Source organism: Peromyscus leucopus, unplaced genomic scaffold (assembly GCF_004664715.2).
Source record: "Peromyscus leucopus breed LL Stock unplaced genomic scaffold, UCI_PerLeu_2.1 scaffold_299, whole genome shotgun sequence".
Taxonomy (NCBI): domain Eukaryota; kingdom Metazoa; phylum Chordata; class Mammalia; order Rodentia; family Cricetidae; genus Peromyscus; species Peromyscus leucopus.
Genome location: NW_023505177.1, coordinates 69725 through 213903, shown reverse-complemented (window position 1 = coordinate 213903; position 144179 = coordinate 69725). Strand labels below are relative to the sequence as shown.

Genomic DNA, 144179 nt, shown 5'->3' with positions numbered 1-144179 from the left:
CCAGCCTATCCTCTCCCTCCGAGCTCTAGGGCATCAGCGGTGCAACATACTGGAGATAGAGCCAACTGCCAGCTCATCTCCATCATATGGCAGGGGCGGGCGGTGGCGGCGGCGGCGGCGGCGGCGGCGGCGCGGCGGGCGGCGGCGGCGGCGGCGCACGCCTTTAATCCCAGCACTCGGGAGGCAGAGCCAGGAGGATCCTGTGAGTTCAAGGCCAGCCTGGTCTACAGAGCAAGATCCAGGACAGGTACCAAAACTACATGGAGCATTGGCTACTGACTTCAACCTGTGAGACATGGACTTGTTGAAAGCTGATATGGACCAAGCCAGCCAATATGAATGCTCCTTGTTTCCAGCTGTGCTGTGGATATCGCTTTGTATAAATAAACACTGATTGGCCAGTAGCCAGACAGGAAGTATAGGCGGGACTAACAGAGAGGAGAATTGAGGAAACAGGAAGGCAGAGGGGGGAGACTGCTGGAGCCGCCTCCAGGACAAGGAAGATGTAAGGTACCAGTAAGCCATGAGACACGTGGCAAAGTATAGATTAATAAAAATGGGCTAAATATAAGAGTAAGAGCTAGATAATGATAGGCCTGAGCTAATGGCCAAACAGTTTAAATAATGTAAGCGTCTTGTGTGTTTATTTTATAAGTGGGCTAAGGGACTGCCAGGGATTGGCGGGACTGGAGAGAAAAACTCCAGCTACACAGCTGTATCACACAGATGCTTCTGATTAATAATACTCCATTGCCTAAATTCCCCCCTTACCCTCCGCTAGCCTCTCAGCCTTGTTGGGTCTGGACTATCTATGCCCCATTTCAGCTTGAAGCAGCTATGGAAGAGAATACATCATTCCTGCCTGTAGTATGAATCTTAAAAGGTCTTATTAATAAAAAACTCAGGAGCCGGATATTGGGGTGAATGCGGAAAGATCAGAGAGACAGAACATGTAGAAAAGAAGTAAGAACTGAAGAACGTGATAAGGAGTCTGTGCAATAAGTGGGAGAAAAGACCTCGCGCTGCTCCAAGTCACGAAGACCGTGTATCTACACAGTGGCTTTATTTTATAGTTTTCCCACATTTCAAAACTGTGATGTAGTGTAATGATTTAAAAGCTGGTTTTGTGATTTTTTTCCTTTGCATAATATAATATCCTAGAGAGAGGAACACAGAGGTGATGGGTGATCCGTGCCTGAGGTGTGGAAAGCTTTGCGTGAGCAGAGTTGTCTATTATAAATGACCGTATCTTGCCATTCACAGCAGGCCCTGTGAATATGTTTTTAAATGAGGTGTTCTAGAAAGTGTGCTGATAATGTATTGTGTGGGTGATGATTGTAGCCCTTATTGTTAAAGAAATGTGTATATTTAACTGAAGTATGATTTTTTTTTAAAAAAAACGTGTGTGTCTTGGATATGACTGGGTTCTATGGGAGGCAAATGTAAACGTTTGTTGTATATAAAACACATCAAAAGGGATTAATTCAGCTATGCCAAAGCATTGGTATAATCGTAGCACTCTGTTCTCTAGTCCAGCATGCCATCAGTCTTGGTATGTGAAAAGCTGTAGTGAGGACCTACTAAGTTTTTTCACTAACAGGTTCCCACACCAAAAGGTGAGGTAAATGTTTCTGGTTTCCTTATTGAGCCAAGGCGTCACCATGAGACTCAGTGCTCCTGTGAGTCTCTCTCACACAGCGAGGTGTCAGATCTTAAGATGGCTTAACCAACACGTTTTTCTAACGTTGTGAAAAGAAAAAAAGATTCTTCAAAGTGACATTGAAGTACAAAAACAAGCCATACATTTTTTCTTAGACATATAGGTATACATACACACACATACATATATATATAACTATAGATAAACACACAAAATATTCCTTATTCAAATTAGTATGGTTCCTATTTAAAGTAATTATATTTAAACACATTTCATTTTTTTTGGTTTTTTTTATTGTTTTTAATTTATTTATTTATTATGTATAGTGTTTGTCTGCACGTGTCTCTGCAGGCCAGAGGAGGGCACCAGATCTCATTACAGATGGCTGTGAGCCACCATGTGGTTACTGGGAATTGAACTCAGAACCTCTCAAAGAACAGCCAGTGCTCTTAACCTCTGAGCCATCTCTCCAGCCCTTCCCTTGCTTTTTTAAAAGATGAAATGCATCACATTTTCATTATACTATTCCACATACTTTCCTTGAGGTTCTTAGCATAATGTATCCGTTACTTAGTATGTATCTAGGCAGACACACTTACAAATTTATCTATGCCTAGGAAACATTCCTGTGGCCTGGTTTACACTTGTATGAATGGCATATTCTGAAGTTCACTGTGCTTGTATTGTGACTTACAGTGTTCTTGCTATTTTGTAGTAATGCCGTGTTATTTACAGCGCCTTGACATGGTTTCATGTGGTAGGTTCTTTCTCAGGAACTCGATTTAACTATTATTTATTGGTATATCATTGCCTTTGAAAGCTTCTACTGGTACAAATTATTATTAAAACTTTAAATAAAAAAAAAAACTGGGCCAGAGTTGTCAATTAATACTTACCAATTAATTTATTAACTAAAATGGTTCTGCAATAAGATAAGACACTTGACCTTTGTTATACAAAATCAAAGAAGTATTATAGGGCCTTAAAAAATTATTTCTATATAAATCATTCAGGAGTATAATCTGGCTGTACCCAAAGATCAGATCAAAACTACAGGCCTTAAAAAAAATAACATTATAAGAATATATGTCTAGCCTTCTTTTAATAGAGTAATAGTAAGGTGTAACTGATTGGGAAAACTGTATATCCAGATTTAACTTACATATGCTCTCAGAGTTCATTTAGATATACCTAAAAGATTTTGTTCCCCAGTCTTCAAATACCTTTAGGGATCTGAGACTATGACATTTAATATAAAGGCTTTTTATGATAGAGAGACATGTCAGCTCCTGGCAGTAACCTGGATCTTCTCCAAGAGGCTGGATGGCCGCAGAAGAACTTCCACCTGGTTTACGGCAAGGCTGGCCACGCAGTGAAAACCCGCCTTATACTGCTGCTAGATCCCGTCCAGACTGTGACTAAGTGGAACAACAGAGGACCTATTGCCCCTGCTGCAAAGTCAAGTTGGGTCAGGCTCCCCAGATTTCTACTCCACAGGAAAACCTGTCAGATCTTCTGGGCTTAGCAGCCGAACAAGTGCTGCTTTGGGGTTATGGTGCCCCCTTCCACCATGCCCATGGAGAAACTTGGGATTGCAGCCTAGGTATCTGGAAAGCTGTCTCACTTCTTAAATTTATCCTTCTCAGATCTGATGGTGTTTGATGACTAGGGTACCAATTTAACAGCCCTAATCCCAAGACTACAAGCACCTTGATAACTCATTAGTAAGTTTCCTATTAAAAACACAAACAGGTATGCCTCATTCACAGACTTCATGGTACAGGATAGACTGGTTTCAGATATAACCTCAGAGGTTCAAAGTTTTAATATTAATAAATGCAGTTTTGATAAACTGATAGAGCAATGACTACAAACAGTTCTTAAGTGTCCTTAAATTTCTGTCAGGCGGTGGTGGCACACACCTTTAATCCCAGCACTCGGGAGGCAGAGGCAGGCAGATCTCTGTGAGTTCGAGGCCAGCCTGGTCTCCAAAGCAAGTTCCAGGAAAGGCGCAAAGCTACACAGAGAAACCCTGTCTCAAAAAACCAAAAAAAAAAAAAAAAAAAATTCTATGGATGTTTAACACTTTTGCTATGACACAAAGAAGTAACTCTGTTCCAGCTGTCTGACAGATGCCTGTAGGCTCCTGGGAAAAGTTCTGCTACTGTATCAAGACATCTGGTCTGATGAAAACAGTCTCCAGAGCCCGTTTTGACCACACCCATTTTTGAGCACATTTTTCGGTTTCACTTCTCCTGCCCGGGGCAAGGCCAACCCACAGAGGGTCCTCCAGATACGCCAGCCCCTGCACCATCTCCAAGGATGCCCACACCAACCGAGGATGCCAACCGGGATGGGTGCACCCCCACCTCCAGAGAAACAGCAGATGTGATGGCTCATGTACTCCTAAAGAACACATCCTCCCTCAATTCACTGCTGGTACCACCCCTCCAAGCTCCAGGGGGCACCTACCCAGCAACCAGAACCTGGTTTTCCAAGGTGTCCCAATAAAGGGCATATCAGCTCTTGTATCTCACTCGTTCACCCTTGCCTCTTCTGTACAACCAGTGGCACTTCTCCATCCCATCCTTTCTGGCAGTTACCACTCTTCCCGTATGGCTAGCCCCACTCATGAGGCCAATGATAACAATCAAAACAGGAATATCTGCATTCTGGCCCACCTCTTGGAGACCTGCCCTGCTTCCTCTTCCTTTAAAAGAAAACTCCTCCCCCTCCCTCTCTTTTCTCTCTATTCCCATGAGGTATGTTACCTTCTCTCCATTCTCTCCTCTCTCTCTCTCTCCTTTCTCCTTCCCTCTATTCCCCTTACCCTCTCCCACAAAATCAACTCTTCACATGGATGCTATGTATGGTATGTAGTGACTTTCCACCACACCATGCTCCAGAACACCACATCTGCATGGCACGTCTCCCTCACCCACCAGGGCACCTTAGCCCAACCCTCCCACATGCTGTATCACACACACACATCCATTATCTTTGTAAGTTGATTGTCTGAGGTGTTTGCTACAGTAATGAAAAGCTAACACAACCCTTCTGTTTTTTAAATAAAAAATTTCATCTTTCATTAGCAGGAGCTTTGCTTAATAAAAATAATTCCCATAACTATAAAAAGTAGTGATTAACTGTTCAGCTTCAAAACAAGCCAAGGAAAGAGGTGAGGAGGCAAACGTTGACCCCTTGCCGAGACCCAGAACCCCCAAAGGAAGACCTACCTTTCTTTTGCTTGCACTCAGCCAGAGACAGAATGCTGGCTGTCCATCAGCACTTCCACAGCCGTGGCAAAATACAGACTGAAAGAATCGGAAGAAGACAATGGACACCATGAGTGGGAGAGTGACCCAGAAGATATTAGAAGACTTTGCCTATCTTATCCCTTTAATGACTTTTGTTATTTCCTTAATGTTATTATGGAAGAAAAGCTTTAGTGTGATGAGAAAAAAAAATCACCCATTAAACATTAAAATTTCCCCCATCCAGAAATAATTCATGCTGAAAGCAGTGTGTGGTCTTCCTGTGTTTTTCTTCAAGCACACGCATTTTTACAATGCTCCTAATTATTGGTCCTGCATGAGGGAGCAAGGCCATGTGGCGTCCGTGGTTTTCCTGCAGCATTTGCCCGGAGCTTGTGAGAGCGACAATGTCACACCGTTTTGTTTCATAGCAAGCTGCTCTGCTGGTCTGTGTTCACGTCAAGTTGACAAAAGCCAAAAAGAAAAGAGAGACCCTCTGCCTTGATTAGAAAACGAATGTGGACAGATCCTGAGGTTGATCTCTGACCTCCACAGCAGTGCAAGTGTACACACACACAGCACACACACACACACACACACACACACACACACACGCAGGCACACAAGCAGGAAGAAGGTGACACACAATGACAGAAGTAGGTAGGTAGGGTGGGTCTATAACCCAAGATGGCCTCCTTTTTTTTTTTTTTTTTTTTTTAAAGATTTATTTATTTATTATGTATACAGAAGAGGGCACCAGATCTCATTACAGATGGTTGTGAGCCACCATGTGGTTGCTGGGAATTGAACTCAGGACATCTGGAAGAGCAGCCAGTGCTCTTAACCTCTGAGCCATCTCTCCAGCCCCAAGATGCCTCTTTGACATTTGACTTTGTCCTCTAGTCCCCAGAATCATAAAGAACAAATTCTTCTTTCCAGAGCTCTCTGTCCCCAGAAGTCCCTGCCTAACCTCCTCCTGCCTAGCTAATGACCACCAGCTCTTGTTAAACCAATCACAGTGACGCATCTTCACACAGTGTTGAGGAAGGTCCCGCACAGATGTACCCACTGAGGGTTTTAAATTGCCTTGATTTTACAGCTTTGTTCTGCCGCTGAAAAACTTCACAAGGCTGCTTCTATGTCGGAACACGGAGCCTGGGGAAACCTGGATCCCTGTTTCCTGGGCTGTGGTCACTTAAGTTAGGCTCCAGAATAATCTCTCTCTCTCTCTCTCTCTCTCTCTCTCTCTCTCTCTCTCTCTCTCTCTCTCTCTCTAAATGTGTGTTGGTGTTTTTGCCATGGGTGTTGGGTCCCCTGGAACTAGAGTTACAGACAGTTTGTCAGCTGCCATGTGGGTGCAGGAATTGAACCCAGGTCCTCTGGAAGAGCAGCCAGTGCTCTTAAACCTCTGAGCCAACCTCAGCCCCCAGAATAAACTATCTCTATGTAAGAAACATTACATACAAATCTTTTCTATCAAATATTATAAAACCTGTGCTAACGACAAGGAATTCAATATTTTCATCTTCCTTGCCTGTGATCCTGCCCACCAGTAAAACCTTTGCTACACGAAGGTCCTGACACTTTCTCAGTTCGAGCGCTTTCCCCCTCTCTACTTCCTTCCCTTCGCACCCACTCTTTTAAAACAAATGGAGACTGTGAGGTTGGCCCCAGCCAACAGGGAAAAGACGCAGTCACCATCTGTGCTAGACTGAAAGCCAGTGACTTCCTGTTCCCCCTTCCAAGTGCTCCCCTCAATTGACCAGTGATCTCTTTTTTGCAACCCTAAACTTTTGTTTTGTTTGTTGTTGTTGCTTTGTTTTTGTTTTTGTTTTTGTTTTGTTTTGTTTTGTGGTTTTTTTTTTTTTTTTTTTTTTTTTTGACACAGGATTTCTCTGTGTAGCTTTGGTTCCTGTCCTGGATTTCACTCTGTAGATCAGACTGGCCTCGAACTCACAGAGATCCTTCTGGCTCTGCTCCCGAGTGCTGGGATTAAAGGTGTGTGCCACCACCGCGCGGCTACAACCCCAAACTTATTTCTGACCCCTTTGTTGTAAGAGCTGTGACAGTCTTCACAGAAGAGGTGACGGTGTGTGTGTTCCTGAAACAGGAAGGGGACCCACAGAAATTCACTGAGCTTGTATTTAGAGTTGTTTGCTTCTTTTTAAAGAAAGTGCTTCTTATTGTGCCCCAAAATCAGTGAAGCCGAAACATCAAAATTAATGTTAAATTTTTCATTTCTATCCACAAAATAAAAGCAGGCAACAAGCCAGTTTCAGCCTCCTCCTCCTTCCTCCTCATCCTCTTCTTTCTCCATTATTGGGGGCTTTTGAGGAAGGACTTGACCTCAAACTTGTGTAGGTGAGGTCGGCCTTGAACTCCTGTCTTCTGCCTCTACCCTCCTGGGGCTGAGGCTACAGGTATGTGTCAGCATTCTGGGCTTATGCCCGCCTTCTTCAGACGGAAATGTGTGCCAGCTACAATCCAGACCTGGTGAACTGCCGTGATAGGAGCCTGTGGTGAGTTTATCTCAGGGCAGCAGATGACAAGCAGATTGGAGGCTTTGACCACTGACTGTTGCCATGGCGACGCTGGCTCAGCAGCTGCTGCTGGCGGATGGAATGGGGTGGGCAGCCGCACAGCTGCTACCAAGATCCCCATCTAGGGTGCTCAAGAGCAGCAGAGTCAGGAAAACCAAAATCCCCTACTTTGAGGCTGGGTGTGGTGGTGCATGCCTTTAATTCCAGTGTTTACTTGGGAAACAGAGGCAGGAGGATCTCTGTGAGTTCTTCAAGCCCAGCCTGGTCTGCAAATCCCAGGCCAGCCAGGGAGACACAATAAGACTCAGTCTTAAAACAACAGTAACAACAAAACCATCACTGATAGTAAGGTGCCTTACACCAAGGGCCCCTATGCACATCTCTACTGCTGCCTCTTCCCACGTGACTTTCTGATTACTCTCCGACCTCAGTGTCCTTGTCTGGACAATGAGGTTAATAACTCAACGAAGAAATGAAAGGAAAGGAAGAGGACGTGACTATTCCTGGGGTGTGGAGAAGATTTTTTTATTGTAGCTGTAAGAGAGAAAGCTGGCAGAGGGAGAGTGCAGGATGAACATGGACCATGAGAGGAGAGAGGAGAGAGGGGGATGGATGATGGAGAGTGAGAGAGAAGCCAACCAAAAACGCGGCCAGCCCAAGGGACCAGTGTAGCCAAAATGGCTGAATGATATAGCAATCAAGCTGGGGACCTTGGGGACGGGAAGCAGAAGCCCAGCCCCTGGGCTAGAAAATCAAAGCTGGCCCATGTCTGCTTTGATATGTTTCTAGGCACCTCAGCCTTTTGTCCTGGATCTCTGAGACCTCACAATGACAGCATCTGCCTTGGTGATTTAAGAACCAAGCCAGTGATATAATTAATTGTTTTGCTGGTAAGCAGCGTCTATAAGCTTTAGCTATACTAGAGTCACTCTCAATGTCTTACAGTGGGAGTGAGGAAGAGGCCATCTTCCCAGTGAGACTGGGAAGTGCTCTGATGATTCTCTAGACGGCCAAGTCTGCCATGTTCTTTGGGATCATCCCAGAGGTCTAGCTGTGAGCCTCTTTTCTAGCTCCCTGAGCAACTTTGAAAGTACCCAATTACTGCTATAAGAAGTTCCCTTCTGGGATTGGAGAGGCAGCTCAGTGGGAAAGAATACTTGCTGTGCCAACCATAAGGACCTGAGTTCAAATCCCCAAGACCCACTCAAAAAGCCAAATACAACTGAACCCACTTGTTATTTCTGTGGGCTTGTTGATGTCTACCTAAAAGAATATAGTGGAGGGTGACAGCGCAGGACACTTGAGGTCCTCCTTCCTCCTCTGGCCTTCATGAGCACACTCTCTCTCTCTCTCTCTCTCTCTCTCTCTCTCCTTAAGACACATGAGTGGTGCTTAAGTACTCTACACAGGTGAGTCCCTGTCTTAGTTACTCCTTCTGCTGCTGTAAAGAGACACCATGGTCAGGACATTGGGGGCTGGCTTACAGCTTCAGAGGGTGAGTCCATGACCATCATGGCAGGAAGCATGGTACTGGAGCAGTAGCCGAGAGCTGACATCTTATTCACAAGTTGGAGGCAGAGAGGAGAGAGAGGGAGAGAGAGGGAGAGAGAGAGGAGACTGTTGTGGGATGATCCTTCTGTATGCTATGAATGTGTATTACTCTCATTGGTTAATAATAAAGCTGTTTGGCCTACAGCAAGGCAGGATAAAGTTAGGCGGGACAATCAAACTGAGAACTGGGATGAAGAAGGGTGGAGTCCAGAGAGACATGAGCAAGCTCCCAAGAAGCAAGATGCCCGAGGACCGACAAAGCCACGGCCACGGGGCAATACATACATTAATGGTTAGGATTCTGCTGCTCCTCCAGCTGCATGACCGCACATGCACAGTTCAGTAGTTAAGCAAAGGGTCTGACGTCATCAGTGCGCTGTGATCACGCAAAAGCGCTCAGCACGATCGCAATCAGCGCAGGCGTGGCCTAGCTCCAAAAGCCCACATGCGCATGTGCATGGGAATCCTTAAAAAGTCGGACACAGACTCCTCCTCTCTGTCCTCCCCTCTCCCATCTCTGCTCTCTGCATGTGATTCTTCCCCAGGCCTGGTTCTTTTGTCCAACCCCTCACCCCTCCTATTAAAGCTCTGGTACTGGGTTTTGTCGCGTCTCAGGACCTTTTTGCCCGGTAACAGCGCCACGTATCATTTTTTAAAACAACATTACTAGACATAGGTTAATTTAAAAGTAAGGGCTATTAATAATAAGCCTGAGCTATTAGCTGAGCATTTTGTAATTAATAGAAGCTTTTGTGTGTTTATTTGGGACCAGGCAGTCAGAACAGAAAAACTCTGCCTCCGTTTACAAGAGACTGGGGCTGGTGTAGGCCTAGGAGGACTCTGTCCAGATCAACAAGCTCATCCTTGATCACGCCTGTCTCCCCGTTAGCTAGAAACAGAAAGAAGAAATTGACACATAGTTCAGTGGCTCTTTCGGGCCATTGGCTGCTACAAAAGAAGTACTACAGACTGGACCGGACCGCTCATAAACAAGTTGTTTACCAGAGCCCTGGAAGCCGAGATCAAGATCCCCAAGGGCTCAGTGCCTGGAGGGGTCCAGCTTTCTGTTTTCAGGGGGCAGAGTTCTCTGGGGATTTTGTTTTTTCACAATACGAGAGCCCTCTTAAGGTTCCTTCTATAAGAACACTAATCTCCTTCGCGAGGACTCCGCCTCTGTGACCTACCCACCTTCTGAAGCCTCTACCTCCAAATGACTTTGAGCACTTGGTTTCAATGTGTGGATTTTGGCCACAAGCACTTAGTATATGGCAATGGTGTTGTCTATTTGTTGGCACACTCTTTAGATGCCAGAGACTGTGCTGTACCTCCAGTTAACACACTCTGCCACTGACTTGTCAAATGTCTAAGCCGGTAAGCTCAATATATAATGGGAATTTATAAATCTCCACTGAGAAATAAAAGTTCCTGAGATAATCAAGGAGAAACTACAATGTTCATCTCTATGCACGTTTAGTGTAGTATTCTTACACTATTTGCTTTATTTCATCTTATGCATTTTGATGTTGTCATATGTGAGAGTTTTTGCCTGTGTGTATGTATTTCCCTGCATGTATATGTGTACCACATGAGGGCTTGGTGCCCACAGAGGCCAGAAGAGGTCGTAGGATACCCTGGAAATGGAGTCGCAGGTGGTTGTGAACTGTCTAATATGGTGCTGAGAGTTGAAGTCAGGTCTTCTACAAAAGCAGCAAGTGCTCTTAACTATGGCTCCATCTCTCCAGTTCCCCATGAAAAGACCTTTACTCACAGTCAAAGTTGTTTAGTTTGTAATAAGTAAAAGCTAAGCAAGGTAACTGGGATAAAGCATAGGCCTCTCTGTGAACACAGGGTAACTCATAGGTCCGACCATTATGCACTCAGGCTCACAGGGCATGACCAAGCGAGGTAACTGGGATAAAGCAGAGGCCTCGCTGTGAACACAGGGTAACTCACAGGTCCGACCAACTTTGCACTGGGCAATTCCCAGGGATTGGACCAAGGAGCCAGAAAGCTGTCAGAAACAAGCTGTGTTGTCTCTCTGGCATGACCAAGCTTGATCTACCTTTGCTTGGCTGAGCATGTCTGTCTCTGTTTTCTGCAGAGGGTCCCCTCAGATTCAACAGATACGATGCTGAGGGGCTGGGGGTGCTCCCCAGCAGTGGCCTCAGAATCCTCCTTACAAGACCTGGCATTCACATACCAACAGGAGCTCACAGAACAAATTTACACCAGAATCAGTTCTGTAAGAGAGGGGGACGAAGTTTTTGGAGGGTGTGAGAGCAGGTAGACACCTGTGGTGTGACAGTAACAACACTTTAGGGAACAAGGACTTTGTAAATGTAACCTTTGTTTTCATGCAAGTAGATATTGTACACTGAGCATACTCTCTCCCATCCCTGCCTTTCCTTTTCTCACAAGACTTTGTTACTTTAATAGGAAAGCAATGCCATGGTATGTCTGCACATAAGCACATTGTGACCTTCACATTTAAAACAGATACTCTTTGCATATAATATGTATCCCCATAAAGCCACCTGAAATAGCTCACAGCCGAAGCCCAGGGGCTTTAGTTTTCCTGATCCAAAAATACCATCTGGTTACTCTGAGAAGTTATCTAAGTAACTTCAAAGATAATAATGAGATAAATAAAAATAGAACTCTGGAAGTTGTCCAGTGACCAAGTCGTGCTCAGGATGCAATTAGGCAATTCGAGAGGGGCATCCATTTACTGATGCCACTAGGGCACCATTGAAGGGATTCTTACTCCAGTAAATGAGGGTAAAGAGGACCCCAGTGACTGGAAAACTTGAGGCTGTTTTGAAAAGTTCTAATTTGCACCCAGGGAGTACAAGGAGGAATCTGGGTGGAATAAATAGCCAGATAAATAATGCAAAAGCAGAGCCTGCGCCAAGATAGAAGAAGCAAGCCGGAGTCGAGGGAGCAGGTGCTGATGGGCATTTCAAAGTGGATTGTCACAGGAAGGAGATCACGGCACATCGATCAGCTTTGACACTGGCTGTCAGCAAGGGCAAGTATGCAAATGAATTCTCATATATATCCCTAGTTCAAGTCAGGGCTGACCGAGGACAGAGACCCCAACAACGAGAAGCATGGAGCTCAGAGGAGAGTATCGGGTCCCTCCTGGCGCTTTCCACATCTGCTCTCCTCACTGTGAACCCAACATAGAATTCCTCTTCCGTGGCACATACAGTCAGTGTGAGGAGCTTTTCTGTCTCTTCACGGGTAGTTTTTGTTCGCAGAGAGAATGGTGTTTTCACTTTAGAAGTTACTGTTTGAGGACAGTGAGATGCCTCAGGGGATAAGCTCTTCCCGCACAGCCTGACAACCTGAGTTCAATTTATAGTAGAGAGAGAGAGAGAGAGAGAGAGAGAGAGAGAGAGAGAAGAGAGAGAACACAGTCCCAGAAGTTATCCTCTGACCTCCACTCAGATGACATGTCCCACACTCAGACACAGATCATACACACACACTACAATCAATAAAGTTAAACAGTAAAAAGCATCAAATTATTCATATCCTATATTTCTTAAGTTCTTAAAAAGTCAATGTTAAGAACTTATAATTTGCTTTAGAAGTCCAGACAATGTCAACATCTTAAAGAATTTTAATTAAGTAAAGTATATCCCTCTTGGCAATTTCCAGGTAGACTGATACATTCATTATATTTGATTTTCTTCACCACTAAACTATGTAAATAAACAAAACCTTCCCGTGTTCTTGAATATCTTAAAATCTAACAAACTGCTAACACTTAAACTTAAAAATATGATCTGTTGCCAGGTGGTGGCAGCACACAACTTTAATCCCAGCACTCGGGAGGCAGAGGCAGGTGGATCTCTGTGAGTACTAGGCCAGCCTGGTCTACAGAGCAAGATCCAAAACAGCCAGGGCTACACAGAGAAACTCTGTCTCAAAACCAAAGGGAAAAAAAAATGAGTTACTTGTTCAAGCGCACAGACAATCTAGGTAAATGAAGGGTTCTCACAGCCTGATAACGGCAAAGATGTCAATGGCAGGGGCCCCATCCCCCAGCCCCTCTGCCTCACTAAAACTGTCAGATTCCATTCCCAAAGCTAGACATCAGGGTCTGTTCCTTTATTTGGCCACTTCCTCCTCCTGAGGCCGCCTGCCACGGTCCTGCTATGTAAGTATTGAAGTCTAGAATCCAAAGCCCCCCTTTGGTTACCCTAATTAACCTGTCCAATCAAAATTAACCAACTCATCCACACAGGGGGTTTCCTTTTACCTCTATCAACTGTCATTAGCTATGGACACGACGGTCTCCTCTAACCAGAGGCAGTCCTTCCCGACAAATGTCCTTTCCCCCTCTCCCTGGCTCCCTTCCCTTCTCCCTTATCCTTGTCTCTCATTCCCTGCCCTTTGTCCCTGGGGTGGGGGACCCATTGTGCTGAGAACTTGGTCTTGGGGTGTCTTGTGCCAATTCAGGTCTTTTCAATAACAAAGCTAAAATATTACTCTAATAGGCCAAATTATTTTAAGCATTTCTGTAACAAAAATGGATAGTTCAGGGGCTGGGGAGATGGCTTGACAGTAAAGAGCACTGGCTGCTCTTTCAGAGGACCCTGGTTCAATTCTCAGCACTTGCATGGCAGCTCGTGAACATCTGGAACTCCAGTTCCTGGAGATCGGACCTCTCTCTTCTGGACTCACACATGAGGCATACATCTGGTGGGTAGACACACTTGAGGCAAATGCTCATTCACATAAAGTAGGAATAAGGACAGCTTTTAAAAACCTGTACAGTTCTGTTAGCCTGAAATATTTGTGTCTGGATGTGGTTCTCCCAAACAACCCTGTATTTCATGTTTTCTGAAAGCAAGAGGCTTGTCCCAAGGAGAAGACCATATTCCACATCCTCCAGAGATGACTGCTTTGATGCTTAGGGGTTCAAAAGCCCCAGAGGTTCCTAACAAGTCCTCTGGGGAAGGCCTCCAGGACAGCTTTGCTTTAGCCTTTGAGACTTGGGGAAGTGTTGTTATGTGGTGCTGGGATTGAATCCAAGGTGTTTGCACGGTACCTCTACATGGATGGGAAATGATAGCTGAATGACCCATCTTCAGGAGCTACCTAAGCGTTAAGCAAAGATATGGTGTCCGGGTTGTCGGCAAATATGTTTTAATTTTTTTTAATTAGAAAAGAAAGATCTTAACCTAATCTTAAAATGATGAGCGTATAATACCAAATTCAGCATGTGTTGTTTGTTTTGAAAGATGTTTCATATGGCACACACTGGCTTCCAACTCACTCAGCAGCTGAGGATGACCTTGAACTTCTGACCCTCCTGCCTCCACCTGGGATCACAAGTATATATATACTACCATGAATTATTGCATGCAGGGTCTGAGGTTGAGTCTAGGAATTTGTGCACAAAAGGCAAATAGTCCACTGACTGAGCTCCATCCCCAGCCCGCAGCTGGAATTACGCCATTTGTCCAGCAATGCAATGATGAAATATGACCTTAGTGCTTTTCCCATGGACAGGGCCTGCTTTGGTCAATCGCGCCACTGATCACACTAACTCACATTCCGGAGCCCACGTCTCATCAGGACCACTTCTTCCTCTTCCTCACTCTTTCTTCTTTGTAGTGCTGGGGTGGGACATGGGGACATAGGCTAGGTAAGCCCTCTATTACTGAGCTACAACCCCAGTCCAGTTCAGTGAGACGCGGTCTCATCGTGGAGCTCAAAATGAACTCACGATCCTTTCGCTCTAGCCTCTGGAGTGTAAGGATTATTAGCAGGTGCTGTGACCCCTCGCTGAGACCTGTTCTTGAACCAGCTCACAGGACTCTGACACCCACCAAGTCAATGTATTTTGCACTTCATTGTCTCTTTTCACTCATCTGAATTCATAGAATTTAGGTTTTATTTTTTTTCTGTCTTGAAGGATGTATAATCCTTTCACACATTAAAATGCTGTCCAATGAGCAAAAACAAAAATTGAATAGTCAAGCACGCTATAAAGGAACCCATTCAAATGGTAAATAAGCACATAGAGCTGTCATTAGTCATCAGAGATATGGAAACTAAAACCACAGCGAGGCAGGATCGCACACCCGCCAGAAGAGCGAAAATGCTTTAAGCTAACAAAACACAAAACGGTAATGCTTTAAAAACTGTTTTGGGGCTGGGTGCAATGGCTCATGCCTTTAATCCCAGCGTTAAGGGGCAGAGACAGGTGGATCTCTGTGATGTCAAGGCCAGCCTGGTCTACATAGTCAATTCCAGGACAGCCAGGGATAAGCAGGGAGGCCCTGTCTCAAACCAACAACAACAAAAAATTGTTTTGGCGGTTTTCTTAGCAGCTCTCCGCCCAGCAATAACTCCTATTTACCACAGAGAAAACGTGAGGGTGATTCAGCCTCGCTGGGGAAAGTGGTCGCTGGGGGCGGTGGCTTTGAAGGTCTACAGCGTCGTCCCCTTTCCCGCTTGCTCTGTTTCCTGTGTGCGGTTGGGTTGTTCTCGCTCAGCTTCCTGTTCCCAGGCCTCCGGCAGTAGAGTCTCCCCCACCACGGTGGACCTCTAGCCTCCTGGAGCCCTGAAATGAACTCTTCTATAAATTGCTTTTGGTCATGGTGTCTTATCACAGCAACGGAAAGATGAGCCCTATGATGCTGAACAAATGTGTATGTATGCCTTCCTCCTGCTGGTGTGCTTCCTATCAATTTAATTCTTGGGTCCAGATGCGCTATGGGGGACCACCACAGGACAAGAGGCTGATCAATTCCTAGTCGTTAAACCGTAACGTGTTACCCACCGAAAGCAGCAGCGTCTTTCCCCACTTCTTCCTCATCTGAAGGGAGCACCACGGTGTCTCCAGGAATCAGCCAGCCTTCAATCTGAGAACCATAGCCTAGCAGGATGTGGTGGCACATGCCTTTCATTCCAGCACTGGAGAGGCCGAGGCAGGTGGATCTCTGTCAGCTCAAGGCCAGACTGGTCTACATAGTGAGTCCAGGACAGCCAGGGCTGCATAGTAAGACCCTGTCTCAAAAACAGACAAGAAAATCCTGAGCGACATACTCACGACCAGCCCCGGCCCCAAAAGCAACCCAATAAAGGGGCCACTGATTCCTCCACTTGCTGGCTGAATAGCGCTCCCGGGGCACTGATCGCCGATTCTTCAGGAAAAGACTGCAATAAAGCTTCATAGGTGCCTCTGTTCCCTTTAGCTTGTTTCCATGGGAAACACTCGTGTTCAGTATCACAGCCAGGAAACCTAAAACAGCAGAGAGCTTTGATAGTGGCTGCAATAAGAAGTGCTGGAGAGAACATGGAGAAATGGAGATCCTTCACACCCTGCTGGTGGAAATGAAGCTAGTATAGTCAGTACAGAAAAGAGCTTGGGCAAAGTTTCTCCAAAAGCTAAAAGCAGAATTATCACGGGCCCACCAATTTTCTCACCTTAGGATGTACCCCCAAAGAAAGAACAACGTATCTCTATATAAAATTTGTATATAAATGTTGATAAGAACATCTACCAAGAGCCAGAAAGGGGAACAACACAAATCTCTATCGGTGGATGGACAAACGCATGTGGAGTGTCCAAGGTGGGTTTGTTTCTTGAGCTTTGGTTTGTGAGGCTGGGATTGAACCTAGGGCATGCTGCATCCCTGGTCCAGTGTGGCATAGTCTTCTGCCACTTACTGTTGAGTGCTTTTTTTTTTTTTAAGATTTATTTATGTATTATGTATGTAGCATGTATGACTGCAGGCCGGAAGAGAGCACCAGATCTCATTACAGATGGTTGTGAGCCACTGTTGGTTGCTAGGAATTGAACTCGGGACCTCTGGAAGAGCAGTCAGTGCTCTTAACCTCTGAGCCATCTCTCCAGCCCCTGGCATAGTCTTATAAGGGGATATTATTCAACGGTAAGAAGAAACGGAAGTCCAGATGCATGTTACGATACAAGCAAAACTTAAATGCATTGTGAAAAAAAGTGAAAGAATCCAGACACACAAAGGAACAACTTTGACAACGTTTTTTTTTTTTTTTTAAAGCCAGGGCTCATACAGCACTTCCTCAGACTCTATGTCACTAAGGATGACTTTGAATTTCTGATCCTCTTGCCTTTATCTCCTAAGTGCTGGGAGGGATCACAGGTGCCCATTGTCACATCTGGTTTCATGTAGTCCTGGGGACCAAACCCAGGGCTTCTTAACAATGAGCTACATTCCCAGCTGCATCCATCTGAGATTATTTTGAAGCAGATCCTAAACATCTTATAGTTCACCTACAAACACTTCAGCAAATAGCTCTGGAAATCAAGGATCCTCGAAAAATAACCACAATACCAACATCTTCCCTTTAAAAACCCAATGCCGAGCTGGGCGTGGTGGCATATACCTTTAATCCCAGCACTTGGGAGGGAGAGGCAGGTGGATCTCTGTGAGTTTGAGGCTAGCCTGGGCTACAGAGAGAGTTCCAGGAAAGGCTCCAAAGCTACACAGAGAAAACCTGTCTCGAAAAAACCTTAAAAAAAAAAAAGGGAAAAAAAATCAATGCCATTCATTATTATGTTTACTTGTTCCTTGTTGCATCATATTTTTTTTCTTTTTTCTTAATTAATTTATTTTATGTGCACTGGTGTTTTTGCTTGCATTCATGTCTGTGTGAGGGTGTCAGATCCCCTGGGACTGGAGTTATAGACAGCTGTGAGCTGCCATGTGGTTTGCAGGGAATTGAACCTGGGTCCTCTGGAAGAGCAGCCAGTGCTCTTAACACTGAGCCATCTCCCAGTCCCCTTTTTGTCTTTTGAGATAGGTGCTCATGTGTCCAGGCGGCTCAAACTCTAGGTAGCTAAGTCTTGAACTCTTGATCTCCCTGCCCAGAGCTGGGACTGTGAAAGTGTGCCCCACACTTTGCCCGTTTCTAGCATGAGAAGGGGCTGTGTCCCAAGGCTCCACGTGTATAGGCTCGATCACTGGTGTTGCCAGAAGTTTTCCTGTGTCCTGCCTGGCCTGCAGTCAGGACAAATCTCTCTCACCCACTGGTCCCGCAGCCACTCGGACCCAAATAAACACACAGAGGCTTACATTATTTTAAATGATGGCTGTGGCAGGATTCTAGCCAGCTAGCTCTTACATCTTAAATTAACCCATTTCTGTAAATCTATACTTTGCCACGCGGCTCATGGCTTACCAGTACTTTACATCTTGCTTCTTCTCCTGGTGGCTGCTGGCAGCGTCTCTCCCTCTGCCTTTCTCCTTCCTCTCTCTCTAGTTAGAATGTCCTGCCTAACCCTATTCTACCTCACCATTGGCCAAACAGCTTTATTTATCAACCAATCAGAGCAACACACATTCACAGCATACAGAACAGCATCACCCATCACACTGGCCCACAGCTTCAGTGGCAAGTGGTGAAAACTCAAAGCAGTATGGCCAAAGAGAGAGCTGAGGTCAGGGAAGCGTGTCCTCTAAGGTGTTGTGGGAGTCCATTTTCTCTTCCACCTGAGCCAAAAGTTGAATGGTCCTCCCTGCTGCACACTGCTGCTTGATATACCATCCCACCTCTGGCCCAAAGCAAGGAGGCCTGAGATCTCCAAGAATATGAGCCAAAGAAAACTTGACTCTTCTTAAGTTGATTTTAAAATGTTTTTATTGTTATTAATGTATGTATGCATGCTCAAGAGAGTTCCTGTGGAGGTCAGAGGACAACACTGTGCAGTTGGTTCTCTACTTCTATCTTTATGCGGGCCCAGGGACTGAACTCAGACTCACCTCAGCATTTGTTAAAGATACGGAAAGCTGATGCGTGTGCCAATGTAAGAGAGAAAAGCCCTCTCTGTAGGCATCACTGATGGCTTCCGCCTGGATGCAGATGATGGGCACTAACGACTCAGGTTTCTGACCAATAACGGCTTCCATTTTCAAGGTCTAATACAATATGCAGGCGACTATACGCCTGTGACAACCTTAGTCTTTTGGGTGCTGCTTTAACAGAATACCTGTGACGGGTCATTTATAATGAACGGAAATTATGTCTCACCGTTCTGGAGGCCAGAATTGACAGGCAGAATACTTCTTACCACAGCATCCCACGGTGAGGGGTTTAAGCAGGGCCGGGGTGGGAATCCTTTTATACAGAACCCATTCCCATAATATTAAACTGCTGTCACATCACCATTACTGTGTGTTTGTGCTTGTTCATGTGTATGCACATGTATGTGCAAGTGCATTCATGCATGTGTGCGCATAGGTCAGTGTCTTTCCTCAAGCGACCTCTTACTTGTATCGTTTGTTTTGAGGTGAGGTTTGCCAAGTGCTCTAAACTAGTTGGCTAACAACCATCTTCCCATCTTGCCATGCCTTCTTCAGTTTTGTTGAGACAAGGTCTCTCTGTGTTGTCCTGGCTGTCCTGGAACTTTCTCTGTAAGCCAGCTGGCCTCCAACGCAGAGATCCACCAGCCTCTGCCTCCCGAGTGCTGAGCTTACCCTTCGGCTTCTTATGTCAGTTCTGGGGTCACACCCAGATTCTCACACTTGAGCAGTGGAACTATCTCCCACCTCCTCCACAGCCACTGCTTAAAGGCCCCGCCCCTTTGTAAGGTTAAAATGAGGACTCCATCAGGATTGGGAAGGTGACTCTGGGTAAGACACTCACCACTCAAGTATGAGGACCTGCAGGTCAGACCTCCAGAACTCAAGTCATTCCAGGCACACGTGTGCATAACGTCAGCATGCTACAAGGTGAGAGGCAGAGACAGGAAAATCCCTGGGAGCTCTTGAGCTAACTAACCTTATGTATGCAGCAGCGAACAACAAAAGACCCAGTTTCAAAGCGGAAGAGGGGACCATCTCTCTGAGCTATCCCCTGAGCTCCACATATGAACGGTGACATACACATGCTCGCACTCACACAGACACATGCACACAAATGCTTTTAAACTTCATGCAAGGGGTAGTGGCGCACGCCTTTCATCTCAGCACTCAGGAGGCAGAGACAGGTGGATCTCTGTGAGTTCGAGGCCAGTCTGAACTATATAGTGAGTTCCAGGACAAGCGGGAGCCACACAGTGACACCCTGTCTCACTTTCTCCAATAAGTAAATAAAATCAATATGTTAAAAAAGAAATTAGCACGCCGGGCGTGGTGGCGCACCCTCTAATCCCAGCACTCGGGAGGCAGAGCCAGGCGGATCTCTGTGAGTTTGAGGCCAGCCTGGGCTACCAAGTGAGCTCCAGGAAAGGCGCAAAGTTACACAGAGAAACCCTGTCTCGGAAAAAAAAGAAATTAGCACATTCAACACCTAGGCAGTCACCTAGCTGCTCAGTGACCACTCCAACATTCACTCCCTCCAAACCTGCAATGCAAACATTAGTCAGTACAAAACCTCCTCAGCAGACTCCAGCACAACACTGTCTACCACACAGGCTCCCTCCTCAGGTAACTCAGAACCCGGAACCAACAAATCAGGAAGCCTTTTTATACACCTTCAAAGTACTATCCTTCATTCCCTTATTCCTTCCTTCCTCCCTCCTTTCTTGTGGTGTGTGTGTGTGTGAGTGTGTGTGTGTGTGTAGAGTGTGTGTGTGTGTGTGTACACTTCAGCTATCAGGAATCAAACCCAGGGCCTTGCACATTCAGTTTCTCGCTCATGTCTACCCAAAGGACCGTGGCCGAGAAGTCCAGAACATAGTAGAGAGCCCAGACTAAACACCCCGTCCGGTGAGTCTGCTTTCTCCCACCCCCAGCACGCCCACCTTCCTGAAATTTTCCTGGGTTCTTTCGGCCCCAGGTTTACTCCACTCACACTGTTTACAGAGCCTGTGTGTTGCCATAAATAATGCACCACTTAGTAAACCATGTTATACCTTTTTGACATGAGTATAATTAGTAGGATCTCCTAGGCCTTTGTCATCCCAGATATCGGTGATCAAATTTAGCCACTCAGCCTATTTCCTGGGACTTTTGAATAATTACCCAGATCACAGTATAAAAATCTATTTGTTTATTGTATGAGGCTGTTGGTGCTTATTTCTTCTTATTGACATTTTCTCTCATAGTTTTGGCTCATTTTCTGTACCCGTTTTCTATATATATATATATGCAATCATTGAAGAGTATAAAACATACATTATAGCAGTGTGTATACATAGAAACCTAATGAAAGAAGCCAACGGGCTGGGGATGTAGCTTAGTTGGTAGAGAGCTTGCTCAGCGTGCAGGTGGACTTGCTAGGTTCGAACCCCAGCACCACATAAGCCACACTTGGTGGGACACCCTGCAATCCCAGCACTTGGGAGGTGGATGTAGAAGGGTCAGATATTTAAGGATGCTGGGATGGTCACACCTTTAATGTAGCTGGAGTTTTTCCTCCTGTCTTCCCACACACAGACAATCTCTCCACCCGCCGCCCACAGACAAGACCCAACCAAGTAAACACAGAGACTTATATATTACTTACAACTGTATGGCCGTGGATTCTTGCACTGTTTAATCAAATTAATCCATTCTATAAACTCATACCTGCTGTGGCTCGTGCTTCTACCGGTATCTTAAATTTTCTTCTCATCATCATGAGCAAGTGTCTCACTCATCCTTCACTTCCCAAAATTCTCCTTTCTCCTTGTACTGTCTATACTCCTGCCTGGCTACTGTGCCATCAGTTTTATTTATTAACCACCAGAGCAACACATTTAACATACAGAACATCCCAGCACTCAGCCACTTTTTCTTTTCTTTTTTCTTTTTTCAAAAAAGAAGGTTTTAATTTTCATATAGTAAAAAATTACAGATAAACAAACATTATTATCAAAGAATTACAGTTACATTATCTATAGTCTATTTATAATAACTAGTCTATTTTGTATTTGGCAAAAAAAAGACATCTATCTATCTTATATTTGTGAGTTCTAAGGTTTCATATCTAACTTATCTTTTATCATAACTAACAAAATATAACTCTCTAGTCCACTACATCAAGGCCTCAGAAGGATATAATATTAACTGAGAAATGGTAGAAGGATGCAACAACTTTTGAGAGCAGTATTATGAGAGTGGACAAGTCAGCTGGCAGCCTGGACAGTCGTGCAAAGTTTTCTCTGTAAAGTTGGGGCATCTGTCTTCAGCCATAGGCCTAGAGTCTCTCCATCACTTTTCTCTGTATGCCTGAGAATATCTGCATTTTCCTCTACAAAGCAGAACCTGAAGGACATTTTGCCAAGCAAAGTCCAGTGGTCAACCTTCCTATGGTCCTGCAATCCAGTTGATCCACCAAAGCAAGAACAGTTTGCCCAAATGGTTATTTTTTGCAAGGTGAAAGATAAACTCCATATGTCTTTGATGCCCATCCTCCTCTCTAAAGTAAAATCTGGTGCTGCCAAGAGCAGACATGTCCTCTCATTGTCTAGAAAGTCTAAATTTTAAAATATTTTAAATGCTATATTCTGTAGGTCTTTGAAGTATTTGAAGATTACCTATCTAATTGAATTACATCTATGTATATACCTAGAAAACAACATGACTACAAGTATGATTATCATATATGACTAATTATTAATCTATTTCTTAATTATTCATTATAAATTTTAAACGAGCTGTAAACATAATACCTTAAACAAGAGTAGAAATATACATACAGTATAACAAGTTAACTTTAATTATATCAATAGACTTAAATCCATAGCAATGCAAAACATTTTTAAACAAGTTGTTGCTCTTTAAAAGTAGGTTCAACAATCTCCCCTTATCCAATATATCTATATCCATATCATATCCTATTCATATAATTTATATCATAAAAATAGAGGTTTTTCTCTGTCCAAACACTGGAGCGCTCTTTCTGATATGGGACAAAAGAATCTCTTATTAATAAAAACAAATGCCAGAGCAGCATTAGGGGGTGCTGGCTGATCAGATAGAGAAGCACAAAACAAGCCACAGCCTTCTCACCTCAACCTCAGTTGATCCTGTTTCCTCAGACTGGATGCCTCTCAGCTGAACTGTGCTCAAAGCCTAAAAGCTTAACCAGCTCTAGTTCCTGGTCCTCATGCCTTATATACGATCCATATCACTTCCTGGGATTAAAGGCTCTTGTTACACGCCTGGCTGTTTCTAGTGTGGCCTTGAACTCACAGAGACTTGTGACAGATTCTGTCTCTGAATGCAGGATTAAAGGTGGGTATGTGCCACCATTTTCTGGCTCTATATATAGTGTGTCTCTTTTTCTGCTACCCCAGATAAGGTTTTATTAGGTTGCAATATTTGGGGGAACACAATATCACCACATTCACCTTTTCTTTCTCTCTTTCTCTTCCTTCCTTCCTTCTTCCTTCCTTCTTCCTCCTTCCTTCTTTCTTTCTTTTAAGCAGTATGTGTTGGGTTTAGAGAAGGAGTGAGCCAAATTACCATCCAAAGCCAGCTTAGTATTTGGGAATTTGGGCGTAGCTTCTCTTACTTACTTCCTGGCTGGGGGGGCGCTGTATCTTATGGGGACACAAAGAAAATTTTAGGATTATGGAGTAGTCCATGAGGGGGTTATGTTTGAGCCAGTTGCCTTGAAACAGTTCTGGATGTTGGATCATCTGAGACTTGGTGTCATCGGAGACCTTTTTCAGGGGTCTTGGCTGGTCAACCTGATGTATCTTAATCTGGAACAAATCCATAGCCTCTTGTTTTCTGTGGAAACAAAATTCAGAGCCTCCTCCTTCCAAAGCAACATACCTATATCCAAATTTTGAAATCAAGGTATCTTTAAATATACATATTGGCTTAACTCAACAGCTTTTTACAATCAAATGTCTTTCTGCAGTTAAAAATATCAAAGACAACACAATCCAGATTCTCTGTGTAATATCCATCTTATGTGCTGTTTTTTATATATTACTTTTACTTTCTCTTTAAAAGCTTATTTTTTAAAACTATCTATTTCTTCATATAACTGTATATATTCCTTTTTCTCTCTCTTCCAACCCTATGTGATTTTTATACACATTGTAAAGCATTTAAAGTCTTGTTTCATCTGAATCAGTCTTATTGTGAATCTATTGTTTTAAACTGCAGCATTACTAGGGCTAAAATAGCAGCTTTGGCTGGTGGCTCTGCCACCTCAGCTTCCCACATGGCGGCGGTACATTTACCGCCAGCTCTGGAGCCATCAAATCTTAGAAACAGTGGTTCTATGCTTCTATCAAAGCAGCGTGTAGCCCAAAACCTCTTTTTCTTTTTCTTTTCTTTTTTCTTTCTTTCTTTCTTCTTCTTCTTTTTTTTTTTTTTCTTTTTTGTACTAGGGAAGACTAAATCCACCACGCAGCATAATGTGCCGCTTGTAAATGCTTCATTCCCGCATACTGCAGGTCAAGTGCACTTGCCAGGAACCCTCCATATAGTAGCTCAAGCCCGAAGGCTGCCGCTAACTTGAGAGACAACTAGGAAGCTGTTTTAGCTTCGTTTTAGAATCCTTTTTTTAAAACTTTCTTAGGTTTTAAGTGGAAATTCCTGCCCCATGTTCTGGCGCCGTTTGTAGCTGGAGATTTTCTCTCCAGCTCCTGCCAAGCCCCAGCAGTCCCGTAGCCCACTTATAAAATAAACACAACAGACTCTTAATTATTTAAATTGTTTGGCCTAATGGCTCAGGCTTCTAACAATCTAGTTCTTATATCTTAAATCAACCTATTTCTATTAATGTATAAGTTGCCATGTGGCTTGTGGCTTACCGGTATCTTAACATCTGCTTCTCATCATGGCGGCTGGCAGCATCTCTCTGACTCGGCCTTCCACTTCCCAGAATTCTCCTCTCTCCTTGTCCCGTCTGTACTTTCTGCCTGGCTACTGGCCAATCAGTGTTTTATTTATTGACCAATCAGAGCAACACATTTGACACACAGAACATCCCATAGCAGGGCAGGCCAAGCTACATGGACGGATCTGAGGCCAGCCTGCTCTATGTAACAAGTTCTAGGCAGGCTAAACACAGACAGTAAGACCCTGTTTCAAATAAAACCCAAGTTCAAGGTCATCTTCAACTACAAAGAGAGTTCAAGGCCAACTTGGGATAGAGACTGTATAAAAAAACAAAAACAACAACAACAACAAAAAAAAAACAGCAACAAATTCAGAGATTATGGCTATGTCCACAGTGAAGAAGATCTGTGAAATCTTTTTTTGCTTGTTTTTTGTTGTTTGTTTGTTTTTTGGTTTTTCAAGACAGGGTTTCCCTGTGTAGCTTTGCGCCTTCCCTGGAACTCACTTGGTAGCCCAGGCTGGCCTCGAACTCACAGAGATCCACCTGGTTCTGCTCCCAAGTGCTGGGATTAAAGGTGTGGGCCACCGCCGCCCGGCTGTTTTTTTTTTTTTTGAGACAGGGTCTCTCTATGTAGCTCTGGCTGTCCTGGAATTCTCTCTGTAGTCCAAGCTGTCCTCAAATTCACAGAGATCCTCCTGCCTCTGCCTCCCACGTGCAGGGACTCAAGTGACACCACCCGCCAAGGTCTCTGAAATCTTATTTCTTTCAAGTCACCAAATCTAGTTGGGATGGTAGGAAAATTTAGAATTAAGAATTAAAACCCGCCAGGTGGCGGTGGTGGCGCATGCCTTTAATCCCAGCACTCGGGAGGTAGAGCCAGGTAGATCTTTGTGAGTTCGAGGCCAACCTGGTCTACAGAGCAAGATCCAGGACAGGCACCAAAACTACACAGAGAAACCTTGCTCGAAAAACAAAAACAAAATCAACAACAACAAAAAAGATTAAAGGGGTAAATTGGGCACAGAGGCACACATCTGTAATCTCAGCTCTCCAGAGCAGAGGTAGGAAAATCAGTACAAGTTCAAGGCCAGCCTGGGCTAAAAAGCAAAACCCTGTCTCTAAAAACTCAAATCAGTAAGGGGATAGTGTTTAATTATTTCATCTGAACACAAAGTTTCAGGTTGTGAATGGAGCCGAGTGTGTCACATGCTCTTATGTTGGTTAATTAAAAAGAAAATGAGTACTTCCGACACATGAACTTGAAGCTCCTCAAAGTTAAAAACTTTGTCTAAGACAGAGCGTAACAGAGCAGCGTCGGACATTAATCCCAGCACTCAGGAGGCAGAGATAGGCAGAGGTGTGAGTCCAGGGCCAGCCTCGTCATGTTGTGAGCTTCAAGCCAACACAGTGAGACTCTGTCTTGAAAACAAAAATAATTGCCTAGCACATGCCTAGCCTGGTCTACAGAGAGATAGGATAGCCAGAGCTACACAGGGAAACACTGTCTCGAAAAACCAACCAAACAAACAAAATAACAGAAATAATTAACAACTGGTCTAAGATTCTGAGCCCTACTGAGGGCTAGAACGTAAGCACGGTCAAGTGGACCTTGCTACACATACATGAAGTGTCCTATTATAAAGTGTCTCTGAGTGTGTCCATATTGCTCGGCACAATGGGACAAAGCAGCTCAGAGTCTGGAGCCGGAACTGATCTCCGCCAAGAGCTCACCAGGAGCCACCAGTGCCTCTGCTTCCTATTTGTTCCCAGGTCCCGTATTAGCAGCTTGCCTGTAGATCCTGCTTCCCCACATCTCAGGATGTCACAGACGTGGAGCATGGAAAGCTTGCAATGATCTCCTTTCCAAAATGCCCGAAACTCCAGAGGAACTGGTGTGACTTCATCCCATGACATTAGGAGGGAGGTGAGAGGTGGATCCATGTCATAACACAGATGGGAAATGGCACCGTCTTCCGCTTCCCCCTTCCACAGGTTATACACTCCAGACAGTTTGCTGTTAACGTGAATTTTTCTCCATTGTATCCCGTAGTTATAGCACACCAGCTCAATGCAGGTCACAGCATTAACTATGCATGTAATTTTTAAATCGCCTAAGGATAGACAGATGGGTGCAAATTAGGTATACATCCCATACCAAGCAAGCTGTTTTTATTTGCTGCTTTACTGGTGGTGCAATCTAAACAGAAAATTCTAAGGGTTTTGGTGCCATTTGCTTACCAGGTAAGTATGAATGGCTTGCCTGCTGAAGGCCAGGAACCATGCTTGAGCACTTCTCAGGTACACTGCAACCTCCATCTTCTTTTGAGAATTTTATAAGCCATGGATACAGTGAGCACTGAGCAACGCCACAGTACCGGCAAGTGCATTCAATTCTAACATGTTCGGATGCTGTGAGGGTGTTTTCCGGGACCTGAGTTACCTGGAAATACAGGGAGGCTTCCTTTGGGAGACTACACGGACGTGGAGTCAGACTGCCATCTGCTTGGGCTTGTGGACCTGCGTTCACGTAGTTCTGACACTTGGACAGATTGCTCTCTCTCTCTCTGTGCCCTCCTGTGTAAAGAGGCAAATTCACAATTGGCAGCATGCTGTGGAAATGAAAGGTAGCACAGTTAGAGCTTCTCTTGGGGTATCAGGTACAACACACACACACACACACACACACACGCACGCACGCACGCACGCACGCACACGCACGCACGCACGCACGCACACGCGCACACATGCACACACAACGCACACATGCACACACACACACTCACGCACGCACGCACGCACGCATGCACACACATGCACACGCGCACACACACCAAGCTTAAGCACTTGGTGTTTGCCATCATTCTATACGGGTGTAAATGACAAGGGAAAACTAAAGCAAAGTTGAAGCACCAGCAAGAGATAAACGCATGGGGGAATTTGCTTCGAATTCCAAGGGTGGTTAGTTGCACTGGGGTGGAGGTGGGGTGGGGGTGTTTTAGCTGTCGACCACCTAGGAGCATCTTATACTCTTGGGCTCTCCCAAGTACTGTTTTCATGAGTTGTTTTTTTTTTAAAGAAGAAGAAGAAAAAGAAAATTGAGGGCTGATTTCTAGCTGCGGTTCAGCCGAGGCTCGGATCAGATTTTCAAGCGACCGTGGGATACCTGAGAAGCGGATCCCGGCAGAGGACACTCTAGGTTAGCCAGACTTGGGCAGGCTCAAGTGACAAGTGTTTTAAGGCAGATGGGAGCGGGGTTAAGGGTCGGCTGAATCCTCAACCGGGCTTTTAATTCAGGGTCGAGTCCCGGCGCTAAGTGAAAAGGACCTAGAAGAGGGGACGGTGTGGCAGGACATCAGGAAGCTGGGTCCAACCCCGCGCGGCTCCCGCGCGGCTCGGGGCGTTCCCTCCCAGGCCTCCGGGATCTTGGATTCCGGCCACTCCGCACCCTTCGGATGGGTGTGGATATTTTCAAAAGTGGACGTGACCGCCGCCGCAGAGGGGGAAGTCAGCACGGAAATGGGAGAAGAGCTCGGAGGGGAGGGGGGGAGAAGAGGGCGCTAGGGGAGGGACGCAGGGAGGAGTGGAGGGGTTCGGAGCCCGGCGCGGAGGCCGAGCGGCCGGGTACCCGGGCTGGAGCTTTCACGGGGCGCGGGTGCAGGCAGGTGAGATGCGGCGGCTGCTGCTGCTGCTGCTGCTGTGGCTCTGCGGGCCGCTCGGTGCCCTGGCCCAGGACGCCCAGCGGGGACAGCTCAGGCCGAGGACGTGGTGGACCTGGAGTTTATCCACCAGCAGCCGTCCATCTCGTGAGTCCTCGTTCCTGTCCGTGACCATCGACGCAACCTGGCCACTGACCGCGTTCTCACCTTCCTGGGTAAGTGCAGCCCCGGTCCCTCTCCTGTCCTCCTCTCACGCTCGCTCGCGAGGGCCAGCCACTCTCTTTGCTGAAACAACTTTGCGTTTGGTCTCCCGAGCCCGAGCCTCCGTCTCATGTACAGCCAACCCCAAAAGCTTTTTCCTGTCTCATTTACTCAGCGCTTGTTGCCTGGCACCAGCCAAGCCAGGTTAAGAGGAGCTTTGGAGGAAAAAAATAAAAAATAAAAAAACCCAAAGCTGTCACACAGCCCAGCACTTCAGATGGAGCCTTTGAATTTGCTTCAGTAGAGACCAGTAGCTGGTGTCCTTTAAACTCTGTTAGGAATTTTAGATTAAAAAGGAAGAAGAAGAAGAATGGAAGAAAAGTCAGATAGAAAAGCCTCAATGGAGAACAACCATCGCTCATCTTGCTGCTTTTTCAGCATCTAAATATAAGGCACTGGGCGTACTCAGTTTGATGGAGTGTGTGACTAGCATGCGAGTTTGAGGCCAGGCTGGACAAACAGGGGAGCGGGACAGTAGAAGTAGGAAGGAGAGAGGCAAGAGTATATATACCACCGTGCCTGGGATTGGGGGTGCCTGTGATCCAGCGCTCGGGAACTGGAGGTAGGAGGATCAGGAGCGTGAGGCCATCTTTGGCAACACAGCAAGTGTGAGGCCAGACTGGACTAAATGGGCGCCGGGGGAGGACGGGGGGGGGGAGGGCGGGTAGAGAGAGGAGTTGGAGACTCAGACTAATTGGGAAAATTAGGGATCAGTGGGAGGGTACAAGAGAGGGCAATGGGGTAAATATAATCAAAATATTTTTATACACGTTCGAAAATGTCATGATGAAACCCATTATTATCTATAATTAATATATGCTAATAAACTCTGGATAAGCATATTTTCTCCAAGATGAGGGTGCAGACTGGACGCTGCTTCATCAGCGGCACGGTTTCCCTTCTCCGAGGAAACGCATCTACTGCTCCTGCTCCGTGAGTGCAGACTGTCCAAGATGAAGGACTCCAGGCACAGTCCAGGTCATCTAACCATGGAAGCCTCCAGAGATGAGCAAGTCTTTTGTTGTTTTGAGACATTGTGTAACCATTAGCTCAGGCCAGCCTTGAACTCATGATCTCCCTGCCTCAGCCTCTTGAATGCCACCACACTTACCAGACACTACATCTTTACCAGCCTTTATGTCACCACTGTCGAAGGAGTAGACATCGATCACACGTCCGTGCCCACACTATCAGGTATAATCTGCTGATTTCACAGAGTCTCACGGCTAAGAGTTTGACAGTCAAACACCCTGGTTTTCTCAAGTGCGACTCATGGGATTTGTATGATGATTTGACGAGAATAATAAGCACTTACTGCAATGTTTGAGGTTAAGCTAATTGTTTCTTCTTGCCCAGCACACACGAAGTCCTGGGGTCAGTCCTCAGTGTTGCATACAGTTAGGCGTGGCGGCTCATGACTCTTTCACCAGCACTCAGAGCAAACGGAGGAGGATGAGAAGTTCAAGATCATCCCTCAGCTGCATAGCAAGGCGGCCTGGGCTGTGTTAGATTTTGTCTTTACAAAATAAATTTAGGGGCCAAGTGTGATGGCGAATACCTTTAATCCAGCATTTGGAGGCAAAGTGAAGAAGTTGAGGTTATGGGAGGTCAGTCAGCTAGCAAATAAAAGCAGTATTTGAAGGCAGACTCTGATCCAAAGACAAAGGCATCCAAAAAGAAAACAAGCCAGTGGTTATGTTTTAAAGACACACAGCAGAGTATATTAGGAAAAAACTGTCTAGAAACAAATTGAATAGAAAGGTGTTTTTTTTTTTTTTTTTTTTAACAACAAAGAAAAAAAACTGCCATTAACATACAGGTAGGCAACTTGGGGCCCAACCTCAGAGGTGCTCCAAGGAGGGCTAAACAAATGAACTGGGGTGGTCTGATTCGTTACAGGCACTAATGAATAGAAACAGGTCTCTCTCACATTTGTAACCAGAGAAAGACAGTACAGAAAATTTAAATGTTAACCTTAGAAGACTGTAGAATTGAAAGGAACATCTGTTAAATTTCTCTTCCTGGGAAATTAGTCAGAATATATTCTCAGCCTGGATTAGTGAAGAATACAAAGAGACCCAGTCCTAGAAACAACATGAATTATGATGGGAGCCTCATATACAAGGAACAAGTGTAATTTTAAAACTCTTTGGTAACACATTTTACAAAAAGCAAAAAAGCTCAGCATGATTGCTAGCTATAACCTAACATTGGGAAGCAGAAACTAAAGGATCACATGTTCAAGGCTAGCCTGGGCTACATATCGAAGCCCTGTCTCAAATAGCATTAAAACAACAAAAGTAAACATAAACAGTTGGAAGAAGCGTGTGGATGCTAACGTCTGGCAGTGCTGAGAGAAGAGTCCAGGGTCTCGCACACTAAGCAGCTTGCTCTGCCACTGAACTGCACCCTCTGCCCAATATAAAAGAGTAACGAGATTGTTCCCTGTCCCTTTCTGAAATCGTGCCTTTAAAATCTTGTCCTTTATGTTTACAGCACGTCTCAGCTCAGTCCAACGACATTTCCAGTGCCCAGCAGCTAGTAGCTATTGTAAGAGACAGTGCAGCTCGACTTGAAATAAGACATATGTGTACACAGCCACAATTTCCTCATTAAGACAATATAGTGTGGAGGATCGTTAGAAATCCCAAGTTCTACCGGGCAAAAGTGGCACTGAACAACTGTCTTAGTTGGGGTTCTATTGCTGCAGTGAAACACCATACCAAAAATCAAGTTGGGGAGTGTGGTAGTTTGAATGTAATTGGCCCCATAATCTCAAAGGAGTGCACTGTTGGGAGTGTGGCCTTGTTGGAGGAAGTCTGTCACTTGGGACAGGCTTTGAGGTTTCCTAGGCTCAGGATGCCACCCAGTGTCTCAGCTGACTTCCTGTTGCCTGCAAGATGTAGGACGCTCAGCTATTACTCCAGTACCACATCTGCCTGCATGGTGCCATGCTCCGTCATGATGATAATGGACTGAACGTCTGAAACTATGAGTGGCACCTCAATGAAATGTTTTCTTTCTAAGAGTTGCCATGGTCATGGTGTCTCTTCACAGCAATAAAAAATCCTAACTAAGACAGAGAGGGAAAGGTTTACTTGGCTTGCACTTCTAGATCACAGTCCATCATTGAGGGAATCAGAACAGGAACTGAAACATGGCAGGATCTGGAGGCAGGAGCTGATGCTGAGGCTATGGAAGGGTGCTACTTACTGGCTTACTTCCCATGGCTTGCTCAGCTTGCTTTCTTATAGACACTAGCCCAGGGATGGCACCGCCCCCATGGGCTGGCCCTCCCCCACGGATCACTAATTGAGAAAATGCCTTACAGCTGGATCTCATGGAGGCCTTTCTCAGCTGAGGTTCTTCCTCTCTGATGACTCTAGCTTGTGTTGACACAAAACGAGCCAGGACAACAAAGCAAAAAAATGTGGGTTTTGCTTGCTTTCCATAGTAATTTGCTTTTCTTTCTTCAGTAAACATTATTTTTTGCAATTTCAATAACCATTTGTGGTGTTTGAAAGAAAATGGGCCCCAAAGGAAGTGGCACTATTAGGAGGTGTGGTCTTGGGGAAGTGTGTCACTGTGGGGATGGGCTTTGAGGTCTTTTATGCACAAGCTACTCCCAGTAAAACAATCCACTTCCTGTTGTCTTCTGATAATGATAGCCAGCACCACGTCTGCCTGCACGCTGCCATGCTCCCCACCATAATGATCATGGACTGAACCTCTGAACTGTAAGCCACCACTTCAATTAAATGTTTTTCTTTATAAAAGTTGCCGTGGTTGTGATGTCTCTTCACAGCAATAGAAACCCTAACTCAGACACCATTCATTAATAATTTTAATAGTTAAATTCCCACATCTTTATTGACAGCTCCCTTCTGTATTGGAGAATCATTTGTTACCAATACGAAGTTTGTGCATTAATAGCTGGTTGTGTTGGTTACTTTTCTGTGGCTGTGACAAAATACCACAACCAAAGGCAAGGTGAGGAAGCAAAGGGTTGTTTGCGCTTACTGTTTCAGAGAGAGTCCATGATGGCCGGGGAGGAATGGCAGGCGGCCGGTGGCCAGAACAGGAAGTAACACAACGGAAAAAGAGCTTCTAGAAGTGGGTGTGGCTAGGCGCTCTCAAAGCCCACCCTAGTGACATACTTCCTTTAGCTAGGCCTTATCTTAAAACTCATCAAACAATACCATCTTCTGGGACCGCATGTTCAAACAAGTGTGCCCATGTGGGACATTTCTCATTCAAACTACCAGACCCACAGTGCCCAGGGCCACAGGTCCCCTCTGTTTCTGAGAGAAATGATCTGACTGAAGAGAGACAAAGAACTGAGAGCATCCCAGGCCTGATCCCTGGGAAGTTCTGTCCCCTGATGGACCCGTTGGTGTCCCCTTCCCTTCCAAGCCATTCCACCGTGCTCCCTGGAGCCTTGAGCGTGGTAACCCTGCTATCTACCGAGTATTCCTTTACCCCTGTGCCCAGCTGATGGAAGACACTTCCTGAAGACTCCTCCCCCTGCAGACCTGTTGAGTATGAGTTTTGCGTTCTCTCATACCCCATTCCCGTGCCTGCTACTCCTAGACAGGGGTTCCTCAGTCTGCATGCAGACTGCTCTAGTTCAAATCCCCCTCGGCTTGTTAGCTCTGGTGAGTTAGCTTAGCTCCTTTTGTTTAGGTTCCATGTTTATAAAGTGAGACTAATAATGGCACTCACATCCTTGTGATGTTAGGAGACTAAGTGGGAAAAAAAATCCTTCCAATCTGCCGAAAGCAATGGATGAAATTGGTGTGTATTAGAGATGGTTGTGGTAATACCAGTGTGTGGTCCCTCCAGCTCTCCTTCCATCCTGTCATTCACTCTGTTTCCCTAGTCCCCATCTTGATTAAAATCTGGTGCAGCTCTCAGTCTCAAGTCCTGCTATCTTAGGTGACATCAAGTTTACCTGAAAAAACAAGTCTCTCAATTTCTCCATCCTTGACCTCTCAGGTAATGGTTACTCAGTTGTTGGGCCAGTTTGCATCCCGCCCCCCCCCCCATAAGATGTGTGCATTTCCTCTCAACGCCACATTCTGTGGCATCACACTGTTATACCTTGGAAACAGCGACAGTGGAGATATTTACACCGTGGAAATTGGCAAGCACTGAGAACCAGGGTGCTTTGTGCTGACGGTTGGTTGTTAGCACATGCCGCTCTACTCCATTTCAACCTGCAAGCATTGTGATGGTGTCTTGACTCTCTTCCTCTCCGGCAACTTCATTTCTGTATGTGAAAACTTAAAATTCCAACTTCATGTTCTTGGATCACAACTCCATGCCTTCTCAGCTCCTTCACATTATAGCAAAAGTCAATTCTGAACATGCCTGCATTTTAAAAAGAACGCCCCTGAGTAGTTGCATCCTCTCTCTATTTCTTCCATATTTGAGCTTTTTGGTTTATCATCCAGACCATTCTGGATAATGGCCTCTGCTTCTGCCTCATTGCTCTTACTGAAATGCCAACTGTCACTTGGTCCAATCTTATTTCCTTCTCTGGAATCTCTGGGTGGCCCTTAAATCTGGAAATGGAAATATAATAGCATTTAGTGCATATTAATAAACCACCTCTGCTCTGTGTCAAAGATAAACAATATATTTTTGCCCTAAAGGTATAAAAACACCTGCAGACTGTTTTGTGTGTTGTGTTTTTTCCTTGACAGCCTCCTCTGGAAAGGGAACAGCTGCAGCTGCTTTACACATCTTTTATTTCCATGACACTGTTGGCGGCATTTCCCCTTTCTCCTGCATATGACTGAAATGCCGTGCCTTTGATCAATTTTGTTTTTATGGCAAGTTTTGCAGCTGTGTTAAATCTGTTTTTTTTTTTTTTTTGTCAGAGGGCATCAATTTGTATTCTAAAAACACAAAAGATACTTTACTGCAAAGGAGACAAACAAAAGGTCCTTCCTAGCAAAACTCTGAGACATATGACTTGCTTTATGTGCCAATGGCCATAGCAATGAGTTTTAATGTCATCTTATTTAAAAAAAAAAAAACAAAAAAACAAAAACCAGTCCTTGACTGGCCTTCCCTTGCCCTTTCTCAGGCTGGCTTGCTTTGTTCGTTCATTTAACAAATATTGGCTGAGCATCGCTGTGTGCCAGGCATTCATCTAGGCACTGGGAAGAATCTGATAGAGCAGACAAGGTCTCTGCTCTCAGGGAGCCGGTACCAGGGGCAGCGACTGGGAGAGGCAGACCAGTGAGACATATGAGGATGCTGATTTCAGAGTGGGAAATCCTCCACAGGACATGAGGCAGGTTGGGTTGATGGAGAGCGACCCATGACGCTGTGGTCCATACCTCTGGGGCCACGTGTATCTGACCCGGGCCATCATCTGGTACCACAGCTCCTTTCCCCGCCAATTCCCAAAGGACACAAATCTCTTGACCGGTCTCACTTACTTACAGACGGTAGTTACATACATCTAAATGGATCTCCTCTGTCATCACACAAAATAGAAATGCCAAGGACCAGGACCAGTGCCTGGCCCAAGTCAGTGGGATGGTATGAGGCCTGAGGGACTCTGAGTAAGTCCTTGACATGAACTTCTGGGCTGTATATTGGCATTCATGGGCTGTGAGGCTATTATGTTTTGTCTTCATTGAGACATTTGTTCATAATTGCCATATTGAAATACTTGTCTTGTACTTCAGCTAAATTGCTTTTTTTTTTTTTTTTTTTTTTTAGCACATATCAGAAGAGGTGCTGGTTTCCAGAGGAGGCATGTTGTCTTGGTTGTTCGTGTTTATGTTTCTGCACTGGGATCTAGGCATCTGGAGCTGTGACATTCGTGTGTTTCTTTGCGTAGATAATCTGGTCTCCCCTTCGAGGCATGGGTGTTTGGTTGTTTGGCTGCTGTTACTCTAATCTGGCAGGTTGTGGACCAGCAGAATCACACTGGGTTTTCAGTCTGAAGCCACTCGGGTTCTGTGTTCAGACTCTAACTGGTCCCGGATCTGACGTTCTGGTTGGAACTCTGGGTTCATACGCCGCGCAGTCCCAGATCAGTGAAGAGGTGAGGTGGATGGGCTATCAGAGAAGGGAACTGACGCTGGAGGTCTCAAGTGAGCTGTGAGGTCTGACTCCACCAAAGGGATGCAGATGGGCTGGGAGGGGGTGAGGTGGGTAACAGTGTTGGACTAGGGGTACTCCGGAGAGGTCAGAACAGAGGAGGGAAAGACGAGCACAGGCAGGTCGGTACCTGGGTCCCTGCCAAGTGTTGTCAGTGGCTGTGGGGCTCCTAGGGGACATCAGGTCTACAGTCTGAGTGTGACTGGTCATCGACTCTATACTGAGAGTCCCCAACCTAGATGTACTTCTCGAGTTCCAGTCACATGTGGCCTGTGGATCTGTGGGCTCAGTGTCCAGTTACGTATTAGTTCTGTCAGCTGCTGGACAAATGCCTGACAGCCAGTTCAGGGTGGAAAGGATTGTTTCCGTGTGCTGTTCGTCACCCCAGGGAGGTCACAGGAGCCCGAGGCAGCTGGTCCCACAGCATCTGCACAGAGAGAAGAGAGATGAATGTTCACTTTCTCCCTTTTATTCAATCTGGGCCCCAGCCCATGGGTGGTGTCACCAACACTGAGGGCAGATCTTACTTCCTCCATTAAACTTCTCTGGAAATACACTCACAGGCATACCTAGAGATGTGTTTCCATGGTGATTATAAATAGAGGCGAGATGACATTGAAGGATTAGCCACCGTAGTTGGCATCTCAGTTTCTACAGATTCTTCCACCCCCTTTCCCAACTTGTGACCTGGTTTCCCATCTCAGCAAGTGACGGTGCTGTCTTCCAAGGCTCTTCCCCAAACTTACCCTTGACTCTTCTGACCCAGTTGGTCACTGAATCTTTTATTTCTGTGGACAACTATAACTATGTCTTGAACTCTTCACCTCTCTCTACCCCACTGGGGCGGCTAGTGGCTAGAAGTTAAGGAGCAGGTCCACCAAGAGAGAAGGAAGTGAAGATGTTTAACTGAGCTTTCTCAGAAAAAATGACAAGCTGGAATGGTGGTGCATGCCTATAATCTCAGCATTCTGGCACCAAGGCAGAGGGATTCCAAGTTTGAGGCAAGCCTGGGCTACATAGTAAGATGTATTAAAAAACTAAATAATAATAATAATAATATATTATATAATTATATTATTATTATTATTATTATTATTATTATACTTTCTTATTTGTCTTCACAACAGCTCTCCAAGGCTTCGGACTTTAGCCCGAGGTTTATCTCCTGCATACTTGAGATTTGGTGGAACCAAGACGGACTTCCTTATTTTTGATCCCAAGAAGGAACCAACTTTGGAAGAAAGAAGTTACTGGCAATCTCAAGTCAACCATGGTAAACCCTTGAAAAGATTATATGTCGTAGTTAACCTGTACCAGTCATGAGAATGTTTAGAGAAAAGTGTTATTGCTCAGACCTGACCATTAGACAGGTAGAGGACCCAAGGGAACGAGGAAACTGTGGGCGCCTTTCCTCCTCTGATGATTTCATAACTATGGAGCCTTCCAGAAGAGCGTACTGGGCAGGACTGGGGGTTATAAACAAACAGTGCTGGTCACTGAAAATAGTGGGTTGGAGGAACACATGGGTAGAAACAGGGTCAGATTGGAGAGTATTTATAGGTAACAACATAGCAATAGACTGAAGCCCATTATTATGTAAGGAGAATGGAAGAAAGGTCGAACAAAGGAACTCAGGAGAAAACTTTCACTTGAGCATGGTTTGATTCACCGGGTGCTGGGTCTCAGCTTCACTGACTGTCCCTATCGCCAGGATGAGTTTGAGTGGTGGGGTCTCAGGGCTCCAACCTTAGACTCTGTCCTTAGCAAGCTTTCAGATGGTTCTAACATGGGAAGTGTGTGAACCTCACCTGAGACACCTGCCCTTTGCTGGTCCAAGACCTTCAGAAGTGCTGTGTGACATCAGATGTCTGCTAAACCGTTATCCGAACAATTGTATTTTTGTCTTCACGCCTTAAGAGGTGTTGTATTTTTCTTGTTAGCAACGAGCATTAGTTAGTTCGTACATACTTTTGACTCACTTTCTCCAGTGAAAGTTCAGAGCAGTAGTCAGGATTGGTAAACCGGAGTGAGTAGAAAAAGCAGAAGGAAGAAGACGAGGCCTCTTAATAGTAAGTTCCCGGAGTTTGCCCCTGCTCCTGCCCACCAGACACAGCAGCCTGAGCCTCTTTTTTGCCACTTGCCATTTTCTGCAATATAATTTTATGGGACGCCTATATCTACCTCACTTTTCCTCATCCTGGGGGCAGTGAGGGCTCCCTGGATCCCAAGCTCCTGAGACACCCTTTGTGAGCACTGCCTGAAGAAAGCCAGTCACAGAAGACAGGGAGTCATCAGCCAGTCCCAGCGGTTCTGCCAAGCAAGCACCCCTGTTATGATAAAACAGTGCAGGTTTCCTGGGGGAGGTGGGGTGGCTCCCAGGCACACCCCGTGGTTCCAGAAGTTTGGACAGTACCAGCCTTCAAGGGAGAACAGTCAGTAATTTACCGGTTTGGACTCATTAGCTCTAATTCATCACAGAAGAAGTCACTACAAAGCAAATACCGTCCAGGTATAGCATCTTTCTATGTGTTTTGATTTTTTTTTTTTAATGTGTACGGGCATTTTGCCTACATGTAAGTATGTTCACCATATGTGTGCCTGGTGCCTGAGGAGGTCAGAGATGGGTTGGGTCCCCTGGAACTGGAGTTACAGACAACTGTGAGCCACCAAGTGGGTCCTGGGATTTGAACCCAGGTCTTCTGCAAGAGCACCAAGTGCTCTTAACTGCTAAGACACCTCTCCAACCTTGTTTGTTTTGTTTTTAAGGCGGAGTCTTGCTGTGTAGCCAAAGCTGGCCTCAGATTGGTGCCAATCCTCCTGCCACAGCCTCCCACGTGCCGAGATGCCAAGTGTGTGCTATCACAGCCAGCTGTGTTTTGAAAACAAGCTTCATTTTTGAGCTGAATTCTGACCTCTCCATCCAATTCTCTGATAAGTTTAAGCTACTGAGGGATCTCCGAATTAGTAAACCATTTGAAATCATGCCCAGTGCTCCATGTCAGTATACACCCAATGTTTCTTTCTTTCTTTTCTTTTGGTTTTGTTTGTTTGTTTGTTTGTTTTGAGACAGGGTTTCTCTGTGTAGTTTTGGTGCCTTTCCTGGAACTCGCTCTGTAGACCAGGCTGGCCTCGAACTCAAAGAGATCCGTCTGGCTCTGCCTCCCGAGTGCTGGGATTAAAAGCGTATGCCACCACCGCCTGCACCCAATGTTTCTTAAGGAAATTGCCCCCTGGTTGTTTTCTTGGTAGCCGTGAACTAGCCAACACATGTGGCACATGTAACAATACAACTTTCTCTGGTCTTGTACTTGATAACCAGAAACTTAACCACCTCCTTCAGCTACCTAACAGCTGACTAAACGTCCAGGCTGGGTTTCAACCTTGTCACTGTGAAAATGGTGACCCTGAGCGCTCTCTTCCTCTTGCAGATGTCTGCCGGTCTGAGCCCGTCTCTGCTGACGTGATGAGGAGACTCCAGGTGGAATGGCCCTTCCTGGAGCTGTTGTTGCTCAAAGAACAGTACCAAAGAGAGTACAAGAACAGCACCTACTCACGTAAGAAACCAAGCGCCTGCCGGAGTTCTAGCCACAGGCCTGTCGGAGGGTCCGCTCTCGGGCTTTACTGACTCCTGCAGCAACGTATAAAGCTGTGCAGTACTTCAGTTCTATTGAGAGAGAACGAGGAGTCGGGGAGCCGGGGGAGAGGATATGGCTCAATTGGTAAGGTGCCTGCCACCCAAGCTGAGGACCCCCAGAATCCCCAGCTTTCTCATAAAAGCTGAGTATGTGTTTTTTATGTGAGTGAGCTCAGGACTGAGACAGGTGGATCCCCTGAACTGACTGGCCAGCTACTCTGGTCAGATAGAGTTTCAGGTTCAGTGAGAGACCGTATCTCAGAAAACTAAAGCGGGGACTGTCATCATTAAGAGCCGTTAAGGTGGCTCAGTGGTTAAGACACTGGCTGCTCTTCCAGAGAACTGGGGTTTGATACCCAGCACCCACATGGGTCACCAGAGTTTTCCCAGGGCCTGCCCTGAAAAATCCTTCCCAGAGTCCTGGGGAAGGTGCTATGTCCAGCATGGGTTATCTGAGGGAAAAAAATCATGTACACCAGTTTTTTACGTCCGCTTACTTTATTTCTCTATGATAAACTTCTATCTACACAGCCCCAGTTCACTCCAACACTCAGTTCCTCTCTGTCCCTTCATTTTCTGTCCTCTCGTAGCCCTGACTAAGCTCTTACGCTTTCCCTCTCATTTCTCCAGTTTCTCATTTCTTCTCTTCCTACTCTCGTGACCTGACCCAATCCTTATTCTCTACAAAAGATCTGCCTTGTTCCTTTCTCTCCAGTCATGTGACTCTGCCCTACCATCTCCAGAAACTCTCTGCTTGTTCTCTTCTCTGGCCACATGACTCTGCCTGACCAGGAATTCTGCCTCCCTTCACTCACACCTGGCTATGCAAAAAACCCTTTGTTCTGAGTCAAAATGTTCTCCTGAATGCCATTTGGCCAGTCTGGGGAAGGAAAGTCTGAGCTTCATTTGCACAAGAAACAAAGCTATGCATCTACAGTCTGCCTGTCCCCTAGGCTCTGTAGGGGTGTTACCTAGTAGATCAGCAGTAGGTCTGAGAAGCTTATACTTTTTGCCTTTAAGGCTTAGTAGTATATGAGTGCACAAGAATTCATAGCAGAAGACAGCTGATATATTAAAAACTGAATATCGGCCGGGCGTTGGTGGCGCACGCCTTTAATCCAGCACTCGGGAGGCAGAGGCAGGCGGATCTCTGTGAGTTCGAGGCCAGCCTGGGCTACCAAGTGAGCTCCAGGAAAGGCACAAAGCTACACAGAGAAACCCTGTCTCAAAAAAAAAAAAAAAACTGAATACCATCAAATATTCCTTGATATTTGACTTTCCTTGAAGAATTTCCTTGACCCTTCTAGGTATAGCTTTATTATATACAGCTGAATCTCTATTACATATACTTGTGGCCCACAGCAATGGGTGATTCACAACTGTCTGTAACTCCAGTTCCAGGGGACCTGACACCTTTTCTACCTTTGTGGACGCCAGGTACCCATATGGTGCACATACATACATTCAGACAAAAACACCTATACACATAAAGTAAATAATTTTTTTTACTGTTTTATTTGCTGTTATTTGTGATGGGTGGTAGCAATTTAAAAAAAAACCCTAAGTGGATGAAAAACAGAGAAAGGCACTCAAATGTCGACCTCTGACCTCCATAAGCATGTGCATACACATACACTACACACATGAACACACTTGCATGTACATACACAGAGTTAAGGAGAGAGTCTGGCATGTAGCTCAGTGCTAGAGCACACTGAGCATGTGTGAGGCTCTGGCTTTAATAACCAGCATCAAGAGAAGAAGAAAATTCATGAAAGTCCTTGAACCCAAAGCTTGTGTGGCTTTTTCCTGACTTATGACTTTGTCAGCCGGCCACAGAGTGGGATTCAGAATGGGAGTTGAGACGTGAATATAGTCTTCATGCAAAAGTAAAAACCAGAAGTGTAACATATAAAACTCACCCACACTTCCTCACTCTTCTGTTTCTCCTTTCAGAAGTATGGAAAAATCCCCCATGGGTTGAAAACTCTGATCTGAAAGTCCAAAATTTGAAATCCTCCAAAATCCACTGTTTTGAGTCTTGGTTGAATTAGAGATGTGCAGTTGGTAAAGATTACAATACTCTCAAATCGAAAACACATGTAGATTGTAAAACTCTCTGGATCCAAACATTCCAGATAAATATTTGACCTATCTGTGTTAAGATCAACCATGTAAGTCTATTTAATGGGCAATAGGGATTTATTAAGATATCAATTGAGGAAATACACTCACGAATACAGAACGAAGTAGACAGCTTAAGTTGTCCTCTGATCTGACCAGTAGCAAATCCACCTGGCAGTTTGATCACAAAATCCTGCCTAGCCATTGGCCAATCAGCTTTTCATTAACAATGAGAGCAATACATACTTAAATATACAAGACTGTTCCACAGCACTCTTGTTCTCATCTGTGAGAGAGGTGAACCTACATGACTCCGGTGGCAGATTTCTGATCCAGAGAACTTTCTACATCGCTCTTTGAAATATGCAAGTGATCATGGGTGTAATTACTGCAATTGAGGTACAGGGTTGGGCGCCATGAACCCACCATAGAGTAGCTCAAACCAACAGGCTGCCGCTAACTTGAGAGAGACAACTAGGAAGCTGTTTTTAGCTCCGTTTTAGAATCTTTTTTCTTCAGGTTTTAAGTGGAAACTCTTGACCCACGTTGGGCGCCATTTTCAGCTAGAGTTTTCCTGCCTGGCCCACAGTCAGGACAAATCTTTGTCACCCGCCAGTCCCACAGCCGCTCAGACCCAACCAAGTAAACACAGAGACTTATATTGCTTACAAACTGTATGGCTGTGGCAGGCTTCTTGCTAACTGTTCTTATATCTCAAATTAACCCATTTCTATTAATCTATAAGTTGCCATGTGGTTTGTGCTTACCAGTATCTTAACATCTTCTCATGGCGGCAGCTGGCAGCGTCTCTCTGCCTCAGCCTTCCACTTCCCAGAATTCTCCTCCTGGTCACGCCTATACTTCCTGCCTGGCTACTGGCCAATTTACTAACCAATCAGACAACACATTTGCCATACAGAACATCCCACAGCGCTAGGCTGCAGTGGACTCCAGTGTCGGGTGTACACTTTTGCTAAGTGCTAAGGGCCACATTCGATCTTTGGTCTACGTGGATTACTAAGAACCGTGGTAGAACAGCCAGCACAAACCCCGTGTGCAGATAGGCAACACTTGTCACAGCTGTTTGGACCTCATAGGAGAGAGTGTGCAGGTTCGTGTGTGCTCTGTGATCCCAAGCTCAAGGCTGTCCCAAACCGAGGCTGTAAGACCCACTGGAATGCTAGGTGGCTGCGCTCAGAGTTTCTTAATCCCTGTGAGGGTCACTCCTTGCTGACTGGCCACAGTGCTGTGGAAGTCAGTGACACAGCAAATATGCTCGCTGGAGTTGTGCCACTCAGGGCCTTTGTCAGCAGCGTTGAATCTTAGGCTCTGCTGTGGTGACTATGAAAGGATTCGAGCCAAGGACTTGGGAGCCGAACAAAGCCAAGCCGCTTCTAAGGAGGAAGTTTTGACATTAACCCAATAGAGTGGTATTTCTTTCTTTCTAGACTAGAGGAGTTCCTGAGTGGATTTCTGCTGAAGAATGATTGGAGAATTTACATGATAACCACAGAGGCTTAGTATGCCTACGATATCCAATTCAAAGACCACACTTACAGTTATATTGTTGAGGCTGGGAGAGATGGCTCGATGATGAAGAGCACTGGCTGCTCTTCCAGAGGTCCCAGGTTCGATTCCCAGCACCACCTGGCAGCGCTCAAACATCTGTAATTCCTTTTCAGGAAATCTCATAACTGTTTGTGTCCTCTGAAGGCATTGCATGTGAGTGGTGGTACATAGACATGCATGCAGGCACTCAAGCACATAAAATAAAAACAAAAGTTTAGAAACTTAAAATTGTATTGTTGACAGTCTCAAAACACAAATAGAAAGCTACAATCCAAACCCTTAGGAGATGGAGGCAAAAGAATTAGAGGTTCAAGGTCATCCTAAGCTATTTAGTGAGTCTGAGTCCTAAGTAGAACCCAGGCTTCCTGCATGCTAGTCAACTACTCTACCAACTGGGCTATGTCCCCAGCCCAGGCTTTTCTTTTTTGATCTGCCTGTTCACTGTGTCGTTGCTGAGGCATAATGACAGCCATTTATTAGGAATGGGATTACTTTGACTAAAAATATAAAGAAAACTCGTGAAAAGTGAGCCTGGGGGTAGTCTTCGCTGTGGTGCCGACATAACTAACAACCACCATTTTTCTTTTAGGAAGCTCAGTGGACATGCTGTACAGCTTTGCGAAGTGCTCAGGGTTAGACCTGATCTTTGGTCTAAATGCATTACTAAGAACGCCAGACTTGCAGTGGAACAGCTCCAACGCTCAGCTGCTGCTGGACTACTGCGCTTCCAAGGGTTACAACATCTCCTGGGAACTGGGCAACGGTATGTACCCGGGAGCATCTCACTCATAAAGGAATTCCCGCACTGTTCTTTTTCCTGTTTTGATATCCTTTTCCATGTTAGTAAATAAACTTCTCCCTAGACACAGCCATGCAGTTGCTCAACAGTGGAGCTGCATCAGCAGAAAGCTCCTCTGAATCCCAGAGCCTACTGATAATCCCAGTTTAGGGGCGTGTGGAGTGTGTGTGTGTGTCCAGTCAGGTGTCTTCCGTTGTCAGTATCCACTTTGTTTGAGGCAGGGTCACTTACTGAACTTAGAATTCAATGATTAGCTTAACTGGAAGGCACTGAGCCCTGGGATGCCTGTCCCTGCCGCCCAGCAGTGGGCTTATAGGCATACTACATGCCAAGCACTCTGTGTGGATGCTGGAGATACGAACTCAGGTCCCTTTGTTTTCCACAGGCAAGCACTGTGCTGATAGATCCATCAACCTCACCTTTGTATTGGTGGTGGTGATTACGTTTTCCTTAAGAAAAAAAAATTGTGTGTTGAGCCAGGCACTGGTGGCTCACACCTTTAATCCCAGCACTCAGGAGGCAGAGGCAGGAGGATCTCTGTGAGTTCAAGGTCAGCTTGGCCTACAAATCCAGTTTCAGGACAGCCAGGACTGTTACACAGGGAAATGCTGTCTCAAACACTGCCCTCCCCAAAAAAATTGTGTATTGTTATTAAGTGTGTGATGGGGAAGGTCATGGGCCACAGTGCACACGTGTAGAGGTCAGAGGACAATTTTGTGGTATTGGTTTTCTCCTTCCACCTCTCCAAGGGTTTGTGTGAGAAATGCTTCACCAGCTGCGCCATCTTGGAGCACATCCTTGTGTTGTTTTTTGAGGTTAAAAAAAAAAACCTGCTGGAGTCCCCAGCCTCCCCAGCTCCCAGCTCCCAGCTCCCCTTGGGCTTTGCAGACTTTAAACTTACTGTGCTTAGCAAACTGAACTCGGCGAAACTGTGAGGGTGGCAGTTGATTCTCCCCTTCCCTCCCTTTCGGTGTTTTCTTAGCTTGTCAGGTGACCTCCATGTGGTGGTTTGAATGAGAAATGGCCCCCATTGGCTGAGGCATGTGTACAACTTGGCCCCCTATTGGAAGAACTGTTTGTGGAGGGTAGTGCAGTCTTGCTAGAGGAAGTACGTCACAGGGAGCTGGATCTGAGGGTTTATAGCTGCACCCCACATTCAGTCTCTGTCTCTCTGTCTCTCTGTCTCTCTCTCTCCCTCCCTCTCCCTCCTCTCTCTCTCTCTCTCTCTCTCTCTCTCTCTCTCTCTCTCTCTCTCTCTCCTCCCCTCTCCCTCCTCTCTCTCTCTCTCTCTATCCCTCTATCCCTCTCTCCCTCTCTCCTTGCTTTCTATGTGATCTCTCAGCTTCACATCTCAGCTGGCCACCTACTGCCATGGCTCCTCTCTGGAACCATAAGACAAAAGAGATTATTTCTTCCACAAGTTGCTTTCTGTTATTGCAACAAAAATAGCAAATACGCTCCAATCCCCATGCCGCCTCCACTGTATGCTCAAGCTGTCTAGAGGCTTCCAGTATAGATTATAGGTAGTTGTGAGCCACCAGGGGGTCCAGGTCATATGGAAGAGCAGCCAATGTTCTTAACTGTTGAGTCATCTCTCCAGTCCCAAGGAACTTATAAGTTCTAATACGCTAATGATTAGTCAGATTTATTTAAAATATATTTGTAAGAATTTCCCATACATCAAGCAATATAGCTAAATATGAAGTACAACAATAAAATGCAGTCATTTAATGAGCACATGCTGTTTAGGACAGGCACTGTTCTGCACATAAATTCTCCTCCCTGCCCATTCTATTTCTTTCTTGTTTTTTTTTTTTTAAGTGTGTGTGTGTTGTGTGTGTGTGTGTGTGTGTGTGTGTGTGTGTGTGTGTACATGCTTGTGTGTAGCTGGAGTTTTCCTGGACCTGTCTGGCCCACGGTCAGGACAAATCTCTCTTACCTGTCAGTGCTGTAGCCGCTCAGACCCAACCGAGTAAACACACAGAGACTTATATTGTTTTACACACTGTATGGCCGTGGCAGGCTTCTTTGTTATCTAGTTCTTCTATCTTAAATTAACCCATTTCTATTCGTCTATACTTTGCCACATGGCTCGTGGCTTACCAGTACCTTACATCTTGCTTGTCATGGTGGCGGCTGGCAGTGTCTCTCTGCCTCAGCCTTCCACTTCCCAGAATTCTCTTCTCTGCTTGTCCCGCCTATACTTCCTGCCTGGCTACTGGCCAATCAGCATTTTATTTATACAGAGTGATATCCACAGCACTTGTGTGCTTGTGGTCACATGCATGAACATGCAAAGGCCAGAGAACACCCTAAAGTGTCCTTCCTTGGGTGCCTTCTACCTTTTTGTGTATGTGAGAGACTTGGTCCCTCATTGGGCTGGAACTCACCTTGTAGACTAGGCTAGCTGGAGAGCACGTCCAGAGATCATCCCATCTCTACCTCTCCAATGCTGGGTTCACAAGTGGGCCACCATATCTGAGGATCCTGTCTTGGGTCCTCCAGCTTGCATGGCGGTACTCTACAATTGAGATATCTTCCTAGCCCCTCTTTTTCCTTTGTTCTTTGTGGACAAATAAATAAATCAGGCTCGAAATACTGTCCATAAACTGTTTTCCAAAGGCCCATTGGTTTAACATCTCTATTATTAGCTTCAATTTGTTTACTCCCTCCTTGTGCCATAATTAAAATATTTATGTTTCTAAACTCTCTTCTTTATTAACTATGGGGGGGGGGGTGTCTTACCTTCCTTGACTCTTTTTTTTTTTTTTAATGTGCATTGGTGTTTTGCCTGCATGTATGTAAGAGTGTTGGATTCCCGGGAACTGGAGTTACAGACAGTTGTGAGTTGCCATGTGGATGCTGGGAATTGAACCAAGGTCCTCTGGAAGAGCAGCCAGTGATCTTAAACACTGAGCCATCTCTCCAGCCCGCTTTTCTTGACTTTTGATTCCAGGTTTGTAGTTTGAAAACTGTTGCTGTATGGTTGTGTTTAAAGAATGTTTAAGTAAGAGGTGAACATGAGAATTGCTGTCTTCCAGAGCCCAACAGTTTTCTGGAAGAAAGCTCACATTTTCATCGATGGGCTGCAGTTAGGAGAAGATTTTGTTGCGTTGCATAAGCTTCTACAAAAGTCAGCTTTCAAAAATGCGAAACTCTATGGTCCTGACATTTGGTCAGCCGCGGAGGGAAGACAGTTAAGCTGCTGAGAAGGTAGGACTTGGGGGATGCACAACTGTTTTCTCCCCGGCTCCTCCTCCTTCTTCCTTGTTTGTTTGTTTGTTTGTTTGTTTGTTTGTTTGGGACAGGGCCTCTTTATGTAGCCCTGACTCTCCCAAACTTTACTGTGTATTCCAGGCTGGCTTAGAACTCAGAGATCCACCTGCCTCTGCTCCTGAGTGCTGGAACTAAAGGTGTGAGCCACCACATTCCAGTGCCTTATTATTTTTTTTTTTTAAATGGTGAAAAAAGAATGTGTACTTAAAAATTAGCCCTCTGAACTCAGTTTAGATGATCCCAACATCCAAAGCATCTTTGGGGAGGCAGTCGAGAATGTGCCCTTCTATTAGGCCTGGCCAGGGTATTGCCTGGGGCCATTTCAATGTCCTAGAGTTTCCTCTCAGCCTGTTTGATTTCCCTTTTGTTGGTCTTAACCTAAACAACGAACTAGAGTGTGTTGATGACTTCTATTTTTTCCCATTGCTGACTCAGTGGTCAGGGAAAATGAAAATGATAGCCTAGAGGTCCAGCTTGTTTTTTCCTGGGGGATGCTCTTGCAGAGGCATTTGGGTTGCCTCTGGAACTGTGGGGCTTTGGGCCGTAGAAGGTGGGTAATGGGCACCTCTTCTTTATGTGGCTATGGGTGCCTGTCAGCACTGCCTTCTTGGCTTTCAATGGCCTTGATTTTGACTTCAGCTCTGAGAGGGACAGGACCTTGTTTGCTTTTGGTGCCCTCTTGGCAAAGAAGCAAAACCACTTTTCTTGGAGATAAACGGTCCTTTTCTGGTGGAGAATCCCCTGTGCTCTACATTATTAAACAGTTCACTGTTATATTGTTTACCAAAAGAGGAAACATTGGCTTAAAATTCCAAGGATATGATTAGGGTGTTTGTGTTGTCTGAGACTCACATCACAGTGAGTCATTCCAGGGCATGAAGCTCTTCTGAAATTTGCATATGCTTGTTTGAGGGTAGGTGACCCCATTGTGGAAATTTTTCTCTAGTTTCCTGAAGACTGGCGGAGAAGTGATTGACGCAGTTACATGGCATCAGTAAGTATCCATATTAACTTAATATCCCCATTATTAACTTCCGAAATGCCTCCATGATATAGTTATAGCTAATGGGCTGGAGGATGGCTCTGTGGTTAGAACACTTGCTGCTCTTGCAGAGGACCTGGGCTCACTCACAACAGCCTGGAACTCCATTTCCCCGGGATCCAATACCCGTTTCCAGCCTCTAAGGGCACTACACACATGTAGTGCATCTAAACTCGTGCGAGCACACATTTACACATAAAAACTAAAAATCAGTTGGGTGTGCTGGTGCACATCTTTAATCTAGGTACTCAGAAGATGAAGTGGTGGGTCTCTGTGAGTTTGTGGCCAGCCCTGTCTACACAGTGAGTTCCAGGCCAGCCAAAACTACCTAGTGAGACTTTCTCTAAATAAATAAAGAAATAATTTTTAAAAATATTCTCGAGGTTTGGGAATAGCTCATACCTTTAATCCCAGCACTCAGGAGGGAGAGGCAGGTGAATCTCTGAGTTCGAAGCCAGCCTGGTCTACAGAGCTAGTTCCAAGACAGCCAGGGCTACACAGAGAAACCCTGTCTTTTTTTATGTTTGTTTTGTTTTTGTTTTGATTTTTTGAGACAAAATCTATGAAGCTGTGGAAATCCTGGACCTCTCTATGTAGGCCAGGCTGGCCTTGAACTCTCTATGTAGACCAGACTGGCCTTGAAATCACAGAGATACTAATTGCCAATTTTCAAGAACTTATTTTTGCTCGGCTGCTGATTGACTTTTAAAAGCTCTAGTAATAAACGGGCAGCGTCTAGAACATCTACTGCACAAGGATTTTAATGTTATCAAAACGGAAGTGTAATGTTGTCTTAAACAATGTGGCAGTTACTACAAGGTTGAGGTACATGGCCAACTAAGCCACGAGCCACAGAAGCAGGTAAAACCAGTTGCTGGCAAAGAATAAGTAACGCTGAGTGCTTGTAGCTTTGTCTGTCCCTGCTTAAGGTGGGATAGCTGACGGTGTAGTTACTCGGAAAGAACGGCCCCTTCCCGCGTTAGCTCCTCTCTGGAGGGACTTCCGCCTTTTTAAAAACAGCACCAATGAGAAAGAGCAGGAGGAAGAACAAGGTTCAGAACTGACTTTACATCGGGAAGTAAACTGTAAATTCTTTCCGAATAATAGCTACTACTTGAATGGACGTGTTGCCACCAAAGAAGATTTTCTGAGCTCTGACGTGCTGGACACTTTTATTTTCTCTGTGCGAAAAATTCTAAAGGTAATAGTCTTACAAAAATTTTCATCCATACCAGTCTCTGCTTTATAGTCTGATGATGTCTATGGATATATACGTATTGCCATATTTTTTTCTGATTTTAAAGGTTTATTCCTTGGTTTCCTCCTTGGTGTTGGATCTTGTTTAGTTGTGGTGATTAGAAATTAAAATACTTCTAATGGCCTTTCAGTAGAATTAACTGTTATAGACCTTATTTATATTCTTTCTATACCCTACTAGGCCCATAAAAGATAATGGCCAAGACCTAAGTGATTCTAAAGATATCTGTAACTAACAGGATAGACAAGTCTGGAGAGGCAGAGATGCTCACATTCAGCTATGAGGTGGTTGACTTGTTTGCAATGATTGTGGAACTCTTCTTGTCCCCCAGGTGACTAAGGAAATAAGACCCGGCAGAAAGGTCTGGCTGGGAGAAACAAGCTCTGCCTACGGTGGGGGAGCACCCTTGTTATCCAACACCTTTGCTGCTGGCTTCATGTGAGTGATGCTGTACAGGCTTTGGGCTCGGATTCCAGCTCTTTCCATCCCCTAATGTCAGCCAAAACCCACTTTCGAACACATATCGTCTGTGACAGAACCCTAAAACTTTGTGCCAGGTCTTACAAAAAGAAAGTAATTTTCCAGGCTCAAGAGATGGTTCGGTGGTTAAGAACAGTGCTACACTTCCAGAGGACCGGGGTTCAAGTCTCAGCACTGACATGGTGGCTCCCAACCATCTGTAACTCCAGTTCCAGGAGATCCAATGCCCTCTTCCAGTCTCCACAGGCACCAGGCATGCACCTGGTGCACAGACATACAAGCAGGCAAAACACTCCTACACCTTTTATCTAAAATGGTCTGCTAAACCTTGTCAGACATCTTTAAATTGGTGTCCTGCAGAGTCCAGCTCCAGAGGACGGGGTCTGAAGATGGGTGGATGCAAGAGCAGTGAGGGAGGAGTCAGACACAAGACTCTTCTTAGTTTCATTTTAGGAGAGACGGACAGAGAGGAAGCGCATCTCGGTGTGGCTTGTCCTCCTCTGACAACCTGTATCTCTCACAGGCTTTATTTATACACAAAATCATTTCCTCACAGACTTTAATCATTGCTGACAAAGTCTTTTCATGGTACAGACATTCTATAAAGTCTTCTGTGATTACATAGGCTTATCAAGTAAAAGAAACAAAACAAGCAAACGGCAAATTTCATGAGAACTAAAATTGAACATTATGATAAAATCAATTCTTTTTAACTCACTATCCTTTTCCTTAACATTGGTGTTGTAAAGCCTTGTGGTTACAGAAAAGCTAGACAGGATGTCTCTATTTTAAGTTTGACTAAGTTAACTGATCAGAAGTTATTTCCTACCACATTGTTATTCTATAAGTCTACTGTAAGGAATATTTTGATCTTTCTGCAGAAATCTAATTCCCCAGTCCTTGTTCAAATTCTTTCTTTTCTATCTGACATAAGTCTACCATCCTTTCCCTTGACCTCTGAAATACCGTCTTCTGCTCTTTATTCTTCCTACAATCAGAGAGGCCCTGGTCTGACAAGGCTGCTCAGGAAGCCAGGCAGCTCACTGAGCCAAGATGTTTCTCTTTGTGTCTCTGCCATAAACTCCTGTTTCAGTTATGGTCTCTATTTTTATCACAATCCTGGAAAGAGTAAAAGAACATCAGGATTCCTAAAGTTGGCCGCGCGGTGGTGACACACAACTTTAATCCCAGCACTCAACAAACAGAAGCAGGGGTTGGGATTAAAGGTGTGAGTTAAAGGGATTTAGCTCAGTGGTAGAGCACTTACCTAGCAAGTGCAAGGCCTGGGTTCAGTCCTCAGCTCGAAAAAAAAAACAAAAAACAAAAAACAAAAAACAAACAAACAAACAAACAAACAAACAAAAACAAAAAAAGAAGCAGAAGCAGGTGGATCTCTGAGTTTGAGGCCAGCCTGGTCTACAGAGTGAGTTCCAGGATAGCCAGAGCTACACAGGAAAACCCTGTCTCAAAAACAAAACAAAACAAACAAAACAAAACAAAACAAAACAAAAGATTCCTAAAAATGCTTACTTTGCCTTCAGGATGTTACCAAGGCTTGATATTAATTTAATAATCAAAAATATTTTCCTTGTCCATACTAGCTTCATATTTCTGGGGCAAAACATAAAAACCTAATGATTCAGTTATAGTTTTGTCAGCTTCTAAAATTTCCCTAAGCCTTTCTTCTTAAATGATTTCTTCTACATCCTATGTCTCATGCTTATTAACACCACTAAGTATTAGGTTGTATAGAAGTAATAGGTTGTACAGAAGACTCAATTTCTTGCATAGCTAATTCTCCCAGGGAATCACCTTAAGTTTTATTCTTAACATCAGCTTTCATAAATATTGTTACATTGTCCCAATTCCAGCCTTCAGTGAGCAGCCCTTAACAGCAAGGAGTTCAAACATTAAACATGTCAAAGACATAGGGAAGAGTTGTGTCGCAAATTCCACCAAGGTCAGTGAAGGGTCAGCCCCAGTCATCCGAGCACCGTGATCGTCGTCAAGCAGCAGCTCCAAGATGCTTGGCACCACCAGGGTCTCCGATCAATAGCCAGCATGAACTGTTGTAGAACGTTTTGGCTGGGCTTGATGGCGCACGTTCGTAATTCTAGCAACTTAGGAAGCTGGGGTAGGGGGACTACCAGTTCAAGATCTGATTGGGCTACAGAGTGAGTTCGAGACCAGGCTGGACAACTAAGCAAGATCTTGTCTCAAAACACAAAGAGTAAAATGAGGCCTCAGTGATAGAGCACTTGCCTTGAATGCTCATAGGCCAAGGTTCAGCCCACAGGAGGATGACAACAATGAGGAGGATGATGAAGAAGAGGACAAAGGGAAGAAAGAAAGAATTATGATGTCCTAAAAAACAGGCCAAAGAATGCCTGTCAATTAGCCTTCTGCCACTGTGAAAAATACTGCGATAAACGATTTCGTAGAGAAAATGTTGACTATGGCTCATTTCAGAGGTCTAAGCCCTTGATCACTTGGTCCTGTTGCCTTTTGGGTCTGTGAAGCAGTATTTTATGGCGAGCCCGTGGTGGAGGAAACTGCTCACCTCGGGGGCGAGTAGAGGCAAAAGAGAAAGGGGGAGGAGCCAGGAGGGCCTGAGACCCTTTGAAGGGCCTACTTCTTCTGGACTAGGCCTTACCATCACACACAAGCACCATCAGCAGAGGCCGGGCTCCAACACCAGCCTTTGGAGGCCGTTTAAGGTCCAGCCTGTAGCAGGGTCCCTTCTCTGGGGAAGCTTGCTCTTTTCCAGGGGTGGAGGCTTGCCTACCATCCCAGCATGTGGAGGCCACAACAGGAGGATCAGGGGTTCACAATGAAGCCCTGTGGGAAAAGAGACAAGGTGGCAAGGGAAGAGGAAGGAAAGGTCGAGGAGGGGAGGGAAGATGTGAAGAGTTCGTCCAGAGTTTTCGGCTCCGAGAATGCTTAATGTGCATAGAGCTGTACTGCAGATTCTCAAGAAGTTTAGCTCTAAAATAGCCATGTCACACTTGAGGGTGAGCCACGAACTTCAGGATTGGCTGGCACACCTCATTGTCCACTGCACAAGCGTGGTTGTTTTACACCAGGGGTTGCTTTATGTGCACCACCTCACTGTCTCCATGCTCTTCATTCTGCTCCTCACTGTCTCCATGCTCTTCATTCTGATCCCCACTGTCTCCATGCTCTTCATTCTGCTCCTCACTGTCTCCATGTTCTTCATCCTGAACCTCACTGTCTCCATGCTCTTCATTCTGAGGCCTCACTGTCTCCATGTTCTTCATTCTGAGCCTCACTGTCTCCATGCTCTTCATTCTGAGGCCTCACTGTCTCCATGCTCTTCATTCTGCTCCTCACTGTCTCCATGTTCTTTATTCTGAGGCCTCACTGTCTCCATGCTCTTCATTCTGCTCCTCACTGTCTCCATGCTCTTCATTCTGCTCCTCACTGTCTCCATGTTCTTCATCCTGAGCCTGTCTTCATGCTCTTCATTCTGCTCCTCACTGTCTCCATGTTCTTCATCCTGAGCCTCACTGTCTCCATGCTCTTCATTCTGAGGCCTACTTGAGACTTTTTTTTCTCATCCATTAGTACTCTTGTTCCCACCATCGTCCTTGCTATAAGTTAGAATAAAACACAAACCCTTCAGTGTTCATGAGGGCTCAGGAATTGAGAAAAGAATGAAGAGTTGCCATTCATTGAAGGTGTTGGAGGAGATGATCATAGTGGTTTGGCTGTGGTTCTGTGTGGCTCATGTTTTGACCACTGTTGACAACTGCCTTCTCTCTAGTCTTCACTGTGTGTGTGTGTGTGTGTGTGTGTGTGTGTGTGGTGTGTCCGCAAACATTGTGGGGTAGAGGAGTGAGGATAACGGAACTGGATAACGAATTGTCTACAGAGGTGGAAATTTGTGCTCCAGAGAAGTTGTCTTGTCCTTCTAGATAGAGCATGTCATTGTATGGTAGGGTGTGTATGTGTACATTTGTGTGTATGTGTGTGTATTGTGTGTGTGTGTGTGAGAGAGAGAGAGAGAGAGAGAGAGAGAGAGAGAGAGAGACTTCCATCACCATCTCATGTGAATGACTTATTTGTAACTAATGCCATTCTTGTAGTTTCCTGTTGATTCCTCCCATTTACAGATGAGCAACTCTATGTGTAATTAGAATGGAATGACTTTGTTTTCCAATCTCAAGAAAGCTCGTGTCACTCTGTCCCAGGTGGCTGGATAAGCTGGGCATCTCAGCCAGATGGGCATAGAGGTGGTGATGAGGCAGGTGTTCTTCGGAGCCGGCAACTACCACCTAGTGGACCAAAACTTCAATCCCTTACCTGTAAGTGACCTCACTTCCTGTGACTGTGAGGAGATGGTGTCTGCTCTGGGCCCTCCTAACCTAGGAGTAGTCAGTCCCCTCCCTCAGTAAAGATGAGCTGGGAGGACCCTTACAGATCATCGTGTGTGTGTGTGTGTGTGTGTGTGTGTGTGTGTGTGTGTGTGAGAGAGAGAGAGAGAGAGAGAGAGAGAGAGAGAGAGAGAGAGAGAGAGAGAGAGAGAGAGATAAGAATCAGGAATCACTTTTAAAATATTGGCCACTTGCCACTTGCTGGGCAGTGGTGGTGCACTGGGCAGTGGCGGTGCATGCCTTTAATCCTAGCATTTGAGAGGCAGATCTCTGAGAGTTCAAGGCCAGCCTGGTCTACATAGTGAGTTCCAGGACAGCCAGAGCTACACATTGAAACCCTGTCTCAAAAAAAATAAATAAATAAATAAAAAAGCAAAAAAATTGATAACGATACTAAAATAAATAAAAATAAAATATGTCCACTAAGAGTGTGGTATGCGTTTATTAAAACGTTTGGATAATGTTTTGCAAAGCAAGTCAAAGCTACAATTGCTGCTCTAGGGCCGGGTGTATCCAGCAGGAAGCAGAGAGACCGACACTAGAGGTTGCTGACTGACCCCCACACAAACTCTATGGTGCACACGTGCCTACACACACACACACACACACACACACACACACACACACACCACACACACACTCACACGCTATAATACACACAGACACAAAGAGAAAGGAAAAAATGCTGTCTAGCTACTGGCCAAGGTTCAGAATTGTTTTATGACATTCAGATGTAACTCCTGCCAATAATCCCACACTTGAGAGGCTGAGGCAGGAGAATCACCATGAGTTCAAGGCCAGCCAGGTTACATGGTATGTTTCAAGCCAGCCTGGGCTACAGAATAAGACCCTGTCTCAACAACAAAAACTATAAAGCCATAAAGCTTGGCTAACTCTACAACATGCCAGGGTTATATATTTGTTTTAAAAACACCATCTAATAATTGACTATTTTATTCATAATCTTCAAGGTATAGGCCAGGTATGGTGGCGCACGCCTTTAAGCCCAGCACTTGGGAGGCAGAGGCAAGGCGGATATCTGTGAGTTCGAGGCCAGCCTGGGCTACCAAGTGAGTTCCAGGACAGGCTCCAAAGCTACACAGAGAAAACCTGTCTCGAAAAAACCAATAAATAAATAAATAATAAAATAAATTAAAAGAAAATAACCAGAGATCTGTTTTCCATCTCTCCCCTGCATGGCAGGATTACTGGCTCTCTCTTCTGTTCAAGAAACTGGTAGGTCCCCAGGCGTTGATGGTGAAAGTGAAAGGGCCCGGACAGCAGCAAACTGCGAGCGTATCTGCATTGCACGAACACCCACCAGTAAGTACGCGGCACACGCTTCCCCCAAACAAGTCAGCCAGTCAGCGGGAGACGTCCTGTCCAGCACCCCGATGCCCTCCAGCTGCGTAAGGATCTGAACTGTGTCGTTTTTCCTTACCCTTTCTTTCTTTGTCTTCATGATGCCAGACTCTAACTCCCAAACCTTCCAGCGGGTCTGGCTAGACGGCTCGGCTGGGGAAGTGCTGTGTGGAAGGAAGCATGAGGGCCTGAGATCCACATCCAGCATCCATGTAGAAAAAGCTGGATGTGGCAGTGCGTCCCTGTAGTCCAGCACTGGGAAGGCGGAGACAAAAGGGTCCCCAGCGTGTGCTGATTGGCCAGTCTCTCTGAATTCGTGAACTCGAAGCCAACGAGAGACCCTGTCTCAAAAAAAAGAAAAAAAAAAGAAAAAGAAAAAAGAAAGAAAAAATAGAGAGCAGCTGAGAAAAACATCTACTGTCGGTCTCTAGTCACCACACACATGAGCACACATTTCACATACAAGAACATGCACACGGGGCTGGAGAGATGACTCAGAGGTTAAGAGAACTGCTTGCTCTTCCAAAGGTCCTGAGTTCAATTCCCAGCAACCATCTGTAATGAGATCTGGTGCCCTCTTCTGACCTGCAGGGATATGTGCAGACAGAATACTGTATACATAATAAATAAATAACTCTTTAAAAAAAAGAAAAGAAAAAAATCCTTCTTTAAAAAAGAACACACACACACAATTGCTTAAACAGGGGCTGGAGATATGGCTCAGCAGGTAAGAGCACTGGCTGAGGGACCCAGGTTCAGTTCCCAGCACCCACATAGTGACTCACAACTATTTGTAACTCTAGTTTTAGGGCATTCAACATTCTGGCTTCGGCAGGCACCAGACACACACACACACACACACACACACACACACACACACACACACACACACTATACATATATGCAGGCAGAACACTCATACACATAAATAAGGTTTTTTAAAAATAAAAAGCCAAGCTGGGCGGTAGTGGCACACCTTTAATCTCAGCACTCAAGAAGCAGAGTCAGGTGGATCCTTGAGATCAAGGCTAGCCTGGTCTACAGGGCAAGTTCCAGGCAGCCAGGGCAAAGAGAAACCCTGTCTTGAAAAACAAACATAAATAAGATTAAAAAAGCAAAACAATTGTTTCAATATGGGCATATGCAAAGATTTATATAATGATTTTAATGAAATAATGTCTATAATGAAAACATATCCTGAATGGTATACAGATGATTCCTTACGGGTGCATGTAAATGTGAACATGAATTAGTGTTGAATATACAAGTCTGTGGATGGACTGATCTCCTTTAGTTTACCCAGGTAGAAGAAAGAATCAACACCACCAACAGCATCAAAGGGTGGAAGGGCTGTGAGAATGCTCAGCCGCTAAAGGCCCCTGACCACCTGGTATCCATCCCTGGGACCCACGTGGTGGAAGGAGAGAACCGACTCCTGAAAACTGTCCTCTGCCCTCTGTATGTGCACATGCGCACAAATACATAAGCCTAGCTTGTTTAACTTAGAGATTCTTTTTTAAGTTGTACCTGGGCCAGCAGACGGCTCAGCAGGTAGAGGGCCTGCAGGGCCCAAGTTGGACACCACAAGGTAGTGAGGAGAACCAACTCCCAAGAGTCGGCCTCTGACCTCCACACATGTGACACACATATGTCCTTCCCAGAAAATGAACCAAATAAATAAAAAATATTCTTGAGTTGTGACCATGTTTTAGAGCAAGAGGCCATGCAGATGTTTCCTAGACCTGCACTCTGGCTTTAGGTTAGAAAGAGTTCCCCAAACCCAGGGCTTAGCTTATCTGAGTTCCCATCTCTTATGGCAGATGGGCTCGTATTATCCCCCAAAGCCCCCTAACATTCTCCACTCCTGGGGACTGGGAACAGTGGAGGTCATGGTATGAAGTACGGAATGGCTGAAGTGGATAAATTCTGGAAAAGTCAACAGATTTATTTTATTTATTTATTTATTTATTTATTTATTTATTTATTTATTTATTTATTTATTTTATTGGTTTTTCGAGACAGGGTTTCTCTGCGTAGTTTTGCGCCTTTTCCTGGAGCTCACTTGGTAGCCCAGGCTGGCCTCGAACTCACAGAGATCCGCCTGCCTCTGCCTCCCTAGTGCTGGGATTAAAGGCGTGCGCCACCACTGCCCGGCCTCAGATTTATTTTTTTTGTTTGTTTTTGTTTGAAATAGGATCTTACTAGGAGGAGGTCTTGACTGGCCTGAAATTTGTTTATGTAAAACCAAGCTGGCCTTGAATTCAGATCTGCCTGCCTCTGCCTCCCATGTGCTCTGAGTAAAGTGTGCACCACCACCCTCAGCTTCGTCTGTCTTAATCATCCTTTTATTATGTGTGATTAGCATATTCTGTGTGTTTTGTATATGTGCATGCTCACATGTGGGGTACACATGTGTGTTCATGCACATACATGAGTGTGCATGAAGACGTCAACAATCTCGGGTCCTTCCTCAGGTGCCGTCTACCTTTTGTTAGGGACAGGGTCTCTCATTGGCCTGGAACTTTGCCAAGTTGCTAGGCTAGCTGGCTAGCAAGCTCTAGAGAGTCACGTCTCTCCTTCCCGTCTCAGCATCACGAGAATGGCAAGCACGAGCCACCTTGTCCAGCTTTTCACGGGGTTTCGGAAGATGGAGTGAGCACCTTACCAGCTTACCTGCCTCCCCAGCCCCGTTTCAGTCTTTTTTTAAAAATTATTTTTATTTTATGTATGGGTGTTTGCCTGCATATATGTGTATACCATGTGTGTACCAGGTGCCCTTGGAGGCTAGAGGAGGCTTTGGATCTCCTGAAATTGGCATTACAACAGTTATGTTGTGAGTTATGGGGACTGAACCCTAGTCCTCCGGAAGAGCAGCCCATGCTCTGACCAGCCTCCTGGCTAGTCTTTTTATTAGACTAGGAATAGCTCGTTTGTATTGTTTATAACTGGAATTCACTATAGATCTTAGTATCATCAAGATTGTCATTATCCTTCCTATATATAAAAACATGTGGTCTGGCTATGGCCTTCTGGAGCTCAATATGGCAAAGGAGCAAAGCTCTCAGCCTTCTGGCTCAGGAGGTGGTGATGTGAAGAACAGTACTTTTCTTGTTTTCAAAATAGGGCCACAAATTGGCCTAACATCATCCTTGGAAAGGCTGCTAATACATCCCACCACCATATGAATATGGTACTCAGTATCTCTGATTGCGTGAATGTTCTAGTTCTTCAGTGTGTAAGTCAGACAGATATGTGACTGAATTAACCTGTTTGCTTTTAGCCCAAGGTATCGGGAAGGAGATTTAACTCTGTATGCCTTGAACCTCCATAATGTCACCAAGAACTTGAAGTTGCCATATCACCTGTTTAACAAGCCAGTGGACAAGTACCTTCTAAGGCCTTTTGGACCTGATGGGTTACTTTCCAAGTAAGTCATTTTTCTTGTTGATTGCAAACTTTATGTAAGTTTATTGGCATTTATCAGAATAGAGAGGGTTTTTCAGTGGCGGGGGAAGGAGGTAACTATTACATTCTAACATTTTTATTTCATAAATTCTATATGTGAATACTTATTTATACAGCTGTAACTCATGGAAGAGGACAATGTAGGATATGGACACAAACTAGTAGTTATCTTAGAAGAAAATCTGTAATCCCAAATATCTTCACATATCAAGATCCAGTCAGTGTATTTAGATTATTTATTTATTTATTTATTTATTTATTTATTATTTTTTTGGTTTTTCGAGACAGGGTTTCTCTGCGTAGCTTTGCGCCTTTCCTGGAGCTCACTTGGTAGCCCAGGCTGGCCTTGAACTCACAGAGATCCGCCTGGCTCTGCCTCCCAAGTGCTGGGATTAAATGCGTGCGCCACCACCGCCCGGCTCGATTATTTGTTTTTATATTTTTTATTATTTAAAACATTTTTAAATTTAAATATATTTTGATCATATTCTTCCCCTCCCCTAAGTCCTTTCGAATCCTCGCCCTGCCCACTCAGCTTTAGATTCTTTCTCAAAAGAACAAAAACCCAGTATAACAACAAACTCCCCAAGACCAGGAAAACAAAATAAGGCCACACTCAAAAAGAAACAAACAAACCCCACCAAACTATATCCAATAAAAGCACACAAAAAGCTGTGGAGTTCGCTATATGTTGTCAGCTCTTCCTGAACATGAGGCCTGTCCTGGAGAGGTTGGTGTGTCTCTCTATGGAAGAAAACTCATTTTCTCTCCCAGCAAGTGAGCTCAGTTGTTAACATTTACCCTGGTGGCGAGGTTTCCATTCATTCCTTTAAAAAAATATATAACAAAATAAACTATAAGATAAACAAAAACTATCACATCAAAGTTGGACAAACCACAGAAGAAAAGTTGAAAAGCTCAGAGATCTGTGAGGGGCCCACCCCACTTTTTTTCCTCAGGGTACTCTTGAGGAGTGAGAGAAAAGAGATTTCGATAGAAATATAGACGGGGGAGACAGCTAGAAACACAGGATAACTTTGGAGGGCCTGGATCCTTATCCACTGGTCCTTCTGTCTCTTCTAAAGGGTTTTTTTTTTCTCCAGTTTTGTTTTTGTTTTTTGTTTTTTTATTGTTGTCATTTGGTTTTTGGTTTTTCGAGACAGGGTTTCTCTGTGTAGTTTTGGTGCCTGTCCTAGATCTTGCTCTGTAGACCAGGCTGGCCTTGAACTCACAGAGATCCCCCTGGTTCTTCTTCCCGAGTGCTAGAGTGCTGAGATTAAAGGCGTGCACCACCACCACCACCCTGCTCCTAAAGGTTTTTTAAAGGAATGCCAAGGGGTGGAGCAAAAGACCTCCCCCTAGCTCAGCACGTGCAGACCCTTCCAAACACCTGGTAACCACGCACATGGTCAATCCATCCCCTATGCAGCTCTGCTGGGTAAAGCCAGCTCAGATCTCACTAGGAAATCTCTGTGGGCTTCCACAGAGACCCACTTGTTCACACACTCAGGGACCCCATAGAAACACCAGATTGGAAGTCATGATATACGCCTAGAGGACCTGGCACAGACCCGTGCAGGCAGGCCCCGTGCATGCTGCCTCAGTCTCTGTGAGTTCACATGAGCTTTGCTCGTGTTGATTTAGAGGGCCTTGTGTTCTTGGTGTCTCCATCCCCTCTGGCTCTTACACTCTTTACTCTTTCTCCTCATGGGGTTCCCTGAGCTCTGAGGGAAAGGATTTGATGGAGACGTCCCCTTTAGGGCTGAGTGTTCCCAGGTCTCTCACTCTCTGTGTAATGCCTGGCTGTGGGTCTCTGTATGTGTCCCATACAGGAGGAAGCTTCTCTGATGATGGCTGAACAAGGCACTGGTCAATGAGTAGAGAGAATATCATTAGGAGCTGTTTCATCACTACATTTCTTTTCTTTTTTTAGATTAGTATTATTCGGTTCTGCCCTAGGTCCCTGGGCTAGCTATCTAGTCTCAGGTTCTTGGCCACCCAAGCAGTGTCGATATGGGTCCCATCTCGTGGGGCGGGCCTTAAGTCAGATCAGTTATTGGTTGGTGACTCCCATGAGCTTTGTGCCACCACTGCCCCAGCATATCTCTCAAGCAGGACACCATTGTAGATAAAGGGTTTGTGGCTGGTGTTTATCACGTGTGGAGTACTTCCACATTTAGAGTATTTGTTCGAAGATACTGATAGCCAGTGGCACAGAACCATCCTTCTGATCTAGTAAGGGCGTGTGGGTGGAATAGCCACACCACACAGAGCTGGGCGGGATTCTCCCACAGCACTGCAGTAGTTTGGGGGGGGGTGGATAGAGTAAGAAAATGGCTGGAAACAGCTTCTTGGTAAATTGTTTCTGTTGTTTCTAAGTACATTTTGGGTGCATTCCCGAGTGCAGAGGTCAAAGGCAGCATGCGGAAGTTCCAGCATGGGGGTCTGGGGAACCAGAATCAGGCTGTCAGCTGACGCACCAGCCTTGAATGAAAGTATTGAACAGTATTTATGTATTTATCTCAGGTGAATTTTTCCAAGGCTCCTCAATTCTGCCAAACCTGCGGCTTACTAGTTCTTTAAACCTTTATCTCACCTGCAGTCCAACAGACCTGTCTTCTATTCCTATCCTCCTGTTTCTGTCTTCAAAACATGAAGCCAGTTACTTCCCTCAGATGAAACCCCACTCTCACTGCTGAATCCACTGAAACCCACGTCCCTCAGGGCACATTTGTAGAGCTGGTTAAACACCACAGCCTGAGCAGGTGAATCTCGCTGTGTTCCTGTCTTACACAGCACTATTAATTCACAGTATCAAACTTACCTTCAAGTTGAGGTAGCAAAGCACTGAATCGATCCTAGGACTTCAGTAGGCCTTTGCTCTGTAGACCAGGCTGGCCTCAAACTCACAAAGCTCAACCTGCCTCCACCTCCACAGTGCGGGGATAAAGGCGTGTGCCACCACCGCCTGGCATTGGTAGGCATTCTCAAACAGCCCTTCAGTTCATGCTGAGTGCTTTTACTACCAATATTCAGAGATATCTTTCAAGACCTATTTTTACTTGTGGTTTCCTGAAGATGGTCATATTTCCTCTGCTTCCTTATATAAACTTGATGTGATATGTGAGTGTAAAAACAAAACCAAAGCCTGTGGACTGAATCCACCTCAGAATAGCCTTGGTGGTAGCCGCTGGCACAATCGTGGCATGTTGTTAGTATGTCTTGAGTTGTGGGACTAGGTGCTGAGCTTCTCACAAAGGTTATGTGGAACCCAGTTCCTACCCACTGACCCTCGTAAGGACAGAAGGTGGAGCAGGACATAGTGATGCCCACCTTTAATTCCAGCACTCGGGAGGCAGAGGCAGGGGGATCTCTGTGAGTTCAAAGCCAGCCTGGGCTACAGAGTGAGTTCCAGGACAGCCAGAGCTACATGGTGAGATCCATCCAGTCTTAGAAAAGAGGTGAAAAGGCTTTTAAAACATGAGCAGTGCAAGCTAGGCATGATGGTGCACACCTATAATCCCAGCACTGGGGGGCAGAAACAGGAGGATGGCTCCCAGGTTAGGGGCCAGCCTAGTCTACATAGTGAGTTCCAGGCCAGCCAGACCTACAGAGAAAGAACCTGTGAAAAAAGAAGGAAAAGCACAGGATAGCACCCCCATGGAAACAAAATATCTAGAAGTAGAGAATGAAGTAAATGCACTAATGAATTCACAGCACAGAATCCTGTGCTATGTGTCACTAAAATGATACAGTGGATGAATACTGTATGACATGAACAAACATGAGGATGTAGTAAATGAAAAATAAGTTTTAAGAAAATATATACAGGACTGGAGAGATGGCTCAGAGGTTAAGAGCCCTGGCTGCTCTTCCAGAGGTCTTGAGTTCAATTCTCAGCAGCCACATGGTGGTTCACAACTATAATGGGAGCTGATGCTCTTCTGGCATGTAGACACAACCCTCATATGCATAAGGACAATCATTAAAGTAAAATGTGTTTATATGCATAGAAAGATGGAAAATATGTTGAGGTGTTAAAAGTAGGATGATGTAATGGGTTACTTTTGTTTTAGGAGTTTTTGAGATAGGGTCTCCTGTGGCCTTGAATATGCTGTGTAGTCAGGATGACTGTGAACCCCTGGCTCCACCTCCTGACAGTGCTAGGATTACAGGCCTGGCTTGTTATGTTCATGCATATGAAAATAACGGCAATACGTAACATTTCCATAGTGCTTACTGTACGCAGGCATGGTGATGACTTATACATGTGTCACCTGTGTTCTATATATGGCATAAACATAACTCTCATCAATCCTATCAGTTTTTACAAATAACAAAAATCACCTCAGAAAAAGATAAAGAACCTAGGTGTAGAGAGGTAGGAAGATCACTGGGAGTCTGGGCCGGCCAGGGTGGCACAGTAAGTTCCAGCTTGAGCTATGTATGTGACGCCATCTTGGAAAAAGAGATAAAACAGGTGCATAGTTTGTGCATGTTTCTGTAAAAAGCCAGACAGTACTGCTGCAGGCTTGGGGGGCCGGACGAGCTCTGCTCCAGTTACTTTCTCTCCCTCTGTGGCTCTAAGTTTGCCTTGGTCAGACACCTAATCTCACCTAGTGCGGAAATACAAATTATATAACTCACGCTGCCACAGAAGTCCTCCTTGGTTTAAAATTAGTTCACAGCTTTCTCAGAGGCCACAGTGCATGCACAACCTGCCCAACTCAGGTCTGTCTCTCCTTTCCGTAGATCTGTCCAGCTGAATGGTGAAACCCTGAACATGGTGGATGACCAGACTCTGCCAGCCTTAACAGAGAAACCGCTCCGCCCAGGAACCTCCCTGGGCATGCCTGCCTTTTCCTATGGGTTTTTTGTCATAAGAAATGCCAAGATTGCTGCTTGTTTATGAAAATAAAAGGCATACAGTAGCCCCGAGATGAAAGAGTTCAGGGGTGTTATTCATGAGAGTAAAGCAAAGCTCTAGCGGTCTGTAGGAAGGCCTCTCAGTTCCAGAGCCTTCAGGGACGGGGGCATGCCTCAGTGATGGCGCCAGTGTGACTTCATCTAAGTCAGACACCGCAGGTAATGGCAGGAATGGCGCCGTGTGCCAATGATGCCTAGCATTTTGCATGCACTATTTTGAGGGTTATTAAATATGTATAGGAATACCTTCGATATGAACAAGAGGCAAATAAGTGAAGGATATGTTGTGATTTTTTTAAAGCTTGTTTTTATTATTATTATTTTGGTTAGAAGACTGTCCAGTCTGTCCTTCAGGAGCTTCTCTGGAGTTCCGGCAGGGAAAGGCTCATTGCCACAACTTCACACTGCCTAGAAAAGACATACATCTGCTCACACCTGAGAGGAACTAAAAGGAAGAGAACTGGCCCCATGCCTCTTCTCTGTTTTTCAGAAACCATCTGTGAAAGGACAGATGGTCGGGTGGGGTAGTATTAAGAGCAGACAAACAAACAAAAACAAAAAACAAAACCAGTGACAACACTTGAGGAAAGGGGTGACATAGTTTGGAAATGACTGTAAAAGAGATGGTTGGTTGACAGAGAAGTTTTAGGAAACCCCTGACATGTCATAATCATCCCAGTGTTCACTTTTTCTATACCATTAGTTCTTGCTTCGCTTGGGAAGCTTTGACGTCACTGTGAGTAACAGAGACCACTAAATGAGGACATTTATAGCCCACATAAGAAGTTCAAGTGAAGCAGGGTCAACAGCTGGGCACACCATGGGTCAGCGGCTTTCACCTGCTCTGCCCCTGTCTGTAGCACTGGCTCTGTTCTCGGCCTGGTCACATGATGCCTGTGACTGATCTACAGGTTCATTGAGATCTGGTAGCAACCAGAGGAAGAGAGATGAGTGATTCCTTCACAGACCTGAAGATACCTTTCCTGGAGGTTCTCCCAGCAAGCCTTTCTTCAAGTCTCAAGTCCTACTGGCCAGGAATAGGTCTACGGTCATTTTCCCAGTCACCATCCATGACCATTTGATGCCTATAATTGTCATCAAGCCACCCTCCTCTGGGAGGTTCGGTGGGGTCCACATCACTGGACATTACAGTCCTGTGCTCTGATCAAGTAACAGAATGTATTTCCCCCAGGATTTTAATCCTCTTAAGGATTAAAATTCTACATGTTTGTGTCTGCTGTGAATATTATCTCAATTGAATTTGAGTACATTGATTAAAATAGACCTTAAAGTTTCGATGCTTCAATACTCTCAAACTTTTATGCAAGCAGTTTTTACATTTTCACATTTGAAATAAACTAATTTTATAGCCTTAATTTGCATGGTTATTCTTCTAAGAAAGCTAAAGCTTACAGGTTCTTACATGTGAAAGGCTGGTTTTGATGGGCTGTGCTGTGACTTACTGGAAAAATGCTAGCCTAGAACAGACTGAAGGCCCTGGGTTTGATCCTCGGCACTGCACCATGAATGAATGAATGAGTGAATGAACGAATGGGTGAAGTCTTTCCCTTCACCATTTCTGTATACCTACCTGTATTAGTTCATCCTCCCCAACATCCAAGTTCTTGGCTCTGAAGAAAAGGAACCATAGCATAAACATAATTTCCTACTTCAGTCATAAAGTCCGGACTTACCTATTTTCCTTGTTCCTCTTCCACTGAATAAACTTAATGCTTAATTTTTCACTTGTATGATTATAGCAACGTCTGAGTCATTCATTCACCCTGACTTTCTCAAACACTTTCATGATTTACTACGTTGAGGGGAGGGGAAGGTGTGAAGGTGCAGGTGCCCTCAGAGGACAGGAGCATCTCATCCTCCTGGAGCTGGAGTTACAGATGATTGGGAGCCACCTGATGTGTGCTGGGAACTGAACTCGGATCTTCTGCAAAAGCAGTCAGTGCTCTTAACCCCTGAGCCACCTGCTCTCCGGCCTTGCTGGAAATACTCAAATGGCTTTCCACTTCTTACAGACCTTTCCATCAGCCTTAACCCTAGCCACTTCACCAGTTCTGCCCTCCAGGCTCACAAAGTGGGAATTCTGAGCACGCATGTGCGTGCGCCTTCTGCTCCCATGCTTTCGTGTGCTCGTCGCTCTGGCTGCTCTAGCCTAACTCTCCTTTCTAGGTGACGGACGTTCATGTTTGTGAAGACCCAGTCAGACATGAAGGTCAACACCTCCTTTAGCATTCACGTAACTTACATTGTATAACTCTGTCCGGAACCCTCACCGTGACAGCCACAAGCTATTTCAGCTGTATCCATCTCATCTCACTTGATGCTCACAAGAAGTGGACACAGAATTCTTAGTCATTTCCGTGATCAGCATACTGTTACAGATCTCTTCCTAATGACATAAAATAGCTTAAAGTACAAACAACCTGAGTTCTATCCCTGGAACCCACAGAAAGTTGGAAGGAGAGAACTGACTCCACAAAGAGCTGACCTCCACACATGCAGGGGTACCTGTGTGCCTCCCCACCTCACACAAATCATAAAAGTAGGATGAGCATTTTGATTTTTTTTTTTTTTTACAAATAAAGTTTTATTGGAATAGAAGTCAATCACTTGTTTACTCAGTATCCATGGTCATTTTTATGCTATAAAGTTAGGGCTAGGCAGTCACGAGATAGACCACATGGCCTGCCCAAAGTTTTACTTTCAGCCTTTTTTCTGGTTTTTCGAGAAGGGTTTCTCTGTGTAGCTTTGCGCTTTCCTGGAACTCTTGGTACCCTCGAACTCAGAGAATCCGCCTGGCTCTGCCTCCCAGAGTGGATTAAATGCGTGGCCACCACCCCGGCTACTTTCAGGCCTTTTATCGAGCATGCAGGCTGCTAGAGCGAGTGACAAGTGGGCATTTGTCTTACTGTCAGTATACCTGCCTCCTTTTCAGAGGGCAAAAGGTTACAGTGAGAATATGTGGATCGGAGCCAGAATGGGGCACATACCTGTAAGCTAGCGGTTGGGAGGTGGAGGCAGGAGGATTTAAGAGTTTGAGGCCAGCTTGAGCTATATGAGAACTAGTCTAAAAAAAAAAAAGATGACATGTGCCTTAGGCTTTTGTGATATCCAGGAAGGTTTAAAGAAGGAAATACAAATGCAAACCACTAGACAGTATCTCTAGGCAAGAATTTCAATGAACTATTGGAGAGCAAATCAAGAGCCGGTACAATATACATGATTATCGCTTCATGGCATTCCTTGTGTTGGCAACAGTACACCTCCTGCTGACAGAATTCCAAGTGGCTGACAGACTGTATCCATGTGTCAGTGTATGGGCCTCTTTCTCTGAAAACGCCCAGGAGAGATGAAGAGAACACATCCAAAAGTAAGAGGGTTCTGGAGGCATTCCCTAGGGTCCCTGTGCCCGGGACTCAGAACTTGAGGGGGAATGACAGGCCAGTATTTTGGCTGCTTTTTGTCACAGTACTTGTCAAAGCTCAGCTGCACAGCAGCCTCCATGGGCAGGATCTTGGGGGCACTGTCCCCATACAGGCGCTGCATCTCGGCTCGGCGCCGCTCCGGGCTCTCGGCTGGGGGCTCTCGCTGACCGGTGATGGTTGTGTAGTACAGGCCGGTCGGCGTCACATAGTCTTCCAGGCGCTCCGCGTCTAACTGCTATTGTCGCCACCTTCTCAGTGCCTCTCGGTCTCTGCAAAGTACTGGCAGAGCTCCTCGGTGATTTCCATGCTGCTCACGTCGCATTCTACTTCGTCATCTGAATCCGACTCCATCTCTTCCTCTTCATGCGGGGCTTCATCGTCTCTGGGGGAGGCCTGGGTTCTACTGCTTTCCCACAGAGGCTGCCCAGAGCTTTGGAGACGAGAAACACTGTAGGAGGCTCCTGCCAGGCCATGTGCTGGCCTTGAACATTCCATGGATGCCTAGCCTCATAAGCAAGAGAGTTCCACGGAAGAACTCCATGAGGAGAGAACCATGGGACATGAAATGGGAATCCCGGGACTTTCTGTAGGCATTCTGGTGGCTTCGCATCCAAAACATTGCATGATGATAATGTCGCCAGTATCTTGCATATACTGGGTGAGAATACCAAGATGCGGTGGCGCTCCATTTGGATGTCATTGCTGCTGTCTCTGACAGCCAAAGTCCAAGTGGGCACTCGTGGGCATGCAGCTTGCAGATCTCAGGCGGTGGGCGACCGGGCCCAGTTCTCGGCGAAGGGGGGGTATGGGGGGGGGAGGAGACACAAAGAGGGAGGAGGTGTTGCCTCAGCATTTTGATTTTTGAATACTCAAAAAACAATGATATTTGAAACCTGAGAAGGCACTGCCTGTGTAAATTTAAAACCCCTATTGAAAAAGCTAAAACTATGTTAAAGAGCCTACCAGGCTTTATAAATAGAACTTCATGACTGTGGAGAGTTGGAATGTTACAGATCTAGAGACAAATCATCTTGGCTATCTTTAGTCCCTTTACTAATCACTCAGTGCTAACCTTTGTATCTGACCTAACATCCTTTCAACCATCACATTAAAGCCTGAGTGCATTCACTTAGTTCCCCAATCCAAAATTACATCATAGATGCCATAGACGCCAAAATTACGTCATAGACGCCATTTACAACCTATACCAGTTTCTCTTCTTTGCTCTAACTCACCTATGACATCCCCACAATGTATTTATCAAATTCCTTGATTTATTACCTCCTTTCATTCTGCTTCATTATTTTTACATTTGAAACATAGTTTTGGGATAATCCGAATCCATGTTCTTGAGCCATGGTCACTCATATCTGGCTGAGAATAAACTTATATTCCAGATGAGGTAAGAGTTGTGGTTTTATGTTGACATGTTTCCTCTTTAAAAGTATTTTTTTTAATTTACTATTTTGTTAACACATGGCTCATTGGGTAAAGATGATTACCACCAAGACTGATGACCTTGGGTCAATCCCTAGGACCCCCACGTTTGACTTAAATACACACAATAACGTACACAGGCACACACACACCTTCCACCAGCTACAAGCAAATAATAAATATATCTTGGTTAAAAAACAACAGGTCTCACACAGCCCAGGCTAAATTTCCCATGTAGCTAAGGATGACCTGAGCTCTTGATTCTGCCTCCACTTCCGAAGTGCTTGGATTCCAGGCATGCATCACCACACCTAGATACAATCTTTTTTTAAATTATTGAGGCAGCTGGGCATGGTAGCATGGGCTTTACTTTAATCCCAGCATTTGGGAGGCAGAGTAGATAGATCTCAGTAAGTTTGAGGTCAGCCTGGTCTACATAGAGAGCTGCAGGCCAGCCAGAGCTACAAGGTGCAGCCAGCCAGCCAGCCAGCCAGCCAGCCTAAATAAATAAATAATAAATAAATAAATAAATAAATAAATAAATAAATAAATAAGAAAGATAATTTTTATAAAGGAAAAAAGTTTAAAGGCATATGCAGAAGCATATGCAATATAAACTGCTGGTAAGCTGCTACTAATTGTGGATAGTTATATGAAGAAAGCATGGTTGTATGAGACCAGTGCTCAAGGTTGTCACAGAGTGTTAAATGTAGTAATATTAAAGTTTCTTAAGGTTTCTTAGGGAAAATGTCTGCCCTGTTAGTGCGACTATTTAAGCTCCTATGCCTGTTAGCTTTTAATCTGCACTGTATCATACTGTTCCAATGATTTTTCATCATTTATTTCATCCTTGTGGTTCATAACATCTCCACAAAAAAAATGTCCAGGGATGAAACTTGTCAGGGCATGTGAGTTTTGTGGCTGAAACAAAAATGGTTACTTTCTTCTTTTTAAAAACATTTATATGATTTTGTGTGTGTGTGTGTGTGTGTGTGTGTGTGTGTGTGTGCTCACGTACACAACCCATGGAAGGCCATGAACATCATGTCACAATGGCAAAAGGCTGGACACCTCTGTGAGGTTAACAGAAGAGGAAGAGAGCTGTGGTGACTCCTGAGCTCCAGCCTCATGCTAGTAACTATTTGGTGTTCTTCTGTCTTCTCTAATGTATATACCACCGAGTAAGGTGATTGAAATGGGTTTGAGACTCAAAAAAGCTGATGGGTTTTTAACATCATAATAGATAAAATAATTAAGCAAAATAAAAAAATAGCATTACCATCTTTTCCCTGTAAACAAGAAAAGAAAGCATTCGCAATGCCTTTTGAATTTTAAGTTTTGTGATGGGAACGCCAGGCAATTGGAAATAGTGTGCAAGTGTAAAAGTGCCTTGTGTTTGGCATGGTGGGAACCTCTGCTACCTAAAAGGGTTTTGAGAATAACAGCATAGCCAGGTGGCGTTGGCCCACACCTTTAATCCCAGCACTCGGGCAGCGCCAGGCAGATCTCTATGAGTTCAAGGCCAGCCTGGTCTACATAGTGAGATCCAGGACAGGCACCAAAATGACACAAAGAAACCCTGTCTCGAAAAAAACCAAAATAAATAAACAAACAAAAACAAATAAATAAAGACAGCGTGCAGAGTGGTGGTAGCACGCACCTTTGCTTTAATCCCAGCACTCAGGGTGGCAGAGGCAGGTGGATCTCTGTGAGTTTGAGGCCAACCAGAGCTGCACAAAGAACTCCTGTCTCCCATTATCTCAAGATGGAGAAGAAAGGAATATAGAGCAATGATTTCCTAATTCAGAACCTCTGTTTTGTGAGATGGAAAAGTCCCACAAACGGACAGTAGAATCAGGACATAATATCATGAATGTAATAAATCAATACAATTAATAAATTAATATCATAAATATAATTATTGAATGAATACTGTGAGTGTAATCAATGAATACCACGAATGTAATTAATATCATGAGTGTAATTAATGAATATCATGAGTGTAATTAAAAAAATAATTAAAAAAAAAAGGGTTGGGGATTTAGCTCAGTGGTAGAGCACTTGCAAGCGCAAGGTCCTGGGTTCGGTCCTCAGCTTTGAAAAAAAAAAGAAAACAAGAATTTCCCTTAATTAAAAAATAAATCTGAATTTATGATTCTTGGTTCTCTTTTAACTTCAGAAAGTGAACATCCGGATGTGGTTAACATCTTTGGACTTACACTTTCCTTTTTGTGGTACAACTATTCCATATAAAATACTGTCCTTTCGAGTTCATTAAGAAACCTGGAGCTGGAGGGACGGCTCGCGGTGACGGGGACCAGGTTAGATTCCCACCAACAACATGGCTCGGAAATCCAATTTTCGATGGGAGGCATTCACGGGATGGATGCAGGGATTCCAGGCAGTTCGGTAGGCAACCATTGACGCAGCACGCAACCATTGGATCCACATGGCACAACACACATACACGTAATGCAGGCAGTACACACACGCACACGCACACGCCACGCACACGCGCACACACACACGTCAACGACTCTCCTACCCACCCATCTACCAGGAAACAGCCTTTCCACACCACTGCGCATGCCGCCCGCCCGCGGCACGTCGCCCTGGGATGACGTCACGGGCGGCGACCAGCCTCGGCGCCATGCTGGCCTTGCTGGGCCGAGGGCTAGCCCCGGGCCTGCGGGCCGTGCCCCGGCGTGGCTGCGGGGCCCGCGCGGACTCTGTCTGGCCCCGGCGCGCACGGCCGCGGCGTCGGGCGTGCGGGACCGGCGGGAGCGGGCCCCGGGGGCGCCGCGCGGGCGCGCGCTCAGCCTGTCGGCCGGCCGTGGTGAACTCGGCGCCGCGCCCCCTGCAGCCCTACCTGCGCCTCATGCGCCTGGACAAGCCCATCGGTGAGTGCGGCGGGCTGGGCGGCGCGCCCTGGAGCTGCCGAGCCACCCGGCCGCGGCTGCACGCCCCGTGGGGGCCAGGCCCGCGGGGACCCGGTCAGGACTTGAGCCGGGGACCCGCAGATTGTCCCACGCTCAGAGCCCGGGTCAGACACCCGGAGGCGGACCGTGGCCGCGATAAACGTGTGTGCCGCTGACGCTGTTGAGATGAGATCTAGCGCGCCTTTGCTGTCTCGAAGCCCAGGCGTGGTGCTTGCGGCTTTGCAGAAGTTCTGCATTGGTTAGTTTTCGATCCTGTCTCCAATCCTGTAAGGCCCGAGAGGCACAAAGTGTTGAAGAAAGCGAGGCTCCTCGTAAGAGGAGGAGGACCTAGTGTTGGTACCGGGCTTTCTTTCTGCATCACGGGTTGCGAAGATGTAGTGCATTTGATGCAGCCAGTATCGCGCTTCCGGATTGCCTGTCACCTAACAGAATCACCTCTCCATGACCCCGTCTGTTTTTCTCCTCTTCATCGTAGTGCTTACCTAACTTACGCACTGTTGACGGCTGTGATACAATATAAGCTCCGTAAGCGCGGAGGCGTTCCTGAGCACAGCCCAGTAAATGAACTTACTCAGCCTTAGTGATAGAAAGCTAGGGAAACTACCAGCTTTCAAAGAATGTTTCTGGTTGTAAGAGACAATTGATGACCTAGGGAAGTATGAAAAAACAAAAAAACTAAACGAAAACATGTCATGTATTAAGAATATGATCCCGACCCTCAACACCAGAAAGGTCTAGAAAACAATGGGAGACAGGCTGGACAGGAGAAAGTGGGTGACAGAAGAAGTCAAGGCTGACTTGGAGCTAATCTAGATGTTGATAGGTACAGTTCCAGTGTGTGGAAGTGCATCCAGATGTCTAAATTGTTTGCTTCTCATCCTATCCAGAACTCCCAAAGTGTCCCTATTGGATTTCAGTGTTTGGCTTTCAGACAGGGTCCCATTATGCACCTGAGGCCAGCCGTGAACTCTGCCCTCCTGCCTCCATTTCCCAATTGCTTGGATTACAGGTGTGCACCACCATGCCTTGTTTTGTCTTGTTTTGTTTTGTTTGAGACAAGGACTTGGCTTTGTACTCCAGGCTGGCCTCAAGCTCCATAGCTTGCCTCAGCCTTCCAGGTGACAAAGTATGGAGGGGCCTCACTTTTGATATTCTGAATGTGTTTGCTTGCTGTTTGGGATTCAAGCACTGAATTTTAGCAATCAGAGATTAAAATACAAAAGCCTATAAATGAAAGGTCGGCCTGCCGTTATTAGAGTGTTGTGTAATTCAAGGTTTACACAAGCAATTTATAATCCTGTTCTTAGATTCTGGGTGACAAAGCTGCAGGATAGACTTACAGGACAGCTCAGCAGCTGCCGTTGTTTCTGCTTGCACAGTTAAACATCATTATTCTAGTGGCTGTGCATTCTACCTTGTAACATGACTCTAAAATGGTTATGAGCCAAGTTGAGAGCCAGACCTCTTTGAGCCTTTACTCCATTCAGTGGAGGGACTGTGGTTAAATTACTTCATGTCTCCACACCCTCGTTTCTTTATCTATAAAAGGGAAGTGCTAATGTTGACCTTATAAAGTTATCCTTAACATCCATCTACACCATGATAACTAGTTTGAATCGTGCCTGCATATAAGGGCACTATTACTGCCTTTATTAGCATTAGTCGAGAAAATTGTCTTTATAGTCATATGTGTTAAGTATCTTAAGATACTGGCTTGCATGTTTTGATGCTAAATAGGATGATTACTGCATAGAATTCACACAAATGGTTTGGGCCCCTACCATGTGTCCGGAGCAGTAATTGACAGTAGAATTCCTGATTTAATATTTATAATGCTCTTCTTATAAGTCAGTGGAACAGTTACTGTTTTACTGTATTGGTATTATAGTTTGTTACTTTCATAGACCATAGACTTTGTTGTTTTTGAGAAGGGAGTAACAAAGTTCTGTTGTTTCCAGTCCTTGGGTGGAACTCAAGGCAAGCGCTCTGGGCTACCACTGGGCTTCTCACCGGACAACCTGGATTATTTCGGTTTCACCAGGGGCACTCTTTCCACCAAATTGGCTGTGGCATTTCCCCTTCTCTACTAGAGAATCATAGGCTTAGTCTGCACAGGCAGTTTGTTCTGCCCAACCCCTTCAGAATTTGACCATTTTATTTCCTCTCCCAGAGAGTTTTCCCTTTCTTAATGAACATTTCCGCCTGTGACCTGTTTTGGCTTCTCACCACCTCCACACCTTTCTTCACAGAGTAACCGTAAGGGATGAAGGTGTCACAGGGAAGACAGAAAGAATGCTCCTGGAATCAGGAGGGCAGAAGAAGTAGAATGTCCGTGTGCATTGAGATTTAGGTATGAGAAATAAGTTTTTGACTTAAAGTTCAGCCAGACTGCTGGGTTAGAGTTCCATCTTAACCAGTGTGGCTTTGGGTAAATTATGCCCTCTATCTTTCAGTCCCTGTATTAGTTACCTTCCTTTTGCTGTGGTAAAACACCATGACCAAGGCAATTTGTGGAAGAAAGAGTTTATTTGGGCTGACAGTTGCAGAGGGTGAGAGTCCATCATGTGGAGGAGCGTGGCAGCAAGCTGCGGCTGGACAGAAGCTGGGAGTTTCCATCTGGAACGCCAGCAGGGAGCAGAGAGCACCCTGAATGGCGGTGTGGAGTCTTTAAACTCCAGGGACACTTGGTCCTCTAAGGTTGCACCTCCTAAACCTCCAACAGCACCGTCCGCTGAAGAAGCCACTTGTTAAATGCCAGAGGCTGTGGGGGACATTCTCCTCCAGACCACACAGTTCAAGTTAGTGTAATAAAGAGAATCCGTGCCTTTTTGTTTCTCGTGAGACCCAGAAGTGTTTTCTGAAAGCTCCTGACGCCCGTGCCTGGAATCCATAAGCCATATTCCGTGCTGTGACCTGTGATCTGTGTTATAACTTCGGAAGTTACAGATTAGAGGAAGCTGTAGCCGCACTTACGTATGTTATGCATCTTAATGTAGGTGGTTAGTCCATTCTGCTTGTAGACTGGCAGAGTACTTGTAGCTCACATTAGCTCCAAGTTCTCTTTCATGACCATCGGCCCTAATACTGTCATCTCATTAAAACCCGGTGAGGTGGATGTTCTTTTTCCTTGTTTTCAGATGAAATTGAGACGTAAGCCCTCAGATACATTAGGACTAGTGTCTGCCCCCTTACAAGTGGTGGTCTCCTGGCGTTTCGGTCTACAAGAGCTGCCTCATCTTTAGGGAGCACTCCAGGTGCCTATCAGTGACTGAGCTCATAATCATCATGTGGACTTGTGACCAAGGTCTTGCGACACTGTGCTCTGGGTGTTATGTAGCCTAAGACTGTTTAGTGGTGACTTCATTTCTAGCTACACCAAGCAAATAGTGACAAGTAGTTTGTCTTTTTGGCCTCAGCTACACCTCCGTCCCGTGTGAGCTCTGCCCTTGCATACAGGAGCAGTTGTTTCATGTGCCTCGCTCTGTTCTTTCATCTGTAAGGTGGCATTATGAGTAATACTTTTTTAGGACATGCTGTTGAGAGTTAGACTGCTGGCTAGTACTTCATGAGCACCCAGTAAATGTTACCTGTTGCTCATGGTTTAGATAAGGTTTTCTAAGTGTGTGTCTGCCCAAGGTAACCAGGACTCAGGCTCTGAGCTGGACACTTCTTCAGGATTTTATCTGAGGGTCTCTTACTGCTCCTCTGCTCTATAAGCAGTTTAAACATTCTAGGGACTTTAATCTGACCATTTTCATGTAGGATAATCCAGAGCCCTGGGTCATGCCAGGCAAACACTAGCACTGAGCTGCACATCCCAGCTCTTGGATGTTAAGACGTGGTCTCACGGTGGAGCTTAGGCTGATCCTGAATGCAGACTGCTCCTGCCTCTGCCTCCTGTGTGCTGGGATTGAGGTGTACATCACCTGGCCCTTCGCCTCTCACATCCCTAAATCAGGAAGTAAAACTTCCATCAAGCCAGTCATGATCCCAGCACCAAGGATGCTGAAGCAGGAGGGTCTCTGAGAATTCAAGGCCAGCCTGGACTATACAGTAAGACCTGTATCAAACAAAACAACTCTGTACACCCTTTAGACTTTAACAGGTAAGATACACACAGGTAGTTGACAGACTTCCATTTTAGAAATAGCATACCCAAGGTCATTTGTAAAGCCTCTGACCTGTGTAATAACACTTCCATTTAGTTCAAGCTCATCTAGTTTACTGGTTAGGCATTAGATCAGCCCTCTGTGCATATGGTACAGGACAGAAAGCCTGCACTGCAGGAGCCCTTCCCGAAAGACCGGCTCAGCAGACTGTGCTGACCACAGCAGAGGAAGGTTTTACTGACCTGAGCAGGTGTGTGCGTAATGGCTGAGCTGTCTCCCCAGCCCCTTTGGTCCATTTCTTAGTTGTACTACTGATCTTTTTCTTTTCTGTTTCTGGGAGCTTTTTATGTGTTAGGGTAAATACTTAGTGTAATTTGAGTTACAGATTTATTTTCCCTTGATTTGATGGGTTGTGGTTTTTTGTCTTTTTTTTTTTTTTTGCTTTTGTTTTTTTTTGTTTTTTTTTTTGGTTATTGTTTTGTTGGTTGGTTGTTTGGCTTTATTTTGCTTTTGTGATAGGGTCTCACTATGTAGCCTTGGTTAGCCTAGGACTTGATATGTAGACCAGGCTGGCCTTCAACTTGATCCTTCTGCCTTTGCCTCTTGAGTACAGAGAGGATAGATATACAGCACCACATGTGGCTTATTTTCCAGTTTTTTTCAGGTTTTCTTAGGGAGAAGTTGCTGTTTTGTTTTAGACAGGGTCTTGCTGTGTAGACCAGACTAGTCTTGAACTCTTGAGATAAGGTCTCACTATGTAGCCCCAGCTGGCCTTGAACCTGCTGTGTGGCCAAGTGATCTGCTGCCTCTTGGATTAAGGAAACTCTGGTAATTAAAGCCATGTGCCACCATACCCCATTACTTTGAATTCTTGGTCTTCCTGCCTAGCCTCCCTAGTGCTGCCATTCTAAGCATTGGCCTGTCAGGTGTTCTACTTTGATTATACTTTTTGGGGTGTGGTGATTGTGCTATGTACTTGGGTTTTTTTGGGGAGGGGTATTGGTTGTTCTTGTCAACTTGACACAAGCTGGAGTCATCTGGGAAGAGGCAACCTCAACTGAGAAAAGTGTCTATCTGATTGCCTGGGACGTTTTCTTGATTAATGATGTGGGAGGGCCCAGCCCACTGGGGACAGTGCCACCCTGGTCAGATGGTCATGGTGATAGAAGAAAACAGGCTGAGCAAGCCAGTAAGCATCAGTCCCTGCCTCCAGGTTCCTGCCTTGAGTTCCTGCCCTGACTCCCTTTTGTGATGACCATGATAGGGATGGTCACACCAAATAAACTCTTCTTCCCCAGGTTGCATTTGGTCATGGTGTTTGTGGCAGCAGCCGAAGCCAAGACAGTGGTTAAGCAGATGCAGCAGGTATCTATCTTCAGTGTGTCCCTTCTGTTTTTACGTGTGGTTCTGGTTTTGTCTAGGAACCTGGCTGCTGTACTTGCCATGCACCTGGAGCATCGGTCTGGCGGCTGAACCGGGCTGCTTTCCCGACTGGTACATGCTGTCACTCTTCGGCACTGGAGCTGTTCTGATGCGTGGAGCGGGCTGCACTATTAATGACATGTGGGACCGTGACTTCGATAAAAAGGTAGCTTCACCCTGGGAGGAAGAGAGGCTTCCCCCATTCCTGCAGACCACCCTGATGACATCACCCGAGTCCACTGAAATCCACCATGAGAAGCCATCGGCTGAGTGGCCGCTGTCGCATGGGGCAGTTCACTCCCTTCCAGCAGAAGAGTGGCGGCAGGGCAGGATGTGCACTGGAGTTCTCCAAGTATTTAAAGTGTAAGAGCCGAGGGTAAAGAGGTTAACGGTAGGAGCGAGAGCTGGAATTGACCCTGAACCTTTCCAGATAGGTCAGCTTTGCGCGGAGGCTGCTCTTTCTCTAAGTCAGGTCTTGGTTGAAATGACTGGGGCAGGCACTAGCCTTGCTCCAAGCCCTGCCCTCAGTTTGCTCGTCAGCTCCAGTTACCACAGCCTGCCATGGCCCAAAACGATGAAGTGGAAAATACCAGACCTTCAGTGTGTAAGTTTTAAACTGCACCATCCAAGTGTTACCACAAGAGCTCTTCTACTAAAACACACTTCTTACAAGTGTCCTATTTTATTCTTAGTTACTGCAGTTGGTCTCCCACTGTGAGACAAAAGTATATTATACTGTACAGTTGTCTCTCTCTCCTCCCCCCTGTGTGTGTGTGTGTGTGTGTGTGTGTGTGTGTGTGTGTGTTTCCAGAGAACAGGATGGGATGGAAGGGGGCAGAAGCCCTGTGATGAAGTGCCTCCATGCCATGCAGACACAGTTGAGACCACTTGATTGGCTAGCAAATGCAAACCTGATTCAAATGTTCACATTTCCTGGATCACTTTTTATTCTGCATACGTTATAAATGAGGCTTCAGCGTTCCTTTTTTAAAGTTCAATGGAAGGCTTCTAGAAGATGAAAACCAGTGCTATAAATTAGCATGTGTGAGAAACGGTGCGCTTGTTTATAAATGTGAACATTTGAGAGTAAATATTCGAAAAGGAGTTTGTTCTTAGTTACCTTCAAAACTAATCTAAGACTGTTGAGTTTCGGAAGTATGGAATTTGAAGAAGAAATGAAAAATTATAGCATCTGACTGAGTTGCTTTATCTACCTTAGAAAGCATGTGGAAGTCCCACACTGTAACTTCCATAGTCTGACTTCTGCTCCCAGGAAGGCGGACTAGACATACTTTCCTTTTTCTTCCCACTAAGTACAACTGAAACTCCAGCTGTCACATAGAAACAACAGAAGAGGCTGGAGAGCAAAAGGTGGCAGGGCCTCAGGAGCCCAGAAGGCCTAGGGAATTAGTTCTCTGTTTGCCTTACATGTCTCACTCAGTCTTGGGACTGCAGAGGCCAGCAAGCTGGGAACACAAATTGGCACAGATCAAAACCAAGTACCCACAAAAGCCTGCTTCTCAGGAGCCAGTGGAGGCCAGGGAGCAAGTATGAGCTTCTAATTCCACCTAGAAATAATTAGGCAGCATCCACAGTGCCTCCCCTTGGCCAAAGTGGTACCAAAAACCCAACTAAAACAAGGATAAAATGAGGGGCTGGAGAGATGGCCCAGTGGTTAAGAACAGTGGTTGTTCTTCCAGAGCATCTGGGTTCAATTCTCAATGCCCACATGACACTTCACAGCCATCTGTGACTTCAGTTTCAGAAGCTCTGACGCCCTCTCTGGGCTTCTGTAAGCACCACGCATACATGTGATATGTAGACATACACACAAGCAAAACACCATACACATAAAATAATAAAAATACATGAGATTAGACTCTGAGAACACCTAAAATGTTTGGGTTTCAAGTAAGAAATACGGAAAAGAACCTGAAGAAATAACAGCTGAATGTCCAAAATTTGGCAAAAGGTATAAGTGTATATTGTGTAAGTACATTTTCAGGAAGGTGAGTGTCTGTCACCATAGTAAACAAATAAGTGTACACATTTTCAGGAAGGTGAGTGCTTATCAACATAGCAAACAAATCCACAGTACTATGTACCAGATGTATCACAGTCAGATACTAAAGTCTATAACTCTTGAATGCAGTGGAGGAGAAATGCTGAAAATATAATTCATAAAAAGAAATAGTACTACATCGGACTTCACCAGAATCAATTTAGACACGTTGAGGCCTTTTAAGAGAATTAAAAGTATGCACTGGTGGATATTTTGAAACCACATACCTACCAGGACACCAGTATAAAATATTCTCAGAACCAAACTCTAAAAATCTAATTAATACATGAATAGAGCTATCTCAACAAAAGATGCCAAGATTGCAAGTAACACATAAAAATTGTTTTGACATCACTAGCTTTGTTTTAAGTGCAGACTTCACTGTAGTCAAGAATCACTACAAACCTGTCGAGATGGCTGAGATGAAAAACAACAGCCGCACTAACTGCCGACAGGAACAGCTCACTCACTGCTGGCGGAGAGGGTTCGGGACACAGCCGTCCTCAGTCTGGGCCCTGGTTTGTTTCACTGTAGGCACACACCATCATCAGTTCCGGGGGCACCTGTGCGTTCACCCCACAGAAATAAAGCTTATGTTCACATGACGTTTTGCATGTGAACGTTTGTGGTGGCTTTGCTTGTAACAGCTCCAAGCTGGAACAAGCCAGTTGTCCTTTCTTGTGTGAGGAAACGATGCATGGTACATTCATGCTCTGGAAAACTACAGCAACAACAACAAAAGACCCATGCAACAGTGGGGGTGAATTTCCAGAGGATTGTGTCAAGAGAAAAAAAACCTGAGAGGACCACACTGTGCTTCTCACTAAATGATGTAATAGGAATCCAGGAGTGATGGAGGAGGGAGAGCACTGTCCACAGGGAAAATGGAGAGTTGTAGTCGGGGTCTTACAGATCTGGTCTGTAGTGATGTCAGAACTCTGGTTGCATATGGTTTCCCAGGATGTCAGTAATGGAAGGGATGATAAGGCTATGTGGGATTTCAATATAGTTTTTAAAAATAATTTATTTTATTTCATGTGCACTCGTGTTTTGCCTGCATATATGTCTGTGTGAAGGTGTCAGATCCCCTAACCCTGAGTTACAGGCAGTTATGAGCTGCTGTGTGGGTGCTGGGAACTGAACCTTTGTCCTTTGGAAGAGCAGCCAGGGCTCTTGACTGCCGAGCCATTTCTCCAGGCCTGCTTCTTAAATGCAGTCTTCTCAGAGAAAAAGCTTCATCAAGAAGTACTCAGGCCAGCCAACCTTTTCCATTCTCTCTGGGTGAGGTCAAAAAGTCTTGGCCTAAATGTGATGGTATTGTGTTCCCAAAATATTGTGTACCTTAATAGACTTATCTGGGGTCAGAGAACAGAAAAGCCACTAGTTAGGCAGTGATAGCACATGCCTTTAATCCTAGCATTCCAGAGGCAGAAATCCATCTGGGATCTCTGAGTTCAAGACCACATTGGAAACAGCCAGACATGGTGACTCACGCCTTTAATCTCAGAAAGCCAGCCTTTAATCCTAGGGAGTGATGGTAGAAAGCAGAAAAGTATATAAGGCGTGAGGACCAGAACTAGAAGCATTTGGCTGGTTAAGCATTTGGCTGGTTAAGCATTCAGGCTTTTAAGCAGCAGTTCAGCTGAGAGCCATTGGGTTGAGGACACAGAAGCTTCCAGGTCCTGAGGAAACAGGACCAGCTGAGGAATAGGCAAGGTGAGATAGCTGTGGCTTGTTCTGTCTCTCTGATCTTCCAGCATTGACCCCAATAGCTGGCCTTGGGTTTGATTTTATTAATAAGAACTTTTAAGATTCATGCTACATAATTGCAGTCCTTACCTCAGTTTCCTAAAATGTTATCCATCAGTAAGGGCATATTTATGGCCCGGGACTTGCTTCATGCACTGAATAGTAAGTAACTTGCTGCTGTATGGAATGACGAGTGGGTTGCTGTTGTTGATACTGGGTTAATAATTTACCATCCAAGTGATTGTATGATAAACAATAGGTTAAAAATGTTGTCTCAGATGTGAGGCTTTTTAATTCCAGTTCTAAAGTTTTTTAATTTCTGACAGCACTGAAAATTTTTATTATACTCTATTTGTTTGAATTTAGTATAGTCGCATTTCGGGGCGGGGGTGGGGGGCAGGGAGAACAGGAGTCACGATTCCTGTGTTTAACAGCACTGTCCACATTCCCCCAGCAAATTTACCATTTCAGCATAGTCAGTCTGATATCAGAGACCCATTCAGTAGCATGGCAAAGACACGCCCAGATGCAGACTCAGCTCATCTTTCTTCACATCTGAATTAGTGCGTCCCGTGCTTAGAACAGGACACTGGCCTTGCCTGCTCTCTGCTGGAGTCCCTCTCCTGAGAACTCCTGTCATGTTGTCACCTTCCTGTGGAAGGGACCTGTGCATTTGCTGAGCTGAGTGGCTGAACATCGAGATCAGGGGGAACTCTGTGTTTTGGGATGGGATGCGGGGACAAGCTCTTAGCACTTTACGAAGGCTTTGAACATTTAAACCTGCGGGTTTAGTTCTCAACAGTGCTTCAGATGTTGTCTTCGCTCTGTTCATAGCTATGCCTTGGTGCTTGCCTCAGGCCCATCTATCTCTCTCTCTCTCTCTCTCTCTCTCTCTTTCTCTCTCTCTCTCTCTCTCTCTCTCATATGTATGTATATAATAACTTTATATATATGTTTTTGAAAGGTTTCTTTGTTTAGGTTATTTTCATTATATGAGTGCTTTAGTCTGCATGTACACCTACACACCAGAAGAGGGCACTGGATCCTATTTTATAGGTGGTTATGAGCCACCAGCATGTACGTGATTGCTGAAATTGAACTCAGTCTCTTATTGCTGAGCCATCATCTCTCCGGCCCTCGCTTTAATTTTACAATAACGTTTATTTATTTGTATGAACATGTATGGGGTTAAGTAAACACTGCATGTGAGTTGAGGTCAGAGTTGAACTTGGAGGAGGCTTTTTCTCCTTCCATCATGTGGGGTCTTTGGCTCTACCTCCAGTCATCAGGCTTGAACCATCTCACTAGCCCGTGCGCCCATCTATTAATCAGTGCTTAAATGAACAATTGAACTGGTGTATGAGGTGAAGGTGTCTGTTTTTCTGTGTTGAGGTTACGAGAACAGCAAATCGCCCAATCGCCGCTGGAGACATTTCAACCTTCCAGTCCTTCGTCTTCCTTGGGGGACAGCTGACCTTAGCACTGGGAGTCCTCCTGTGTTTGAACTACTACAGGTGCGTTAGATGTGGTGTCACAGTTCTAGATATAATGTCTCCTCTGAAATGGAAAATGGAAGTAAAGTAGAATTCTTTCTTTATTACAAATCTGCTTGTTGATTCTTGTGAAGCATCCATGGGTTAGGAAGAGTAAAGGAACCCACCATACTATAGGATTCAGGAGCGCTTCGTCAAAGGAGTGAGTGAGAAGACCAGCTTGGTTCTGAAGCTCCGTTAGTGTTTGCTCTGGGTGCTCCTGGTGGGACCCAAGGCCCATCCCCAGGGTCTCAAGTATCTAGACAACCATAGGTACGTGTATAATTTTCCTTTCACGCCTGTAACCACTGAATGCCCCAAAGTAGAAGTGGTTAGACTCAGTTAACACAGAGCGGAACTGTGTCTTTCCCAGAGTCTGCAACTAATATAAATAGCAGAAGAGAAAGCTCTGAGGACCCGTTCTTGGGTAATCTAGATAGACACAGCATCAGATGGCTGTTTTAAAAGTACTTCAGGAGTAAGGAGAGCACAGAGTGGGGAGTGCCCACAAGAGTGTTGCTCTGTAGAGGGCAGGCCTGGTTGCATGCCAGGCCCCCGGCGTTAATGGCGTGAAAAGGCTGTGTTAGACAAGCTTTGACAGACCTCAGAATACCTTACGTTTCTATGGTTGTTTTCTCACTTGCTTGCTTGCTTGTTTGTTTAGAGACAGGGTCTCACTAAGTAGCCCAGGCTGGCCTGGAACTCAGAGATCACCTACCTCTGCCACCTGACTGCTGGGATTAAAAGGCATGCGCCACCACACCCGGCTGTCTTCTCTTTTTTTAAGAAGTAAGGCCTGCTGTGTATGACAGGGAATCTCCTCGGGCTGGTGCGCTCGCTGTTAGACACAGGAGCCAGGGCGAGGACTCACTTGGTAAAGTACTTGCCACTTAAGTATGAGACCTAAATTTAATCCTTCGCACCCACTTACAAAGTCAGCACTGGGGAGGCAGAGGCAGGCAGATCTCTGGGGCTTGCCGGCCAGCCAGCCTTTCCTGGCAAGCCTGGGGTTCCAATGAGATACCTTGTCTCAGAATGTAAGGTACGGCTCTTCAGGTCACATCTGAAGTTGATTCATCCCTCATGTATACACCTGTACCCCCCCCCCCACACACACACACAATACTTCGGTTTACTTACACACCTTAGGGTTTGCAAACAGTTCATAGTACATGGTGGTTTAAATTGGTGGACGCTGGAGCCAGATTGCTTTAAGGTTTAAGGCTTGCTCCCACAGATGAGCTGACCGACAGTCCTCTCCTTAATCTCTCTGCGCTCCCGTTTCCTCTCTGCAAAAGGAACTGTTTCCTAGTGATGATCATAGAGCAAGAGACAGGATTGAAGCACTGACGGCAGTACCCAGGCGTGAGAGTGCCGTGTGTGTGTGTGTGTGTGTGTGTGTGTGTGTGTGTGTGTGTGTGTGTGTGTGCTGCTTGTGACAGTTAAAATACTTTCTAATCATCCTCTAGAGTGGGCAAGTCCAACTCTAGGAAGAACGTCACAAAAACAGTACTTAAGACAAAATACCTTGCAGTTAGTGTGATCAGTACTTTCTAATGATACTTAATCCTGTTGCTTCTGTTTCCAGCATAGCCATGGCGCAGCATCCTTACTTCTTGTCACCACCTACCCACTGATGAAAAGAATCACGTTTTGGCCACAGTTAGCCTTAGGTAAGACTGAGACAGCAAAGTATTTCCCTTCACACTGTCTGCCATGCTTTTATCCTGCATGGTGTGCGTGTGTGTGTCTGTGTGTGTGTGTCTGTGTCTGTCTGTTTCTGTGTCTGTCTGTGTCTGTCTGTGTCTATGAATATCAGGTCAGTCATCAAGTTTTCCGAGGAATAAATTTTCAGACTTTAAAGGAGTTTAATTAGTTATTCTCATTGGTTAGGAAATCTTACCTATTTATTAAGATTATCAGGATTACTATTTTTCTGAAGTACCTTTGAAAATTCTAGACATGTCACGAAAAGATGTTTGATCAGGGTATCCTCAGGAATTTGGGAGTGAGGTAGCAAGCACTCTGTAGACAAATGAAGGTTAAAATTAATGGCCTTGACAGCTCCCTCTCTATGAAACTTCAACAAAAATATATTTGCAGCCTTTCTGTCTCTCCATTAATAAACTGTGAGTGACTAAAAAACATCTTTACGTGTAGCCCAGCATCGGCATTACAGAGCAACACTCTGGACAGTGTTTGTCATGAGCGGGAGATCCAGAAGGTGGGTAGATAGATAGGTGGGCAGGTCAGAAACTCCTTCCAGACTTTTCTGTCCTATTTCCAGGACATTCTAAAACTACTCCTAAGCTGATTCTAATTTTGTGGACCATTCTTCCAGTAAATAAAAGAATCAAAAAGATTTTATGAAGTAATGAGGACTTGACTTATGGAAAAGTTGTGACAGAATAGTTATCCCCCCATTGGAAGTCTCTGTCTCTCTCTCTCTGTCTCTGTCTCTGTCTCTGTCTCTCTCTCTCTGTCTCTCTCTGTCTCTCTCTCTCTCTCTCTCTCTCTCCTCTCTCGTCTGGTAAAGGAGTGTAAGCATGTATCTTCAAGCTCATATATTAAAGCTGATGTCATTACTGTAAACATTTATCGAGTCCTACTTGTGCCTTGTGCAGGAATCGCACCGAGTACTCAGAAGATAACATGAGAAGAACACAGTCACCATTTTTATGGAGCTAGAGGATAGGCAGGTCACTGAAGTCCGGTGTGGCAGACATGGCTGTGCTGGGACCTAGAGAGGCACTTTCTCAGTGAGGAAAGTGCTCCGAGGGGAGCAGACACAGTAAGAAAAGGAAGAGGTTTCTGCAGAGTGGCGTGAGCCTGCCTTTCAGGTCCGAGAGATTTGTAGACAGGATGTCCAGCAGCAGCAGGCTGAGCCTCTAGCCTGGCGCTTAGGAGGTGACAGCCTTGCGGTAGGATGTAGGCGCTGTCGGCACGTGGATGTTCACAGAGGCTGCGCTTGCGCAAGAAGCAAGTGTTCTGCCTGTACTCTTTCTTGTTCCCGTAGTTTAGCGGGGAGGTGGAGTGAGGCTGGAAGAACACAGGTTTTGAGCCTGGCGCGGTCTGGTTCAGACCCTTGCACACGCAGTTTGTTGGCTCTGCCAGGCACAGACTTGTTAGTTACCTTGTTAAAAGATGTTATTCTTTTCATTAGCTATGTTATTTTAATTAGAAGTTCAACTTTCTGTGCCTATTTTGTTTTTTGTAAGATGGAACAAATAAGTACCAAGCACAAGAGGTCGAGAAGATTCTGTGAAGGACCTAGAGAGAGCAGTGGAGCCGGGCCTGACGGTTGCAGTGAGCCTTTGACATGTGCTCCCCCCCCACCCCCATGCTCCTGTTGACTGTTGACGTGCATTCTGCTCCCTCTCCCTGTCTCCCCACCGGCTGCAGGGCTGACTTTTAACTGGGGTGCATTACTCGGATGGTCTGCTATCAAGGGCTCCTGTGATCCAGCTGTGTGCCTGCCGCTTTACTTCTCTGGAGTTATGTGGACACTGATATATGACACTATTTATGCCCATCAGGTAAAGAAATGGCACATTTTCCTTAACTTTGGTTTCACTGCTCTTGTTTTCTAGAACTGTTTTCGTTTCTTTGTTTGGTTTTGGTTTTTTGAGACAGCATATCATGTTGCCCAGGCTAACCTCGAACTTGTTTAGCCAAGGATGACCTTGCACTCCTGATTCTCTTAACTCTGCTCCCCAAGATGGGATTACAGATCTGCACGGTGACTTTAAAGAGAGGAAAAGAAATCCGTTGTTTCCTGAAAAGAAAACCATCCCCAGTTCCCCTTATCCAACATATTTCTGTTCATTTCTACATTTGCTTACTCAGCAGTTCAACTGGCTTATTCTGTTTCCTTCACAAGCATTTAAATAGTATTTGCTATGTTCCAGGCACCATCTGAAATATTTTACAGACACTAAGTTAATCCCCTACCAGCCTGCACAGAAGGGATCTTATTTGTCTCCATTTTATAGATAAGTCACTTGCCCACAGTCCCATGGGCAGTGGGCAGCTGAGACGCAAGCCCAGACGGTCTCCGTGTCCTGAGCTTTCTGTCACTCAGCGTCTCTGTTGTTGTCTCTAATTACTGTATTAGGCAGACTTTTAGTTGTGGAGCTAATAAGCATTTCCTTTTTTAGTCTATTTTTTATTGTTTTTGAGACAGGGTCTCGTGTTGTGGAGGCCAGCTCCCACTTTTCCCAGGGTACTCTTGAGGAGAGAGGGATAAGAAATATTTAGATAGAAAGATAGTGTGGAGAAGACAGACAGAAACACAGGATAGCTTCGGGGAGGACCTGGGTCCATATCTACCAGCCCCTTCTGTCTCTTCAAAAGGGCTTTTTATAGGAATGCCAAGGGCGGGGCGAAAGACCTCCCCTGGCACAGCCAAGTGCAGACCCTTCCAAACACGTGGTGACCACGTGCAAGGTCAGGCCATCCTCACATGCAGCCCTGCTGGGTAAAGCCAGCTCAGCTCTCACTAGGAGACCTCTGGCCCCCCAGTGTCACAGAAGGCGTCCTTGAACTCTCCAGCCCCTCCACCACAGCCTCAAATGCTGGGTCCCAGGCACAAGCCATCACATCTGCCATCCCCATGTTTTATCCATTCCTTGTCACTTGAGTACACCTGATAGTCCCTGACTTAGAATGGCACCACAGTTTTAAATATCATGTCTGTTTTGGTAAGCGAAAGCTATTACTGAGTTTTGACAGTTATAAATAATATTCTCACCATTAACACTTCAACATATGAGTGTAGGAGTAATTTCAAGAACAGTGTCTTGGGGGGTCTGGAGAGATGGCTCCACGATTTGAACACTTGCTGCTCTTGGAGAGGACCAGGGTTTGGTTCCCGGCACCCTCCTGCTGGTTCAGAACTGCCTGTAACTCTGGCTCCTGGGGGTCTGATGCCCTCTTCTGGTCTCCATGGCACCCGCACACGGAAGATGCATGGACACAAACATGCACGCATAAATTAAATAAATGTTGTTTTAAAGGAGTGTTTACTCAGACACGCAAACGTCCTTACACTCTCTTAGTGTCCCTTGTGTAGTTTGTTCGGGATGCCTCTTGTTGTCCTTCTTTTTTTTTTTTTTGGTTTTTCGAGACAGGGTTTCTCTATGTAGCTTTGCGCCTTTCCTGGAACTCACTCGTAGCCCAGGCTGGCCTCAAACTCACAGAGATCCGCCTGGCTCTGCCTCCCAAGTGCTGGGATTAAAGGCGTGCGCCACCACCGCCCGGCTTCTTGTTGTCCTTCTTGATCCATGACCTTATGTTTATACCTTTGCCAGCCTCGCTGAAGTACCGTTGGTAAACATTGTTACTAGTCGGTGTATAGGAAGTGATGCTTTCCCATCCCTACACATTGTGAAATGATGACTGCGTGCCCCACAGTTAGTTACTGTTTGTGTGTCTAGTCAGGATATGTTGATGAACGTTTTATACTTATTCTATGTGGGTGTGTGTGGTAGTTACGGGAGACGGTTACAGGGAGAGCCGCAGACTCACCAGCACCCAGCTCTGCACGAAGGGAGTCAGCGGGGCAGAGAGGAAAGTGGGTGGCTGTGGCCGTGCAGTGACAGCATCCTGTGCATCTGTGACAGGGCCAAACTGAAACGGAGAACTGAGAACTCTGGAGGAATGGAGCTCAGTAAATAGACTTGAAACCAGGTGTGGCGGCGCACGCCTTTAAGTACCAGCACACAGCAGGCAGAGGCAGAGGGATCCCTGTGAGTTTGAGGTCAGCCTGGTGTACACAGCAAGTTCCGGGGTAGCCAGGGCTACATGGAGAGACTCTGTCTCAAAAATAAGATAAATTACATTAAAATATAACAGTGAGCTTTAGTCCTAATGTAGAAGTCCAATTCCAGGTCGTTGTGGGGTCATAGAAGTAGAGTGGCACGTGAGCCCCTGCTGATTGTACAGAATGTGGAACTGGTTGTCCTGGGCATCCTCTGCCCATCTGTTCTGAGTCTCGGTTAGAGAGCAGAGTTAGTTCTGTGCCCGTGTAAATATACTAAAAAAGACCGAGTTGAATACTTAAGAAATGTGGTTTCCATACTACTGAGTTAAATATCACAACGCACTTTCCTCTTCCTGGCATTAGGACAAAAAAGACGACGCTCTGATTGGCCTGAAGTCCACGGCACTGCTGTTCAGGGAGAAAACCAAGATGTGGCTCAGTGGCTTTGGGGTTGCCATGCTGGAGCGCTGAGCCTGGCAGGAGCCAACTGTGGCCAGACGCTGCCCTACTACGCTGCCGTGGCTGCCGTGGGAGCCCACCTGGCTCGTCAGGTTTGGCCTTTCCCTTCTCCTCCCCAGTTTTCCCCACTGGAGTTAGGGACGACGTTATTTAAGCAAGATCACTGCTGATCACTTGGCAAGGAGCTCCCTGAAACAGGCTGCTTTGGCTTGCATTGCTCTGAACCACCCCGTCTTCAACTTGTCACACCACAAATTAGCATTTCCAGGGTGGTGGCATAGGCCTTTAATCCCCGCACTCAGGAGGCAAAGGCAGGTGTGGCGCTGTGAGTTCAAGGCCAGCCTGGTCTACATAGTGAGTTCCAGGACAACCAGAGCTGTCTCAAAACCAAACAACAGCCAAAACAAACCAACAGAATAAAATTAACCTTGTCAATTTAGAGAAAAATAGCATAAATCTAAATGGGGATTTTTTTTTTCCTTTGATTTTCCTGAAATTATTTTTGATATGTCTGAGAAATTTTGAGCTGTAGCTGAATCTTGTGGGTTGAATTGAGTACTCCAAAAGCAAACTAATAAGCCTTAAAAATAAAGCAATAATAATAAAATAGGGCCAGACATGTCACTCATCCGGTGAAGGCCTTCCACAAGTCTAATGGCCTTAGTTTGATCCCAGGACCCGCATGGTAGAGAGAACCAACTTTCTTAAGTTGTCTCTGACCCCTACATGCACACTGTGATGCACACATGTGCAAGCTCGCGCTCACACACACACACACACACACACAAATGAAATTTTAAAGCATAACAATATGAGTTCCATTGGTATAGACCACTGCCAGTCAGATAAAACATGGGTCCTGCAGCCTGGAATCCAGCTTCTCAGAGAAGCTGAGCCAGGAGGATCATGAGTTCGAGCTCAGCCTAAGCCACTGAGTGGAACCTGATCTCCAAATGGAAACAGAAGGGTCTAGAGATGCAGTCAGTGTTAGAGAGCTTGCCTGGTGTGGGCCAGGCCCTGGCTTCAAGTCCCAGCTTACGGAGAACAAGGCTACAGAAATGCTCACATGACGGAGGCTGCCTAGAAACAGCTGTGACCGTGATGGTAACCAGCATCCCTCCGCCCCTCCACTGCACAGGCTTGTATTGAAACCTGTGTCAGGAACTTGTAAAATGATCAGCCAGGTCTAAGTTTAACCGAATCAGCGGGAAGAAAAAACGGGCTTTCTCTCTGACAGTGTTGCGTAGTTTTCTTTGGATAGAATAAAAAGGTATTCATGACCATGCATTTAGATGGTGTGTATACACATCGTTGGAACTATGTTTCATGTAGGCAATGACATGCACAATAGAACTAGTCTGACGTAGACTACTCCATGGTCCTCACTATACATGCTAGAAGTCGTGATTCCTCTTCAGAAAGTCTCAGAACCCCTGAGAACTGAGAACTTGGCTCTACAAGGCCCACAATCATCAATTAATTGTCTGGTCTAAATAGAAGTATACATTAAAGTATTAGATGGTAAAGGAGGGAGACATATACAAGTATCTTTAAGTATTGTAAGAAGTATATAGGCTACTTTATATTTTAAATTGCATCTACAGTCCTCAGTACACTCCCCTCCCTCCTTCCTTCTTCCTTCCTTCCTTCCTTCCTTCCTTCCTTCCTTCCTTCTTCCCTCCCTCCCTCCCTCCTCCCTCCTCCCTCCTTCCTTCCTTCCTTCCTTCCTTAAGATAGAGTCTCCCTGTGCAGCCCTGACTGCCCTGAAACTTGCTGTGTAAAAGGAAGTCCTGATTTTGAGTCTGCTGACATCCCAATAGAAAAGAGACAGTTTAGGCCAGCCAGATATGTGGCACCCATGCTTGTATCCTAGCTCTAGGGATGCAAGAGGATCCGGAATTCAAGGCCAGCCTCAGCTACACAGTGAGGCCCTGTCCAGAAAGGAAGGGGAAAAGGAAGGAAAGTTGAAGGAGACTTTTTGGTATATCCACAGGGCTGGTGTGGAAAGAGAACATGTGTGATCTAGGTAGCTGGCCTTAGATCTGGGTCTCTGGATCGCCTGTGAGCACAGGAGGGACTTAGAAACATATGAGTAGAACATCTTTGGTTGTCTTAGTAACCTAGGAGCATCTCCTCCAGTGAGTGAGTGAGAGCCAGGGATATGCAGAGTATTTCATCACCCTGCATAGTGGAGTTGGTCTGCTCAAATCAAACTTCTCATTTGAGAAACTGCTATGGAGAATAAAGGTGGAACCCGAGGGCAGAGCTTCGGAACCAAAAAGTTCATGTGTTCAAGGCAGATGGAGGGTCCCTTCCTGAGTGCTTAGGCCCAGAAGGCTTGGATTGTAGACTTTTAAGTTTGCAAGACATGTATGTAATGTATGTCTTGGATGGCACACCAAATTGAAACTTGAAATTTACATGTGTGTCATGTCTGCCCTGGTCACATAGCCAGAGGGCGTGTTTACAATGATTTCAGAGCAGCTGCATCCTGACCCTTCCTCACAGAAAGCCACGTGTGCCGTTTCAGCTGCTGTGAACGTTTGGACACGGGAGTGTTTCCTGTGTGTCTGTTTGTTTGTTTGTTTGTTTGTTTGTTTGTTTTGTTTGGAGAAGTCCAACCTATGGTTAGAACTTCTCAAAACATTCTCACACCCCTCAGCCAGAGCTGCTAGAATACAGCTTGAGTGGTTCCCTGTAAGGACTGTTTTGATGTTTCTGCATTAGAAGCTGGTTAGGGTGTACTAACAGCTTCCTATACCTTGTGTTTTCTCTCTGAATGGATTGCTGTGCTGCCTACACCGTGCGTTTCTCTTTCAGATCTACACTGTAGATATCCACAGACCCGAGGACTGCTGGGACAAATTTGCCTCCAACCGCACAACAGGAATACTCTTGTTTATAGGGATCGTCCTTGGAATTTGTGGAAAGAAAAGACCGAAGAAACAGAAAAACCTGAAGATGTTAGAGCAGAAAATTAGCAGATCAGCTGAACCTGGTGGTGCACTCAGGAAGCAGAGGCAGGAGAATATTGAGGTCAAGGCTGTTCAGTGACACAGTGGGACCCTGTCTCGAAGAAGCAAAATGGCGGCGTGGGTTGTAGCTCGGAGGTAAAGGGCACGCTGAGCCACTGTGCAGCATTGTGCAGGATGCCCAAGGCTCTGGGTCCCCTCCTAGCAAATAGTGGTTTAGAAAACACTCAGGCTCGAGACCACAGTGTCGGATCTGTATGACAGTCTGTTTAAGGAAGCCTGTGAGCAGAGTGTTGGCTGGATTTTAATGCAGCTGTTAGCTAGCAAATGCCTCCTGTCATAGCAGCCAGGGATGCCTGGGTTAGGGAGACCCCAGCTTAGACTGGGGCGGCCTTCTGCCTGGTCGCTCTCATCCGAAGTTCCAGGAACTTTTAGGAAAAATGTGATGTGTAACTCATCAAAATTAATGGATTTTATGACAATGACCATATGCTTTATTTATTTCTCTGTAAGAATCTCTTGTGATAAGTTGGGGCATATTTTTTATTGTGATCTTTACTCATTGCCAAAGCTGTAATTCGAGCGAGAAGCCATCTGGTTCTGGATGTTTTAGAAGAATGTAAGCAAAATAAAATTATTACCTATTATATCCATGTGTGTGAGTCTCATTACAGCCCTGACCAGGAATTTTGATGTGTGTTTATTTCTTCCTTATTTGGACCGTCATTTATAAGATGGTAACACATTACATGTGTTATGAGAAACTTGTTCATCGCTGTTTCCCTTTTATCATGTTTCTATTGAAGTAGCCAGAAAACCTAAGTAAGGTCAAGTCATTTCCCAGCCCACCCTCCAGTGCCCAGTCACCCAGGACACCTCCAGTACCTCAGTCACCCAGGACACCTCCAGTACCTCAGTCACTCGGGACACCTCCAGTGAGTGCCTCAGTCACCCAGGACACCTCCAGTGAGTCCCCAGTCACCCAGGACACCTCCAGTGCCTCAGTCACCCGGGACACCTCCAATGCCTCAGTCACTCGGGACACCTCCAGTGCCTCAGTCACCTAGGACACCTCCAGTGCCTCAGTCACCCAGGACACCTCCAGTGAGTGCCCCAGTCACCCAGGACACCTCCAGTGCCTCAGTCACCCAGGACACCTCCAGTGAGTGCCCCAGTCACCCAGGACACTCAGTGAGTGCCCCAGTCACCCAGGACACCTCCAGTGCCTCAGTCACCCAGGACACCTCCAGTGAGTGCCTCAGTCACCCAGGACACCTCCAGTGCCTCAGTCACCCAGGACACCTCCAGTGAGTGCCCCAGTCACCCAGGACACCTCCAGTGAGTGCCCCAGTCACCGGGACACCTCCAGTGAGTACCCCAGTCACCCAGGACACCTCCATCGCCCTAGTCACCTGGACGCCTCCATCGCCCCAGTCACCCGGGATGCCTCCAGTGCCCCATCACTCGGGACGCCCTCCAGTTACCTCAGTCACCCGGACGCCTCCAGTACCTCAGTCACCCAGGACGCCCTCCAGTACCTCAGTCACCCGGACACCTCCAGTGCCCCAGTCACTCAGGACGCCTTCCAGGTCTGACTCCCTGCCAGACCCATGATGGGATCTCATCTCCACCCTTCAGATTCTCACCCACAACAGCCATGCTGCCCACCTACCTCTCAGCCGAGCAGACACCTAACCCAGGGCCTTTGCACCTACTGTTTACATTGTCCAGAGGGAAGCTGCTGCCTTTTCCTCACAGCAGGTCTTTAAATGTCACTCTCAAAGGAGCTTTTAACTTTCGACGGATACCACCTGTGTTTCTCTTCATTCTTTTTAGATTGATTTTTTAGTTTATGTGATGAGTGTTTCGCATGCACATATGTCTGTGTACCATGTGTGTACCTGGTGCCCACAGAGGTCAGAAGAGGCTGTCAGATGGTTGTGAGCCACCTTGTGGGTTCTGGGACTGAACCCAGGTCCTCTGCAGGACAGGTGTCCTTCACCACTGAGCCATCCCTCCAGCCATTTTGGGTATGTTTTTCCTCCTTTACTTTTTACTTTATACTTATGGGTGTTTTGCTGGCAGGTATGTTTGGGTAGCACATACGTGCAGGGCCCACAGAGGCCAGAAGAAGGCATCGGATTCCCCTGGTTCTGGAGTTCCAGACAATACTAGCTCCCATGTGGGTGCTAGAGTGAAACCCGGGTCCTCTGGAAGAACAGCAGTGGTCTAACCACTGAGCCCTCGCTTCAGCCCCACCAGTATTTCTTCCAACCTGTGCTCTTGATTTTATTAATAATACAAATAATTAATTTGTATTAATTATTAAGCTGAACTACGGTTTCCTTGACGTAAGCAGCGGTGACTGATGGTGAGGTGACGGCTGTGTTTGGCTGTGGCCTGCAGGGGCCCACAGTTAATCTGAATGACACTAGTGAACAGCAGCAGGCTCTGAGAAGCCCGGGGGAGTGCAGCCGTGACTGTAGTTCCTGCACACTCAGTGTGCGGAGGTCACACAGTAGCAGCTGTGCGTGCCTCACGGCAGCACAGGGAGGCGGAACAAGGGACAGGCATCAGGGATAAAGGTTGGAAAGAGAGAGATAGCCCAGCAGCTGGACTCTGGAGAGATAGCACCACTCTGCAGCTGGGCTGCTATCTCCCCGGGCCAAAAGGTCCATCTGGGCTCCGGAGATAAGGTGATGAGGAGATAGAGGAGGAAAGGGTGAATGTGATGGATTTCAATCGTTTCTCATTTTCCTGCATGAGCTGATGAACAAATCTTAAGATTAATGAAACAAATCTTAAGATTAATGAAAATCTCAGCATTCGTGATAACCAGGATAGTTGAGTCACAAATTCTCTCCTTCGTAAAGATGCTTCAACTTAAGTTGTTTGGGGCTTTTCCATTTCTTCTTCCTGTGTTAAGCTGGAGATACCATGTGGGTGGATAAAGGGGAGACAGGAACAAAGATGGAGCTGACCATGAGCTCCAAGAATGACAGAGTCCATCCAAGGACTGTCAGGACCACCCTGTCCCGGGCCGGGTGTGACACTGCTTGCTGATGGGACAGGTTAGGGTGCTGGATGCAGACCTCGCCCCAGTCCACTTTGGAGCCCGTGGGGAGAACAGAAGTAGGTAGAAGAGGCTTATAGCCCCGACTGGGGTGGAGGTGAGACAGGATCACAGGGTCCAGACATTACACCCCAGTGCCACCTCCCCCTCTTCCTGGTACCTTTGCTAAGCGTTCAATGTCTCCGCCAGACTGTAAAGGGCTTTACCTTCAGGCTGTACCCTGCAAATTCCCAACTCAACCTCTACCCCACCCCCACCCTCAACACACACCCCTCTTGGCCCGGTCTCTTTGTGCTCCTCTTTGGGTTTAGCTATTCTCTGTTAGCAGTGTTGCCCAGCCATAGGCAGAGGAGCTGCTGGGAGTCCCTCAGAGACTCCAGGGAGGAGCCCTTAGGTACCACATTGTTATCTGCAATAGATGCCAGCGTTTAGCTGAGCTGGCTTCTGTCTGAGCTGTTAGGGACAGTCTTAGCCCTACCACATTCGGATACTCAATCCTAACCCTGAAGATCTCGTGCAAGATGGCTGCATTTGCAGAGTGGGCCTCGGAGGAAATGACTGGCTTCACACGAGATCCCCGAGGAGCCGCTGTCCTGGTAAGCCGAGGAAATGGACATGCGAGACAAGTGTCAGCTGCGTGTGGTGGCACACACCTGCCATCCCAGCGTTGACAGGTGGAGGACTGTGAGTTCCGGATCAGCCTGAGCTACAAACCGGACCCTGTTCAAAAGAGAAAAACGAGATGAGTAAACGCAGAGACAGACCCTGCAAACCGCAAAGGCGTAGCTAGCGGGAGGCCTCATGGCCTCACTTCGGCATCCAGAATCCTGAGAAAATTAACGTCCTTGCTTCGGTATCCCCGGGAAGCTACTGAACCTGGCGTGTTCAACTAGAATCCACCGTGGCTCTCTTGCCCTCCTCACTCCCGCTCTGTTTTGTCTCTCAGCTCACGTGCTGGCCCCTCCAGTGTCTGCTGCTGTCCTAGGCTGAACAGAAGCCCCAGAACTTACGGATACTACCTTCTACGGTAAAGGCACTGCAACTGTGCCTGAGCCAAGGCTTTGGGATGGGAAGGTAACCGCCCTGCTGCATCTGGAATGCAGAGTAATCCCAGGGTTCTTATGAGAGAGGCAAGAAAGAAGATCAAAGGAAGTGGTGGTGAGAGAGGCAACCCCAGAAAGCAAGAGACCGCAGCGGTGGAAGGGGAGGATCGGGCACCAAGGACGCAAGTGGCCTTTCTCAACCAAAAAAGCCAAGGGTGAGGGCTCACGTCCGGCATGTGGAGCAGCCAGACCTGCTGACGTCGTGACTTCAGCCCAGTGAAGCGGTAAGCTCATACAGTTCATCTGTTTTAAGCCGCTGGGTGTATAAGAGTGTGTTAGTTACATACAAAATGAACAGATGATCCCAACTCTCGTAGCCTAGCTTCTGAGTTCCCTGGGAACCTGGTCCATGCCACTGAACTGGTGCTAAGAACTGTGTGCTAGCCATAGCCATAACAGCCTGGTTGGGATCATCGCTGCCTTAAATCTACCGGCGATCCCCCTCATCTCTCTGAGGTCTGGGTGCTCCAATACATTTCTGAGAGTTGAGAATGTTTCTGTCTCTCCCGTTGGGAAGGCAAACTCAGAGCCCCGTCTCCACCACTGGGTGTCCCCAGCACACCACACTGACAACACGTGACTACTTGCTGTTCCTTGTGATGGGTGAGCTAACCTCTGAGAGCTCCATTGGGTGGGTGCGGTCATTAGGCATCGTTGATGCCCTTCGAGGACAAACTGCATGCATCCAGCGTGAGGGGTCACAGTAAGGACGCTTCCGTTTTATGTGCACATGTTCAAAACTGTAAAACATGTGACGAATACTAATGAGAAATATGAGGAAGGTCCTGGTCAAGCAGCCTGTTGCAATATTGCTTTGCCTGTAACAAACACTGGAAAACCATAAGCTCTCGTTTCTTGTTTCAAACTAACCTGTGAGGAGAACCCTTCATTTCTCAGTGTGGCCTGTACTTTTCATCTCTGCCTTTAAAAACAGACCTCCAGGCCGGCCCCGGGTGGCACATACCTTTAATCCCAGTAGTCAGGAGGCAGAGGCAGGCCTCTGTGTACCTAGCTGTCCTTTTCAAAGATTATAGAGTGCAGAGAAGATTGGGTGTGGTACTGTGAACATTTTTGTGGCTTGGGAAACATTTCCTCAAGTTGTCCTCCGGAAAGATCTGCCGTCTCCATCCACAGTGCACGGAACCTCATTCCTGACTCCAATCAACGTGGAGATAAACTTGTCCACTCTTTAACGGACCAGGCAGGGATGAGTTGTTTCTTTTACGACCTGTGGCCGCCCGCCATGGCACTTACTATTTTGCAATGTGTTAATAGGAAATGTATATTCCTTCCTTATGGCTTGTCTGGGTGCCTTTGCCCAATGGGTGACAGTTACTGTGGGTGCATGCTGCCCTGCTGAATAGTAAGTATCAGGATCTGACATGAGATAGACTCATGTTCTCATTGATAAGACTGTCATTTTATTGGCATTGATTTTAGATTTTGTACTTTATACAGAACTCTCTCTTCCATGGAAAAGGGAGCACGTTTACTGTCTAGAGATGACCTCAACAGTATGTCCTGGATAGTCACCGAACACTTGAAACATCACTACGTGGGAGACCCAGGCTACTTGCTGGGACACAGGTGAATCAGTTCCCCTCTTCCAAAAGCTCGCGATGTGGTCTACAGCTCCATGCCATCCAATATGGCAGCCACATGAAGCTGCAAACACTTGAAATGTGGTTCTTCAGAACCAAAGTGGTCCGTCACTATAAAACGCAGTTATGAAAGCTTGGTCTTAAAAAGCACAGACTCCTAGGGAATCTGAAAGCAGGACGTTTGTGAGTTCAAGATCTAGGCTACAGAAAGACTTCAAGGCCAACACAGGCAACTTAATGAAACCCTGTTTCAAAACAAAACTGACAAGGAGCCTGGGGATCCATCTCAGGGTTAGAGCGCATGCCTCATGCCTCAGTACATGTGAAACTACGTAATGTGTCATTTTTCTAAAGCAATTTGTGGTATAAAGTCAAAGCAATAAAAACTGCGATGTTAGAGGACAAGAAAGGAGGGTGAATTCTTGAATTCATGAAGACTTTGAAGTTGGCCTGACGAACAAGAAGCTCCTGAGACTGAGCTGCAAACTGGTGATGGTAATGAATACTCTCGGGCTTTTGAGGTGGGGCCGATCTGGATGTGAATCCTTCAGAGTGGTATGTAAACTCAGAACTGTGGTGGTATTCTAATTGTACTGAAATGTGATTTTGATTGTATGTTAATAAATAAAGTCACCCGGGGGTCAGAGCTATTAGAGCCATAGACAGAGTGTGGCGGTGGTGGCACACACCTTTAATCCCATAGATCTCTGTGTGTTCAGGGATACAGCCAGCATTGGAGACATATGCCTTTAAGACCTAGGGGCCTGTACATTCAGACAGTGACGAGGCAGTCACGTGTTTGGGTTTACAACCAATGAGAAGGCAGAACAATAATACTATAAAAAAGACGTACAGACAGGAAGTAGCTCTCTTTCCGGAAGCTGGACACCGCAGGCGGAAGGGTGAGATTTTAGCTCTGAGCTCTGGCCTCTCGGCTTTCTCTTTTACATTGTTTCTGTGTTTCTTATTTAATAAGACGGTTAGTTACATCTACACAGAACATTTGTGAGTGTGTCTGCAAATGCAAGGAGGAAAAACTGAAATTAATTTCGTGGCATATGGTTAAAACCTCAATCAATGGCTTCTCCATACTCAGCCGACAATCAGTGGGCTGCAAATTACTCTGGCATCTTGAGTCCCAGTCCTGAGAGTGAGCCCCACCTGGGGTAGTCTGGCTGCACGAAGCCAGGTTGAATACTGTGTGAGCTAGAGAGGGACTTGATCAGGTGGGTGGGAAGAAGCAGTGGGAGGGAGCCACGGCATCCCTACAATGCACTACCAGACTCTCCTTGTGACTAGAGGACATGACAGAACCTGACCACCCGCTCAGGCACGCCAGGAACCAGTCACCAGGGAGACCAGCATTCACACCAGGCCAGGGACCCAGAGCCACATCAGCTGAGCTTTGAGAGTTCATGAGCTGGGCACACAGTGGCTGCCCCAGCATCAGTCAACAGCTTTTGCCCTCTCACCCCAGTGAACAACCAGAGCCAACCGCTTTGTCGTCAAGAGCTCAAGCCTGCACCCACACAGGTCCCTCCCAAACCTCTTCATCCCCTGAAAGAGAGTTTGAGCCGTCACCGTAATTAGGTGCCTTTCTGTGTCCTGAAGCCATCGGAAGACTGAACCAAATCCTCTCTGGACCAAAGTTCCAGACACCCCTTTGAGAACGTTAGTTCCTCTCTCTAGGCTTTTGATTTGAAAATGCTAACCAGTAGGCCAATGCTCATGTTCACGGCGGCAGTGTGTCTAACAGGATGGCTTGTCTTGTTTTAAACTTTTTGAAAAAACATTTGGCTGGGTAGTGGTGGTACACAGCTTTAATCCCAGCACTTGGGAGGCAGAGGCAGGGGGATCTCAGTGAGTTCAAGTTCAGCCTGGTCTACAAAGCAAGTTCCAGGACAGCTAGGACTGTTACACAGAGAAACCCTGTCTGGAAAATAAATTAAAAAAAATAAAAAATAAAAAAATAAAAATAAATAAATAAAATTTAAAAAGACATTTGTTTGTTGTGTGTGTGTGTGTGTGTGTGTGTGTGTGTGTGTGTGTGTGTGTGTTTGAGACGTGGTCCTATTTTATAACTTTTGCTGTCCTGGAACTCAATATATAGACCAGACTATCCTCGAACTCACAGGGATCTACCTTCCTCTGTCTCTGTCTTTCCCGAGTGCTAGTGCTGGGATTAAAGGCTTGCTCTACCACACTCAACTACCTGCCACCACCACCACCCCAACCAGTTCTCTCTAAATTTCTTAGGCTGGCCTTGAACTCTGACCTTCCTGTCTCAGACTGTAGACTTATCTGGGATTGCAGGTTTACACCACCATGCCTGGCTCCCAAATACATCCTTGCATCAGACGGAAGCAGCCGCGACCCTTTCCACTGGCTGAAAAGCACCCTGCCTCCTTTCTTTCTAGGACTCACAGAAAATCCTGTAAGAAAATCAAGAGCTTGTAGAAACAGAACAAGCTTTTGCCACGTGGGAGGCATCAGAAGAATGAGCCTTTGCGTCCACACAGTTCCTAACAGTACCGTGGACCAGACCATTGCGACTTCTCCAGCCTCAGTTTGGTTATGTTTTTTGACAGCATTTAAATAAAGTTAACCTCGTGGTGGCGGCGGTGGTGGCGGCGGCGGCGGCGGCGGTGTTATGAGAATTGCACAATAAAATGGCCGAAGCCGGACTGGGGGCTCAGCCCTCCGCACTTGTCTTTTCTTGTTTTGTTGGGTTTTGCCACAGTAGAGGTTGAACCGAGTCTCACACGTGCTGGGTGAGCCTCCACCACTGAGCTCTACCCACAGCCCTCTCCCGTTTTACTCTTGTTACTTCGAAGGAAGGGCTCGCCACGTTGCCCGGGTTGGCCTTTGACTCTCTCCACAGTGGGGGTTGGCCCCGAACATTCGGTCCTCCTGTCTCGGCCTCCTGAGTAGATGGAGGGACCGCCTGCGCCACCCCTGGCCAAGAGTCACCTGTACATTGATTTAGCACAGTGTACGGCTCCACCCCGCACCTCTTCCTTGAACCCGACCTGAGCAGAGTCCAGGTCTGAACCACCCACTTGGCACTGTTCACTGCAACACCAGAGGAGTGTCTTCCCACCTGGCACGCTCGAAACTGAACCCCTCTCCTCTCTGACCTTCTTGTCCTACCCTCCTTGTGACCCGAGCAATGGCGTCCATTCTTCCTTTTCTGTGGCCAGAGCCAGGCCGTCATCAGGGACTCCTCCCTCAAATGCTGCACTCCAAATCCAGAGCCAGGTCGTCATCAGGGACCTCCCTCAAATGCTGCACTCCAAATCCAGAGCCAGGTCGTCATCAGGGACTCCTCCCTCAAATGCTGTGCTCCAAATCCAGAGCCAGGCCGTCATCAGGGACTCCTCCCTCAAACGCTGTGCTCCAAATCCAGAGCCTCTGGGCTCCACCTTCAAACGCCACCTCCACGGAGGCCGCACCCACCCGAGTCACCATCTTCCTGCCCACGCAGCAGCGTCCTGATTAGTCATTCCCGCCCCTTACACCCCCCTCTCCCCCCAAATCACAGGGTCTCTAAAGCTTTAGGCAGCCCCACATCTGGCCACTGCTCAGAACCTCTCAGTGACTCCCAGCCTCCCTCAGTGGACAGCCGAGGTCCTCAGAGCGGCCTTGCGTGGTCAGGCTCGGTTCCCTGCTGGCTCACCTACCGAGTGCTCCCTCTGCTTTCCTCCCTCCTCCCTCCTCCCTCCGTTCTGGAAGACTCCCTCAGGTGTTGCCATGGCTGCCCTTCCTTAGTCCTGCAGATGTCTCCATCTCAGTGAACCGTTTTTTTTTTTGTCTTTCTCTTCTGGAATCACACACCACTCGTGAGTCTCGTTACTCTTTCCCTTCGCTGCGTCCCTCGCGCTATGAAGTTGATCTGTCTTGATCAGGAGTCCTCGCCAGCTGGATGCCGAGCTCCACAGGGCACAGGTCCTTTCTGTTTAGATGGGCGCTTTCCCGTCACAGCACGGCGAGTGCACTCTAAGCCCGCCGCGTGCCCGTTAAACACGGGCATCCTTTGTAGGCGTTGTCAGCGTTCTCCGGCTCCGGATTCTCTTCTCGGAAGCAATGTATGAAGAGCGATTCGTTAACAAGCAAGCGGGACTCTCCAGGGTTTATTTTAGGAAAACAATTCTGACATTTAGGTCCTGAGCCTAAACATCTTCAAGGGCTTCAACTGGCTGAGCGTTGGGAAACGCAGAACAGAAAAGGAAGAACTTGTCAAAACTGTGGGCAGGGGGGGGGGAAGCAATCCACCCATTCACCAGTGAACACATGATCCACACCAGTGAACACATGATCCACACCAGTGAACACATACATGGAACAAGGGCCTAGTGGAGCAAGCAAATGCTGGCCCGACTTCTGTTTCTCTGCTCACCAGTTAAAACCCCTAAAGCAGGTTCTTTTTTTTTTTTTTTTTTTTTTTAATGTATTTATGGGGCTGAATGGCTCAGTGGTTAGAACACTGGCTGCTCTTCCAGAGCAACCCGGGGTTCAATCCCCAGCACCCACATGGAGGTTCATAACCATCTGTAACTCCAGTTCCAGGGATCGACACCCCTCTTCTGGCCTCCACAGACACCAAGCACATACATGGTACCCAGACATACAAGCAGGCAAAACATGCACATAAAATACAATAAAAAATTTTTAAAATATTTATTTTTAAGCCAGGCATAGTGGTACAGGCCTTTAATCCCAGAACTTGGGAGGCAGAGGCAGGCAGAGCTCAGTGAGTTCGAGGCCAGCCTGATCTACATAGTGAGTTCCAGGACAGCCAGGGCTACATGGAGAAACCCTGTCTCAAAATAATAATAATAATAATCATCATCATCTTAGGTGTACGAGTGTCACCTGCTGTGTGCACCACATGCATGCAGTGTCCTGGAAGGCCAGAGGAAGTCACAAGATGCCTTGGAAGTGGAATCACAGTTAAAAACCACCTAGTAGGCGATAGGAATTGAACTCGACCCTCTGCAGGAAGTGCTCCCAATCGCTGGGCCGCCTCTCCAGCCCTGAGAATGCTCTTTCGATATTACTTCTTTACATTTGTTTTTTGGGAGAGGAGCCATGCTGCTGCATGTGTGGAGATCGGGGAGAACCTTCAGAGTTGATTCTCTCCTTCCAGAGGCGGATTCCAGGGACTGTACTCAGACATCAGTCCAGCTACGAGCTCCTTTACCCACTGAGCCGTGCATGTTCTCGTAAAGATTAAACTCAGCAATTATCCCCCCCCACCCCCCCACCCCCGCTTTGGTACTACTATGACAAATGTAAATTATCGCGACTGAACTTCCTTCATGCTTAAGCAACACAGAGACAAACACAGTGTGTCGAGAGAAGGACAGTAGCAGAGGTCAGCCCTGGGGCAGGAGGCGTTCATAAGCACAGTGGCTTTCAGCTCAGCTTATGTCTTCAAAGACAGACAACAGGAAACACGGACATATTGGAATCCAGAGAAGGGCTGGCAACGTGACACAGCGGATAAAGGTGTGTGCCACGCAGACCCTGTGACCTGAGTTCAATCCCCAGAACCCGTTCCACACAGTTGTCCTCCACACAGGCCTTGTGCACACACATGTGCACACACCCACACCTATGCAAACAAGCTTACACACACATGTGCACTCACCCACACCTATGCAAACAAGCTTACACACACATGTGCACTCACTCACTCACTCACCTATGTAAACATGCTTACACACACATGTGCACTCACTCACTCACTCACTCACTCACACCTATGCAAACATGCTCACGCACTATTAATAATAATTTAGAAAACTTATTTATTTATTACGTGTGTCTGCATGTGGGTGTGTGCGTGTGAGTACAGGTGTCTGCAGAGGCCAGCAGCATTGGATCGCCTGGAACTGGAGTTGCGAACAGTTGTGGGCCACCTGATAGGGGCACTGGGAACTGAACTCATGACCTCTGGAAGACCAGCAGCATGTGCTCCTAACCGATGAGCCATCTCTGCAGTCCCAACAATAACATATATGTATTTTTTAAAGAATCCATAGCAAGTCCGTACTTCTGAGTCTATATTTCAAGTAAATCAACTCACAAGTAAGGAAGTTCTAAGCATACATTAGTTACTAATTGAAAATTAAGACCTTCTACCACATGAAAGAGTGTGGGAGAACCGTACCCAGTTTTCCATTTTCCCCATCCATGCGTTCATGTTTCTGTCTCCATTTTGGATTTGGCTGGTCTTTGTGTGTGCAGATAAATGCTCCTGCAGAGTCAGCTACCCTATCCCCATGACCGGTCCAGGAAGAAGGAAATGCGAGGCAGAAACCTTGGGAGAGAATGAACAGATAGGGTTCCCGGTCTTCATTCCGTTGCCCTGGACAGCACCTGACTGGAACAGATCCTGGGGGCGGTGTGGGGTGCGGGGCAGCTGGAACTCTTCTGTGTGGCTAGTGGAAATGCACACAGGGGTTGTCACCCTGGAAAAAGAGCCAGGCAGTTTCCTACACAGTTAACTGTGCAGTGGCTCTGTGACCCTCAGTATCACTCCTAGGTATTCATCAGAGAGGAAGACATGTTGAATATCAATGGTAGCTTGATTCACAATCACCCAAACCGGATAAGACCCTTGAACCAAAGAAAGAATACGTAAGCCACATGCATATATTATGCATACAAAAATGGAAAGCTTCGCAAACATTAAAAGAGAACAAACAAACGATACAAGTAGCGATGTGCCTGACTCTCCAATGCATTGTTGCTATAGTAAAAACAAAACAACAATATCAGGCTGGGGAGATGTGGGGAAATGATTCAAGACTTGAAATTCAGTTCCCAGAATCCATGTTTAAAAAAGCGGACATGGTGGAGCACTCTTATCATGCCGTCACTACCGGTGTGCGGAGGAGGGGGAGGAGAGGACAGGATGGGAGGGGACACCGGCCAGCCCGCCTAATGGCCTAATTGATTGAGCCCCAGGTTCCAGCGAGAGACAGTGTATTGATCATACAAGGTTTGTTTTGTTTTAAGTAAATTGGGTATAGTAGGCATATGCCTATAATCTCAGAACTCGTAGGCTGAGGCAGGAGGACGTTTGAAGCCAGTCTAAGCCACACAGTGAGACCTTGACTCAAAAAAAAAAAATGTATAGAGTGGATAGAAGTCATTTTCACCAGTTAGGTGGAAGTTAGCAAAATGGAATAACAACACTGTCACTGAACTCTTTAACTTTGAGACTAAAATTCTCTTGCTGCTGCTGCTGCTTTGTCTGCACATGAGCTTGTGTTCCAGAAATGTTAGCCCTTCTCTAGCACAGTCCCAGGCTACTCTGTGACCATGGCCCTCCTGGTTGGCAGGGGGACTCCTGCCACCAGCCAAGCTCTCCCCATGCCCTGGAAGCCGTCGGCCATCCTTGCCTGCGTGTTTCCTCTCCAGTCCTGACCGTGAGTTACTGGCCAGCCTCAGTTCTTATGCTCCTCGACGGTGATCTACTTGTTCATAGATTACAGACAAGCAGGCCCCAGCCACCCAGCAAGCTTGTGCAGTGGTCCTCATCTGCATCGTCTCCAGGGGTTGAGTCTCAGCTGGAGGAGAAGGACTCCCCTCCAGTTCCTTTTTCCCGGTGTACTTTGATCAGCCCTAGAGAATCCTTGAGTTCTCCTTATCCTTCTTAGGCATTCCCTTAGAAGAGTTAATAAGTCTTTATGTTAAACTTCCCCTGGCCAAATTATGCTTGGACTCTGGTCTAGTACCCAAGTCTGACAGAGAATTGCCACTTCTGATAACCCCTGGGGCAATACCTTGGAATGGGTTGTTCATTCTCCTTAAAACCCCACCACACACACACACACACACACACACACACACACACACACACACACTATCCCAAATCTATACCTAGTATCAAATCTCATCATGTTTCAGTACAGCAGTTACAAACTATTAAAAAAAAAAAAAAAATTGCGGTGTTTAAGGGGAACAGATGGTGAATAGGTAAAATAAATCTAATTCAAAGGATGAGGAACTTCTTGAAGCTGAACAGCTATTTATAGAGCTTCTATTCTTTTAAAAAAATTTCATTTTCTCTTCCTCTCCCCCTCCTTTCACCCCTCCACCCCTCCCTTCCTCCCTTTCTCTTTACTCTCTCATGTAGAAAACCGATAATTAGCTAAGTGTCTAGAAAGCAGACAAAAGAGAAAGGTAAGAGAAAAGGAATTTTTCTCCAATTCTGGAATCACAGCTTATTCATGCCAAGTTTTTAAAAACAAACCCTTAGGAACAGGACAGTGCACGCAAGTGTTACCTGCCGTAACAAAGGAGAGTGGCAAAGATTCAAAGTCCCACAGACCGGGTCGGGGGACAGGTAATCAGGAGGCTCAAAGTTCCCACAGACCGGGTCGGGGACAGGTAATCAGGAGGCTCAAAGTCCCACAGACCGGGTCGGGGGACAGGTAATCAGGAGGCGGCGCCCAGAGCGCACAGGGAGCGCCCAGATGCTGACCTAGGCCACTTTGCTTCTGGGGATTGGTCTTCGGCGTGTGTGGAACCGAAAGTCAGATTGACGCCCTGTCACATTGTCCTCTCACCTGCCGGATAATCGGCCCTGAGGAATTGATAAGGACCAATACCGGAGCACTCTATGCTGAGCCAGCGCCAAGTGAAAGAGAAACGTCACGTGCCATAAACACCTGCTGCAGACCCTGCACAGCGCCCAAGAGTGTGGGCGAGAGCCTTCCAAGACCCCCGGAAGGAGTCCCTGCTCTGGAGGTAGTAGCTTGCTGCCTTCAGTTGCCGAGGCTGTCTGCTCTCTGAGCTGTAACTCAAAAAAGCACACCCTGTCCTTTCCTGCTTCTACCTCTTCTTTGAGATACCGACCAAAATCTGAAGCACGCTTGCCCCGCCACTCTGGGTCTCTCAGTGATCTCCAAGTCTCCACAGCTTCCTGTAGACCTTCACGCTGATGCTAACACACAAGGCTTGACTCTCTTCCTCTTCCCACCCCACCACCCACTCCCACCCCTCCAGCACCCCCTCACCCCACCCTGCAGTGGCCCCCAGGAGTCACAGCTGGCCTTCCCTGTGGTTTTTCTTTCCAGTTCTAGGAAGGTGCTCCTCAAGCTTCCTTCTGTGCCCATTTGAAATTTTTTTAATCAAACCTAACACAGTGGTGCATGCCCATTCCTTTTCGTCCCAGCACTCCAGGCAGAGGCAGGTGGCTCTCTGTGTGTTTGAGGCCAGCGTGGTCTACAGAGTGAGTTCCTAGACAACCAGGGCTGCATAGAAAAGACCTCTGTCTCATTCATAACACACCACACACAACACACACACACACACACAACACACACACACACACATACAACACACACAAAATAAATAAAATTCTCTTATGAGTGAGACTGAGAAACCGACAAAAGGGAACCCAGATTCCTCTGTAACAACAAGATGCCTAGATTTTCTCTGTGGGACTCTTGTCTTCTTGCCATCTAAACTACAAGAAAAACCCATCTGGCCGGGCAGTGGTGGCGCACGCCTTTAATCCCAGCACTCGGGAGGCAGAGCCAGGCGGATCTCTGTGAGTTCGAGGCCAGCCTGGGGCTACCAAGTGAGTTCCAGGAAAGACGCAAAGCTACACAGAAAAACCCTGTCTCAAAAAGAAAAAAAAAAAAGAACCCATTCTGTACAGGCAATAAAAGGTCTAGAGGGTGGGTAACAGGCTGGTAGAAGAATACTGTGGGATGGTCTGTATGTCAAATTGCTCTGATTGGTCAATAAATAAAACACTCATTGGCCAGTGGCCAGGCAGGAAATATAGGTGGGACTAATAGAGAGGAGAATTGAGAGAATTCTGGGAAGTGGAAGGCTGAGGAGGGAGACACTGTCAAGCTGCTGCCATGAAAAGCAGCATGCGAAGATGCCAGTAAAGCCACGAGCCACATGGCAAGGTATAGATTTATAGAAATGGATTAATTTAAGATTGTAAGAACTAGATAGCTAGAAGCCTGAGCCATTAGGCCAAACAGTTTAAAATAAACATAAGGCATCTGTGTGTTTATTTTATAAGTGGGCTGTGGGACTGCCAGGGCTTGGTGGGACCTAGAGAGAAAATTCTCCAGCTACAGAAGAATCCTGAGTCCCTGAGAGATTTGCTTGACACATAGCTACTGGCCAGCCTGGGATACTGTTTGAAATAAGTGTATCCACTTTAGGCTATTATTTAAAAGCAATATATTCTTGCGGGGGGGGGGGGGGGGGAAGAATTGAGACAGGGTTTCTCTGTTGTAACAATCCTGGATGTCCTGGAACTCACTCTGCAGACCAGGCTGGCCTCAAATTCAGAGATCCACGTGCTTCTGTTCCCCCTACCTCCCCCCCCCCGACCTACTACCACCACCACCACCCCACCACCACCCCCAATCTACCACCACCACCACCACCACAAGTGCTGGGATCAAAGGCGTGCGCCACCATGCTTGGCAAGAGCAGTATATTCTTTATTGCTGGGTCTCTGCCTTACAGCTGCTTTGTCTCACCCTGAACTGAGCAGGTACCTGGTGGGCCAAGCAGGTCTGTAAGCATCGGATGCCCACTTCCTCATATTGCCAGGTATGGCAGGTTTTGATCCGAGACTGGACACCAGAGTGGCCTAAGAACTTGAATTGGGTTGACCCTAAGACAAATCCCTTCCCGCCTCTGACAGCTGTTCCCTGCTGTACGCTACCCAGTGCAGCGAGGTAGACATGGGAGGACTACTGCCATTGAAAAGCAGCGTGTCCCTGGAAGTTTCCAAGTAGAAGGGACATGTCTCCCTTCCTCATTGCAGGGCTGCATGTGGAGGCAGCAGGTCAGCCCTGGGCCAGAGGTAAGAGTGGCAAATGTTGGGGAATATTACCTTTAAGGCGTGTTACTTTTGTTTATGTTGTATTTGTTTAACTCCGTGAAGCTGTGTTACTGTGCCTGTCTAAAACACCTGATGGTCTAAATAAAATAAATAAAAACGGCAAGCTAAAGTAAATACTGCCTGGGGCAACACAGGTACTGACTTCCACAGCTAGGAAGGTTGAATGCAGTTTACAGTCACAAACTTCTGACCAGACTGTGAGCTTTAGGCTTGGCTTTCCCAACCTGAGAAGTGGGTAGAGCCAGCTGAGAGCCTTGTTTGGAGAAAACTAGGTGTAGGTTAGCAGTTTTAAAGCGTTTGCTCGTACAGTCAAAAAAGGCTGAAGATATGCAATAAAAGAGATTCAGATTGGAAAAAACCTCTAAAACAGGTTTACAGTGTGTTTAACAATGTGCATAGGCTTAAAAAGAAAAAGGGTATAGTCATAGAAAAAAAATGAAGTTAGTTTATAAAATAAAGTCTTTAAAGGCGAGAATAAAAAGAAAAAAAGCCATGTTAAGATGGAAATACACAGAAAGTCTGGATCCTGTATAATATTGTTGGCTTGGTTCTGAACTATTTGAACACTGAAAGAGCAAAAGACAGCTGCTAGAACACATGGGATTGTGAGCAGAACTGCAAAATTGAACCAATCTAGAAACTTTCAGGAAATGCCTTAACTTTAAAAAAGAAGCCAAAAAAATGCAGTTTTCAATTGGAAATAAAAAATGCTTTGGAATTATGTTTCCCACAGGAGACTAGAGGTTGTAGATTCCTTCAGGAATAAGATGGATCAGGTGTGATCAAGAGAGGACCCCTTAAAACTTAACAGGTGGTATCTATCAGCAAAGATTGCTGCTGGTCTTTCCAGGACCTTGGTCCTTATCCTATTAATTTTTCTCTCTGGGGACCCTAAAGATACTTTGTCCACAAAACAGCAGGAAACAGTTTAGAGAACATGATATCCATATTCCCCAAGATGCATGTGGGAGGCTTTTGATTATTTGGTGGGTTATGAATGTTTGTTATCATTTAGGGGAGTATATATGTATTGATACAAACACATTAAAGTTATATTTTTGTTTACACTGTGTATATGTTTCTACTCTTGTTTAAAGGATTTTGATTGTATACTGATATAAAAATTTAACGGTTATTTTTGTTACAACATATTTGTATGTAATGTTTCTAATTTTTGTTGAAAGTATTGTGCCTATGTAGTTAATTTGGAAAAATGTATAGTGAAGTACTAGTTTTTTGAAAGCTATTATTATAAACTATATAGGATAATCAGGAATACAGGTTAGTGGCTTATTCATTAATAACAAACAAATATTTAGATATGTTAAGTTATGTTTTCCAGATTATATAGAGATATATTTTAGATAGACAGATGGTCTTTCAAACCTTTCAAAGACTTAATAGAAAATATGCATTTAAAAATGTTTTTGTTAACTTAGGAATTTTCATGACAATGAGACACATCTGCTCCTGGCAGCACCAGTTTACTTCAGAGATGATGGGCATTGAAGAAACTCCTGATGGAGTTTGCTTTCATTGTGGCAAAGGTTAGCCCACTGGGCAAAGAAAACTCTTGCCCCTTTGACTGCTGACAATGTGCTTGTGCAGACTGGACATGCAGGACACACAGGAAATGTGGACTGCTGAGCTTTGACAAAATAAGGCAGGACAGTCCTCAAAATTCCTGCTTCACAGAAGGAGTCTGTCAGAATATTCTGCAGAACACAAGAGGAAAGTGACCTGATAAACTTTGCCAATACAGGGCAGCGACGAGTCCTTCCAAATTTCCTGCTTCACAAAAAAGTCTGCCAGAATACTTTAAGCCTATTAGGCTTGAAAGATGGATGCCCCAATGTTGCAGAGGAACTTTGGTTGATTGTCCAGGCAGCCAAGCTGTCTCTGTTGTTAGATAATAGTACATCCTTCTGCGGTCTTTGATGGAGTTGAAGACTAGATAGTTAATTAATTGCAGTTTTCTTAGTTATGATAGAAAGTAAGTTAGGTGTAAAACTTTGGATTCACTAAGATAAGGATAGATCATGCATTATTTTTTTTTTTTTTAAAGATTTATTATATTTATTATGTATACAGAAGAGCGGCACCCAGATCTCATTACAGATGGTTGTGAGCCACCATGTGGTTGCTGGGAATTGAACTCAGGACCTCTGGAAGAGCAGTCGGCTGCATCTTAACCTCTGAGCCATCTCTCCAGCCCGCATTTATTTTCTTTGACTATGCTAACTACAAATGACAGAATATTGTAAATGTAATTCCTACTTGATAATTGTTTTTGTTGTGTATAGTTTTACTTATGTGAAGGTTAAAACCATTTTTTTTATTTAGACAAAAAATGGGAAATGTTGGGGAATATTATTTTAAGGTGTGTTACTTTTGTTTATATTGCATTTGTTTAACTCTGAGAAACTTGTAGTTTACTGTGGCCCCTGCCTGTCTAAAACCACTTGATTGATCTAATTGAAACTGAACACGGCCAATAGCAAGGTAGGAGAAAGGATAGGCAGAGCTGGCAGGCAGGGAGAGGATTAAAGAGAAAATCTGGGGGAAAAAAAGAAGGAGCCAGAGAAGGAGAAGTACTTCAGGGTCCAGCCACCCAGCTACATAACCAGCAACAGAGTAAGAAAGAAAGGCATACGAAAATAGAGAAAGGTAAAAGCACAGAGGCAAAAGACAGACGGGTTAATGTAAAGTTGAGGAAAGCTGGCTAGAAACAAGCCAAGCTAAGGCTAGGCAAATATAATTAAGAATAAGCCTCTGTTGTGTGATTTATTTGGGAGCTGGGTGGCGATTACTTGGCCTGGGTAACTAAGGGTTAGGAGCACGAGAGCCCACTGAGAAAGAGCCAGATGCCACATGTAAACTGGATGACCAAGGTGCCAGTGTGGAGAGCTAGGTGGACCATGAGGACAGGAATTAGCTCCATGTAGGAGGTAAGGTCAAGGCCATGGTAAATTAAACACTAGTTTTATATTCCAAGAACTAGAACTGTAAGTTGACTTCAGATCCATAACTTACAAAAGAAGTAAAACAAGCTGAAGAGAGAATGGACAAAGGTAGCCATGAAGCGATCACTCTCCTGGTTGCATGTTGCCCCCACCCCCAGCCCCATTGTGGGCAGGTGGGAAATGAAAGAGTGTGAGCCCCTCACTTAATCTCTTGAGATGGTTCCCCCACCTCCCAGTAGTACCCTCTGCTGGGACCAAACTTTACTGAGTTTCTGGAGTCATTCCAGACCCAAACTATAGCAAAAGCCTACAGATTCAAAGAAAGGGAGAAAAATTGTTTGGAGCAAGAAGGTTTGAGAGCATCATCATTGAAAGAACAGCCAGTCAGGGACGTGGATGGGAAGATTCCGAGAAAGCAGATGTTGCTGGGTCGGAGGAAGAAAGGCCTTTCTAGGAGCTGGAATTGTGCCCGGTCTTGGAAAAGTAAACAGTACAACGAGTTCCTGGAAGGCAAGAGAGGAAGCCTGTGAGGGTGGAGAGAGCAGCAAGCACCAGATGACAGGGAGAGGAGGCGGGGACTGAGAAGGGTCCTCTGAGGCTTGGCAAGGTCAGTCAGCCAGGGCTAGAGTATGGCAGAGCTTAGGCAGGAAGTGGGAAGAGGGAGGTACTCGTCTGAGAACCTGGGCTCTACATATGAAGACACAGACGCAATGTGGGGCTTCTGCAGTTGAGTTCAAAATGAGAGACGCTGTGAACCTATGCTATTTATGGAGAAAGAGGAGGCATGGAGAAAGAGGAGGCATGGAGAGAAGACGGCTGGCCAACCTAAGGCTCCTGGAGCGAAGGAAGAGGAGAAGAAACTCACACGCAGGATGTGATCTTTCTAAATCAGTAATTAGAACCTGAGCACGGGAACGGCTCGGTCTGCGGAGTTCCTGCCTTGCAAGCGCGGGGGACCTGAGTTCGACTGCCCAGAACCCCCAGTTTTTAAATCTGCATTAGGCAGGAGAGATGGCTCAGTGGTTAAGAGAGCACCTTGCTCTTACAGAGGACCCGGGTTCCATTGCCAGCACCCACAAAGTGAGTGCCTTACAACCATGTGTAACTCCAGTTCCAGGGGGTCTGACACCCTCTTCTGGCCTCCTTGGGCACCTGCACTCACTTACTTATGCATACCAACACACACACACACCACACACACACACACACACACACACACACACACACACACTCGTAAAAAACAAAACCCCCAGAACAGACACGATGGAACCAAGTGTCCATTGCAACCTCTCGTTCCTCCTGAGCCTTGTGTACATGGATTGTCACACTTTCCTTCTGTGTCAACAATGACTCAGAAGTCACCCTTTCTCCACTTTCTAGGGGAAGTAAATCTGGGAACCCTGGTGATTCAGGATCCATAGAGAGGAGTTCATTGTGTAATACACAGGCCAACTGTCCTTTGACTCAGGCATGAGGGTCCTCTCTGTATGTTTAGGGGGTCTCACTTTTCATCCAACCACACTCCTCCTTGTAGGGCAAGGAGTCTGCAGCCGAAAGCCATGGTCTCATGGGTTCAGCGCCATTTTCTTCTGTTCCATGCTCTGGGTGCCTGAGACCTCACATGTTTCTGCCTACGCAGACCTAAGCCCGTTCATAGGACCCAGACTCCTCTTCCCTTGTTCAGTCCTTCCTTAGAACATAGCCCTAGTCTCAGGAATTTCCCAGCAACATAGGTTTGATGGGTGGGGACGAGAGAGCAGAGGTTCCCTACATGGTGCACCCAGGGTCTTCTGCAGCGTGGGAAGGGACAGAGTCAGCAACAGGACAAGCCTCTGGCCACAAGTGCTAAGCCAAGGAGTCAGCAGTTTCCATGACCTGTGGTGGAAACTCATGCTGTGTGAGACTTCCAACCTTGACCGGTTGTGGTGGTATTGTCTTCCCCAAAATATTGTGTACACTAATAAACTTATCTGGGGTCAGAGAAGAGAAAAGCCACTAGATACTTAGGATAGGCAGTGGTAGCACAGGCCTTTAATCCTAGCATTGCAGAGGCAGAGATCCATGTGTTCAAGGCTACAGCCAAGCATGGTCACTCACGCTTTAATCCCAGAAAGCGAGCCTTTAATCCCAGGGAGTGGTGATAGAAAGCAGAAAGGTATATAAGCGTGAGGACCAGAAACTAGAAGCATTTGGCTGGTTAAGCTTTTAGGTTTTGAGCAGCACAGTTCAGCTGAGAGCCATTGGATATGAGGACTCAGAGGCTTCCAGTCTGAGGAAACAAGATCAGCTGAGAAGTTGGCGCAGGTGAGGCTTGTTCTGTCTCTCTGATCTATCAGCATTGACCCCAATAACTAGCCTCAGGTTTGATTTTATTAATAAGAACTTTTAAGATTCCTGCTACACCCTGTCCTTTAGATCATTATAAATGTGGTTTAACAGTACAACACATTGCTTAGCATGCACATGCTTCTGGATTCAATGCCCAGCACATTGGGGGAGAAAAGGAAGGCAGGGATGGAGGAGGATGAAGGAAGGAAGAGGGTATGTAAGCACAGAAAGGTGCAATGTGTATTATTTATTTATTTATTTATTTATTTATTTATTTATTTATTTATTTATTGAGACAGGGTTTCTCTATGTAGCTTTGCGCCTTTCCTGGGACTCACTTGGTAGTCCAGGCTGGCCTCGAACTCACAGAGATCCACCTGGCTCTGCCTCCCGAGTGCTGGGATTAAAGGCGTGCGCCACCACCGCCTGCTTTTTTTTTTTTTTTTTTTTTTTTTTAAGTATTTGGACTTCCATCTGTGATCTTTGCCCCACAGGTGTTCTGGAAAGCAAGCTCTCCGAGGAAGAGAGCCATTGGTGATCCACTTTGTACCATATGCCAACTGTTGTGATACCTGTAGTCTCCATGATGATTCAAAGCCAAGTACACGATGTGAGTGAATGTGAAGTTGACTCAGTTGGTACATGTGACCCTCCTGAGCCAGGATGGAAAGGCCAAAGCTCTAGTAGACTCGGATGTTATCAGCCAGGCTGCCTGCAGGTCACGCCTCTCGCTTCCCTTTGCTCTTCTGATCCTACTTTTCCCTCCTAGGAGCAACGAAACATCTGTTGACTGTTGGCCAGGCTGTGGTCATCTCAAGGCTTGACCAGGAACAAGACCTGTGTTTTTGTTTCCTGTGTTTTGAGACAAGGTGTTGCTATGTATCCAAGGCGACGTCAAACCTGCACAATCCTCTGCCTCCGCTTCCCAAGTGTTTGGATTATAGGCATTCGACACAATGCCTGGCTTGGCTTGTGATATCTTTGGAGGTTGACCTGCATCCATGCCTTGCCACAGATGCTGTCTGTGGGCAGTATCCATCCCCCAGTGGCTTGCAGGCTGCTGGATTGTCTAGGAGCAAGTGTAGCCCTGGGAGTTTGCACCCAAGGCCTGAGAGAAAAGTGGTAATGACCTAGCCTGTCCATCACTGTCCTTTCTAGAATTTGTTAGACGTAGCAAGTAGCTAAGTCTGGTCCACATTTATAGGAAGGTGAATCAGGCCCTCCCTCTGGAGGGAAGAGTGAAAAGTATCTGTGAACATACCATAAAGCTACCATAAACCTCTGTGAGAAAGGTCACATGGAGGGCACTGCTATACTTACGAATGTCAGGTCTTCATTTAAGAGTGAATTAGTGGGTACCCAGATCTAGAATTGGTAACAGTTATGATGTGGTATACATGTGTATATATGTTGTTTTGTTTGTTTGTTTGGGTTTTGTTGTTGTTGCTGTTTTTGTTTTTTTGTTCTTTTGTTTGTTTGTTTTGTTTTGTTGAGACAAGGTTTCTCTGTGAAGCCCTGGCTGTCCTGGAACATGCTTTGTTGAGCAGGCTGCCTTGAGCTCAGTGATCTGCCCGCCTCTTTAGTCCCTGAGTGCTGGGACTAACGGTGTGCCCCACCGTGCCTGGCACATGTGTGTGTTTGCCCGTCGTTATGGACTCAAAGTCTTTATCCCTCCACACTTGCTATAGTGGAATCCTAAGCCCCAGTACGACTGTGGGGTACAGCACAGTCCAGATCTTACGGGGCAACTGCACATGGTAGTTTCATGTAAAAAGACTTTTATACCAACACAACTGTGGCGGTAAATAGAAAATTATGTGTTTTTAAAATTAAACATGTGACTTCAAGGAAGTCTTGAATTTTGAGAGTTCCAGCTAGATGGCTCTGACCACAACCTCCCTCCCGGAAAGAAATACTTTTGTTTCCTCTCAGAGCCTATGTCAGAGATCCAAGCTTCCGCCATGCTTCTGCTCTGGCGTGAGGAGCTAGTGGGACTTCTTTGGCGTACCTAAAGGAGTCACCTATTCTCTTGGAAGCCATTCCAACCCTCTCCTCCTCCTCCCAACCCTTTGTGTTTGTGAAGCGAGGCGTGACCTGATTAGACACAACTGGGGTGGGTGTGCATAATCCCTACTACTGTTTACACATTGTTCTTGGTCCTTCTTACTGCACTGTTTGATGTTTAAGCACCATTTATCAGTTTCTCTAAGTTTACTCTTTTCAATAGCTGCTAGATAGTGCAGGCAGGGAGCCTGCTGTCCTCGTTACATCCAAACTGGTCCTTACCGTGGTACATATTGGGTCTGGGTCTGCTTCCCCCACCAGATCCAGGATGAGCACACATCCCTACTAGGTTCATCCTGAGCACCACTGCACCTTTCACTGGGGAGCTTGGATGGCCTCAAGATGAACATGTATCGCCTTGACTATTTTTTAAGATTTCTTTTTTATTTTGTGTGTCCGAGTGTTTTGCTTGCATGTGTATATCTGTGCACCACATGTCTGGTGCCCTTGGAAGTCAGAGATGGTGTTGGATCCCCTGGGACTGAAGGTACGGATGGTTGTGAGCTGCCATGTGAGTGCTGGGAATCGAACGCAGTTCCTCGGAAGAGCAGCTGTGCTCTTAACTGCCCAGCCGCCTCTCCAGCCCCCTTCCTTCCCTTTTGATGCCTTACTCATTACTGTTATTCAAGAGCCAGACTAAGGCTGCATTTTTGACCACTTAACAGGGTCCTGTAGACACAACAAAAATGTAAAGCGCCTATTTTGAGCAAATAGCAATTTGTGGTATCGAGGAGACCAAAGATGGTTTGGGGGGCCCACCAGAGAGGACACAAGTGGAAGATAACACATCTCTTCCGGATGACTGACTCCGCATGTGAAGCAAAGGAGATATTTGACTGAGATCAGTTATGCGCTGGCACTTCATCTGCTTTCTCCGGCCAGGAATTTCCAGTCAGTGGGTAGCTTGTAGCTGGTTGAGTTTAAGTTTTGTTTTACTTTAAAACAGACGTTTTTTTTGAAGAACTAGCCCAAGGTCACTTTCACTTCCATCGGCCTATCAAGCCAGGCAGAGACAAGAGCGTTTGGCGTGGTGCCTTACAGGCTCCAGGAAGTCGCTCGGCTGCTGTCTCAAATAGAACTACCCTTCGCCCCTTCTTTCCTCTTTCTTCTTCCTCTCTCTTTTTTATTCTGTTTGGTTGTGATTTTTGCATTTAAAAGTTTTGTCCTGCTGCTGAGGACCTACCTCAGTGACCAAGTATACACTGTCTAATCACATGGCCTGAGAAGGACCCCACATAAACAAAAATAAAACCCAAAATTCCAACACCCCAAATCACAAACATTATTCTGGGGAGTCCAAAGGCTTCCCTGGCTATATAAAGCACAAATCAATAGAGTCCACCATGACAGACAGATACGGGTCCAGATCTTGCCTGACCATCAGCCATGTGGACCTTGGGCAGTACACATTTATAAGCATCGGTTGCTCCCACAATAAAATGAAGATAGCAGTACATATTATGGGGTTGTGGGGATTAGATGGGATTGCTCGTGTAAAACATTAACATTCTGTCCAGATAACATTAGTAAATGGCAGACGGGACCACTACAGGGAAACATGCCTACACCTCACTTGTGTTCTTACTTCCTATGTCCCGGATTCCAAGAGCCCTGGCTCCTATTTATGAAGGTTGGGTTCTATTCTTTCTCCTTGCCCTAAGCCTAAAATATCTTAAATCACGTATGCGATGAAACCCAACATAATCGTTCCTACTCTCTCGCCAAAAGCACCACATAAAATACTAGCATGAGTGTATCTAGACTTGACTAGAAACAATATCAGCCTTTGAGCCATCTGAACTCTCGGAGGAAACTGGCAGCCACAGGCTCGCCTCTTCAGTCAGCAGACCGCTGTAGTAAGGGAAGGCAGCTGGGGTAAGGGGAGTAAATGCCTTCTCCACGCGGTTGACCGGGTGTTCCTTCCTGCTAGCACAGGATAAAAGACAACTCGCCGAGAAGAGCCTATGATGCCTTGCTATTGTGAGGTCTGAGTTTATGCAGCCCTTTCAACCGAGAGGAGCACTGTTGAGGAACCCAGATACAAGTCGGAGGCAACTGGGAACCCCAGAGAGGCAGGAACCATGCCGTCATGCCCCCCCCCCGTCCCTTTGTTTCTGAGAGTGTGGAGACCAGGGATATGGCATTTGACATCTGGCCAGCACCCTGGGTGCATTCTGGCCTGAAAGCTCAACACAGGCAGGCACTGGTCCAAGTCTCGCTACAAAGAGTCCCTCCCTGGATGATGTAGCTGTCCCGGTCTCTGGAGCATCAAGGATGTTTCCACGGAGCAAAACTTGTTGCCCCAGCTGGGACTGTGCCACCACCAGGAGTACTTAAGTTTGATTTCCCAGCAATTACGAGAGAAAACTGAAAATGTGTTCTTCCCCTTCCCTGGCAGCTGCAGAGCTGAGGCAGAAGGTTTTCAAAAGAGTACTAGCAAATTTGAAATATCTTTGAGGCAGGATAGAAAGGTGAGGGAAAATGAAGGGGCCAGGGGAAGTGAGTGAAGCCCCTCACTCCCCAGATCTGGTTACAGTTCCTGTTGGCTGGGAGCCAGAAACTTTCAACCCTACAAACAAATCTGCCTAGAGACATTAAGACAATATTCCCTTTCCAAGAGATCTCAAATCGGAATGTTAAAAAACCACAAATGGGCTGTGCTACGGTCAGAATGTCCACAACTGTTGTTTAACTGAATCAGCTCTCTTTTCTCCTCCCTAGCCCTGAACAATGAACCCATAAAACCACTTAAATGTTCGTTTACAAACAGGACATTCTTTCAGATAAGAGAAATAAGTAAGCTGATTCATGTTTTCTGAACTTTTTGTTTTGTTTTGCTTTATTTCAAGGCAGGGTTTCTCTGTATAGCCCTGGCTGTCCTAAAACTAGCCCTGTAGACCAGCTGGACTTGAACTCACAGAGCTCTGCCTGCCTCTGCCTCCCAAGTGCTGGTATTAAAGGCGTGTGCCACCATGCCCAGCTTCAACCTGCTTTCTTATAGAACCCAAGACCACCAGCCCAGGGCTGAAACCAGCCACAGTGTGTTGCTCCCCACCCCCCATTGATAACTAAGAAAATGCCTTACAGACAGATCTTATGGAGACATTCTCTCGGTGAGATTCCCTCCTTCTAGATAACTCTAGTTTGTGTATTAAGTTGCCACAGACTACCCAGCATATAGGCCTTTATCAGGTCAGGGGGGCGGAAAAGGTCAGAGTTTGCCTTGTTCTTTTTATCTATCTGTGGCCCCCTTCACTATCTGTCTGTCTGTCAGAGATCTATCTAGGTTTAGTCCCTCATTCTTGTAATGAAGTGAGCTCTTTCCCTTCATGTTACCTTTGGCTATGGGGTCTTGCTAGCTCTTCCTTGTTAGCTCTTCCCATTGTTTGTCAATTTAGGGGAAAAGGCCCACGTCAATCATCTCTCAGCAATTGCAACCAATCAAACAGCACTCATGTTCTTCTTTACAAAGGTAACAGTATGCATCCTTACCCTTTTTTAAAATTAGCACTAATGGAGCTGGGCTTGGTGACGCACGCCTGTAACCTCAGCACTTACGAGGTGGAGGCAGGAGGGTCACCAGGAGTTGCAGTCACATCGACAGGTCAAGTTTTACCTATCTGCCAAGGTGTTGATTCTAACTTTTGTGTTTAAGCAGAAAGTTCACAGAGTATGTGTTTCACCAGCTGTACAAATACTGAAGCCAGTTTCAGCTGGTCTGCGTAGGGATCAGACTGTCCACCCTCAATTCAATTGAACCACCTGTGAAATAACCACACCTTTCCAAAGAACGAGACAAACAGCGTGCCTGGCTGCAGGCAGCAGCAAGTAGGCGCAGGGTCCCGAAGCTTTGTTACCAGAAGGCAATTGTTCTCCACCACCCTTACCCACGCCGGCCTGCCTGAGGCTCCTCACTTGGATGTCAGGCCTCCCTGTGCAGTGCCCGGCATGCTGGTAGTTGTGAAGTTGTGATCATCTGTTTTTCCCTACTACAACCAGGCAGGTGTCTGTCTGTACAGCTAGCTCCCCCAGTTACTGAGCTCGGCAATGTGAGCCTGGATGACTGATGACATGCTTCTGGCTGCGATGCACACACAAGGAGGTATAAAGGATTGTCACGTTTGCCCAGAAGACCTGAGGTCCGTTTCAGGTCTTCCTCTACCTAGCTTTGTGACTCTAGAAAGATCCGTTGGCCTCTGCATGCTTCTGTTTCCTCATCGCAAAACGTAGATGAAGATAATGTCCCCAAGGCATTTCTTCTTTGTGTGTGTGTGCGTGCGTGCGTGCATGCATGCGTGGACACATATACGTGTGGATTTTCCTCAGTCACTCACTACCTGATTTTTCAGGATAGTCATTCCCTGAACCTGGTGTTCACTGAGCTCGACTGGTTGACCAGTAAGCCCGGGGCTTCCTGTCCCTTCAGCACTGGAATTCCAGGCACACACTGTCACGCTCAGGTTTTGACCTGGATGCTGGAGATCCAAACTCAGGTTTCCATACTTGCATGGCGGCTCCTTACCCACTGCTGCCGTTGCCTCACCCTTAGTTTATCTTCTGTGAGTGAAGTGAAATCCTAACCACTGCCTTGTGTACGTTCAATTAAGTATTTCTCTAATGAATGAGGACTTGACCTAAATCCCCGCTGCGTTCCCTCCAGCTGTTGACCTGCAAGCAGCTGGCTGATACAGAAAACTAAAGTGCCTTACCTGTGTCTCAACTTGTCTGTCTTCGGGGTTTATTAAGCCACCCATGATTTTGTTCTCTCTCTTTTTAGGATTGTATCAAATCCCTAACTTCATGGATTAATCAGATGACCACCCTAACCTCTCTCTTTCTTATATTTATTTATTGTACATGTGGAGGCCCAAGGACAACTTGCAAGACTCAGTTTTTTCTTCAGCCATGTTGGTATGGGTAAACAGAACTCGGCTTGTCAGACTTGTCAAAAAAAAAAAAAAAAAAAAAAAGACTCCCACGCTGAGCTCTCTCACCAGCCTGCCCACACTAATTTCCATACGGGCATAGTGATTCCAGGTTCTGGCTTCCCAGGGATGTGTAAAGGTCACTCACCAAAGTGCAACACAATACAGCCCATTACAAACTGTAATCACCAGCGCTAGTCTTGGGCTTAGAGGAGAAGCTATTGGTTTATAGGGATAGTTTCAGTTTGCAAAATAGAAAAGTTCTAGAGAATGGATGGTGAAGGGGAAAAAAAAAGAAATAAAAAGGAGGACACAAACTGCTCCTAGGTGTCGTGGAGAAGTTTTATTGTAGATATGAAGGAGAAAACGGCCAGAGGCTCTGGAAGGGTCCAGAGTGAACATGGCCAGACTGGGCCAGGCCATGTGGGGAGAGAGGGAGAGGGAGGGAGGAGCTGCTGATCAAGAGGGGCCTGGGCCAGGAAACTGACCAAGAGAGTAAAAGGGTGACAGGGGCTGGCACGGCCCGAATGGCTGGGTGACATAGGGAAGGGCAGCTGGGGGAGGGCACCCCAGACCCTGGCTGGAGAGGTCAGGGTGCGGATGGCAATGTCAGCCAGGAGGACCCTGTAACGGGTGGACTGAGGGATGCTGGGAGGACCTGGCAGCCAGTGTCCACCTTGATATGTTAATAGGTACCTCAATTAGCCAGTTTGTCCCAGGTGTGAGACTAACAGATGGCACAACAGGAATATAACTGACACCATTGTTATCTATTTAATTATATAATCATCAACAGAAAAAATATTCAAGAGGGAAATTTTATTGAAGTCTCTACTATACACTAGAAAAAGAGGACAAAGCCACTGTGTTATCAGTGCTTTTTAATTCCATGACAGGTTGGTGGTGTCTGCGTCATTTCTGGAGATTTTGCAGAACAAACATGTATGATTAAAGGGAAACAATATCTTTCAAACTTAGACACGGCAAAGTTGAAGACTGGTCTTAGAAATGGATGCCTGTGCCGGGCGGTGGTGGTGGTGGTGGTGGTGGTGTGGGTGTGGTGGTGGTGGTGGTGCACGCCTTTAATCCCAGCACTCGGGAGCAGAGGCAGGCAGATTCCTATGAGTTCGAGGCTAGCCTGGGCTACAGAGCGAGTTCTAGGACAGGCTCCAAAGCTACACAGAGAAAGGCTGTCTCAAAAAAGAAAAGAAAAGAAAAGAAAGAAGGAAGGAAGGAAAGGAAGGAAGGAAGAAGGAAGGAAGGAAGGAAGGAAGGAAGGAAGGAAGGAAGGAAGGAAGAAAATGGATGCCTGCATCGGAAACATTGGGAGTAAGTTATTAAACACGCAGAGATGCTTGGATCCCTGTTGACTTTCACGTGCTTGCTTTCTTCAAGGGCAAACGTAACAGAGTGATCTTAGAATGGCAGCGGCCCTGTGCAGGAGGGTTGCGTCATCAGGCTCTGGCGGCAGGGAAGGGCTGAGATATGAGAAGTGATGACTTGGCTGTCGGGAAGGCGAAGAGGCCGGGCCAAAACCCCAGCGTTCATTTCTCAGGGCCTCCTTCCTTCATGAAAGTCCTTCCTTGCACAGTGCCTGCTGTCCACACCTCCGCATGTGTCCCAATGCAGACACTGCATGTGGCAATAGCAGGTGTGGCAGCCTGTTAACTGGGGACACGGGGTCCAGAGCCATTAAATGGCTTCCAGAAGGTCACGTGGTCAGTAAGGCATGCCACGCACTGCTGGACCAGTGTCCTAAATCCCGGACTCTCATCCTCTCCCTTCAGTGACTCACTCACTTTCACGACCTTCACTCTCTCCTCAACAGAAAGCCCTGCCTCCCTGGACTCTTGGTAGCCTTTTCCCACAACCAGCTGGGTGTTATCACCTGGGCAGCCCAGCAGTGTCATGGAAATAAAATGTCAGAAACCTTTTGTCTTCTGCTAAAACCAGTCCACTTATAAGCGTGGTTTAGTTAGTCCAATGGTCTTGTTCTGCCAGCCCCGCTGGGGCAAAGCCTTGAGTTCACTCCCTTCTCGTTTCACCCTGGCTTCTGGGGACACACCAGGCCTGCTGGACACTTGACTGTCTGGTCTCAGCTCCATTCCCAATCTTATTGCTCGTTTCAGTGTTTTACTACACAGGGCAGGTGGCAAGTGTCTGTCACCCCGACCGTGTCTAAGACGTTAGCTTCTTTCCAAGAAAAACACGTGTCCTACCTCTGTTTACACTTCCTGAAGGTAGGGCTGCAGGCAGTTCCGGGCCCCTGCTCTGTCCCCAGCAGGGAGAACAGTACTGATCTCACAGAGAGGAGTCTCTGATTCAATCTAGATAGATGCTTCTCCTTTTCCAAAGAAATCTCGTGTATTCAGTGAAAATGTGTGACATTTATTTCATGACATTTTAAAGCATTTCATGAACTCTAACTTGGTTAATAATATTACATTCTTAACCAAAAGGTTGACACACTTCCTGTTCCTATCAATGTCTTCTATGAAAGCATTTTCTCATAGCTTAGCAAGTGACCGTATAACTTACATCATCATCATCATCATCATCAATCATCATCATCATCATCGTCATCATTTGGTTTTAGGATAGTGGAGTCCTATCCTTGCAGCTTTACATGGTTGCATCGATCAAATTTAGGGCATCAGGCTTCTGCAGCAAGTGTGTTAGCCAGTGAGCCTCTCCCCTCCCCAGCGCTGGTTTTGGTTTTTGAGAAGGCTTTACACTGATTTCCATAGTGGCTGCACCAGTTTTACACTCAGCAACGGTGAATAGGTCTCTTTTCTACATCCTTGCCAGCCTTTCTTGTCACTTGTCTTAATGACAGCCATCCTGACTGGGAAGAGAGGGAATCTCCAAGTAGTTTTATTTGCATTTTTCTGAGGGATGGACACCTTTAAAAATATGTTATGGTCATCTGTACTTTTTCTGAAAATTGTTTAGTTCCTTGGACTAAACTGATGGGCAGTTTCCATTTTGGTGTTTATTTTTTGTAGTCCTTTATACATTCCAGGTATCAATTCATTGTCTGCAGTCTACCTGACAAAGATTCCCCCTGCCCCATTCTGTAGGCTATCTGCCTTTCCCTCTGAATTGAAGCATCACATTTCCACGGTCTTGTTACACCCTGACTGTCCACACTGCATTGATTTGATAGCTGTAGCCTATGCGTTCTGACTGTGTGGTAGAGAAAAACCTCCCCTCACCATTTTTCATGGTCATCTGAGCCAATGTGGAGCGTTTGTTCCCCTTGGTGAATTGTTTGATCGCTCTGATCAGCTCCAAGTAGGAAAAACAAAAACAAAACTTCTTTTCATTTTCATAAAATTGTATGACCCCAGTGTTGAGAGATTGGCCTTTTTTATATAATGTAGAATTTCCCACCCTCAAACATGGGAGGCTTCTCCAGACCTTCAGCCCTGTCTGCTAACAAGGTAAGAGTGTTTCTTACTTTCTTAGTCCAACTATTCCTAATAGTTTACTCTTTTGGCGAATGTTATATACAATAATATATCCCATTCCTGTTTTTAGTTGGTTCTGATTAAAGTGAAGAGACTATTGTTTTCTGTATATTTGTCTAGTATTGACACTCTTTCAATATGCCTGTTTAATTTTCCTTCTGAATTATCTTGAATTTTCTTAAATACATATCCCTATCAAAAGATACATATTTCTATTTTCCTAATCTTTGTGCTTATTAAACTTCAAGTTTTCATTATATGTCATTCACAAAATATCCTAAGTAATACTAGATTATAATGGTAGCACAATTTTCTGATTCCTGGCTAAAACTGGAATGCATCTACCTGTTTCTCTATTTAAGATAATATTCATTATTGTTCTGAGAAAGTAGGCTTTTTGCCTATTTAAATCATTTCCTCCTATACCTCCTTATAATTTTTATTAAGAGTGGCCATTGTTTATAACTCCAGTATCAGAGGATTCTATGCCTCTGGCTTCTGCAGGCACCTGAGCTTATGTATGCATATTCACACATACTTACACATAATTAAAAATAATAATAAACACTTAAAAAAAATGGCCATTGAGGATCACTGGCATGGCTCCACAGGCAAAGGCACTTACTGCCTAGCCTGACCATCTGAGTTCAATCCCTATAACCCACACAATGAGAGGAGAGAACCAATTTCTGCAAGTTGTCCTCGAACGACAGTGTATAGTGGCATCTACACACACACACACACACACACACACACACACACACACACACACACACACACAAACTATTTTTTGTTTGTTTATTTGAGATAGAATTTCTCCATTATGCAACTCTGACTGCCCTGGAACTCCATATGTAGACCAGGTTGGCTCGAACTCATAGATAACTACATGCCTCTGCCTCTTGAGTACTGGGATTAAAGGTGTACACCACCACATCTGGCTTGATAAATTTTTTAAAAAACTTTTAAAGAATGGCTGCTGAATTTTAGCAATTTTCATTTGATTTCAGTTTGTATTTGTGTATGTATATGTGTGTAGTATAGTATGTACATACGTGTGTGCAGGTACACATGCCTAGGCATGCACTCAGAAACCAGAGTGGACCTTGGGGGTCCTCCTCTATCATTCTCTACTTTATTCCACTGAGACGGAATCTCTCACTGAGGCTGGAGCAAGGCTGATGGCCAGGAAACCTCAGAAATCCTCCTCCTTCCGGGCAGCGGTGGCGCACACCTTTAATCCAGCACTTGGGAGGCAGGCAGGAGGATCTCTATGGTGATATTTTATTTGTACTGAAATGTGATTTTATTTGTATGTTAATAAATAAAGTTGCCCGGGGTCAGAGCTAATAGCAAGCCATCGCAGAAGCTGGGCGGTGGTGGTGTATGCTTTAATCCCAGCTCTTGGTAGGCAGAGCTAGGTAGATCTCTGTGTGGTCAAGGGTGCAGCCAGTATGGAGACACACGCCTTTAATCTCAATACCAACCATAGAAGACCTGGAGGTCTGTGCACACAGGCAGTGACTAGGAGGTCATGTGGTTGGTTTACAACCAATGAGAAGGCAGAACAGAAAGTCTATATAAAGACAACCACACAGGAAGTAGGTCTCTCTTGGCTGAAGAGGCTAGCTGCAGCAGGCGGGTAAGGCTCTTTGCTCTGACCTCTTGGCTTTCTTCTTTGCATTGGTTCTGTGTTTCTTATTTAATAAGATGGTTGGTTACATCTACAGATCCCTGTGAGTTTGAGGCCAGCCTGGGCTACAGAGTGAGTTCCAGGAAAGGCGCCAAAGGTACACAGAGAAACCCTGTCTTGAAAAACAAACAAACAACAACAAAAAAAAGAAAGAAAGAAAAGAAAGAAAGAAAGAAAGAAAGAAAGAAAGAAAAGAAAGAAAGAAAGAAAGAAAGAAATCCTCTTCTCTCTTCCCTTCCCACAGCACTGCTCATGAGTGCCCGACTCTTTACATGAGTGCTGAGATCTGAACTCAGGTCCTCCCGTTTGTGAAACAAGCATTATCACCCTACGAACCATCTCTCCAGTCCCTCGTTTGATTTTATAGTTATTATCATTATCACTATTATTAGTATTTTACATTTACAGTGCTAAGGAATCAAACCCAGGGCCTTGTACGTGCTAAGCAAGCACTCTACCACTGAGATTTACTCTGAATCCAACTGGCATCTTCTCTTTAGTTTACTGAGGGGATGGTCACAGGAATGGGGTTCTGAGACCAAACCACCCTTGCAGTTCTCATATAAACCTTGCTTGCTTGTTACTTTATATTCTTTCAATAGAATAAAGACACTTATAAGGTGGTGACATTTTATTTGTGATTTTGATAATGAAATCATAGGTGAGCAGGGGCAGAGCTCGGGGGTAGAGTACTTGTATAACATATTCCAGGTCGGGAGCTTGATTCTTAGCAATGCAAGAAAGCAAAACCAAACCATAAAGTGAATTAGTTTATGGTTGGAGTTGTATGTTATGGGATAATCTTTTGTGCACTGTAAAAATGTGTCTCTGCCTAAGGCACCTTCTGATTGATTTAATAAAGAGCTGAATTGCCATTGGCATGAGAAGTTAGGTGGGACCCTGGGCAGAGAGAGGAACTCAGACAGTTAGAAAGTAGGTGAGGGGAGACACCAATGAGACCCGGAGGGAGTCAGACACACAAGATGAAGGAGAGGTAACGAAAAAACCCACATGGCAGAATATAGATTAATAGAAACAGGGTAATTTAAGTTATAAGAGCTAGTTGGGAACAAGTCAAAGCTACAAGCCAAGCTTTTACAATTAATAATGTCTCCACATCATTACTGGGGAACTCGTGGTCCCAAAGAAAGTCCGATGAAAGACCTGCTACAGTTGTAATTAGTAACTATCAGCCCAGAGCCAGGTGCATGGTGCACAGACGTAACACACCATCCCTCAGGAAGCAGAGGAGGGAGGGTGTTGATCCCGAAGATGGGAGGAGAAAGACCACTGACTCACATCATCATAGCCAAGTTAATTAAAACAGCAACTTCTTTATTTGTGTGCATGGGTTGCCTACTCCATAGGTGGCGTTCAAGAGGTCAGCCCTGGATGTGAGGAAGACAACTTTTTATAGCTAGGGTAGAGGATTTCCAAGTGAGGGAACTTTGGGGGCAAAATAGGCAGGGTTACAGGAGCAGAACATAAGCATAACAAATTGGTCCCTCCTGATACAAAGACATGGTTGCAGGGTGGGCATAACAAGGTGGTCATAACTACAGGTAGTCATAACAAGGTGGTCACAGGTGCTCGTATAACCTGTAGTTGGTTGGGTTTGTTTTTTACCTTTTTGGGGGCCTGCCACCCAGCTCCCAAATAAATACACAGAGACTTATTCTTACTTATGAATGTCCAGCCTTTAGCTTGGCTTGTTTCTAGCCAGCTTTTCTTAACTTATCCCATTTACCTTTTGCCTCTGGGCTTTTACCTTTCTCTATTCTAAATACCTTTCTTTCCTTCTTAATCTGTGGCTGGGTGGCTGACCCCTGACACCCTCCTCTCCTCCTTTTCTTGCTCCTCCCTCCTCTCCTCTCTTCTCCTCCTATGTATTCTCTCTGCCTGCCAGCCCTGCCTGTCCTTTGTCCTGCCCTGCTATTGGTCATTCAGCTCTTTATTAGACCAATCAGGTGTTTTAGACAGGCACAGTAACACAGCTTCACAGAATCAAACAAATACAACATAAAAGAATGCAACACATCTTTGCATCATTAAACAAATATTCCACAGCATAAACTAATGTTATACATCTTCAACTATATTCCTCAACAATACCTTTTGAAACAAAAGTAGGGTTATAGGATGGCTACAAACAACTTTCTGAAACAAAGACAAGGTTGCCCATTCCTGGATCAGGCAGTACACAACCATTTGTAGTTAAGGTTACAGGTGGGACATAGCCCAATCCTGAGAAACAGAGGTTTAATTGTAAACAGGAATGAACCTAGCTTGTCTTTACTATGAGATGACTTTTAAGTCTACGATGGAGGCAGGCAGGTTCTTCAAGGACCACCAAAATTTGAGGCCAGCCAAGAAACAAAAGCTATTAATCTATACTTTATGCTATCTTAAGTTTTGTATTAAAATAGTATTGGTTCCAACAGATGTCCTTAGGAATCAAAGAGAGAACTCAGCAGATAAGCACACACATCAGATAAGCGACTACTGAGTTCAGTCCCCAGAGCCTCATCAAGGAGAGAGAGAGAGAGAGAGAGAGAGAGAGAGAGAGAGAGAGAGAGAGAGAGAGAGAGAGAGAGAGAGAGCTGACCCCACAGAGCTGTCCTCTGACCTCCACAGGCTTGTCAGATGGATGTCTGCCTACCAAGGCTTCCTCATTCTGTGGCTCTTTCTCCACCTGGTCATCTCCTTTGATGAACAGAAGTTTGCTCATTTGTCAGTTGCTTTCTTGTTGTTACTGTTGTTTTATCTTTTGAGACATCTATATAAGAGACATCTCTCTGTGCGGCCCTGGCTGTCCTGAACTCACTATGTAGACCGGGCTAGTCATAAACTCACAAAAACATGGCTGCTTCTGTGTCCAGAGCGTTGGAATCCAAGGCTGTGCTGCCATGCCTGCTTCCGTTTGTCAGGCGCTGGCGTTAGTGTCTGGGTGACGAGAGTCCTACTCAGGAACACCCCCTTGTATCTACAGCTTGTGTTCTCCCTAACTTCCCTCGAATAGCTCCCGATCATACATGAAGGGCTTTGATCCATTTGGAGTTGACAAGTTAAAAGGGTTTCCGTAGTTGTAATAGTTGTAACTTTCACTTCCGAGGAGCCCCCCAGGTGCCGAGGCTGCCCATCCACGGGGCAGCGGTTTCAGTGAGTTCATCCTCCAGCTCTGGCTTCTTCCAGGTAACTAACCCTCAGAGGTGAGGTCACTGCAAACCTGTTGCCAATCACCTTCTTTTACTCTGCAGTGACTGGTCCATTCATGATTCTTCCCTCGTCTAGGCTCAATTCTAATCATCTTTTGCTATGAATGCCTGTATTTCCTCTCGGTTTTCTTAGCCATTGCCATCTAACTGTCCCTGGTGAGTGTCTTGATTCTTTAACTCTCCCAAATGCCTGAAGTTGTTTGGTGTTTTTTTTTTTTTCTCACTCTTGCTCTGCTTTATTTCCCTCTTTAAACTCCGAGTCTGTGCAGCAAACTTTTAGAGATGCTTCAAGCCCGTCTTATTCTCTCCTATTTTCCTAGCCCTTTCTGTTTCATTTATTCCAAGTTTTACTGACGTTAATGCCAATGTCCTGTTTTTCTAAGGTTTGAAGCTGGACGTAGTGCCTCCGTCAGTGGTTTTATTTTGGAATCGGGAAGACTTTTGATGTTCTCGGGGCTCCTCAAAGTATGGCTTCCTCTGGACGCTGAGGGCCTTTTGTTTCCATGTCACATGTGATTTATATGAGTTTAGTTTGTTCCTTAACTTTTAACTATTAAAATCATGAATTTATAATTTTTCAAATTGTGACCTAAGCATCTGTTGTTTTCATTGTTAAAGCTGATAGGAAGACCAAGATATGAAATACGAACAGTTTAATACAATATCTATCTATCTATTTATAGATATATAAATTTTAAGATGGGGTCTCAGCATTAGCCGAGGCTAGTGTTGAACTGACTGTGTAGCTGAAGCTGGCCTCCAGCTGGCAATCTTCTTTCCAGGTCTCCAGCACACTGCATTTATAGGCAAGAACCACAGTGCCATGCCAACTTTTTCATTTTTGTGAAAAAAAAAAAAGTCTTTTTCTTTATTTGTGGAGACATAAGAAGTCCTTATATATGTACTATATTAAATCATTGATATTATTCTGTTCATATGGTGATTTTTCTTTGACCAGCAAACTGTATTATTTTATTAGTCTGAGGACTTTTTTGACTATTAGTTCCAGCTAATCACTGGAAAGATATTTTGAAACTTTTCAGGATAATTGTATGCTTATAAATTTCTTCTTGCCTTATATGTTTGTTTGTTCTAAGGACTGGGATTACAGAATTTACAAATTTAGCCGTGTGTGTGTGTGTGTGTGTGTGTGTGTGTGTGTGTGTGTATGCAGAGGTCAGAAGAGGGCATTAAATTCCTTGGAGCTGGAACCCTACCTTTCCCTCTCCTGCCTCGCTATTGTCTGTTCAGCTTTTTATTAGACCAATCAGGTGCCTTAGGCAGGCAAAGCAACACACCTTTACATCGTTAAACAAATGCAGCATAAAACAATTGTAACAATCTTTATAGTTAAAGTCATATTTCACATCATAACCAAATGTAACACATCTTTATATTCCACAACGTTCAATCAGTTCTGTTCCCCTAGAAAACTCTGGTTAACACAGCCCGACTGGACCAAACACAGTGCCTATAGCATACTAGCTCCCCAAAGAGATGGACTCCATGTTCTTCTTCCCGAAGAAGCATTTCAGAGCACAGAAGTGGTTGAAAAGCAGACTCCCTGGACCTAAATCCCAGCTCTGATTCTATCATGAAACTGTGGGCTAGTGGTTTAACATGCCTCAGTTTTACTACCTGCAAGCTAGAGTCTACCATGGAGGATCCTTGTGAAAATGACACATGAAAATACACAAAACGTGAGAATAGTCCCTTGTGTAAATAGAATCTAGAGGAAGAGTGTGGAGCTGTTGGCACTCCCTGGGCACATGGAGCTGAGGAAGAGTAAGGTCCACATGAAGGAGAATAGGAGCCAATGGCAGGGCCCTGGACCCTTCACAGGGCTTAGGTCCTAGACCAAGCTGGTCCTAAAGCGGGGTGTGTCTGGAACTGTTCAGTTACTTAATATCCTGTGACTTGCATCAGAAAATGTCCTAAGTGATACCAGTCACCCAGTTTCTCAGGCTGGGAAGTTGGGCCTCTTCAGAGCTGGTGTGCTAATTCTGTGCTTTCTTCTTCCTCAATTTCCTTTCAGTCTGATTATTTTTCCTCTCCCTCTCCTCTACTAAAGAGAAGATTGGGGTTGGGGAGTACATGTTTTCTGGATTTTGTTTGTTTGTTTTACAAGACAGGGGTTCTCTGTGTAGCTTTGGAGCCTGTCCTGGAACTCCCTGTGTAGACCAGGCTGGCCTCAAACTCACAGAGGTCTGCCTGCTTCTGCCTCCTTGGTGTTGGGATTAAAGGCATGCCTGGGGTCACATACACTGGTCTTGGTAATTTTTCTCAGACTCAGTCATCAATGTTTAACCTACTGACCCTTAGTCTCAAAGCTTGCTGAACCTGTTTACAAAAAAAAAAAAAGAAAAGAAAAAAGAAAAAAGGACCTGGCCACACAGATCCAAGGCATCTGTCTCCTCTGCCAAATTATTCCATCCTCACAGCAGGCCTGAGAGCTGAGGTCTCCCCCCACCACCAGTGTGTGATTGGTGGCAATTCATCAGCATAGGCGGGCATCTGTACCACTTTCCCTGGTTACCCCCATGGGTAATAACACAGGAGTAAGTTTTTTTGTTTTTTTCCTATTCTGTCTCATCACGGGTCCACCAATTAACACAATGCTCTGATACCCCACAGGGCTCTTTCCCTACACATCAAGCAACCACTCAGTGTTGACACCAGACTCTAAAGCAATCACCAGCTGGATAATCTCTAATCTAGTCTGATTCTGACACCACAGACCTGGTGGTAATATCGTATGCTGCATGTCTTGGGTTCAGTTCTTAAGGCTGCTCTAACTCTGGGGTTAGTTGTGAACACAAGGTTTGGTTTGTGCTCCTGACCAGTCCTTTATAAATTGGAGCTCCTATGACCCTCTCCTTGAGTTTTACCAATTTCCTAAGACGGGTCAGAGAGCTCAAGGAAGCATTTGCTTATGGCCCACAATATATTGGCATGTCACTTTGTAATATCCCAAGGGTGTTTCCAAGAAGGTGGGTGGTTTGTCTCACCTCCCAGGTTTCCAGTACAGAGCTGAGTCACCCACCTCTTCAATTTAACAGCCTCATATAAAGGGATCATTATTTGTGCCCTGAAATAAGATTTATTATGCTGTTAGTTGTTTTCTGTTAGTTGTTCACTGTGACAGAATATCTGATTCAGTCTGTTTCAGGAGTGGATTTTTTGGCTGGGGTTTTAGTGAGAATGTAAATTCTCATGGTTGAAGCCTGCGCATGTGGCAGCAAGACCAAGAAGTGCAGCCAGGCATGGTGGCGCACGCCTGTAACCCCAGCACTCAGGAGGCAGAGTCAGGGGGATCTCTGTGAGTTCAAGGCCAGCCTGGTCTATGGAGTGAGTTCCAGAACAGCCAGGGTGCTGTGGGATTGTCTTTCTGTACGCTGTGAATATGTGTTGCTCCCATTGGTTAATAAATAAAGCTGCTTTGGCTATGGTAAGGCAGGATAGAGCCAGGTGGGAAATCCAAGCAGAGATGTGGAGAGAAGAAGGGCAGACACGGTCTAAGCCACCCAACCAACATGGGGCAGGACTTTCCACATAAGACCTGAGAAAGCTTAAAAAGGGGGTTCTAGAACATGTAAATGGAGCCAAAAACAGCTTCCTAGTTATGTCTCTCATTCAGGCTGTGGCACAGAGACACTGTGGCATCCAGGCTTGTGCACAGCATGGCAGGTTCCTGCCACAGTACACAGAGGCATCTCCAAGCCCTGCGGCACACTGCATGGCAGACTTAGCTTTTACTCATACAGACAAAAGGGGTTTGTGGGTGGGCTGCATGATACCTGGTGGCATCATGGACCCCAGAATTGGGGGTTGGGGGTTAAGTATGACTCTCCTGGGTATTTCTGCCATGTTGGAAAGCTGGCCCACTCAGCAGTTTAAAGCTGTGATCAGAAAAGGATTACAGATACACCATAAAGGCAGATTCAGGCCAGGCAGGCGTGGTGGCACACACCTTTAATCCCAGCACTCGGGAGGCAGAGCCAGGCAGATCTCTGTGAGTTCAAGGCCAGCCTGGTCTACAAAGCGAGTTCCAGAAAAGGCGCAAAGCTACACAAAGAAACCCTGTCTCGGAAAAAAAAAAAAGACAGATTCAGACAAAAAGAAACCTCTAAATGGGTCACAATGTGTTTTTAAAAAAAATATATAGGCTTGAGAGAGAGGGGAAGAAGGATAGACCAGTCATAGATTAAAAGAATAATCTAAAGATAATAAAATTAGGTCCTTGGGAAAAAAATGGAATAGGTTAATATGGTTTGATCAAGCAAGACCCCCAAAAGGTCTCTGATGGGAACGGTGGCCCAGGTGATCCAACATCCACAACAGCTTCAAGGTTGCTATCTAAGATGATCCAGACTCACAAAATACCCCAGTCAGGATTTGGTAAAAATTCTAAATTTTCTCAGGATCCCTATAAGATTACCAGTGCCCCCAATCAGCAGGAAGTAGTATAGAAAACTATACCCAAATTTCCCAAATATTATTTATGTATATTTGTTTTTATTTAAAGGGGGTTGGTTATAAATGGTTAATGGTCATAGTCAATCTCTTTCTAAAGTAAAAAGGGGATATGATATAGAAATGATAAAATAAAAGGTAAATTATCAAATCTACTTTAATTCAAAAAACAACTATTAATCTCAAAATACTTTACATTGATATGGATTTTTGGTTTATTAATACAAATTTAAGGCCAATTTTGTTGTACTGTATGTATATTTCTACTCTTGTTTAAGATATTATGTTTATGCAACTCATTTAAAATTGTAATATATCATTAAGAAATACAGATTAATAGTCATCTATGATAATTGAACTTATAGTCATGTTAATTAAGCTTTTTAAGTATCCAAAGATATATTTCAATTAGATAATCTTCAAACACTTCAAAACCTACAGAATATGACATTTAAAATGTCTTAAGAACTTAGACTTTTCTGGACAGTGAGACACGTCTGCTTCTGGCAGCACCAATTACTTCAAAGAGGATGATGGGCATTGAAGAAACTGGTTATGGAATTTGCTTACAGTGTGGAAAAGGCTAGCCATTTGGGCAAGAAACCGCTCTTGCCTGGACTGCTTGAAAATGTGTTGTATAAACTAGTCACGCAAGACCCATAGAAGGATGACCACTAAACTTTGCCAGAACAAGGTGAGATGGTCCTTCAGGTTCCTGCTTCACAGAAGAAGCTGCCAGACATTCTGCAGGACACAGAAGAAAGCAAATGATGAATTTGCCAATAGGTGAGACAATCCTTCAAATTTCCTGCTTCACTGAAAAGTCTGCCAGAGATTCTAGGCCTATAGGCTGAAGATGGATGCCCCAACATTGCAAAAGGACTTAGGGTGACTGTCCAGGCAGCCAGATGTCTCTTGTGATTTCTAGAATTTTGGAAGTTGCTTACAATGCACTTCCTATGTACTCAGGTGATAATATATCCTTCTGAGGTCTTTTGATGGAGTTGAAGACTAGATAGTTATAATTTTCCTTAGTCATGATAAAAGATAAATTAGATATAAAACTTTAGACTCACAAAAAAAGGAGAGGTGATAGAATATTTTCTTTAATTTTGCCAAATACAAATAGACTAGATATTGTAACTGTAATTTTTTTATTTAATAACTGTTTTGTTATATGTAATTTTACTATGTAAAAGTTAAAACCTTCCTTTTTGATTAGACAGAAAGGGTGAAAGGCTATGGGATGGTCTTCCTGTATGCTGTGAACATGTGTTTGCTCCTATTGGTTAATAAATAAAGCTGCTTTGGCTTATGGTAAGGCAGAATAAGAGCCAGGTGGGAAATCCAAGAGAGACACAGGGTGAAGTAGGCGGAGTCAGGGAGACACCATTCAGCTGCCCAAGGAGGAACAAGATGCCAGCAGACCAGTAACACCATGACCATGTGGCATTACATAGATTAATAGAAATGGGTTGATTTAACATTAAAAAAATCTAGTTAGCAATAAGCCTGAGCCATAGTCCAAACAGTTTGTAATTAATATTAAGCCTCTGAGTCAATTATTTGGGAAGCAGCTGCCAGGTATTTGGTAGTTCTGGCTGAACACAGAAGCTTCCATTACATTAGGGCTTCACAGTGAGCCCTTGTCTTGAAAACAAACACAAAGAATGATCGTCAAGAAGAAGGAAGGAGAGAATGCTGGTTTTCAGCTGACTTCTTAATTTTCCTTTTAATTCAGCCCCAGACTCCAGCCCATGCAATGCTCACACTCAGGTTAGGTCTCCTCCAGTCTGTGCTCTCTGGCAATGCCCTCATAGCCACACTCAGAAGTAGGCATATCTCTTAGGTGACTCTAAATCACATCTAGTCAACAACCAAGACAATGAGTCCCACGCTGATGCTGAATTTTGTGTTCAGTGCTGTGTGTGGATGTTGAGAACAGAAGGCAAATTCCTCTCTGAAACACGCAAGCAGCAAGGGACCCTTCCATCTGTCTGTCATATCCAGGAACAAGCCTCTGTGTTATTCTCACTGGGGAGAACATAACAAGGATGTGAGTCATTCATATATTCAAGCATAATAGAAGAATAAATGACTAGTTAGAGTCATACCTTAAGGATTAAAGGACATTTGACCTCTACTAAATTAAATTACAGATTTTTTCAGTGATCCTGGGGTAATTATGTTTATGTACAGTATAATGTGTCCATGTATCTATCCAATGAATCCTTAGATGAGTCACTCTCTTGCCCTCCACCCAGGTCCTAAGAACTGCCTGCTTCGCCTATGATTTTCTGTTCAATCTGTCCTCTCTCCTTCCACACCTGTTTAAGGTCCTCGGGGACAGTGGCCCTCTGATGTCAATCTTACCTTCAGGACCAGTCCAGAGTGGCAAAGCACCATGGACCATGTCATTGTTCAATGCCCAGTCTTCCACCATCACCCCTTGCCTACACCTTAGAACTCTTCAGCCAAGAGCACAAGACCCAGTAACCTGGTGTTGGGGTTCAGAGCACGATACTCAAAAGTAAGACATGGTAGTGTCCTGACAGAAGGCAGGCCTCTCAGATCTCTCCTGCCTTCCTGTCCCTTGCTCTCTTTGTCCCCTAAAGCAAGTCACAGAGAGCAGAATTGCCAAGACAGGAAAGCCCCCTCCACATTCCTTGCCATTGGCATTTTGAAGGAAACACTTCCCTCTTCCCACAACCAAATCCCAGTTTCAGTTGTTTATCAAAGTTGACTGCTCACTGTAAAAACAAAACACCCACACCAGATCTGTAAGGAAGCAGGCTGAGCAAGCCACAGGGAGCAAGCCAGTAAGCAGCACCCCTCCATGGCCTCTGCATCAGCTCCTGCCTCCAGGTTCTTGCCTTGCTTGAGTTCCTGTCCTGACTTCCTTTGATGGTAAACCATGATGTGGAAGTTTAAGCCGAATCAACCCTTTTCCCCATTAAGCTTTTGGTCATGATGTTTCATCACAGCAATAGTGTGACCTTAACTAAGACAAGGTATAAATCATAGTTTCTCAGCCTTGACACTACTGGGACAAATAATTCCTCGCTGGGAATTGAGGGTGAGGAGCTGTCCTTTGCATTGTGGACTGTTCAGCAGCATCCCTGGTCTTAATTCACTAGATGTGAATAACAGTTCTCTCCCACCAACTGCCCCAGCTGCCGCAGGCTGTGAGGATGAGGATTTACAGGAATCGGGGAGCTTGTGGGCTGCTGGCGATACTTCAGTTCCTGCATCCGGTCATGGCTGCAGGAAGTGCTACTTCTGTGAAAATCCTGCCGTTTCTGCACTTTATGTTTGTACATTGTGCTTCGATTCAACGTGCATTAAAACGGAAGAAGGATAACAGCCGTGAGCCGCCGGCCTCACAGAGGAATAAAGACTGAGCCAAGAGAAGGGAAAGCGGGCAGGGTTGGTGCGGTGGTTGGATACTGTGTGCTGTGAGAATTCCAGATAGGAAATCCAAACAGGATGTGAACAAATCTACAAGGAGGTCATGGTCACCTAAGCAGTCCCGAGTTCCAGGATTTGCATGTTAGTCTCCAGGTTCAAAAAAAAAAAAAAAAAAAAGCTGCTCAGATAAATGTTACTGTGGTGACTCATAAGGGAGCAGGGCTGTGGGCCACAAGGCTGATGGGAAACTCCTGCTCACAGCAAAACTACAGAGCAGTGAAGGCAGCGGGCTACTCAGGCCTTCTCATCCAGCAGCGTATGCCCAGTCTAGGACTGATATCAGAATGTCCTCGTCCCAAAAATTACTCATGTGAGGGAAGGTGGGCAAGACGGCGGGGCGGGAAAGCACTGGTTGCCAAACGTGACGGCCTGGGTTAGAACCCTGGGACCAGAGCGGAGTAGAAAGCTGTCCTCTCCTCCATACACGAATTTCAACATCCCCACCCCACCACACCCACAAATAAATAAATGATAAACAAATAATAAAAAGCATTTTTAAAACTTACTCATTGGTGCTTTCTTTCTACACCAAACATGGAAAGTTTATCTCTGTTCTAAACTAGTCAATGTAACAAATAAATGTGTCTGTTGCTATGATATATATATATATATATATATATATATATATATATATATATATCTCGATAGTAAGTGTAGACTATTTAAGACACAGCCTAGGGTCCTGGAGAGATGGCTCAGTGGTTATAGCACTCACTGATCTCCCAGAAGACGAGGGTTCAATTCCCAGAACCCATATGGTGGCTCACAACCACCAGTAACTCCAGTTCCAGGGAATCCAATGTCCTCTTCTGACCTCTGTGGGCACCAGACACAGGCATGGTAGACATATATGCATATAAAAATAGGTACAATCTAGGCCCTGGGATGATTTTTATGCTTTGGATAGTTTATTAGTATATTTCCCATGTTGGTGTTGTGGCTGAAATGATTTTACTCTATGGATTCTTCCCCCAGAGCATTGTTTGTTTTGATTAAAATGATTCTCTGGCTCTCCGGCTTGGGCTTCCGTTCCGGCGACATGGCTAATCGCACCAAGAAGGTCCGGATCATCTGGAAATACGGGACCCGCTATGGTGCCTCCCTCCGGAAAATGGTGAGGAAAATTGAAATCAGCCAGCACGCCAAGTGCACCTGCTCCTTCTGTGGCAAGACCAAGATGAAAAGACGAGCTGTTGGCATCTGACACTGTGGTCCCTGCATGAAAACAGCGGCTGGTGGGGCCTGGACCTCCAACACGACTTCTGCATCACAGTGAAGTCCGCCATTAGGAGACTGAAGGAACAGAAAGACCAGTGGAAGCACACTGTTAGAGACCTGCCTGTGCTCTAATAAATGGGTTCATTTACATAAAAAGATTCTCTGTTAAAACATATCCTTGGTACCGTCTTCCATCTTTAATGATCTACACACATAAAGGCAGTGGTACACAAATACAGTGTGCCTGACACACAGACAAGTGTGTGTGTGCATATATACTGATTCCCCCGGGATATTTTTATTCTTGTTCTTAGCCAAAGGGCTAAGAAATGATGGCCCCTAGTCTATATTTTATTGTATTTGTTGAGACAAGGTCACTATACATAACCCTGGCTGGCCTGGAACTCACTATGTAAACTAGGTTGTCCATATGCACCATCACGCCTATCTTTAACTTTTTAAAAATATTTCTTATTCATATGTAGGTATGTGTGTATGCCATGTGTGTGCAGCTGCCCAAAGAGACCAGAAAAAGAATGCCAGATTCCCTGAGCTGGAGTTATAGAGTGAACAGCTGTCTGAATTGGGTACTGGAAACTGAATTCAGAACCTCTGGAAGAGTGATACACGCGCCTAACCATTAACCATCATCTCTTCAGCCCAGATCCCTGATATGTTTTTATTTAATTTGATTTTTTAAAGGTTTATTTTTCTGGGTGGTAAAGTAGCGCGCACCTTTAATCCCAGAACTCAGGAGGCAGAGGCAGGCAGAGCTCTGTGAGTTCAAGGCCAGCCTGGTCTACAGAGTGAGATCCAGGAAAGGCACAAAGCTACACAGAGAAACCTGTCTCAAAAAACAAAGAGAAAAAAAAAAAGATGATGTCTTCAACTCATCCTTGAGGCCCAAAGTATAGCCCAGTAATGGTTAATCTTGACTGATAACTTGACTGGATGGAGAGACACCTAGAAGATTAATAAAGTGCATCTCTGGGCATGTCTGTAAGGTGTTCCCAGAGAAGAGCAGCTAAGGAAGCGTCTTAGTTACTGTTCCGTCGCTGTGAAGAGACAACATGACCAAGCCAATTTATAAAAGAAGCATTGGCCTGGGTGTTGGCTTGCAGTTCACAGGGTGAGTCCATGACCATCATGGTGGGGGCAGACAGGCAGGCACGGTGCTGGAGCGGTAGCTGAGAGCTCACATCTGATCCACAAGCAGAAGTGGGAGAGAGGGACCCAGAAAGAGAGACGGACAGACTGGGCCTGGTGTTGACTTTTCAAAGCCCACCCCAGTGACACACCTCCTCCAACAGGCCCACACCTTCCTAAATCGTCCACCAACCAGGAACCAAACATTCAAATACATGAACCTAGAGGGGCCGTTCTCATTCAAACCACCACAGGGCAAAAACTCATCCAGAATGCGGAAGGCACCAGCCCATAGTCGAAGGACCTAGACGGAATCAATGCAGGGGAAAGATGAAGACATTTGCTCTAGCTTACAGCTTTGTTCTCCCCCATGTCTACCAGGTACTTCTCACCATAATGGACTGAAACTTCTGAAATGCAGAGCCGAAATGAATCCTCCTTGCCTTAAATTTTTTCCTCAGATACTTGCCACAGCACAGGAAACCACTGACATGGTGCTGCCCAGGACCGACTAGCACACTATCTCTACAATTTAGTCTTGCTCCTAAGTATTTCTCATACAGTAGATTAAGCTCATATCATTTGCCAGCTACAATCCAATGGTAATAGCACAGTGTACACTGTCTTTTGAAGGATTCTGAGGTGTATGCAACAGGAACATTCTGGAATCAATTACCGATGCTTGATATATGTGGGAAGGTATGAAGATCATGCATCTCCAACCCTGTATCTGACCCCACTTCCAACTCCAAAAAGCTGCTATCTTGTTTGTTTTGAGACAGGGTCTCACTACGTAGTATAGGGTGGCCTGTGACGTGCTATATAGTCTAGGTTGGCCTTCAAGTCACAGCAATTCCTCAGCCTCAGTATCTCATGTGCTGAGATTACAGGCCTGAGCTATCATGTTCAGCAAAAAGCCAACATCTTTATTGCTTCCCATGGCTCCTGAAAACTGTTCCCTTGACATTATCTCAAACTACCTGTACTGCCTAGGCCGTTGCATTTCCCAGGTCTGGACAGCGCCCTCCATTCTCTCCAGAACAAGAGGGGTCTTCTCTGCTAGTTAAAAAATAAGTAAATAAATAAAAACAGACTGTGCCCAGATTGTGGGTTTGGGCCCCTTCAGCTCAGAGCCCTCCACCTGATGTTTATCTTCGGTTTGCAGCCAGACCAACAATACTCCAGTCTGGATTTGTTTTGATTGAAATTCAACACCATCACTTCTTTGCAAGCCATGTCTGTCATACGCAGATCATTTCTGGTTTTCAGACCTTTAGTTTCACCACTGAAGATTCCCAACTAATGGGATTCTTCTTCTCCATCTCCTCTTTCTCCTCCTCCTCTTCCTCCTTTAATGGGTTCTCTTTAACTACTTTTTCCTCCTCATACAAGTTCCAGGCCAACCGTTACTCCTGCTTCTTTATTGGGTGCAATGCCCAGGTGAGCTATTGGATGAAGGCTCCTGAGTGAATCATACTTTTCTTGTCCTATTTTGGTTGGTTTTCAGAGCTCACCGTTGGACAGAGGACTTGGATTTAGACAATAATGCCGAGAGAGCCTTTCACTTCTCACCCTTTACAAGCACCAGTTAAGGAATGCTCCGGGTGTTTATTAAGCATACATATTCCTTAATCCCTTCTCAGACACACTGATTGCAAATTTATAAACAAACCCTTTAGATCAGTGGTTCTCAACCTTCCCAACGCTGTGATTCTTTAATACAGTTCTTCATGTTGTGGTGACCCCCCCACACACAACCATAAAACTATTTCATTGTTACTTCATAACTGTAATTTTGCTACTGTTATAAATTGTAATGTAAATATTTTGGAGGCAGAAGTTTGTTGAGGGTCATGACCCAAAGGTTGAGAATCACCGGTCTACAAATTTCGTAAGGGGTTTATCAGCCTTGACTACAAGGTCTTTTCAGGAAGTAAGTGCAAGAAATGAAGATGCTGCTTTCCCCTGTAGCTAGAGTTTTTCTGGTCCTGCCTGGCCCACAGTCAGGACAAATCTTTCTCACCCGCCAACCCCGCAGCCACTCAGACCCAACCAAGTAAACACACGGAGACTTATATTACTTATAAACTGTATGGCTGTGGCAGGTTTCTTGTTAACTGTTCTTTATAAATCTATACCTTGCCACATGGCTCGTGGCTTATCAGTATCTTACATCTTCTCATGGCAGCGACTCTCTGACTCAGCCTTCCCTTTCCCAGAATTATTTTTTCTCTTTGTCCCACCTATGCTTCCTGCCTGGCTATTGGCCAATCAGTATTTTATTTATTAACCAATCAGAGCAACATATTTAACACACAGAACATCCCACAGCACTTCCCCTTCTATTTGGTTAAAGGAGACTGGTGCCAGCTGGGAGAAAAGGATGCCATTAGAAGAGTAGTCCTAGATCATGGGCAGAGTGGGGAATTGAGTGAATTGTGGTGCCTGGATCAATACACATGTCCACAGGAAGGCCAGCGGTGAGGTGGAAAAAGCAGACCTGTGGAGTTAGCCTAACTCTGAGCCCCAGTCACAGTTTCTGTGTTCTGTGACTTTCTGATTCGTGGTCTACAGCGGTGAAGTGGAGATCATAGCCCCCAGGCTAAGCGCTGTAGTACAGAGAGCGCATGCGCAGGAAATGCGCGTCAAAACGGCGTCCCGGTGCACTGGAGCTGCCAGCAGGTGTTTCTTTTCTTTCTCCTTTCCCCCAGCAGATTCTGGGGTTTCTGGGCAGTGTCCATGACAGGAGTGGTATGTAAACAGACCAGATTGCACCATGGTTTCTCATAAAACTTTGTATGGATGTAAAAGTGAGACAAAACAAAGAGTCCAGATTATACAAACCAGTCCGAGAACCTGGGTCTGTTCTGAGGAGGAGCTGTAGAGATATGACGCCTAGCAAGAAGCTTCTTCAATGTCTTCCAAGGGTAATTACCACGTTATGCAAACCCATAGCCCCAGGGTTTGGGAAGGGGCTTTGGGGCTGGGAATGGTGGCAAATGCCTGTAATTATAGCATTCAAGAGCCTGAAGTGGGAAGGTTGCAAGTTCAAGGCAAGCCTGGGCTACAAAGCAAGCCTCTGTCTCAAAGATAGAAAAGGAAAAAGGTGACTGTAATCGTCATTTGGTGTGACTTCCTCATGGAAAATGTGAAAACTTTAACCAAATACCAGATTACCTCTCAGAGTGTTACAAAGTTAGCGAGGTCCTGAGTTGTTCCCCCAAACTTCATCACAGGATCAAGATAACCACCCTTCTCTGCGCCTCTTCGGGATCCAGGAACCTCTCCATCACAACCATGCATATCCCTACACATACATGACATTTTCACACAGTTTCAGGAGGCTGGTGGTCCAGGCACAGAATTGAGGAACCCTGTGAGTTCAGCTGGGCGAGCAAACACACAGAAAGATGAAGCTAAGAGTCCTAGATACAGCCCTACCTAGAAAAGCAGGTGGGTTACGTTCTGGAGCTAAAAACAAAAATAGTAGCAACAGGCATGTATTACCTGCCAAACCCTGTGCTAAGTACTCTCCATATGTTACCTTGTATAATGCTTATCAACACCATGCCTGTAATGATTACCTCAACACCATGCCTGTAACATTTACCTCAACACCATGCATGTAATGATTACCTCAACACCATGCATGTAATGATTACCTCAACACCATGCATGTAATGATTACCTCAACACCATGTATGTAATGATTGCTTCAATACCATGAGTGTAATGATTACCTCAACACCATGCCTGTAATGCTTATATCAACACGATGCATGTGATAATTACCTCAACACCAAGCATGTAATACTACCTCAACACCATAAGTGTAATGCTTATCTCAGCACCATGTGTACAATGCTTACGTCAACATCATGCATGTAATGATTACCTCCGCTCCATGCAGGAGGCACCATTATTCCCATTTCATTAGGCAGGGACCTGAAGCATAGAAAGGTTAATAGCTTGTCATCTGTCAAGTGGAAATAGAGTCAGGCAGAGGCTTGGGTTTCAGGTACAAGAATCCACCATGCCACTTCTTTGTTCAAACATTGTATGGTTTTTTTAGATCACTCAGAGTAAAAGCTAAAACGCCCCAGATGACTGGCATCTCTGGTGTTGTGTCATTCTGGAATGTTCCACACAACCTTAGCTCTAGCCCTTTACCCACGGGTTCTCTTAGCCCTTCCTTTCTCACCAAGGTCTTCCCTTCCAACTCTAGTTACAATTAGAACCCATCTACTCTCCATTCCTTTTCCATGCTTTGTTTTCCTCCCTAACACTTCTGCACCCCATTTTATGTTGTATCGTGTCCATACTCTCTAAAAAGAATGCAAAATCGACTGTTAATGTCACATTATTAGTTGATTCATGCAAGAATCTTCAACAGATAATACATTTGAAGAATAATAAGATGTTGATAAGTCCACTCAAGAAGCTTTATCACAGCCAATGTGATGACATCTGTCTGTAAAATCAGCACTCATTGTAGCTAGAGTTTTCCTGCCTCGCCCACAGTCAGGACAAATCTCTGTCTACTGCCAGTCCCACAGCCGCTCAG

General features: G+C 45.6%; 4 pseudogenes; 3 read left to right on the top strand and 1 right to left on the bottom strand.

Moving 5' to 3' along the window:
- Positions 1-28401: 28401 nt before the first annotated feature.
- LOC114695756 lies at positions 28402-64111 on the top strand (annotated as a pseudogene).
- A 3315-nt stretch (positions 64112-67426) lies between these two features.
- On the bottom strand, positions 67427-68314 carry LOC114695755 (annotated as a pseudogene).
- Positions 68315-71629: 3315 nt separating this feature from the next.
- On the top strand, positions 71630-92216 carry LOC114695732 (annotated as a pseudogene).
- Positions 92217-138275: 46059 nt separating this feature from the next.
- LOC114695754 lies at positions 138276-138601 on the top strand (annotated as a pseudogene).
- The last annotated feature ends 5578 nt before the right edge of the window (positions 138602-144179 follow it).